The sequence below is a fragment of the Barbatula barbatula genome, assembly GCF_947034865.1.
Source record: "Barbatula barbatula genome assembly, chromosome: 13".
In the NCBI taxonomy this organism is placed as follows: Eukaryota; Metazoa; Chordata; class Actinopteri; order Cypriniformes; family Nemacheilidae; genus Barbatula; species Barbatula barbatula.
The window spans coordinates 19,942,739-20,086,917 of NC_136776.1; the positions used below are offsets into that span (position 1 = coordinate 19,942,739).

The 144,179-nt window shown below is 38.4% G+C and overlaps 2 protein-coding genes and 1 long non-coding RNA gene across 4 annotated transcripts; all 3 read left to right on the forward strand.

Annotated features, from left to right (window-relative positions):
* The first annotated feature begins 7,877 nt into the window (after positions 1–7,877).
* Positions 7,878–17,998, forward strand: mfng (MFNG O-fucosylpeptide 3-beta-N-acetylglucosaminyltransferase). Its single transcript, XM_079471003.1, has 8 exons — positions 7,878–8,620; positions 11,952–11,997; positions 12,103–12,205; positions 13,753–13,906; positions 15,194–15,279; positions 15,494–15,659; positions 16,311–16,396; positions 16,860–17,998. The coding sequence occupies exons 1-8, from the start codon at positions 8,276–8,278 to the stop codon at positions 16,954–16,956; spliced, it is 1,083 nt and encodes a 360-aa protein (XP_079327129.1). The 5' UTR covers positions 7,878–8,275; the 3' UTR covers positions 16,957–17,998.
* A 282-nt stretch (positions 17,999–18,280) lies between these two features.
* On the forward strand, positions 18,281–109,812 carry elfn2a (extracellular leucine-rich repeat and fibronectin type III domain containing 2a; the record flags this gene model as incomplete). 2 transcript variants are annotated; one of them, XM_079470652.1, is made up of 3 exons in its annotated part: positions 18,281–18,324; positions 63,071–63,230; positions 106,337–109,812. In XM_079470652.1, exon 3 carries the CDS (start codon positions 106,613–106,615, stop codon positions 109,382–109,384), a length of 2,772 nt encoding a protein of 923 aa, XP_079326778.1. In that variant the 5' UTR covers positions 18,281–18,324; positions 63,071–63,230; positions 106,337–106,612. The 2 variants fall into 2 exon arrangements, with proteins under 2 accessions (XP_079326778.1, XP_079326779.1); XM_079470653.1 differs by lacking the exon at positions 18,281–18,324 and adding an exon at positions 55,805–55,984 and having other exon boundaries at positions 106,337–109,384.
* Positions 109,813–138,430: 28,618 nt separating this feature from the next.
* On the forward strand, positions 138,431–141,887 carry LOC306902600. Its single transcript, XR_013787463.1, has 5 exons — positions 138,431–138,667; positions 139,294–139,360; positions 140,280–140,470; positions 140,575–140,702; positions 141,004–141,887. It is a non-coding gene; the product is annotated as an uncharacterized lncRNA (long non-coding RNA).
* The last annotated feature ends 2,292 nt before the right edge of the window (positions 141,888–144,179 follow it).

The following is a 144,179-nucleotide window of genomic DNA, read 5'->3' on the forward strand; positions in this document are numbered from 1 at the left end:
AACACATCTATAAAACACTCGCACATACATATACACTGCACACACACACGTCTATAAAACTCTCACACATACATATACACTCGATTCATGCAAAACACATCTATAAAACACTCGCACAAACATATACACTGCACACACACACGTCTATAAAACTCTCACACATACATATACACTCGATTCATGCAAAACACATCTATAAAACACTCGCACAAACATATACACTGCACACACACACACGTCTATAAAACTCTCACACATACATATACACTCGATTCATGCAAAACACATCTATAAAACACTCGCACATACATATACACTGCACACACACACGTCTATAAAACTCTCACACATACATATACACTCGATTCATTCAAAACACATCTATAAAACACTCGCACATACATATACACTGCACAGACACACATCTATAAAACTCTCACACATACATATACACTCGATTCATGCAAAACACATCTATAAAACACTCGCACATACATATACACTGCACACACACATGTCTATAAAACTCTCACACATACATATACACTCGATTCATTCAAAACACATCTATAAAACACTCGCACATACATATACACTGCACACACACACGTCTATAAAACTCTCACACATACATATACACTCGATTCATGCAAAACACATCTATAAAACACTCGCACATACATATACACTGCACACACACACGTCTATAAAACTCTCACACATACATATACACTCGATTCATGCAAAACACATCTATAAAACACTCGCACATACATATACACTGCACACACACACGTCTATAAAACTCTCACACATACATATACACTCGATTCATGCAAAACACATCTATAAAACACTCGCACATACATATACACTGCACACACACACGTCTATAAAACTCTCACACATACATATACACTCGATTCATGCAAAACACATCTATAAAACACTCGCACATACATATACACTGCACACACACACGTCTATAAAACTCTCACACATACATATACACTCGATTCATGCAAAACACATCTATAAAACACTCGCACATACATATACACTGCACACACACACGTCTATAAAACTCTCATACATACATATACACTCGATTCATTCAAAACACATCTATAAAACACTCGCACATACATATATACACACGATGCGTGCAAACACACCTATAAAACACAGAGAGCGATAATAGCATTGACGTTCATTAGTACTTTACTTGCTAGTGCAAATTGCATTGAAGATGATATAGCAGATTTCTTTAATATCGTTTTACACTGCCTAACACGTTGAATCTAAGCTACAAATTTGAGCTTTTCTCTGCATATAGTTTACAGTAATTCAAAATATGGATCTGTATAATATAATGGCTTTCCATACTTACAGCAAAAAAGCACTTTTCCACATCTTGCATAATTGCCTGTTTTTATATTGATCATGAAAAAGATTAATGTTGATCTCTTAACTCTCAATTTAAGACATTGACATAAAATGGGCTGTATCGTCTGTTTGTTAATCTAGTTTAGTCAGAACTCAGAAATAGCTCGACAAGAATACAAGGTGCTCTGTGAAAAACTCTTAACACACAAAGGAATGGTGACCTGTGAAAGACATTCACATCATTTCCAAAGAATCCGAAGAACAGTTTGAGGCAATCGGGATAATAGATGATGGCATGTCTTTGATTTGTCATTACCTTGCTAAAGTCTGAAGTTTATTACTTACAAAGTCATTTTTTCTGGCATGATGACTCCTGTAGTTGACAGTAAAAAAAATAAAACTGAAGTATAGAACTGTGATGAGAATGCAAGACAAAATGATATTGCATTTTAGTTTTTAAAGTTTATTCAAACACATTAATAACGCTGATAAAATACAAATCTTATTTAGTAAATGACAAAAGAACACAAAAAGAGAACAGAACTATTCATGTTCATAAAAAGTAATGGGTCTTCTGCAGAAGGGGAACGATTGCAGCGAGACTCTTCTCCTCATATTGACTCGGGCACAGAGGACTGCAAGAGAAAGGAAAAGTGTGTATGTGTTAAGAAACAGTTCACACAAAAATGAAACTCATTTACACATCCTCATAACATTCTTAAATTGAACAAACAATTTTATATATATTTTTTATCGCGCTGTCTTGATGTCATGCTTGTGATTTAATACAGTTGTGTGTCCTTGGGCTTGAATAAATGTTCTGTTTGTTTCGTAGTTCACAGAGGAGGTACGTCAGTGTGAAACGCCCGCCATCTCTACTGTTGTTTGTTGATGCATGATTTAGTATAGAGACAATGCTCATTCAGGCCAGGGAGACAATCCAAACCTCTCCATTGACTCTCTATTGCGGGAAGCTGCCGTCTTGTCATTTCTGATATTGATCAAAGTTCAGGTCTGTGTTTTGTGGCTTAAGTGACCTGATGTGAGAACTTTGTTTTTTAAAGTGTTTGGGCTCAACATTTTTTACGCAGATATAACTCTTGTAGATGCCCTTTTATATCTACATATATTTTTGTAGCTCAAAGTAACATAAACATAACATACAGCCAAGGGTTTGCATTAATAATCACATAAGAAAAGAATCTTAATTATCAGAGAAAAAAGATTTATCAGATTTTTTACTTGTAATATACAAATAGCATGCAGATTATTTATAAATTCCACTTCTTATTGTTTACTAAGAAAGTTATTCTTACCAATGGCGTGGTTCTGTAATGTAGAAGCTTTGCGATCATGGAATTTTCGCATAAGCGTTCAGCCTCATCCATGGCTGTCCTCTTATCATAGTCAGGGGTGTCCATGTCCACCCCTGACAGGAACCAGGCATGCAGTGCGGCATAATTCCTCGTTCGTACCGCTCTGTAGAGGGACAGTTGAAACAAAACCATTTGTGGCTCATAGATGTAATATATCAAAGAAAAACTATTTTCTTATATTCATACACAGTGGATCTAAAATCGCAAAACCGATTCTTACCCACAAAGACTGCGTACTGTGTAAATTTAGAGGTCCTTCAACTAACTTTACTTTTTTACCCCTAAAAGATTCTTATTTTTATTCACTTTAATGTATAGCTTGTAATTTAACAATTAAGGTGGAACAGGTTCCGACATGATTAATCTGGATTACATTTTTAACATGACTAAAACCTGCAATTTGATCAAGGGCGTGTAGACTTTTTAGATCCACTGTATTAGTGATAAAAGGAAAAAATTGACTGAATTACTGCTTACTTAATCAGTGCCATGCCAATTCTCACTGGGTGAAGCTTAACAGTGATGCCTTTCCACCGCAGGAGCTCGATAACAATAAAATGCCTACAAGACACAGAAGTCTACACGTGATAAATCTGCGAGCAGGTCACATCAAAATAAATATTTTTAGCAATTTACACATTTATCTCCATGCACCCATTCAGGTTGCCAGTTACATGTATGGGCACTTGAGCATGTCTAATTCAACATGGCAAATATAGTTTTGTGATATGCCACCTTTGAAAGCAGTTTTTGACTTTGAAAATTGAACAGTTGAAAAGTTTTTGTTCGTGGAATAGTGATGGAAACATCCCCTTTCAAAAGGTCTGGTGTAACGCTGCCTGATGCTTGTTTGGAAAGAAACTGAACTAATTTGACCTGAAACTATGGGATGCTTCCAAGGTTAGATGGGGCGACGTAAATAAATGGCTTTTAGTTGAATGTCAATTCAGCTAACAAACTCATTGAGTTCACAGACTGTTTAAATTGAATAAAGACTTGTGTTTACCTGTTCTTAATGGCCACTTGCATTGGGCATTGTTTATAGAGGTTCACTACCTCAGGTGAAGCCCCATTCTCCAGTAGGAACATAACCATTTCCCCATTTCCACGCCGGCAGGCTGTATGGAGAGGTGTATTTCCATCATAGTCTCCAGCATTGACATCCACCTTCAAACGATTGTCAAAAACGAAAAAGAAAATTCCAATGATAAATTTCACCATTTGCTGTTTTGGTTACTGCATATCATTACATAAAACATTGTAACAGTTAGTGAGATTACTTCTTCTAGGAGGACTTGAAGAGCGATGAAATCATTGTTTCTCACAGCACCAGAAGCAAAGGAGGGAAGGGTACTGTTCAGCAACTCATCCTTCTCCTGAGAAATAGATGTTTTAGTCAGTTATGACGACCAAAGTGCTCTCAGAAATGAAAAAAAATATGTATTTGTCTATTGTATATAAAACATGTGCATGTAAAGCACCGCTGACACAGCTCACAATTACTGTATAACTACACATACCTCCCGGGTTTTGCCACGAAGCCAGTTGAATTGCATCACTTCCTCCAGTGTTTTCAAGTCCTTGTTGCGGACCACCACAGTTCTGAGGTCAGTCTCCTCTATATCTGGTGTCTGCATGGTAAAACTGTGACGTGGACAAAAAAGAAGCATACACTTAACAAACAAAAAGGTTCATTAAAGATGTCTTCCTTGATATTCACGAGAAAAACTTTTCAAGCCCCGGTGATCAGATCAGATGTCTGATTTTCTGAGCCTTCACCTTTTCTTCAACCTGGATCTATAACGCCCCCCCGTGGACAACTGCCATAATACACATTCACACGTCTTCAGGTCACATTGCAATACGTTTTTAGGGATAGATGTCAAATGTACATCTGATATGTATATATTTAAGTAATAAAGTGTCACGAACACAATTCTGAAAGTTTAAAGTAGTTTGGGATGAATAAAGACACTCTTACTGCGCGACCAATTTACCATCGTAACGCAGCCTGCATCTTAAACGGAAAGTTTCAAGGCGTTAACGTTCAGTGTGAGATAAACTATTACCTACAATAACCTTCCAGATGAAACAAACCTTTAACTTTGTGTCAGGAATGACTGATAACCTGCTGCGAATTTACGAAGAAGATCCGATTAATGTTTATAGATCGTGTTGCCTGGGTAACCTGCAGCCTCTCAGCGTCGTCACAACAAGATATCGCGATAGCAACGTCTTCTTCTTTTAAAGATTTATGGCTGTTGGCAAACAAATATTTAGTGCGAATTCCCGCCATATACTGATGGGAAGTTTTTTTATTAACAACAAAAATAATTCTTTACAAACTTTCGTGTATATAATGAAATACAACATATATATATAACAAAGATTTGCACATTAGGGGGCTATTGTTAATTTACATGAAGATATTAAAGCATTTACACATTTATTATGTTTTAAGTGCTTTTTGCTTCATAGAAAATCGGAGTGAATCAATATAAAGCAGGAGCGGAGCTGTGGCTAGGCCCGCCCACAATGACAGCTGGCCCGCCCAATCAGAAATAAAAAATAGAATATCACTCCTTAGTTAAACATGGATACTACTTTATGTGGTGTATTTTATCTATAACATGTTATGTTAAAACAGTACAATTATAAGTGAGCCTGATAACTATTTCAAATGTAAGTGTGTTTGTGATGTGTTTTCATTGGTCAATGCGCACTATTGCAATCTGGCACGAACAACCAATGGCTTACGTTCGCTAGAAGTGTAAATGGTATCTTGATTTTTCTTTAGTATGGCCGAACAAGTTACTGTCACTCATTTTTTTAAACACCAGTTACGCCTCTCTCTTGCACTCCGCAGACAGACCCCACTCAACTCTAGAGCTTCTTCAGGAAACTTTTCTCACACTACACAGAAGTTCTGGATTTATTACCTCCGTGTTAGTTGGTTACATTTCTTGATGCCCGATTAACATACTACAGTTAGTTTTGGACCTTTTGTAATACTTTTGGGTGATGCAAAGTGTTATATGGCTGTGTGATAAGCATCCACAGTGAATTATAAATAACGAATTAAAAATATTTAAAGAGTTTGGTACTAAAATTTGATAAATACAAAATCGTGGTTTTTAGTGTGCATTCCAATTAATATCAAACAAACTGCAGTTGGTTTGTTTTGTTTTAAGTCATAATAACAAACAAAAAAAAAATACATTCATCATTTTGTAACCAAACGCTTCATTTAGTAAAACATACTTTAGTACTTTGTCGACATCTACTGGTCATTTTAGTGAACTGCAGCGTCTCCTATAGGAAACTGGCCAAAAGTGTTTTATTGTAGGCCTATAAATGAAGTTTGACACTTATTGATGTTTAATAGATATAATTTGTTAAGAAATTTACATTTTACAATCTGAATGAGTGGTTTGTCTATAAAGATATACACATTTACAACTGTAAATGCTAGGTTTGTTGAGCCAAACACGAGCTTTTTAGCAAAGATGGGATCTCCGTGGCTTTTTTCCCACACACGGGTCACCCAATCTTTCCTCTGGAGACAGAGATTATTGCAAATCCTCTGCATTTGGGCCAACAGTATGCTTAAACATGTTAAGCGTACTTTTAAAAAAAGCCTTTTTTGTATGTTATGTTATTTTATTTTACCGACGGGGATTGTATAGATAGATACAGGTTAACCTACACACCTGCACTTTGTTTGGACATTAATGTTTGTTTGTAAACTTCGTCTTATTTTCCCTGTTTTGTCTACGAAGCCGTTGTCTGCGCTGAACACTGTATCTACAGCGAACTAGTCAAGAGGCATGTAAAGGGCTTCTGAAAGGCATAAACAGTCTGAAAAGGTCTGCCATTGTTCAAAGTAGGGAGCAATGTACTTGTCGTTTTAAAAGGATCTTTTCAGGTAGGCCGAAAACCGATCCTGGGCCTTTCCTGGCCAGGGTGTGCCTGGGCATCTCTGATTTACCTGAGGGACCAGATACGGCCTCGCAGAGGGAGGGGGACCGGAGCACAAGAAGGCAGCTGGGTACTGGTCGCAAAGGATGAATGGATGAAAGAGGAGAAGGCTGAGAAACGACAAACAAAGGCATTGATGAAGGTAACTGTGTGTCGTTTGTGGGGTTTGCGTTGATTGTGTTAGACCCGATCCTCTTGACCTGAGGTGAAGTAAAAGCAGGTGCATAATAATACTGTTTAAATAGTACACTAAACATTTAAAGGGACGGTATTCCAAAATGTTTGTACTGTCATGGTTTACTTACCCTCATGTCATTCCAAACCCATCCGCCAGAGCACACATTCACAAGACATGTAAGAAAAATGTCAGCATATTTTTTTAAATAAATGTGATACTGTAGGACAGTGGATCTTGCACAACTAGTGATGGCCGACCTGAAGAGACCCCTGGTGGCGGTACGTGATACGACAGGGAGTTAAAAACGATTCATTTCGTGCTTGCAAATTTTTTTTGTGTGTATTATTAATAAAAGGCATACACATGCATAATGTGGTGAAAAGAAAATTTTCACAGCTTTTAATTTGAGCCTTTCTTTCTGTGTTTTTTCTATGGCGGTCAAGGTGGTATTGGAACCACTGATTTTATTACTTTTAGAACCACTGCTGATAACTTAAAGTAAAAATTAAAAAAGCTAACACAAAACTTGTCATTTCCAATATTCATGAATAAACTTAAGTATAAACTTGGTTTGTGAAAATTATTCCTTATCAAAACGTTCCCACCGAAACCAGTTTATCCTAAAATGTTATAATTACCAAAGTGAACTCTCTTAAATATAAATAAAGAATAAGATCAATTAAATAAACAGCTTACTATAATATTCTATTTTTAACAGTAATAATTATTTTATTGCAGTGACGATTTATATATTTGGCAGACGCTTTGATCCAACGTATTATAAACATATTTATTATATTTAATTGTATTTGAACCACTTTTAAACAAAGAATAACAGTCTACTTTGGCTTTAAAGTCTTTATAGAAACAGTTTTGCACAGGAAATTAGTTTATATGTGCGCTTTGCAGCTGCCTTCTTATCAGTCACCATCGGCGCGTCACTGCCGAAAGTGGGCAGTGCGTACAAAGTTTGCGAATGAGTGACAGTTCACCATCCTCCGCTTTGACAGATCGCGTGAGGCATCAGGTAGGATCCACGCTGAATTTCAATAGTACCATTATACTTTTTATGGATTTATAACTGCGACACTGTAGGCTACTTTCTCTTTTAGGACGATGGTTTTTGTTTCATGTCGAACCGTTAAGTCACTTAATGGGCACTTCATTTAGATTTGCTTTATTTCCGCTGTACTTGGGCATACATTTAATGACAATTTGATTGGTAAATTATACATCAGTCCAAACACGGACCTCCAATGTTTTTGTTTGTAAACAATCCCACATCACCGGGGGATTCCGTTTCCAACGCAAACGACGTCTACTGCATTCACATGAATATGTGACCATTGACTCGAAGATGATCCTGATGAGGCTGTTTCATGTTTTGCCTGTTGTTGCTTTGACTCTCTTCGTCCTGGTTTTGCTGAATTTGCAACTGCGCATCCGGAACGACGCACTGCCTGGCGCGCATCTGGCGCACGGACTAGTGCGGGGTCAGGCGCAATCTGCTTGGAGGACCGCAGCCAAAAATGATGAAGTCTCAGACCAACACGAGCCAAAAGCTCAACGTTGGAAAGAGACTAACCCTAAATCACCTTTGGAGCTCAGTGATATCTTCATTGGTGTGAAAACCACTGGCAGGTTCCACAAAACGCGCCTTGCTCTGCTGTTGGAGACCTGGATCTCCAGAACTAAAGACCATGTGAGTGTTTCTTGACATAATGTTAAATATTTATAAAATTAAGGACGTTATCAATATATATATTGTTATTCAATATTGTGTCTTCGTTGTCTATAATTGTTATTGCTGTATTAAGAGTAGCCTACATGGTAACTGCTGATGTCACAGGATGTACGTTCACGCTGTGCCTGCTGGCTGGCATGCAAGTGCACATCCTGTGGCATCAACAGGACGTGCAACGCAGACATACAGGTGCAAATGCAAAACCTCAGACGTTCCCAAAACCAGTCATGGTTGTATAGTCTGAGTCTTTGCGGTGGAGAAAAAATCCTCCCAATCACAAAGACAGTTTGGGCAGTTTTCTTTTGTTTTGTAAACCAAAATTGACATGTCCAAATGACCCATTGAAGAAAATGTGTTGGCACCACCTCGCCACAAGATTGGCCAAGAATGAGTGCATCTATATTTGAAAGCATCAGACCGCTCTATTTCCTGTTGCATCTGCCCTGTGTGCGTTTATAGACTGAGTACTTCCTGTCTGTGTTCACAAACTCAGCTGTAGCTCCGTCACCAGCGTAGACACTGGGTTGGCTTCTCTACATGGCACAAGAATCGAAACTCACTGTGACCTTTGGAAACGCTAGAAGGAGATTACCAGCAAGTGGAAAAGTATGTGACTCGCAAGTTTATCGCATAATTCACAGGATTTTGTTTAGCATCAAATCCTGTTTTAAGACCAAAGTCAACTTAAGTTCCTCAAATGAACTCTTCATTTAATAAAGCATGCAGATCTGCAGATAATGAAACCATCTCATCAGACCGACAATGCATTGTGGGTAAATACAACCCCAAAATCAACGGAAATGAATACATAATAATCTATATAAATCATAAAAGATGTATATAAAATGTATTATTTCACTTAAATTAAAGTTTAAATATAAAGTGTATTTATTGAAATATCTGGCATATTTTCAATAGATTTTGTGTAGATTTTGTGTTGAAAGTTACCAAGGTTTATGGAAACATTTTTTTACATAAATCAGCATAAATTATAACTTTTTTAAATATAAAATCTAATCTTTCTCTTTCTGAGCTAATTATATTTCTTTATTATATTTTATGCATTCATTGTTTGGGTAAATTATGGCCCACGCCCATTTTTTAAACAACTGACCAAAATAAAAAATGAATACAAGTTGTCTTTAATGGACATTCTTTTGAACCTTTAATACGCGATTTAACTCTGGCCTGCTGTGACATGACATGTTCAAGGCAGAACAAAGCCAGATCTAAGACGTACAGTAGCACATTCTTTGGCATTCGCTAACCGCTCCAAGAATACTTCGGGAATATGTGAGTGATTAAACATGGCAAGCATTATCTCTAAGTACTTTATCAAAGGAAATTCCCAGCATGCAACTCGGGATATCACACTTTCAAAGAGCATGCGTCACTCCAAATGTAACATGACAAGTGTGAAATAGTGGCGATGCTGAGCCAATGTCCAATGCAACATCTTTGTAAAATTCCACACTTCTGCTTTTTATTTGAGCAAATGAGGATGTATTCAAGTTATTGTGTTATGAATGTTTTTTAATCTTGCAATTTGCTCGCTGTTATGTCTTGGGCCAGCCAAAGAGGCCACGCCAAATTTCGTATTTTCCAATTTCAATCTTTAGTTGAACATACCATTAGTAATAAAAAAATTCCCTAAAAAACGGTGTTAAAAACTTTTATAGCAGTGTCATCGTTTGTTCACATTAAACAAGTTGTATCATATTGTTGATGTCCCAACTTCTAACATTATGTTTTTAAGTTGGAATATAACATTTCTGGCTATGCATGAGCCTTGTTGCCGGCATGTTCTATAATGGCAGGATGTTCGAAGTACAGTTTCGGGTTTGTGTGTGTGCATGTGTACCCTTTGCCTCAGTGCCAATAAGAGGAAGACTGAATTTTGAAACAATGACAAAACGGAAGTCTATCTGAGCGAGAGGAAGTCCCGAGCTGAAGAAACAGGAATGGGGTGTAAAACATCAACCTCTGCACTTTTTTACAGAAGTCAAAAACATCAAAACCCTTCGCAAGAGATAAACACTCTCCGGACATCTGAACAAAAGCTTTAGCCGCTGTTCCGCGTCGCCTTTTTGATTAGCCGGAAGACATAGTGGAACTGTGCATTACTGAGCATGTTTCTGTGGGCGAATATGGTGTTTTAATGTACAGTTGGTTGGACTTCTCATATATAAGATTGTTTTGAATGTCTGAAATGTTGTTCTCCAAAAGCGTCTGCTTTTATCGTCCATCATTTCGTGACACTTTTTTGTCTTTCTGCCCTAAATCTGAACCCCCGTTATCTTTTTTCCTCCCAAGTTCAAAGGACAAAATAGACGTGCGGGAGGGAGTGCGTCCTCCCCTGGTTTCACTTCGTTATTTCGCTAATAGGCAGTTCTGCTTGAGTTTCACATTTTCGTGTTTCTCCAAACTGTGTTTTATGACGTTCAGTCATCATCTGTGTCACTTTAGCTCTACCGTGTGTCCAAAACCATGGCTAAATATGCCCCTTTATGATTTAGGATGAGCTCAGGGTGTTTCCATCGGCTTCGGCCCATTGGCTTTAATGGACGCGCCATGGATCTCTGAGTTCGATTATGCCGTCCGTGCTCAAGGTCTGTGACGGGTGAGACACTGAGAAATACGATCCAAGACATCTGAAGCGCCTGGACGTCACAAAGAAGTGACAATCATCCACAGCGTCACAGGGAGTGTTAAAGATTTCTCTTCGGGTGATGGTCGTGGGTCCAAAAATGTGCATCTTCATTTGTGTGCCAGTTAGATCATCTTTAGAAGGACACGCTCGCACAAAAATCGCTTTCCAGAACAGCAGTTGTGGTGTCCCACCTTAGGACAACATGGGGGATTACAAACCAGAGATCTCTGTAATGGGGAAACTGGAATGCAGATGCTCAGATGACTCGCGGAGCAGCAGCTGTTGTCTCTTGGTGGAGGCTAATGGGAGATATGGATGTTGCCCATTTTAATATCCAGAGAAAAGAGCATCAGGCTCTCAGTGCAACGTTTCAGCATTAATATGCAGATTTGTCCTCATGGTACACGCAGTGTACATCTGTTTTACTTGAATTGACTTAAAATGACTGTATTATGCATTTTTATGTTTTTTAATTACCCTAAAGAACACTTATGGTGTTAGTCCATAATTTCATTCATATTTTCGTATGATGTAAAGATATGTTTTTAGCCACCCTTGAAACTTAGACTGAAACATGAAGTTTAAATCTGTAGGTTTGTAAGTTAAATGGCTACTAAATATTATTTTGCTGTTTTACAGACGTTCATCTTCACGGACAGCTCAAATGAAGACATTTCACTTGAAGGTGTGTATTATTAGTGATGTTTATATTCTGCACTGTCTTGACTGGTAGGTTATGAATTGTTTCACACCAAGGTCAGCTGTTCATCGTGTACATCTGTATTTGTAGGATTCAATGTCGTGGTCACCAACTGCCCACCAGAACACAGTCATCAAGCTCTCTCCTGCAAGATGGCCGCCGAGTACTACCACTTCATGGCCTCTGGAAAAAAGTGAGTTTTAATGGTTTAAGTGCCCGTTGAATTGGGATGTGATGTTATTGTGCGATACATTGTTATTCACAATCATGTTGTCTTACATTAGTCTTCTCTGTGTTTTTTCTTCAATATTTAAATACGAAATTATTGAGTATATTTTTATGATATTTTAATCTATAGATAATACAATAAAATAATACAATAAACATTGAATAAAAATAGCATAGCCCATTGAAATAAAAAGATTACTTTAAAAATATGTTTTAAGATAGATTCAGACATTACAAAATCAATACGAAATGTAAAACTTGTATTCCTGTGACTAACTTCTTGACTCATAGATTTTTATCCTGAAACATTACATAGGTTTTAAAATGCAAAATATAAAAACAACTTGAATTTGATTTACAACACAACACATTAACCTAAGCACAAAAGATGTTTCTGAAACAGAGATATGTTTTTATTTTTTAGTTTTAGTTAAATGATTAGCAATTTTGTTATATGGTTTTGTCATATTTAGTATTTTTATGTTTTAGTTTTATTGTAGTTTTTATTCATTATTATAATTTTCGAAGTATTCTGAAGACGCATTTCAATTTTTCATTTAGTACATTTTGGGTGTACTGTCCCATTAATATGTTAGGAATAACTGAACGGGCTTATACCATGGTTATCACACCACAGGACATTATTCAAAAGTTGAATTTCTACGTTAGTCATGCTATCGTCTTTTAAACACTGTTGATGGTAGGACAACTTTGTTATCTGTTATCAGCAGCATGAAAAGGAAACGAACCAGTGTTTATAAATTCATTTTGTTTTTGTTTTTCTATTTATTATTTTATTCATTCGGTTTCAATATATGCATTTCTTGTTTTTAAAATGCTTTGTTTATTGAAATGAAACTGCACACGTTTCCATTAACAGTAAAGTTCTACATCATAAAGGTCAGATCAAGAGCAGGGTGCTGTGTGAGGTGATGGTCTCTAGGCTACACCAAAGCCCTCCTGATGTTTAAATTGGCGAGGTGATATGGAACTGTAATGCGGTCCGCAGACCTGGAACACCTTCATAGGGGTGCATTTACTGAAAGTAAATTCAATCAGATTGAAGCATTCAACAGCCCCGTGGTATAATATGATATTAATAAAAATTAATTATAACATTTATCATAATATTGTGTTATTATTTATTATAATAATAAGACACATTTATATATATATATATATATATATATATATGATTTGTTTATTATTTGATTAAAATAAGTCCTTTCAGAGAAAGATTATACCACATTATTATGGCAAACATTGTTTATTTTAGATCATTTTCCAATCCCTTTTAGGCAAACGCTTTATTTGATATCAATTAAATTAACATTTTATAAGTTTGCACTAAATAAATAAGGAACCTTATTATATTTTGGTAAAACATCATTAAACAAACATGCTGTTTTTGACTGAATGGCTGAATTGACACCGATGACTGAATTATTACAACCTTTATTTTGTTCTTGTCGTTTTGTAAGCCTCTTTTCAAAACCTGCTCTTTTGTCCCAGGTGGTTTTGTCATGTTGATGATGATAACTACCTGAACCCTGGAGCTCTCCTGTCTCTCCTCTCCGGCTTCCCAGAGGACAGCGACATCTACGTGGGCAAGCCAAGCCTGGATCGACCGATGAGAGCTCACGAGCTTCTGGAAGGAAATAAGACGGTCGGTATCCCAGCTCATTTGACGAGCGTCACTACACAATTATTGATAAAATATGAATAAATATTGAAACCCGTTGGTTTTGGAATCGATCAGTCTTCTCAACCAATATTCTTTTGCGGGTGAACTGAGCAAGTTTTCTCCGGAGATCAATCGGTGATTACAGCTTTATTGCTTATTGATCTTGAAGAATCTATCAGCTGACTGTCAGGAAAAAATCAATGGTCTATATTGTCACGTTTAGTGTTATGTCTTTGCGGCACATAAACATTTATTTTAGACAGATTAACATGCATTGGCCTTGAGATGGTCTGCCCCATTTCCCTGTGCCTTCACAGTGTTGTTAGTATCCACTTTAATACGTCTGACTGAACAGGCCACAACTCCCTATTGGGGTGGAATACGGTCAACAGGATGAGTGAAGGATGTTGCGATCCTTGAAGGAAATGACCACATTGTGCAAGAGGAATATGGGGACAGATTTATGTCACCGTCAGAGATGATGCTTCACAGATCCCTGCGGAAAAACAAACCTGCTTCGGGGAAAAATGCATGAAAAAAGAAACGGATATGTACTGAGCATGGGAGATACTGTGTTGGCCGGTTTGAATGTTGGCTGAAAAACTGGTTCATTTCTTTATTTATAAATAAACTGAAGTAGATTTTAAAGGATTTGTTTTTTGAATAATTGGTTTTGAAATGCATTTATCTTTAAACACGTGACAGGTACAGTAGATTGTCGTCACGTTCACGTTTCTTTGCCGATGGAGATAACGCATTTACTAAACACAGTTTGTCCATTTAGCGCTACTGTAGTAACAACATGGCGTTCCAATGGTAAGAACCTGCGGTGTATGTAGATAGAAAAGCTCATTCTAAGATAATAAAAACGGACCGCTTCATTATGTAAGATCTTCATACACCTCTAAAGACATAGTTATGCATTATATATTGGATTTCTGTCAATAGATCATCCATAAAATGACACGCTGGACGTTTAAGTGATGATAAACTTGCATAAGATTTGTGAGTCTAATTTTTAAATACCTGCTCGAGGTGAGGCTTGAACTCACAACCCAGCGTGCCTTTACATGCAATGCTCTATAACCATCACAATGTGACAGACTGCACCAAGGGAGCTTTATGCCGGCCTGTGTGCTACATTATTGTTAAATGGGCAGTATGATGATTTACATACATTGCACCATGCAATCTTTTATGGATCATATGGAATCACATTATGCCGATTTAGAAACTGATTGGTGGACTTTTGATCCATTTGTGTTTTAGAGGGAAGTCCGTTTCTGGTTCGCTACAGGAGGGGCCGGATTCTGTCTGAGCAGGAAGTTGGCAGAGAGGATGGCACCCTGGGCAAGGTGAGGCGTGTGCGTGCGTTTTATCTTTGATCTTTTAAATCATTTGACTTTACGGCTTCTACAGTCCCACAGAAAAGAAAAATAATAATTAAACCTGAATATCTCAGCTGCTTCTTATAAGTGAGGTTACATGAGAACGTTTGGAAGTCTCCAGTAATTCATGTTTACTCCCGAATAGAAATGAATCACTATGCTTGGCTGTGTTGAATTACAGCGGTCCCAGGTTCGAGCAGACCTCTGCAGTTATAATGCTTCCTGATGATTGTACGGTGGGCTTTATAGTTGAGATACGTCTGGGCGTCTCTATGGTCCATAGCAACATGTTTCACTCCCACCTGGAAAACCTCCTTCGCCTTACCCCCAGTGATATTCCGAAACAGGTGAGGTGCTTGTCCTGATTTAAAAAATGGTACTTGCTGAGGCAAGCGTGACTATTGCTCAACTCAAGTAAAATCTCATAGACTTACATTGCAGATGGACATAAACCAAATCTATGCAAACAGCCAGAACAACTTAGCAACCCCATAGCAACCCCTGATGGCAATAATATATAACATAAGGCAGCATAACCTGCACGTAACCTTTGCGTCAAAATATAAACATCCAGTCATTTACACAAATGAAAAAACAACGAGTTGTGGTAATAAAATATGGACAAACTATATACAAGGTTGCTTACTTGCTATTTACATTGTTGGGTCAAATGTGTACAATTAAACCAATTTTCTCCATCCTGTGAAAAACAGACATTTTCTGTACAGTAAATTTGCAGTCTTTTCTGTCATTTCAGTTTTTCACTGTAAATCTTGTAAAAAAACAGAAATGTTGAAAAATACCATTAAATACATTTGCTTCTATTTGCTAATTGCTAATTTGACAGTATTTCAACAATACGTGAAAAGTCTGTTTCCATGGTTGGAAACAACCCAGCATTTGTTTTTGAGTGTCAGTAACTAGATGTCAATGTTTTGAAACTTGGAAGACACAAGCAGTCATTTCTCTTTCTCTTTTCTTTTACTCGAACTCTGAAGGTCACTTTAGGTTACGGGTGGTTTGAGAATAAATTGAACAGCGTGGAGCTCAAAGGAGTTTTTACCGAAGATGAAGATCCATCCAGGTTAGTCATACTGTACACATTCAAAGGCCCCCGCACTGTACAGGCCCCGTGGATACTTACTTTTATTCAGAACGGTGACTAAGCGTTGCATTTACAAGGTGATGCATCCATTTTTTTGTAGAACTGCAAAAGAATAGAAAGTAAAATGTAACCAATTAAAGTCGACAGTAAAGAAAGGTGGATTTTTCCTGAAATCTTCGATTCTATCCTTATATTTGTAATGTTTATCTGTAAAGAGTAAACACAGTTTGTTCTGTATTTTGTTATCCGCCAAATCCAAACAGTTTGTGATGTCTTATGGACATTTTAAGAGCACTATTTGGGCTAAAGTGTTTTTTCTTCCCCCTCTCCAGATAACATGCATGTTTATGAGAAATAACCAATTTTCTTTGACAACTTTGAAAATTCATCAACATATTGTAATCTGTCATTTTGGTTAATCTTGATCTGTTGGATTTTTCAGGTTCAGGACAGTCCACTGTCTTCTGTACCCTACAACAAGCTGGTGCCCGGTTGCTCTTAATAACAACCTTTCATGGAATCAACACGTCCTTCCGTAATGCAATTCCTACCATAGTGGGGAAAATCTCCTTGTTCTGTCTAACACAAAAGAAGATATTTTGAAAAATGTGACAAAAAGCAAACAGATCATTGACTAGCATTGTCATTCTTCCTACTATGGTGGTCAACGTTGGCCAAGAAACGTTTGGTTTCAAGCATTCTTTCAAGTACAAATACATTTATACACATTTGAAACACATCGGGGAGGAAATGATGGCAGAATTTTCATTCTTGGGTGAACTGTCCCTTTAACAGAAGAGCTGCCTCACAGAAGTACCAACTAAATGTCAACTTAAGAGCTCAACTTTTTCCTTTCTTGTGGCCCAAAGGAAAAGCCCTGCATTTGAACTTATCTGTTCATAATATCAGTTTATGTACTCTGCTGCAATGATCGCTGTGTCTGTGCTTTAAAGTCCTGCACAGTGGTGAAATTGTCCCGTTGGACGGCCTGGGGGAAACCTCAATTTTAACTGAGCCAGTATTGAATATTGGACCATATTTTCCTAGTATTTCAACCGTTTGACACTTTAAGTGTAACTTCTGTCTACACATTGCACATTATGAGGATTCGATTCCTAGATAGTTCTTACAGTTAGTTATTAAATATGTTGTGTATCACGTTGTGTAGCACAATATCTTTTTTAAACCAAACAGAAATATTATTGTGGTAAATTCCAGCGACAATCTTGTTTGCTTTTCAAATGTGAACAAATTAATGATTTTAGGTTTTTTACATTTAAGCAGCTGTTTTAGAGACATGTGACGTGAGAAAACAGTGACAATATTTAGGCACATTGTTTGGAGAAACAAAAATAAGGTGTTTGTTTAATGTTTCTTTTGTATAGATGTAAGTGAAATATGCTTGTTTTTTTATTTGAATAATCAACATTTCAAAACAGGGCCATCTCTTCATTAATATACTGTATTATTCCACTTGCACTGTACATTACTGTTGTAATATATTTATTGCCTGTCTACCATGCTAAGTCAACAATAGTCACTTATCAATGGTGTTTGTTAAATAAAGACTATTTTCTATTTAAATGTAATGATTTATTATTTCATAATATGCACGTGGGTCATTGACAAATACATTAAATGAGTCGTTGTGACAGCAAAAATGTAGAAAAGAATAACAATGAAGAAATATCACTTTATATTATACAATATTCATAATTAAAAATTGTATTTAAAATGTTGTAACACCACAGTGTATTGGGGGTGACATACACTCATCTGTGGGGAATGGGGATGACATAAACATGCACTGTCCCTTTAAGACAACACCCCATTTAAAACATCCTGCCAATCAATAGATCCATCAAACAGCCAATGAGATGGAAGCCATTGTGAAGATGGAAAATGTGGTAGGCCAAACTCTTTTATTCCCAGGTGCTGTATGAAATGGTTTTGTTGTGTCGTATTTGGACCGTTTTTGTGGCGGCTTGTTTTATTGTGAAGAGGAAAGATTTATTTGTTGGTCTGTGATTGTCTGTGTTTGCTGGAGCGGATTAACTTTTAATGGACTTCAATGGAGTTTTGAATGCGTATTGCAATTTCTACTTGGGATGACTGACGGACATTTGAAAAACAAATGTATTTTGTGCTTCTCTCTCTCGCTTTCTCTTTCTCTCTCACATATATACACATGTATAGGCCTATATATCTGTATACATATTTTATTCCCTGTTATTTTCATCCGTTTCTCCAGTCTTCATTTTTTGCAAATATAACCACTACGTTTATTTAAAATTTTGAGAAATATTGTTTGTAGTTTACAGAATGAAACAAAAATGAAGATGTTTACCTACACACAAGCCTACCAATAAATATATATTATAGTAATCATTTATTTGAAATTTTATTTTCCATTTTTTCCATTATAACTTTTGACAGCCTATTTTTTTAAAGAGACATGTGATAACATTCCTGGCATGCAGTCAATGATTTTCTGATATTTCGATCAAAAAAAAGAGTTTTTATTTAACTAGTTGGCATAATGAAAAATATTAAGTAGTGTTGCCATCGTTTTTATTTTTAATTCCTTTTTCCTCCGTACAATAAAAGTGTGCACATATGCTATTCTTTGCCTCTCTTACAGGGTTTTAGCTACTTTCATTCTTTCGGCCCCATAAGTCTGAATGTCCACCTGTGGCCAGACATTCAGCAGACCAAACACAGCAGAGATGATGATCTGCAAACTCATTTTCTGCCATCTGCTCACCGCCTGATCTGTGTGCCCCTAATACCAGCAGGAGACAAAACACAAACACGTATTTTCATCTTGTTTTTGGACACCAACAGTAACCTCTCATGGGCCAAATCTTTGTATGCGAAGTTTTGTTTACACAACCAAATGAAAGCCGAAAACTGTGAGTCACAGATGTGTAAAGAGGTTTTAGGCAAGTGATCCTAAACTTTTAAACGGTTGTGTATTTTGTATAATGGAAAACTTAAAAAACCCCAAATATGGATGATTTTGAAGTTAGATTTGTCACATTGCTTTGTGATATTCGTCTGTGTGAAATGTAAAGGAACTTGATCACATAATCCTAATATCATGGTTATGTTTGTTTCCATGTGGTAGTTTCAAAGCTTAAATAAATTGAACACACAGCAATATTGGAGATACCATTGGCATAATTTGAACCTACATTTTGAAATCTTTATTTTCTTTCTAAATCTTTTGAGGAGAGATGTTGAATTTCAGTGTCTGTTCTCCAGATAGCTGTGAATCTATAGACTTGAGCAAAGATCTCTATGTTCTCATGGTCTCACTTGTATTTTTCTTTACTGTCGGTGTGTTTGCACACTGTATTTTTAGAAAAGCCTGGTACCCTCATCGTAGGTGTATTGAAAGCACCTTAGCGATGACACGATTCACCCGGTCAAGCATCTCTCGGGACACGACAGACGCTCAAACCTGCATCCACGATCCCTTTACATACCCCCCTGTGAGAGAATCAATGGCCAAATCGATCCGATCTCAATGAAGACACGCGTAGATGGGTCACTAAACGTTTTTTTTACCATTTCTGATGTAGCCGGCATCAATTGATGATGATAATGGAGAGGGCAGTAAGTGGCGGTACAGAGAGGGGTCGAGTGGCTCTTATCCCGATAGACCGCTGAGGGTGAACACGTTCTCATCAGCACTCAGGAACACAGAAACAGGCCATGACATTTTGCCAGACCTTGTCTTGAGGGTACCAGATAACAATGGCAAGCAAAAAATTGTGAAACATCAAACGTTTTTGACCACTCACCACCATCAGAGGAATTTAGAGGAAGGTTTTATTGATGGGGGTTTTGAGTCTGTGTTAGTAAGTATGACTTGGGATGTATGTCTTGCATTGGTTTGGGTTTCGTAAATTAATATTACTAGGTGTCATCCATTAAAAAAAAGAGAGAGAAGTCTTTCATCCTTAACTCACCCTCATGACTTTTCAAACCGGTTTGACTTTCTTTCATCTGCAGAACACTCAAGAAGATATTTTGAGGAATGTTGGTCACCAAACAACACTGGACACAATTGACTTCCATTTATATGAACACAAAACCACTGAGACATTCCTCAAAATATCTTCTTTTGTGTTTCACAGAAGAAATAAACTTATACAGGTTTTGAACGACATGGGTGTGAATAAATCACACATTTTTTTATTTTGGGGCAAAACGTAACGTGGACCCACAACCAGATAATGGCTGACATCAAAATTCGACCTCCTGACTCTTGTGACAAGTGCAGCTCTGTCTGTAATCCTCCTTTGACATTTGTCAAAGAACAGCTCGATGAGGGACCTTAGGGAACCCAAAAGCTGACCATACTGACTCTTTGAACCCTACTAAAGGCTTCTTATGTTTCAACAGAGAACAAAATGGCTACTGTACCATTTGATAGCTCTCTACACGGATGGATGGAAAAACGCAAGACTGCCAGTCGCCCCTAATGTTACCCAGAGTACAGCACCTGAGTGATTTCAAAAGGAACGGCTGTTAGTGTCAAAGCAAAAAGTTTTCGAACCAATTCAAAGTCTTAATTCAATTCCTTAAATATTTTACGTTAAAGGTCCACTGTATGACATTTTGCGCCATCTAGGGGAGAAGTTGCGAATTGAGTGTCTGATATTTGACCTGTGTTTTGACTTCCATAACCTTTTATGTTTTACTTATAGTCAATGTTTTCTTGTACAGCTGCTTTGTAACAATGAAAATTGTAAAAAGCGCTATATAAATAAAGCTGACTTGACTTGTACAAACAACATGGCGAATTACATGAATGGGGACCTGCGGCGTATGTAGATAAAAATAGCTCATTCTTAGAAAATAAAAACATAAACCTTCATTATGTAAGGTCTTTATACATTTCTGAAGACATAGTAATGGATATCTATAGCATTTCTGTCAACAGATCTCCCAAAAATGACCCATTGGACCTTAAATGCACAAGACAAATTTTAAGATGATCTCCATGTATGCTGTTTTATGACTTTTTTAGCATCTCTGCAGATTCTGGATGGATAAAAAATTCAAGATAAATTATATTTTTGCAGTAATTGGGGGTTATTTATACATACATACTAACAGGTCGTCTATTATACTATTGCATATAGGATTTTATCCGTTTGGTAGCTGTTGACGTGTCAGAGGGTAAGTGAATATTGAGATGATAGAGTTGAGAAAAGATGGGTTAGTGTGGGAGGGACAAGATTTAGGTCCATTTCAGGAAAGAGAATTCCCAGACAGATGGTGATACAGTTGGGAGGGGATGTCCTATAATCATAAAACAACAGTGAGTCATAATGTGAAGCTTGCACTACCTCGGCTTACCACCCGAGTGCAGCACTTCATCAGCGAAACCGTATTGATATCAGTCAAATCTATGAATTTGTTAAAGGACAATCTATGTAGATGGATTCATTTTTCAGGGCGCGTAGCCTGGTTAAATTATACAGCGCTCTCATGAACAGATGCTGTGGTTCTTAAAGGGACAGTTTGAACAAAATGCAAAAAAGCGTTTCAGTCCTTATTATGCCTCGTGTCTTTTCACACCCACGTGACTTTTCCTCTGTACAATAGAAGATAATCCATCTCAACTCTTTGCTTCTCACTGATGGATTGTGATGCTTTAAGTGATGTGCTTACAGAACTGTCAGCATCATTTGGTTGAAATGTCAGGACACTGGTCTTTGCTTTCGGCCTTGTAAAAAAGGTGCCATCTTGATTCAAAGGTACATCCAGAGTCCCCAGTTAGCACACTGTAATTCCTCCAGTCGACAGTCTTTAACCCGGCACGCCAGCTGACATAAAACATCAATAAGAAATCTGATCCTGACACATTGGATCAACATCAGCACCTCATTCTCAGGTGTGACATCACCATACAGTATGTGACACATCAAATGCAGCTCTAGAAATATATGTCCTCGCCCTGACGAATGCACATGTTACAGTGTTTTATTTCACACCTAGAATCAGACATTTATAAGAAATAATATAGATGCGAGAATTGAATGCATAATAAAAACTTTTGTTGCATACAGTACTATAGAGACAGTTTTTGACAAGAATGGGCAATTAATCTTAATCGATTAACAATTATGAAGACAAAATAATCAAAGGTAAGACAATAATTGTATCGCATTCTGTTTTGCAAGGATTGTCTCATTTTATTGTATTTATTTAATATAATTTATTTAAATGTTTGCATATATTTTGTATTTGTTGTTAAGTTGAATACAGTGTTAAATCGACAAGTTAATTATTTAATAATTTTTCAATTCATTGACTTTGTACCCATTGTTGTCACAATTGATCAGCCATAGTACTGGTGATACTAACTGAAAAGGAAAACATGTTTTCACTTCTAAAAAACTGATAAGATAAATATTTTTATGGAATAATACCAAAAATATTCAAGATACCAGGAAAAGTCAGTTTTGATGATGTGTTTTGCTTTCATGAAAAGTCAGTTTTTAGACAGAAAGACACGTAAATATTCTTTAAAATAAAAAAATATTTTGATGAGTTAATTATAATATTTATTACTAGGTGAATCGCCTTATCCAAATTCTTCTCACGACCTCAGACAAAAGCAGGTTTAAGACCCGAGTTAAATAACGGCCTTCTTTGAATGAAGCTTGTAGATGCTGTACACCAGGAAAATTGATCAAATGTTTAACCCAAATGCCACATTTATGCTTTAGGTCTCCGAACTTCACCGCTCAGAATCTGGCTGAATTTCAAGCTTCTTCATTGCTATTCCAGATCTATCTTTTATCTCCCCCCTAGAATCCCCTAATTTCTCTTCCTCAAATGGTGCGAAGATTAATCACACTTGACATCTCATTTTCCGACATTTACTTTTCTCAGAATCTTCAGTTGAACGGTTATCTTAAGCAGTCCAAACACACTTTCCAAAATGCCAAACACAAGGTTTGATTTTGACTCAATACCCAGTTTAACTTGGTATAATAGATACTAAATTTTATAAGATCAAAATCAGATAGATAGATAGATAGATAGATACATAGATAGATAGATACATAGATATGTAGATACATACATTCTTCATTCATTGTGGCATGCGACTTGCCTTACATCACTGCTATGTTCGGTTACCATGGGAATTTGCAGGAGCACTAAAGTGAGAGAAGAACGAAAGCGAGAGAGAAAGATTGAGCGTGAGTGAGAAAGCGATCCTGCCTTTTGCTTTCTCCCGCATGCGAGTTTTCGACAGCCTCTCTAGTGCCTGGCAAATTAAAACATATTTCATCTGCCACAAAAATCCAAGTCAAGACCGTTTCCTGTATTTCACCCCTCTGACCGAGCCACACCACCAAAGTAAAAAGGCCATTGCCTTTAAGAGTTATTCACTAAACTTCCGCAGCTGACCTCAAGTTTTATTTCATGGTTTGTTGCCGAGTACAAGGTAGCGGCGTCTAGGCTCCACTTTTCGCCCATTGGTTTCAATCTGGAGGTTTTCTTTAGCCAATGTCACGGTCCAGTCCCCGCGAGCTGGTGTATGTGCTGACTGCTCCTCCTCCCTTGTTGCACTTAACCCGAACCAGTACAAATTTTCTCTCTGCAGGTCCGTGTCCGGCCCGGTTGTGGAGGATTAGCGGTTTGCCTTGAGGTATGGTGCTGAAGGGCAAGTTCTCAACTTCTCAAATATTTGGGACTGTCTTTAACTTTGGCACTTTTAAAATGTCAACATTTAAAGGTCAAGTGTGTAATGTCTTTGATCTATTGACAAAAATGGTATATAATATACATAGCTTCAGAGGAGTATAAAGACGTTATATAATGATGCGTCATGTTTTTATTATCTTGGAATGAGCTGTTTCTATATACATACGCAGCGGGCCCTCTTACGTGGAATGCCATGTTGATTCTACAGTAGCCGTAAACAGACAAACTCCTGTGTCAGCCACCGTAGTGCTTTGAAAGGGGGCAGTAGAGTGCGCCGTTGGTTGCCGTTCGCAACCTCACTGCTAGATGCTGCTTTATTTCGTAAACTGGACTTTTAAAGTCGTAACCCATTTTTTAAGGCTTTCGAAGTTCTGCTCTGGCAGCTCAAACCTTGCAATTTTCACTGTAATCCCCAGAAGTGGTGATTCATGAGTGACTACTATTGTGCCCTTAAGCAGTATCTAGGTGATACCCCAGGTGTGTTTGTCCCTATATTAGAAGTGTAGACTGTAAAGCAGAACCGTCCTGTAAGCTGTTTCAGATAAGAATTTGTCTGCTTGAGAAGAAAATGTCTTGAAGGTCAGTCAATTTATTTTATTTTTCTTTATATTATTCCACTCCAGGCCAATGCCCATCTTCAGCAAAGTGAGTTCATACTTTCATGATGGGTCCAGATAGGGTGTTGTCTTTTCTGTGAGTCTAGCAATTATTTAGTGGCTACTACAAATTAAACCGCATTGCCATTGGTCCCCTGATTACATGTTGACTCCCCCTATTATTCAAGTGCATTGTCATTGATTTTCTGACAGCTAGGGAGGACGGGCTGTATTTTCTCATTGGCTCTATCCTAAATGGTGTACTTTGCCTTTATATCAGTCTACTACCAGCCGTAACATGATCATGCTGAGATCCGAATTTGGTTAAAGAGCAATGGGATGTCCAGTTTGCTAGAACAATATTTGTATTTACATGCATGTGTGTTTCTTTGCAGTGGCCCATTTGGCAAACCTGGGTCTCATCTGGCATATTCCCTAGCTCTAAAGATTACAACGGGCCTGTGGCAATCCATCACCTGTAGACAAGACCTTCTCTCAAAGTTGGAGGATATGTAACGGAAAATTAACAAATGAGAACGAGGATTTGGCATTGAGGGGCGTCCATAAGAGGAATCAAATTCTTCCCCTCGTTTTCTAATAGAAAACAGGTCTTTTGAAATACTGGCACAAAAATGACACGGCTGTAATGATGGTGATAATAGTGAGGCAGGGATAATTGAGGAGAGCCACTCGCTGGATAGATATTGACCACATTAGTGCTTGCAGTTGGAGATGAGCTTTAATTAGATGCAATTAATCCCCATTTGGTCTCTGAGGAGGAAGCAAATAGCATTTTCCAGAGCGTAACCCCTTACCTGTTCATGGCTCAGTGGTTGAAAGACACTGTTTAGTGGTTTGTCCTGTGGCGCAGACCGAATGTGAAGTGGAAAAATTAATGAGAATTGTCTGCATATTTCCACAAAATGTAATTTAGGAAAATTGTTTTTGTCTCAAAGACAACATTGCATTTATAATTATTGCTCAACCAAATCTCCCATGAGAACAAGCTACAAATGTTCTTTCTCACAAGGAAGCTTGATTAGCTTCCCAGGTAGAAAAATTGCACTACGTTTATAAAACACCCTAATGTACTTAGTGCTCTATTTTCACAATCTAATTTTGTACCTGACATACAAAAAATAGTTTTAGTACATAAAATAAACAAAGAATTTGAGTATTAACCCAGCAATGGGTCAAAAATTTACAATCTCAACAGTTGGGTTATAAACTTACCCCTGTTGAGTTGTTTTAAAACAATTGAAGGGTTAAGTATAAAGATTTCCTGGGTTAATTTAATAAATTTTTGACCCAACAATGTGTATATAGGGCTAAATAAACAGTGAGTGTCATGTCCATTTCAGTCTAAAACAAGTACAGACATCTAATTTCTGTATTTCTCCACTACTTGGCCTTTTCATCTTGCCTTTTTGCCTATTCTAATTGGTAAAAAAAGGAAGATCTTGTCTGCAAATATGCAAATTGCTTCAGCGCAAATATCTCGACAGACACAAGTGTGTACGTTGGTGTGGCCGCACACATCCATTCATTTGCTGCTTGTAACTAAGTGGCATCCATAAAGTGTCATTCTTCCCTTGTGCCTGACGCCTCAACGGCTGTCATTTTCTCCTAAGTCATGTCACTCTATTAGCGGCGTGTAAAATATGAAACCTGTCTTGTCTCCGACTGCCCTGACTGTCCTCGCTGCTTCATAAACACGACGTGGTCCTTTATGCAAACGAATATTTAAATGGTAAACAGATGACAATCAGCATGGAGTCTGACTTTAGACCTCCTTTATGTGGGCTGGTTTTATGGCTGTAAGCATAGTGAGAGAGCGAGTGAGAGAGAGAAACTAAAATAAAGTGTTCAATACATATTGTATCTCTCTCTCTTACTCTGTATGTAAATGAGGACATTTAAAATGGGAGATTGTTTTTGCAAATGTTGTATTGCTTCAGTGTCATGTTTGGAATTTATTATTTTAAGTTATATTATTGTTTGTGTACACAAATGGTGATATGTGCGTCTAGTGGGGAATACTGGTTGGTCCCATCAGTTTATATATTTTAGTATGTATATATTATGCTGTATTTTTAGCTCGTGCCAGGAAAAGAAAATCCATTCGCTACATTAATCTAACATTTCCTCACAGTTGACACTTAATTTATCACTTACAGCATTGCAGGACAACATGACCATGTCAACAAAGGTCACTAAAACCCTTAAAGGCTCTTCCTCCCATCCCATGAGAAAGTGCTGTTTAAGAGGGTGACGGGTCGAAGATTCATTGTAGGAAGTGCAGTGGGACGACATCCATGCGTTGTATCAATGACCAGCCATGCATCTTAGGATAATCAAGTTCGAACGGTGGCCTGACGGAGGGATAAAAATAGATCCTAAGCCATTACCTCGTGCACTAATAGCGCGATCGCAGCCAATACGTTGAACCCCCGGGGAATGCAAAACGAAGACCAGCGGTTTATTAACAAAAACAATTACAAAGAAACGGAAATGTCTGATATTCTAAATTTAGACCGTTGTTGCTATGGTGTATCAATTACATAAGACAAAGGTAAATGTAAGCATGAAACTGATGATAGTCTTTACAAAGTGGTTTGTTAAGGAGAATCCAAGACTGGCTAAATATCTCTCGTAAGCTTGAACCAGAGGATCCCATTCGGGTTTATGACTAGGGAAGGCAGACATGTTTTTTGATTTGTTAAATAGCGTTGTGTGTTTTGTAGTGTATTCCCAAACAAACCCGATCCAAGTGCCTTGTTTACTTTTAGAAAGACAGAAGAGATCAGCAGATCCTGGAGAAGTTGGAAAAACAATAATAATCCAAAACAAGCAAAGATTTCAATAAACTCAACATCGGAGCACCAGAATGCATGGTTGGGTGGTTCTGTTTGCACAGCATTGGCAATCTAATAAGATACGACTTGTCATACGTGATGGGCTGTATGTGCTGTCAGTAATGTTCCTATCGAGAAGCAACAACTTTGTTTCATCAACAAGTTGCTTGTTGCATGCAGGTGGTGGCATTTAGACAAATGACTACTGAGCCGCGGGGTAAGGAGCGTCTCGGTCAAACCCGGATCGACTTGAGGTCGATATCGTGAAGTGTATGGATGGGACTCTCTTTCCTGGATCCTTTCCGTCTCAAAGTGCGGGCTATTTGTCTTACAGGTGCGATCATTTGTCTGTGTTTGGCCTCATTGTGCTGAGCAGGGTAGTGAAGCAAGAATTGGGAAGATTGTTGCTGAGATTAACCAGTAAAGCAAGAAACCAATAGCAGGGCAGATAGGAGTCTTTAGGACTCAATGAGTGTGGCTGTGAATGCAAATGTGCATACAGTGGACTCCACTATTATTGACACCCTTGATACATATTAGAAAGAAGGCTGTAAATGTAAATCTGCATTGTTTCTCCTTTTGATCTTTTATTTTAAAAAATCTACAATATTCCAACATTTTATTAAATTAAAACAATATGAAGTGGATTGAATATAACATTATGAAAGTGAAATACTTCACCTTACTGGTTTAGATGTAGGGCCTACTATAAACCTCAAAGGGCTGTGTAAGACCACAACAGTTTGCATTTCCATTAGGAGACAGAAAGCAACAGTCTCAAGCGGTCTAGAAGATCTTATGCAGATAGCATGGTGTTCGCCATTGTTTACTGCGTATCTTGCGGGTTGGGTAAAATATTAACATTTTCTGGATTCATTTAACCCAGTGGTTGGGTTTGTCCCATTTTGACCAAACATGGGTTGAAAAAGTAGAGTTTACTAATCTGCAACCATAAAACACAAAAGATGCCTGAAGCCAAGCTTAATAAACGAGAAAGTATTTTATGTATTTTAGACACAAAAAGTAGAAAAATTTCCAATTTGATCTGAACTTTATGAAACATTAGCTATAGAAATCCATCTATCCAGATATGTCAAAGCTTCCCTGCTATCCGAGAGGTTGTAACTGTGTGTGTCTGTGTGTTGGTCCTCTCCCAAAAACTATTGTATTTTCAGAAATGACAGAATCGATGAACACTCTATGCATGTTCATACAAAACCTCGTTGTGTGTGAGAAATAAAGGCCCATTCACGCAATGCATAACAATGACGATAACTACATAATGGTCCAAAATACAACATTATGTCTATTTTAAGCTCATGCACTGTAGTTTAGCAGTTGTTTAAAGTTGTATTGGTTGTATAGGCTGAGAAAGAATAGCTCTAAACCCAATGATATTGTTCTATTGTATTGTTATTGTAACAAGAAGGACGCATGAATGTATAGTTTTATCCTAATATATAAAAATAAAATCGTCCACATTAAGGGCGTTGCATTTTTTTTAAATCGCCCAGGGAGACCATACCAAAACTAACAATAATAATAACAAATTTTATATTCAATACTATGGGACTATGTCTCCCGGCTGGCCTGGGAACGCCTCGGTGTCCCCCCGGAAGAGCTGGAGGAAGTGTCTAGGGTGAGGGATGTCTGGGCATCTCTGCTTAGACTGCTGCCCCCGCAACCCCGCCCCGGATAAGCGGTAGAAAATGGATGGATGGATATTCAATACTGTAATACCAAAAATTTAAGTTTGGGTGTGGACGTCCCTTTAAAATTTAGCATGGTTTTTTAAATGTATGGTCCTCCATATTGGGCCTTTACAAAGGTTTAAACGGCTAAAGCAGTGTGAGGATTTCCTGAATAGAAACTACTACAAATAGTAAAGACTGCGCTGTCCTTGGGCATATTTCATTCATAATTCATTCTTGCCAGTGGTTACAATGAGAACAGAGACGTATTTGAAAGATAACTGACTTACTGCCGGAAAGAGCATCACCGCCACACCGTTTTACTTCAGAACGCTCCTGCGTCATCTCACAACTAGCTCTAACATCTCGAACGGGTCACGAGAACGCAAGCCCGAGTTTGGGAATGCACCCTTACCTTCCATTCAGCTCAATTCGGACATGTACAAAGTTCTCCGTACTGATGGGTTAACAGTCATTCACGTGAAAGATTGATTTAAACGCGGGAAGCTCGCGCTCTGAGTGCCTCGCTGTGACGTCAAAGGCGCCAACCCGCGGTGTGGACGCGCGCTCGCTCGTGCCACGGAGAGACGCGCGCTGACAGAAGCGCGGTACGTGCTTTGAGTCCCAAACAGATGTGCGCCAGTGGAAAAGGGAGACGCCAGAACACGTTATTAAAAAGTGCTGAAATGTATTTAAATATTATGCGTGAGGCGAGACAAGCGGGATAGTGAAACGCGTCTCGCGGATCTCCAGCCACCATTGCACGTCAGTCGAGAAACGATATTAACTTCAGCAATCGCCCTTGCATGTAATTGCATTACGTTTAAATGCTTTTTGAGAATAATATAAAAATGCACCAGTGCCGTTACAGTCCGCAACTGTGAAGCAGCCCCATGCAGTGGTTCTCTCTCTCTCTCTCTCTCTCTCTCTCTCTCTCTCTCTCTCTCTTGCTCGCGCTCACTCTGTCAGCTCAGTCCGTCTCTCCGTCGGTCTTAGTACTCAGCGCTTGGCAAGGGATAATAAACCGCTTTTCCGCAGCAATACGTGGTCCAAAGAGAAGCCTTCAACAGAGGTATGGATGTACTCTTTCAATTCAATCGCTAGATCAATCTTTTTGTATAAATCGTTTAATCATCTTCATTGAGAAGTGATTCATTTGGAAAGCCACCTGCATGCTGATCGGCGTGCGCAGAGGTTTCACGAGCTGTTGTATTTTGTCCAAGAGAACATTTTGCCCGGCTATTTTTGACACCGTCCGGTTGTGATGAGATTTATAATATTTCCGAGCCAGAACGCGGAAAGGATCACGTACAGGGCCACGCGTGCTTGTGTGACTTGAAAAAGCACATATATCAATCCAGGTCTTAGATGTTTTCTGTGTTTGGCTTTCTTCGCGACTTTAGGAGCCAAAGAAGATGCTCGATTCATAATATGTATAATAGAAGAACTATGGAGTTGCATGGAAATTGAATTTTGGCAGCATTCACATCAGGAGTCTCTCGTGATTTTGCCATTTTTGAGCAATTGTTGCAGCCCCTGTGATCTTTATTTCTTTAGAAATATGAAATGTGCCGGACATAAATGAGAGGGAATAAAGAGCGAGGGTGGGAGGGGAGTGGGGGTGCTGGGAAAGATACGGGACGGGGGACAGCGGTGAGCTCCATCATTTGATTTATAACCTCGCAAATACGCAGCGGCTGTCTAAGCCTGGGGTCCCCGCTTTGACTCGCTGTCATTTTAACATCAGATGCAGTTTATGTCGAAATACAGACAAAAAGACAAACTAGCTTCATGTGCAAAGGAGTGAGAAAGCTCTTTACCGCACTACAACCACACCTGTTTTAGTACAACATCGACTAGCTTGGACTTGTACACATCTAATGAGTTTACGTCTTTGCTTTTTAGATTTGTGTCCATATGCTGTACAGTATATACTAGTTTACTCCTAAAAGTTGAAAAAATAAACTGTGCATATAATATTTGCATATGTGCGAAACGTACAAAACAGTGTTTGAAGAGTTTGGTTCCCCAATGAGAACTCTTTTTCAAAAATCTAGTGTTAATCGACTTATTGTATTAGTTAGATGTATTTTTTTGTTATTATGTCTTATATAAAACAAACCAGTTTGATTGATGTTAATTGGAATTCACAATAAAGAAACATGATTTTAGAATTTTTTAAAAACTGAATTATCTCATTTTGGAACCAAAACATTCCATTTTGAGAAATCTTGATGTCCCCTCCCTTTAATGTTGAATGCCATCTGCATATGACTTGTAATAGCAAGTAGCGAAACATCTTAGATTATGTAACGCATCTTTAAAGTTAGCAACATCTTTTGGCAACGAGCCATTTTGCAATTTCACATCAAATTCGCAGGGTACCATATTAATCTCATCTTGTTGCAAAATTCCGTTCTGTGTCGCGAAAAGTGCTGCACTTCCATATCTTACATAAACGTGACATTGTGATGTCATAACATTACGGCAATGTTTTCCCACCAAACCGAATTTAGGATTTTAGTTTTTATGTCTTGTCACTTTTCGTCACAAATTCTAAGGAACAAGTTGTTAAATTTTGATAAATGATGACGATTACAAAAACAAAAAATGTTTGTCTTCGTGGATGAATCATGCTCAACATAACCAAGATGTGGTATTTAGAAAGCAAAAGGGGTTCGTTTTGATTTTTTGTTGACTTTAGATCTGTAATGAGGGTTTGGATAAGACTCTTGGGTCAAACCACAGCGGATAAATCTGGAAATGATGAATTCACCCCTCACTGCCAAAGCCTATTTTTCCCATATGGCAACGCTGAGTGTGTGACTTCATTATTTCCAGGCCGGTTTGTGAGTTTGATTTATCTGCAGCCTTTTTTAGTCGTATCTACAGGTGCTAGGAGTGAGTCACGCGTTTGCTTGTTTAAAGGTGCGAGCCGTTGTGTTTAAATTAAATGGGAACTCTCGTCCACCCAAGCATGTTTGCCTGCGGGGCTCTTTCTCTATTTTACTGAACGCACACAATTCGATATCAGCCGCTGTAGGCACATGGTAGACTGGCCAATGGTTTTATATCTAGACTGAATCTTGGAGAGAGACATGTACAAAGCATAAAAGACAAGTGACATACAGGGAGATGCAGGAAGCGCACACCCTCTTTGACCCAAGCGTGTCCACCAATAAAGAGAGGGTGACCCTTTCTAACACGTAATACAATCAATACATCCTCTTGAATACTAATGCTGGATTAGTAACCCTGCATATCAATAACCGTATTTCCAAGCTATTACATCACTATTCAGATTACAAAATGTTCTCATCTTTATCTGCAATTGAGTTCCTGAGTTGGCTATATTTGATTATTTTTAAAGTCGGGGGAAATATCTTCTTTTAAAGTTAGGTGAGCGAAGGCATTTGATGGATTTTAATCAAAATATTTTCAAAGGTGTCTTCGAAGATCTTTAGGCCAGTTGGGATTTTTTAGTTCTGAGTAGAGACACTCAGCTTGGAGAGGCAAGTTGAAGCTGATTTATGTGCGTGTGTTCGCCTGTGGTCTTGTATCTACGCATGTGCTCAGCATTGAAGCAGTCAGGTGTGATTGAGTGCTGAGGGTGGTTGGCACAGCTGTACAGATACACACACTCGCTCTTGGGTGCCTGTATATCTGGGACTAGATCTATCCCAGTGCTTTTCCATTCTTCCGTTACCGAAAGATGGTAATTAAAAAAGTAATAATTGTCAAAGATTGCTAACAGCTTTGTTTTCTCTGTTGTATTGTGTGTCGTGTATGCCAGAGATGAGATCATCCTTTTTCAATATTTATTTATTTTGAAAGATCTCCAGCGTTTAGTCAGCTGCCTGTGGGAAAAAATACTTTTTATTGTAATATCTGGATATTTTGTGGCTGTGTTTGAAAAGCTTAATCTGGGCAGTCAAAGGCAGATGGCCATTTACTGCTGTTTCATGGGTTTTCATAATGATGTTGTATATATAACTATGTTAATATAAACCAGCACCATACCAGCGTATTTTTTTTCCTGTAATTTAAAGAAACAGTATGGTACATTGACATCTAGCGGTTGAGCTTGGTATCGCAGTCTAAATAAAAAATATTGGAGAGACAAGTTTAGCAAAGTAGTGGTTCTTCTCGGTTTCTTTTGATTGTTATCAGAAATAATCTACAGTTACTAATGTGAATGTACATCGAAAGTTAAATTAATCCCACAAATTGCACATTAATGTTTGTTTATCTTGTCACTTTGAAGCCGTCTATAAATCTGTAAAGAACACTTCCCGGTTATTTACATACCCATCTATAAACCTGATGAGGGCTACTACTTATATGGACCTTTAAAACTATGTTCAGCTAAGGGCGTTCCCTGGCATCACTCAGGCTTGCAAACGGCGGTTTAAATAGATTAGTTGCTGTCCAAAAAATCCTGCTAGAAACCCCTGGGAGACCCCGCTGCCTGGATGTTTTTTGCCTGTTGGCACGCTTCAATATTCAATGACTATTAGGCTAACAGCATACAGTAAGATACCAACTAAGGACATGAAATAAATCTGAAAGAGTTCTATCAGTACAAGAATCCGATGGTTAAAAGGTCTTGCGCTTTCATTTTCTTTGTCTGACTAACTTTAATGAGTAGCAATTTGCCGTTCGAGTGAATGAACGTAACGTGTCTGTCACTAAAATAAAAAAAGATGGTTCAGGTGTCTTCGAAAAATAAAACAGATTTTGTAGTGCGACTTCTTAAAGGAATCGGAAACTAAGGCGACACGTCCCTCACAGTTAAACAGCCACAGTGAAACATTTAACACTTCAGAAGTGTTTCCTACCTATTTTAAGTAGACCGCTCCGGGCAAGGAGGTTTTTCTCGACTCATGTTCACACACACTTTAATCTCCGAGCTACTCTGTCGAATTTCGAACTTCTGTCTTCTTCTGTTCCCGCTCCCCTGCATCCATTTTTCCAAATTAAAATTTTCTTCTGAAAAATGTAAACAGTGTTGTAAATATCCAGGGGTGGAAAGGTTTGGGACGAGGGGAAGCGCTCCGATCAATGCATGGTTTTTACATCATCCCGGTGGGGACCTTCTGCCAAACCTTCTTGCATTTCAAGTACATAATTTGCCATTGATTCATTTAAAATTTTCAGGGAGCGTCTAGTAAAAATGTCAATTTTGCTGACCATGCAGTGAATTGTTAAGTTTGAACATAACAGAAGCGATGGTTCACCCAAAAATTCAAATGTATTTTATCATTTGCTCGCCCTCTTGTCATTTCAAACCTGTATATCTTTCTTTCTTCTGCAGAACATAAAAGAAGATAAATGCAATGTATAGCACATCTGCTATACTCCGTGTATGAGCCATATTGCGTTTTAACGGAGCCCCTCCAACTATAGCAATAACTGCGTGCATGCATGTCCACCCTCCAAGATATGTGATGTGATATACCCACATCGGGGTTTCGGGAGGTTTTTAATTAAGCTAATTTTCCTAATTATTCTTTAGAGGGCAGAACGCCCCTCTACATTAATTCCTCACCCCCCTCATTAATCACATCTATATGAGTCGAGATGTGACCCGTGCGTGTCCGATGTATTTATTTAGGCCATTTAAAGCATCTTCCCGTTGCCGCTTCCCCGGTTGTGATGTTAATGATGTTTGAGATGCGTGTTAATTAGCTCTTGAGGTTAGCTCATGGGCGGGCGGAGTCGCTTTCATCATGTGTCGTAATTGGTTGAGTGATGAAGGGAAGATAATTGTGGGCTTTGTGCATAGGAATTTCGTGAAGATGATGGGCCGCGTTTCCATTGCCTGCTAAATGCGTTGTTTAAAAGTAATTTAAGGGAACTTTCAACTTCCTAAATTTTGTCGTTATTTACATGCCATGTTGTCATTTCAAACCTGTATGACTTTCTTTCTCTGCAGAACACAAAAGATAAAACCGTTGGTCCCCATTGACTTGCCTTGGAGGTCAATGGGGACCAACAGTTTTTGTAAACAATATTCTCAAAGCATCTTCTGTATTCTGCAGAAGAAAGCAAGTCATACAGGTTTGAAATGACATGAGGGTGAGTAAATGAGGACAGAATTTTCATTTTGAAGGTGCACCATTTCTTTAATATTTACAAAACCGATGTCCCAAAAGTTGAATTGATATCCACGGTTAGTCAGCGGGTGCGGACTTCATAGTTGTTTACATGCCATTTAAATGCATCATATCTCCATGTCTCGTTCACCGTCCACTCCACTAAACCTGTCATCACCGGTCACTTATGCCTGCCAAGACTCTTTCTCCGTGCCCCCTCACCTGTCAATCACATGTGTCTGCAGGGGGCGAGCCATCTCTGCCAAGGCTGATCGGAGGATCTGTCTGTCCAGAGATGTTGCCATGGAGACCACCTAGCTATTGTTGCTTTTAATACATTTTTGACGTAAGTTTTAAAGATCACTAGAAAAGAAAAATACATTTTCAATATGCCATGACGTAGTAGCTGTCATTAAATTAGTGTCGGTAGCGGTGACACTTGGCAATGGTTTCCATGGTTCCAATACTTGCCGCTTTCACATGAAACGTGTTTGCGTGTTGCCAGCATGAGCCTGTTTGTCATTTTGAAAGGATTTTAGTTAACAGTGGGCAACACCTTCGCTTTTTCATTTCATCACTTGTTCTATTTATCGTCTGCTGTCAAGCCTTTATTGGCAGACGTTCACCACCTGTAAAGTATTTGTGTGTGTTTGTTAGCACATCTATAAGCTAAAGCAACATAGATAACAATATTCTTCTGCAAAACACATTAGAAGATATGTCGAAAAATATTGGTAACCAAACAACATTGGACCCCATTGACTTCCATTGTATTAGTTGTACGAATGAAATAGTTTTACGCTCATTATTTTAAACAGTATAAATCATAATCTTTACTTATTTCACAAATCCAAGTGTCCCTTCAGAAAAAGGATTTCTTTGTGGACTCGCCAAGAGGCGAGACGCGGCACAGTCTGCTGTCAGCCGAAACCTCTGGGGAGGCAAACTATTATTTTATTCTGTCGGCACGTCGCTGACACTCACTCTCGGCACGTCTAGAGGTTTCGGGCGAGGCAGATGGTCCCCCGGTACGAGAACGAGAGTGGGCGGCGTGGGAGGGAGGAGGTGTGGATTATTTCGTCCAGAGAGAGAGAGACTACGGAGATAAAGGGTCTCGGTACTTTTCAAACACTCTCTGAAATCGAGTCTCCACCTATGGCCTTTGAACCCCTGATTTAAATTTAAAAGGTTTCCCGTTAGTTGAAATGATCTCCGACGGTGTTGCAATCCAGGATTTAAAATAAAATATTGATATGCCATGGCGTAGTGTCATAACTTTAAACGTCTCTTCTGCGGCTTTACATCTCCTTGCTCTGGCAATCCTCCTTGACCTGTTCCTTACTCCTCTCTCTCCTTCTCTTTCACCGTATTCATACATCTACATTATAGAACAAGTGTATGATTAAATGTGGTGACCAAGATTGAACAATCCGCTTGCCTTACGGTGGCTTGCGTATCGTTACGCTTGCAGTACATGTCTAGCAAGTGCAGGTTCTTTCTCACCGTATTTTCTGCGTTTATTTGAGTTTGTTTGTATGCGTGTGTATGTATTTATGTGCTGGTAAATTAGATTGATGCTTTGAATCGAGGATGTTTAATTAAAGCTGAAGGTCATGTTTGAGATCAAAAGCATCTCTGTGTATCCCCATGGTGACACTTTCTTGTTAAATCTCAGTACTTATTTCATTCTTATGGAATTACTGCACTAAAGAGATAATTCATTAAACCTGTATGACTTTCTGTGTTCTGCAGAACGTTGGGAACCAGACAACATTGGACCCCATTGACTTCCATTGTATGAACACAAAACCACTGGGACATTTCGTCAAAATATCTTCTTTTGTTTTTCGACAGAGTCATGTGCAAGTTTTGTGTAAATATAATGAAGTTTTTGGGTGAATTTAGACATTGAGTAGCCTCTAACATAAAAAACTAAATACTAAACCAAATAAAACATTCAAAAGAAAAGTTGATTTGGAGGTAATTTCATAATTTGAAGATACATAAAAAAGGTTGGAACAGTGTGCACTGATAACACTAAAACCTAAAATCATGTGGTAAGAACGTAATAATTTCATGAATATAATAATTTGTTGCTTGGTGTGCAAACACAACTTACACTAATTAAAGTAACGTTTTTATTTTGAGGAAATACCATCTTAGATGTTTGCATAACCCTTGAAATTTTAGTACATTTTGTCTGGGAGATGAAGCGGGTGTAAATGCCCTCGACACATTTGCAAATGAGTCTGTGACTAAAATGGCCGAAGGTTACTTGTCTAAAGTTCAAACGTGCAGGGTTTAAATTTTACAACTGCTGGTATAATAAGATCGAGCGATATAAGTGCATGCTTTGCCGTAATACAAATTTAACTTTGATAGTTGATTTTTGTAGTGTGTGTAATTTATTCACTAGTGTCGGATATGTTGTGATTTTGCAGAATTTATTTTCTTGCATTCTAGGACATCATGATATCAAAGTTTTGTGATGTTTGGTATATGTTTAAACTCCCTATAATCTAGATTCAGATAGATTTTCTGAATTCACTATTTATAGGTATGTGTTTATGTTAAATTATATTTTTTGTTCATTCTGTGAACTACTAACAATATTTCTACCAAAATTCTGTTTTTATTTGCATTTATTTGCAGAAAATGAAAAGTGGAGAAACGGGTCAAATAACAGAAAAGGTGTTCTGGATTTTTTCAGACCTCAGATACGGCAAAGAACACAATTTCATATTCACTTTTAAGCAATACAACGGTAATATTTCTACATATATTTAGGAAAAGTTAAAAAGATATATTATGTTATCTTGTGTTAACTGGACTTTTATCACACTTTCCATGTCTCTTGTCATGCTGTCAGTCTTCCACATTGCTGTTGGATGACTTTGTCACTCCTGAGGTTTCATTTAATTGAAATTCAACAGACGCTGGACTGGAATGGCCACAATGCAGATTTAAAAACAAAATGTGTGTGTGTCTGGGTGTAATTTAGTTGTCATTGCAAAACCTTTTGTATACTTGAGGGCTTATGTTTTGACAGTAGTGTCACACAAATACACACACACACTGATAGGGTGTCAACATCCCCATCAATGTCGACAATTGAATTAATGAATGCAAACTCTAGCCTGATCTGACCGCAGAAGCTCTTGCCTTCGCACACTGCATACTAAGAGGTTCTCTGGCATACCGCACACACACTTCGGCCTGTTTACTATGGAAGGCACGCAGCGGCAGGCTGATCCCTGTGTGTGTGTGTTTGGCTGCGTGTGTGCTTACAGAGCGTTCGTGAACGTGTGTGTCCGTGGGAGTAAGGTCCAGCCCCAGCATAGGCTGACTCATAGCAATTAGGGAGAAGTCTAAGGCCAGCCACATAGTCCCATCTAATCTTCAGGCATTCTGACAGCATGTGTGTGTGTGCTCTTATATTTTGCCTTCATCCCTCTAATTATCTTTGTTCTGGGCTTAAGAAGCCATAAAATGTTCTTTGGTCTCACGATCTTTAGACTTCCTGTGACCTCACTTCCTGCGGCCACCACTGCTAGCAGATGTTGATGAGTTGATTGGCTTACTTCTTATCGCTCATCTACACAGCTACACAATCATGTCCTCCATTTCCTGTGACCTCACTTCCTGCACAGTTAGCCGATCAATCATCTTCCATTGCTCGAAGCCTTTACATGTCTCTCATTAACTTTCAGCGCACACATGTTGAGAGGTAATTTCATGACAGCATACCGCAATCTCCCCTCAGCCCGCAGGCAATGCACGTGCCATTAATTACAAATGTGCTAATGTCTAGTCTCAAGAAAAAGCACTATGACTCTTATTTTCATTTTTATAAATTCAGCCCACCCAACAAAGAGGCATGTCATCTACCATTATCTAGTTTTATCGCAGTCTCTGTGTTTCATGGTTTACGCATGCCGAACATGTTCAGCAGCACACCGAGTCCTCCAGGGTTGTCTGCCACAGTGTTGTATGTGATCGTGTTTTTATCCGGTTTGCCGGTTGCTGAGTTTGTATTAAACGAACCTCTTAGTAAGCTAGTAGAGTTACTGATAACTTCATTCAGACACCTTTACAGTCTTTTTCTGTTTAATAAGAGCTTTGTAGATCTCTGATTTGCCAGTTCAATGCCAAAGACTTTATAAAGGCATTCTGATCAGGAGAGGCTAAAGGTTTTTTATATTGAAGGTGTTAGATAGAAAGCTGAAGATCCAGAGATGCTTGAATGACCTATGTGGTTTTTCAGTTGACTGTATATGTTATTCTCTTTTAACATAAATGGTTACATAAAAAAGTGTATGAATCCTAATCTGTTGGACTCAAGTGTTTAACCAATGGAATAATTTTGTGGTGGTGTTTTGTGCTTTTTACAATTTGACATCCCCAGGTCACATTATGAAAATGAATACCCTGAATATTCCTCAGTGTTTCATTAATGTTTCATAGAACACAGGTTTTAAAGGTTTACGAGGGCAAGTAAATTATGATTTTCATTTTAGTGGGAACTATTGCTTTTTTGTACAGGTTGTACAGGTCATTTTAAATCTTTTCGGAAAGAGCTCCAAATTAATGTGAAATTCTCCTTTTCTCCCCTTCATTTTATTTTTCTGTTTGAAGTCGCCGTTATTTGGGTTCTTCAAAGCCCGTCTTTAAAACATTGAAAAGTCATAAAATTGATCACCGTGAAAACAAGGTCATTTCAAATGGCTACGTTAATGCCCATCAGTTCTGGGTCTTAGTGTGAGATCTGTCCGTGGTGCTGAAATCAACATCTCGCCCCCTTTGACTGAAGTATTGGCGCTCTCCAGGGTGCTGAAATGCTTCAAAGATTTCTGTGGCATTGAACCAAATCGTGATCGCGTGGGTGACCATCCCCTGTGATCAAGATTACTTCACGTTCATAGTGTACGTGTGTGAGTTGGCATATGTGACTTTACCCCACTGTGGTGATGTACAGATCAAGGCTCTGTGAATTCATATGCACGTCGGTGTGGGTGGACACTCACGGACGGATGTGGACGTCGCGTTTGCGCCGTGTGTGGGTAGGGAATCAACCGTAATTGGCTGCTTTCTCCAAACCATATGGTCCAATTAGAAGCTGTGATTTCCATCATGCTGCGTGCATGGAAAGCGTCCAAAGGGCCACCTGCCCAAAACGCCAACGTTCAAGCCTAAATCAAAGGTGAGATTGGATTCATGATGTAATTTAGGACATTTTAAATTTTTTATGTAAAACTGTTTTGCCTTCGAAACCTTGCAATTTGGAAAGATTTACAGTATTCAAATACACCCTTGATAGGCTGATGCATGATGTACCTACTGAATCTACGACCATCAACTACAACAAGCAGTTCAAGAAGGCAAAGATAAAGCAGAGCAGCTTTTATATAGACTCGACAATGCTCGCTGACTTAACTTTGCCATTGTCATTTTTTATGGCTGTAATTGTCTTCGCCTCAGGTTTCCAGGCACCCCGTTCCCTTTCCCGGATTCCTCTCGCAATTTAGTTTGTTCCCAAGTGCCTCTTCATAGTGTAACCACATCTGGAGCCTCTGACCCAACTGAAAGTTTCTCTCCATGGTGATAATGACTCCCCTGCCCTTTTCCTGCCTTTTGATCCATGTCAGCCTGGGCTGGGCTTTCACGCTTTAGGTTAAGGCGTAGACTGTGACATTTAAAAGAGTACACGTTCAGAAAAGCGCCCGGTACCTTCATTAATGTCGCATGTTGAGTTTGGTAACATCCGCCTGGCTCAATCTTAACAATGACGGTGCTTTTGAACTGCAAAATTGCATGAGACTTTTTGAAGACTCTTGACTTTGAGACTACTCAAGATAAAGCACTTGATGTGATTTATAAAAGAGTTCTTTTGAAGGTTGTGTTCCTGATGAAGTTTGCTGTGTTTCTAACAATAGATCAGATTGTGTTGCTTTTTTTAACTACTGACGTCAAATCTTATAATTAAAGGTCTTTTGTTCTGTTTTCTTATAAATGAAGAGAAACCCAAGGTTAGCATGTATCTAAATTTGTACTCTGCTGTTTCTTTTTGAAATAAGATGCTTTTCTCAGATGTGACTGATTTACTTTGAATAATGTCTTATTTTTAAACTCGTATAACATGGGTTTTTCACAAACCACGAATGCCTTTAAGAACTGCTTTGTCTTGACTTGTTGGAGTATATAAAGTGTGTCATACAGTGAAGACGTCAAAGTAGAAAATGGTTTTGTTACAGTTGATGTTGTTGCCACTTACTTATTCAAAACGTATGGTACTTCAGGTGATCGCATGATCCAGTGTACAGATAATGTGGATGGAATGTTTGTCATGTCACATTAATCATATGGGTGTTTTTTCAAACATGTACATTTCGTGTTTTAATTTTTGCATAATTTGCATAAGTTGATAAATCACAGCTTGATTGTAAATGACATCATGTGTATATATTTAATATCTCAAGCATTATCTCACTGCCTATGTTGTGTCCTTGGTGACCAAGTGTGCTAGTTATTTAAAGTGGCCATGCAACGGTGTTTCATGCATTCTGAATTATTTACAATGTCAAACATTTGTCTTCTCATGCTTGACATGGCCGACTTGTCAAAAAACGAGTTTGAAGTATGACGTAGTATTTTTGCGCTCGAAACACTCCCCCAGTGTTCGTTCAGGTTTAGGGAAGTTATTTTCAAACATGAAAAATCATTACGTAATAACTTTTCTTAGTCCCTTGACTAAGAAACCCCCACGCATCAACCAAGAAGAGGGGGAGAAATGGCATGCGCACAAATCTTTCACTTGTGTGCAGGAGAGAAAGAGAGAGAGAGAGAGAGAGAGAGAGAACTACGTTCGCGAAGTTCACCTGTGTGTGTCTGTGTGTGTGTATAGGGTATGATACTATTCTGTAAGTACTCAAGATTAACATGAGATATGCCAAAGCTCTGTGTGTTATGGCCGCTTTAAAGCTTTACCGCAGCTTTTTTAGTGGGAGAATTGTTTGTGTGTTAAATGATGACAAATGAGGGAAAGTAAATGCTTAAGTGGTTATTTTAAGAGTCTATATAAAAGGATAAGGTGCACCAGTATATCGGCCAATAATCGGTATCAGCCGATTAAAGCAATTTTTCACACTATCTGCAGATATATATTAAACTGCGGATGATCAGGGCTGCATTTTCCGAAACCTTCTTAACTCTACCTCATTCCTTAAGAGTGGTAGCCATATAGTTAAGAACGACTTAGTCTTGTGTAGCCAGACCTCTTTGGCCAAGGCCTGTCCAAGAGGCCATATGACTGACAGGTAAAGCAACCAATCACGTTTCGTTTTGTGCCGGGTCATGTTTAAAGGCGTGGAAATGTCCCGGCAGTAACAGAGCGGGGTACATTCTCAAATGTGTCAAAAGTTAAAAGCATCAAAATGATTGTGTAGTGTAAAGTTTATGCCGTGCACCTCGCCTACTTTTAAGAATTAACCATAGTGTGTAGCAAGACTGCTTCTTGTTGTTTCCAGGCGGACCGTTAACGAACGTGACACGCAAGTCTTGGGAAATGCAAACCAGGGCCGAAATAATCTGTCAGGACAGTTGCATTAAGAAAATTAAGAAATAGTAATTTAATCCTCAGAATTTACTTAATGTGAGTTAATAAAACCACCGTACTGTTTTTATCGGCATTGGTGGACACACTGTGAATAATCGGCTATCGTATCCGTGGAGAAATTTTGTATCGATGCATCTCTGATAAAAATGTATACTTTTGCGTCGAAAATGTAAGTTCTACATGCATGCAAAGCCAATTTTACTTGCTTTTCTTGTTTCTAAATTTTAGTTTTCATAGAACATAAACTGTATATGTATTCACAGAATTTGGTCTTAAGTGGTAGTAAAATAAGAATTTTCTACAGAGCAAATGGGTTTTTTTGGCACACCACTACGCATTAAAGATTACGGATTACTTGGTTACAGAAATGCCGGGTCTATGGGTTATTGTTAGAAAACAGGCAGCAGTTAATATAGAAAAATGGATTTGCACACTATAGTGCTTGTTGTATGTAATAGTCATTTAAAATGATTCATTTTGGCCGAAATAGGCTTGACGGTGAAATAATGCGTAGGAGTGTAACTTGGTCCAGAAGTGGTGTAATTTTGGTCGACTGGCCCTTTAAATCCTCATTATGCTTGCAGCAGTGCAGTGTAATGATGATGCATACGGGACAGCCCTGGTCCTTAAAGCCGTGTGTAGATATTCTGAGAGGGCAAAAACAAATCTCTTAGATTTTTTCTTTTTTTAGCCTTCTCCCATATCATTACTCACAGCGAAAATCGCTTTTTCTTTACCCTTCCTGGTTTATTCCAGCGAAGGTTTTCTCACGAACTCCCCCTTTAATTTAATTTTACGCTCCATTAATTGGAAGCTTAGAGTAACCGTGGCGATTCGCAGCAGGAGGTACAAGAGGTGTATTTTAATCCACTCGCCGAAATGGAAATGAAGGTTTTGGGGTGCTTTTCATTGTGGAAAATCTTGAAATGAGAAGCCATCAATAAAATACTAGTACTTGTTAAAAAAATCACAACGGAGAATAAAATAATTATAAAACATATCCTAGAACATCAGCATTTATAACAGTATTTTGGTGTGTGAAAATTATTACATTTTAGTTAAATATTGCATATTTTAGTACATTTTTTAATTTAAGCATTTGCTTCATTCTCATCACAAAAAACGATGTCGCCACCGCCCAACAACTTGGTTGCTTTCAAAGGTTTATGCTCTTTGTTATCAAGGAAACACAAGTTTTAGTGAAAAGTATTGTTGAGATATGAATATTTTTTATGTGTCATTTCCAAACATGGTGTAATGTTAATCAAACTACGCAAAAATGATGTCTATTTATTTACATTTCATAAATGCAAGCTAAATTATCCATATATAAACAGAGGCATGTTTTTCCCTCCATAAATATGTGATACATTTATTTTGTTAAAAGGGAAATGAAAATTGACATTATTTGCTCACCCTTAAGTTGTTCCAAACCTGTATACATTTATTTGTTCTGCTGAACACGATGATATGATATTTACCAGTAATATCTGGGGCACCCTTAACTAATATAGTAGGAAAAAAACACAATGGTAGTGAATGGTGTCCCAAAACAGTATGGTTTCCCATTTTCTCCATAATATCATCTTGCGTGTTTAACAGACCAAATAAATGTATCCAACTTGAGCGTAAGCTAATGATGACAGAATAAACCATTTTGGGTGAACTATCCCTTTAATATGTACGATTAAGACGTTCATGTACTGTATGATCAAACCTCTGTTGCATGGAACATTTAGTTTACTTTGACGGCTGTAGTTTCCAGATACAGAATAGAGCGAATTTGGCCAGCTCAGCTATTTCCCTTTTTTTTTTGCCATGTAAAATGACTGGATAAGCAGTTTCACACAAGCTGGTTAAATAAACACAGCCCATAAATACATGTTTCTGTCTGTTGTTGGTCTAGCGCTGCGCTTGGCTGTTTACGCTGGCAGCCGCACATCCACTGCATCTCCATCACGTTCGAGGCAAATTGCTACCCTGCGCATTTTCCTGCATGAGCAGTGGGGGTTACGCACACGCTTCGTCCCTGTTAATAGCGTTTGGTCGTTTTCCTCCGGCCGACGAGGTTAAGACGCTAGTTCAATAATGTGACAACCAGCTGGCCGTCTCACCCGGGAGGGTGTTTTATTATGGTTGAGATCTTTCGCAGAAATCAATGGGACATGCGACTGTAGGTTTCCGACTGGCCGCACTGGAAGCATGCTGTCGTGTTAGCCCGGTTCGAGACGGAATTCCCTAATGGTGAACGAAAAAACGTGTTTATTGATGCTGATAATAGACCTTGTAGTCAGTGGATTAAAGTTAATTGCTTTCTTATTTTCTTTATTTAGAAAAAAACTTAATATTTCAGCCAAAAAAGAACGTGATGTTATCACATCACAAGGACATCTAGGTTGTATTTTGTGCGTGACAGAGAAGCTGAAACAAATAGAGAAGCAAAAAAGGAAAGAATGTGACATGAGATAATTCAGGGCTAATGATGATTGGCGTGGAATCGGAGGAAGCTGTAGATCAGAGAGGAGATCGCTTGTGTGTGAAGAACTCAGGTGCTTATTTTTAATGCAGTGATAAAACTACCACTCCCAGCTGATAGGAGAGACACCTCCATAACACCCGACAAGCTTAGCGAGATGCAGAGATTTGAACTGTGACGTGAGATGCAAGTGAAAAGATCATGCAGGAAAAAAACAACATACGTTGTCACAACCAGGAGCATTAAAAGTAGTAAAGGGTAATGTTTTTATTAAAGACGGTATACATTTCAAATCCAAATCTGGATTAGTTTGAAGTGTGATACGGTTTTCTCACCTTCTTGGTCTTGAGTCATCAAGTGTGATGGTTCCCTTACTGATCATCTTGGTTTTTAAGCGTCTGCTAAATGACTAAAATGTAAATGTTGTGGACTTCTCTAGGTTCTTCTCTTGATATTGTGGTTTCAGTTTTTTTTTACCGTTGGCTCTCCTGGTCTTCCAGATACTGTAATGCTGTGCATAAACAACAAAACAGACAGATGCATAAAGCATATATAGTAAGGATGGTCTTAGAAGGGGAAGAAGGGGCAGGAATGGGGAGGGATAAATTAAGTTAAGCCAGTAGTAAGACTCTTAAATACTGAGATAACTACTACCCACTCGGACCACACACTGCGGAGTCCCCACTGGGCTTATTAGTTAAACACTGGAGAATGAATAAAGGGATTAACCTAGGATTATGCTATACATCTCCAATGCAAAATTGGTTGGGGGAGTGGACGAGACACCTGTCAAACACGAAATGAGGATAATGTATAGAAGCGTTTCTGAACCGGATGTGCTTCTTGAAAATAATCCTATGTGCACGCTGCGATAAAATAAGTTTCCTCAAGCATTCATCGAACCTCAAGGTTGACTGGGATTTGAACCTAGAACCATTGACTGAGCCGTGCACTTACTGTACATTATGCCATTGTAATCTATTATTTATATAATCTATTATTTACCTATTATTTAAGATTATTGTTTGCTTATTTGGTTTAGGATACAGGATGCTGAGACCAATGCTGGGACCAACATGTTTGATGAGGCAGTGGGCACACACACCCAAACAAATTCATGCACACCGACCAAGCGACTCTGGTTTACAAAGTGAGACACCAACTGTCACAACACAATAAACCGAGCTGAGGAAGTCCAAAACACTAGCAAAGAGAGAAAGAAAGGGCACATAGGTCATGTCTGAAAGGAATTTATTTCACATTCTTGTATATCTGCTAGTCAGACGACAAAGAACGCAAATTCTTTATCTAGTCCCTACTGAAACAGAACAGCATAGAGACTACAGTCTAAACAAACAATGGAATTTCAATCCGCAGAGCTTCAAACTTGTGTGTGTGTGTGCGTCAGGACAAGTGTGTTAACCCAAAAATCATCATTTATTCATCCTCATGTCATGGCAAACCGTACTTTCTTTCTCCTGCAGAACATAAAAGACGATACTTTGAAGAACGCTGATAACCAAACAACATCGAACCCCACAACTTCCATTGTATGGACCCAAAAACCACGGAGACATTTCTTGAAATATCTTCATTTGTGTTCCACAGAAGAAAGAGAAACATCCAGGATTGTATGACGTAAGGGTGAATAAATATTGACAGAGTTTTACTTTGTGCTTTTACTTTAAAAGCAAAGTTGTTAAGGACCATTGTAACAAATCCTTTCAGGTGTGAGGGGGTGTATTTGTGCCTGTTTCGGTTTTGTTTGCTTTGTGCATCCATGTGTCTGCAAATGTGTGTTTTTTTTTTTTTGTAGATTTTCCTGAAGTAATATTTTATATGAAACATGAAACTCGATGACTGTATAACCTAGGGCACAAGCCTCCGCAACTTTGCTCTTAAAGTGTGTTTGTACCAAAAGCCTCTTGAAAAGGCTAATGGGCATAATCGATTGAATTGTGAGTGAATTATTCTCATTTCTGTCTGCTGTTTTTCGCTCTCATTTAATTTTAAAACCCTCTTTCCTCGTAGATAGACAATCTTTGTGGCCCACAATGCTTCAATTATCTCTAAGAGCCCATTTGAGTGGCGCGAATCGCTAATGAGTGTTTCCGCTAATAAAGAATGAACTGCAGATCTGTCGAAATTGAATCAAATGCCACTGATAAAAATACTTTATTTTCATTAATATAAACTACCTGTCATTCAATTTAACCTTTTTATCCGGATATCTAAGAAAAACCAACAGTCTCACGGGATTCTTGACACGGCCACTAAATGTATAATCTATTCATGTTCATGTTTACAAATTTCTCTTTCTTTGTCATTTTTTTAAAATGTCTATATATGGGTGTGTTGGTGGGACTTCGATTGTCTGTCGAAAGCGATTTGCCTTTGCCCCTGCGCATTACAGTTAGGGGTGGGCTTTCGATACGACACGAAAAATTGGAAATTCGTGTCCATGAACACAAATGAATAGATGATAATTATCTTAACTAATCCACGAACTGCCGTGAGGCTGGGTTGGAAAAGAATATGTAATATTCAGAAGACATTACAAAAAGTGGCTTTCTGAGTCAGTTTAAGTGTTTTATACTTATTTCATAATTATTCATATCATGTGTTTGGAATTCATTTATTAAATAGGTGCTTGAGCGACCAACCGTTCGATGAGGGAACGTGAGACGCAGAGACCTGAACTGTCTAATATTGCAAACCGTATTAAAAGCTGACCGAGGAATTGAGTGAGAGAGAAATAGCGGTCAGATGAGTGAGCAATAAACAATATTGAAGGGGGAGGAGAGAGAAAATTTGATTAAATGAAAAGAGTAACAAGAGGGGTGTGAGGAAACCTGGTAGATGTAAGACTAACATTGAAGCTACAGACAAATCCTGGCTCTTTTATCTTATCCTCTCTCTCTCTCTCTCTCTCTCTCCACATCAAGGGTTCTCTGTGCGGAACCGTCACATATTTTGAGTGCGCTAATTAGTGGTTGATAAAACTAGCGGAGGTGATAATTTTGAGAGCGGCTGTCTGCGTGATAACAGTGATAGGAGCTGAATAAGGGGATAAGGAGTGTGAATACGACTGTGGCATGGAGCCAAATGGTTTGAGGTGATGGAGTTATGGGGATTTTACAGGTGACTCTGGAACAATTTGTTTGTTTTATTTTCAATCCAGATGGCGGACAGACAGACGTTCGTAACTCTGAGTTGATCAAGCCAGGTGTGCGTGCTTCTTAGCAGCGTCCGCTGGGGACGTAAAGTAGAGAGAACAGAGCTGTCTTGGAGGTTTTGTGTTGTTGTTTTGTGAACTTTTTTTGCGATGCCTTCTCTCGTTTGAAGTTTATTTCTGGATGGAAGCTGCAGTAAATGTGAAAAAATGAAGAAGGAAAAAAGAACGCCGTAAATGTAGATACATTTATGGTAACAGAGTTACGAAGAGCATTCAATACTGCTAAAGAACTGTGCTTCTCACAGACTCAAAAGTAAGAAAGTATAAATAAATCATTCAGTTTTAATATCCGGCACTGATATTTAAAAGGATTTTATGATTTACCATTTAGGTCTTTTTTTACGGTGGTATTCTTATCGCTTTCTGATCTCAGCGGATTACCTGATGAAGGTATTTCATGTCAAATGCATGACATTATTATGATGCGGGACTAATGGGATAATTTGCCCCAAAATGAAGTCTTTTATCATTTATGCAACCTCATGTCATGTCAATCCTGTATTACCTTCTTTATTCTGCAGACCCCAAAGATATTCTGAAGAACGGTATCCAAACAGCATTGGCCCCCATTGTATGGACATAAAACCACAGAGATATTTCTCAAAATATCTTCTTTTGTGTTCCACAGAAGAAAGAGTCAAATACAGGTTTTGAACGACATGAGGGTGACTAAACGATGACAAAAATTTTATATTCAAGTGAACTATCCCTTCAAAAGCTGATTAAGAATGGACTATTGGGGGGTAACATAAACATTCAAGATTTTTCAACCCAATAAAGGTATAGTTCTACCCCTAGATAAAAATGTTGTTATCATTTACTCGCCCTCTTGTCATTTCAAACCTGTACGACTTTCTTTCTTCTGCACAACAAAAATAAAATATTGATGTCACAAAAATGTTGTTAACTGGATCTCATGCACACGCATTGGTTTTGTGTCCATCCAATAGGAGTGAATCGTGTTCCAGTGCTGTTCGGTTTCCAACTTTCTTCAAAAAAATTTTTGTTTAACACTGAAAGAAGACACATGATGCCAAGAAAAGTGTTACATAGTTCCAAACAAATCCTAAATGACTTGAAGACTGAAGAATGAACTTGACACGAAGGGATGGACACAAAACGGATAAATAAGCAGCAAAGGAATATAGCAACGGACAGAACTCGAGATAAATTTATATGGCTGCCTATCAAATCTTGCCGATGTTGGCGAACAAATATAATATATCTATTCATCTTGGTCAAAACAGATGAACTCAGAATGCTTAAACAGATTAGATGCCAATATGACTTAATGAGTCACATATACAGACCCGTGCCAGCCACAAACACGGGCACGTGGGTATGTGACTACACACACCAGAAAGCTAATTCTTCTAATATGCAGAAATGTTTATAATGGTCTGCTGAAGTGCTTAAGAAGCTGCTGGCATAAACCATCCAAATCAGTTTTCGGCAGCGACACTTTATAATGTCAGTAAAGAACCGCTTTAGTTTCTCTAATGACTTACATGGGACAACACACACGAAACAATTCACTTCCATTGGTTTTTTACGTATATATACAATAGAAGTGAATGGGTGTCGACGCTGTTCGGTTACCGAGATTCTTCAAAATATCTTCCTTTCCATTCTGCGGAAGAAAGAAAGTCATTACGGTTTGAATTGACAATAGGGTGAGTAAATGATAACCAAATTTTCATTTTTCAACTTATAATGTTGCACGACGGACGACTGGGTATATCCCTTTTGCAAGTGTACATTTAGGGTGCCGTCCCAGTCGGAGCAGAGCTGTTTGATCGATCGGAGTGTAAATATGCCCTTTCTTGCTCTGAATCGTGCTTTAGTAGAGTTTATGTGTGTGCACCGCTGTCGGTGTGTGTGCCAAATACATTTCTAAAAGATGTTTAAGGCCTTTCCCAGAGATAAATAGACAGGGAATCGACCCCTGGCTGACAGAAGATACTGTGTGTGTGTGGCGGGGTATTTGGGGCTTGCATTTGCATATACGTCTCCATGGTGTCGTGCTGATTGGCTGTCATGCCGTGACAATAATATATATAGAGACAGTATAATTATGTGTTAGGTGTGTGTGTGTCGTCATAAAGGACTGTTAACCCCAAAATTATGTTTGTGTTTAGAAAAAAGTACCATAAAGGTTGTTTGGATTATATTTGACTCAAAGCACCGGCTGTTTTTAATAAAACATTTTTCATGTTTGTACCGTTAAGCGACATAAACGTTTGTCGCTCCAAATATGTTTGACCTTTTTTGGCGCACGATTTATTTTCATTTGTGGAAGAACCGCGGTTTAAATATAACCGGGCGATAGCGCTAATTGCAAAAGATGTATTCATGTAGATCTTTGTATTTTGCATTCCTCACGCAGGAATCACGAATCAGACGATGATTAGCTCCGACATTCGATATTTTCCACTCGGCGCTGATGTGTTTGAAATTGCGTGTTGAAAAAACGTTGTAATACGCCAAAGCGCTCGGTTTTCCTTTTTATGAGCTTTCAGCTGATGATTTTTGTAAAATTAGGTTTGGTTCTTATTCCCGAGGCTTGGGCAACTCTGTGCATTAGGAGTTCTGCGTTGCGTTTGTCGAAGAGCAGATCTGGATAATGATCTCTCTTGAGAGCCTAGATGACAATAATGACCCTTCCAGTTAGATGGGTTGACCTTTGACCTGCAGTAATGAGTGTTTCCTGCTCTCTGGACTCAGAATGTAAAGTTAATTAACTGCTGACATAACTTTTCTGCACTGTGTATATGCAATGTAGTGTTCTGTTAACTGTGGATTGTGTTGCAAAGGACTAATTTCTTCCATTAGATTCATGTGGACTGTGAAGTGGCATCCTATTTAACCTTATTAGCAAACCTAATTAAACATTAAGAATTAGCTTTTCTAATTTCTATGGCTTGGTTACCCCACTGTGGGTCTGCAGCATTGCGTAAGTATTGTGTAGTATATACTTTTTACCGCACTGTGGGTCTGCAGCATTGCGTAAGTATGGTGTAGTATATACTTTTTAAAAAGATGTAAAGTAAATTTTTGCTTTATTTTACACCCAAGTTGTAAATTGGCACATCATCATGGAAATAAATACCTCGTCAAAAATGTGAAATCGCACTTGCAAATACTTGAAGTTGACGCAGCGCAATGCATTGCATTGTTATATAACATATTCTGTGCTTTGCTGCATACTTGTGTAAGTAGATCGACTTAGTACACTATGCTTAAAAATATTTACGTAACGTTCACACTTTACATACTATAATTGGCAGAAAAACTGTATTTTGAGTTAGTCGTCTATCTTGAGTGGCTGAAGGTTCATTACCTCTCTACGTTTCACTGTTTCTCCTGGAAACACCAATTATCTCACATAGTTCCCTCCCTTCTTCTTCAAAAGATAACCATAATAAGTCTAACAATTATAACATAATGGTGTTTATGAATATAACCTCTGACTAGCAGAGCATATCAACACAGAGATAAGCCTGTCGGCGATAGGTCCTGACTTATGTAAATGATGTTTGCGTTGTAATGTTAAACAAAATGTGTCACGGGCCACTGCATGGCTAGTTTCTTTCGGTAATGATCTTATACGTCAAATCTTGCGCCTGCTGTTTTGTGTCGATTACAAATGGGGGCTTCTGTATGTCTAACTGTTTCTGTTATGAAATTGTATAGAAAATGCATTTAAAGGGGCAAACACTTTGCATTCAAGCTTTAAAATATATTTATATTTTGTTGCGTAACTCATCCCACTTGATTTGTGTTAGAATGATGCCTCCAATTGTGCATTTTATGGAGGAGTGCTGCTGTACAATACATTTACAAATTGTACAAGGCGGATGATAAAATGGTAGAAAAACATCCCACTTTATTCAACGGAGGCTCACAGGCTTCATCAGAATATCATGGAGGCTTGGAGGTTGAGGTCTTTTGACTTGGTAAGCAACCACCCAAACATCGAAACGGTTGCATGCTTAAACCAGCCAAAACACCTTAGCAACAGTTTAGCAATGCATTGGAAACCACCCCCGGCAATCTACCGTTGAACGTTCAAGCAAGTTCCGCACAGACGAGGACCAGCTTTCCTCAGAAAGTAAAAATTTAGTCAGCCATGTTGAAGGCAAGTAAATCACCAGGGCGTAAGTGACCCAAACCTATTCAGATTCCTCTTGAATAATATGGAATAAGTGCTTTGACCATGATACTGCATATTGCAAAAGCATCTAATCTTTTTCGCCCGTGGCTTCCAAAAGAGATGTTCACGTGTGACTGTTTTGAATCTGATATCAGGCAAGTTAGTACATCAGTTCCGTTGACACGGCCTTGATGCATTTTAAGGAAGTTATATGCGTTCTGAAAGCATAAATAGAGTGTCTGCATGTTTATCGCTGCATGCGTGATTTCACTAAAGCATGTCAAGGTAAATGATGCTTCTATTTTCATCGTTTGGGATTATTATTTTGAGCTTTAGTTGTGGAACATATTGCTTTTGTCATGCGCGTGGTGGATGCTAATAAACTTGAACTCGAATGTGAAGGTTTGACATTTAAAAGGAATTGCTAATAAGAGACAAAGATAATTCGTGCATAAGCCTCCCTAATTCTGATGTGCTTTTCAAATTTGTTGTGACATGGAGAAAAGTAGATTGTAATAAGACATTTTTCTCAAGTTGCGTTGGATAATTTATGAGATAAAAGAATCTTTCATCTGACATATACGGTGTTTGATATTCGACGCCGAATCAGCATTGATTTATAACATTTATTTCATTGAAAATGCAAATCAGGTCATGACGTGAAAGAAGATTGTATTCTAATAGTTGATTTTTTTCGCAAACATCGTTTCTAATGCCTGCAGTTTTATAGTTTATTTTGTAGTTTTATTAATAAATAACGTAAATAATATAAATAATTAAATTGTCTTATAATTTAAATGTTTAGTTTTTATGTTAATTTTAGTTCAATATTTAGCAATTTTGTTATGCTTCTGTCATTTTATTATTTATTTGTTTTATTTATGTTGCAAAATGTAAGATTAATTTATTTTCATTTTAGTTTAATTTAGTTTTGTGTTTATTATATATTTTTTGCCTTATTTCCGTTTATTTCTGAAGCAATACAGTGTTAGCAAACATCAGCAATGTGATCCATTTAAATTTATTTAAGGAGATAGGAGGCACGTTTGCAACATATCAAACTATTTCAACACGTTAGCATTTGGCAATCTGGATAACAGGTGGTTGGTAATAAGATGTGCAACAAACTGTAGTTATTTAATATATTTGTTCATGTGTCTGGCTTGCTCTTTAAAAAATCCGATCAGCAACCTTTTATTTAGATTATGATTAATTGTGTTCTTATTGAGCTTCGCGGGGTCTCAATGGGTTGGGGGGGGGGTTGCTGATCTCTCACTGTTGATTTTTTTTGGGATACCTAATGCCAGCAAATAACCAGATTAAGGTCTTAAATTCATTGATGCGAGACCCATCTCCATCCCACGGTGGAGGAGCGCTGTTAAATCAAAGTTATCAGACATGAGAGTGATATCAACTCGAACAAACAGCCGCTCAAATCAGTATGCAAATGCCTAATGTGGCGAATTGGAAAAACAATAGACCGTATGCAAATAAGCAAGCCGCACGGCATTATGGGTGATGAGCGACAGAGATAATGGTCTGAAACGGTTGATTTCTCAGGCTGAGGTTATTGCAAATGAGCTGTTTTTCAAAGTCATGATAGAACCTGTTATGATAAATAATTTCAGGAGGAGCGAGACGTCATTCGTGGAACACAAATGAAATGGGTGTTTTTTTTAAAGAAACAAAACGGCAAATATCCATAAAGAGACTATCACGTTTTAAGGTTTATGACCATAGTATATGTTAGTCGATTTCATTTTATTTGTCCCTTTCACTTTATCAGAGCAGCTTTGCTGAAAATCATCCTGTGTCGTTCGCCATGTCTTCGAGTCCCTCTTGAGCCGTGACAAAGAAAAACCTTTGCGTTTCGATGGACGATTTTTTTATTGCCACAGTATACACCGTGAATATTTTAATATTACTTTTCTACAAGTCATGTTTTGATAGAGTAAACTGAGCTGACTTTTCTGTAGGCGGTGTTTAGAACAGAAGGATATCGATTAAACTCTTCATGATTCATGATTAAGTTTCTTTGAAGTTGTCTCGAATTGATGTGGTGCATGTGGAGTAGATGAGGTTTGCCGGCTGTGTTCTGTTAAAGTTAATAGCTCTGCTCTTGAGATCTCCCCAAAAGGATTTGAACCCTTTAAAGTCCCAGTGAAAATGACAATTAATATACAATACAATAGAAAATAACAATTGCTATTTTTTCTTTAAATATTGAAGCATTTATTGTAAATAGCATATCAACGCGGGTCCTTCTCTTTTTAAAATTCATGAGCCCTCATAATCTTCAGGTAAAATCGGAAAATGCACTTCCGTCATGTAGTGACTGTCCATCTAAAATGATGCATGTAAAACGGCTTGGGCCGAGCATCCCTTACATCCTTCCCTTATCTGTCAGTCTGCTCCCAGTTCCATTTCAAAATGCAATGGCTGTTTTATAAATCCAATCCAATTGTCACGCCGCGACCACGATTATACAGCCACGCACACGTTGCCAGTTCCATTCGAAATTCATTTTCAATTGGAAATCTGTCAAAATACAGAAACAAACACAATGCAACCTACAGTTAACTGGGACTTTAAAATCCCAATGAAATCAAAACTGAAGTTTATTTTGGTTGTTAACATCGATATGCTAGCCTTAAGGAGCTAGTTGACTTGAAAATGATGTCGTCATTTACTCACCCTCAAGTTGTCTAAACCTAAATTTTACTACGGTGGTCAACGGTGGCCAAGAACTGTTTTGTTATAAGCTGTGTTCATCAGAACAGAAAAATGTATGATAGTGTAGTATTGACCTGTCGATGGCTCTCAGATCCCAAGTCTGTCTGTGACCTTCCATTAAACCCACCTGAAAACCGCACAGTCATCAGTTCCTCCAAAGCTCCCGTAATTCCCTCCCTGCCCTTTAAACCCCGCCCGACATTAATCCTGGGAACTAAAACGACCTTCCTTTGTAGGGTAGGACTTGTCGTGGAGTTTGAATTCTGCTTTTATCATCTAGTTCTTCAGATTGATTACTAAAGTTTTGGCTAAACTCTGAAGACGTCCCTCAGAAAGTACATTTTTGCTGTCATGAACACCTTTTACTCTTCTTGGGAGAGTGCCGCTAAGGTCAGAACCGCTTTCTGTTGTCTTATTTGTTTTAAAGGTAACCGTTTAGTTTCAATACACTCATAATAATATCTTTAATCCATTTCAAACATAAGTTAGAAAAGTTTTTTTAAAAGTTTTTTTCATGTTTAATTATCACAAAGTGGTGCATTTAGAATAATTCTGCTATATTTCAGTATATACTGTATATATATATATATATAAACATGGCCAGTCTGTTTAACCACTGTGTGCGGTTTCTTCTTCTTCTTGGCTTGGTTTGAATACAGTCTATATCACACTTCCACTCTCACGCCGTAGGTGCGAGCGAGACGGCAGGCGGGCTTTGTGCCGTCGCGTTCACATTACGACTGGCATATGGCAGCACGAAGTGAGAATGATATCGTGACTTTGCCAAATGTGGGATGTATGAAATGCTGTAACAGGTCGTGGGTGTACAAAGCCATAAAATAAGCTGAACCATCAGATTTCAGGATGCTTGAATGGCATCACCTGCCTAAACGGCAATGCTGAGTGATGGTGAGATCTCTTTAATATCCCACTTCAATGAGATTAAACACATCAATAAAATTAAACCGGGAGAAAATTGAGACTCTTGCCAAGATTTCCTAAACGGGGCAAAAAAGCGCGAAAGCCCAATTTAAAAAAGTGCAGATGGGTCTGGGATGGGGCACATAAAAAAAAGGGGCACGATATCTCATTCCCATAAGGACCAATTCATTCTACTAAATTGCGCAAATTAGAGCAGGGTAGTGATGCTGATAATCCGCAGGTCGGGATGATAAATTGATATTAATGAACATTGTGATTCATTGTGGTGGGTTTGCGGGCGGTTAAGATACATTATTAATGATGAAAATATTAATACTACACAATGTAAACGTGTTTAAAACCTAATTTTCACCAGGCACTGTACATCCAAAACGCAACCCAAAACAACATGGGAGTTGTATGCTCAAAAGCAAAATGAGATGCTCAAATGGAGATATTGGTTATTTATTTTAAAAATGGATTCGGGTTAAAAGTGGATTCGCCATCACTAGCGCAGGGTTTAAGATGTGTTCTTTTGGAGCGTCAAATAAAGCTGCAAATACCAGTACTTCAGTTTTTTTCCAGACATAATCTCACAGAGAAAGATATTTGGAAGATTCCAAAAGAGTTTTTGAACCCATTGACTGCCATTGGCTGCCAAATTACAATGGCAGGAGCGTAATTTCCACTGGGGACAATGGGGACATGTCCCCTCCACTTTTCAAATTTGTTTGTTATGATTTTTAACCGCACGCCCTCATCGCCAAAGAGACGTAGGACCGAGCAGTCTGCCTGTGTCGTGTGCGCACTACAACCTTTCAGTGAGCTATTTTTATTCACGTGGACGGCAGCAAGTAATTTTCTCCATAGGAATCCACTATGACAAACTCTAAGTACTTATGTTTAACGACCTGAACAACGACCAGGTAAGACCAAATTCTGTCAAACCTTACTTGTAATAAACACTAGCTTCTGTAAATGAACGAGCCCTTACTAAACAGATTAAGTTAAAAATCTCACGCTTTTATTTTCTATGTTGTTTTAAAGGTTAATGAGTAATCGTGTTAAATAATCGGGATCTAAATTTTGGCCAAAATGTGTGGTAGTCAATGGTGGCCAAGAACTTTTTGGTTATAAGCGTTCTTACAAATTTCTACATATATAAATGTATACAGATTTGGAACCACGCGAGGATGAATTCTCTCCTGATGCTTATACAGAAAATGATTTAGGACAGTAGTGAGCAATGTCGACTTCTTGAACCAAGAGCCGTCATGTTTTATTGATATTACCACACTAGTTTAAGGTCAGTGGTCCGCTTGCATGCACGCACATGAACCGCTGTTAAGCGCGACCAGCTCTCTGGTTGTTTTGGGCACATCGCAATATTCTCAACTCAATAAACGACCTGAGACCTTAAGCGGACCTGATGCATCTTGTCTGTGCGAGTGTTTATTTTCATCTAGATTTCCCAACAGTAAGTGATATCAGATTTTAACTACGCCTGTGGTGACATGGCAGCTATTGATTGGTCACTTGTTTTTGACAGTATTGGCCAAGTTGCTAATATTTAAGTGACGTAAAAAAAGGTTAAGAAAAATTTAATCTGCTGGTTGAAAGTTTGGTGGAGGTAGTTTGGGCGGTCTGAGGTAGTTTGATCCATGGAGGAGATATCTAGACAGATTTTGATTTTGCACAGCGTTTACTTCTGATGAACTAAATGAACAACTATGTACAATGAACGTCTCATGGGCGAATAACTGAAAAGTCAGTCGGTCTAAGGGTAATGTAGTGTTTTAAGAACAAATGCACATCTTGAGAACAAAACCAGCTGCAGGCTGCAAGATACCTGGCTTCTAAACATCTCAGTCACGTCGATGAAGGTCATGTGACAGTCGCGTTGCATTGCGATCAATGAGGTGACAAGCTCAAAAGCGTCTCCAAAAACCTTTGACGTCAACGTGCAGGAAAGTCTCTACAAATCAAAAACAAAATAGCGAAAATGTGCGCTTTGATTCCGAAAACAAGCCTTTAAATCATAACTGATTCATCAGCAAGGTGAAACGCACCGGGATGTGACCCGTCGTCAAAGACACAAAGCACTTCAATTGACCCTGTAGTTCCGCCGAAGTGAGGTTAGAGCGTTTCCGCCCATGTCTCCTGATGAAACCTCAATGGGGGGTGATTTATTTCCTCAAGATTGATGCTCAAAATCACAGCTTGTTTGTTCAGAGTGATACTGTCTCCATTCCCGCTGGCATGAGGCCTGATGAATGCTTTGTCGTGACTCATAACCAGCTATACCGCTGTTTTTATTACTGCCTTATTGTAATTAAGCATATAATGTATACGATCTCATTGGTATTGAGAAAACGCACTTGAATGTCAAGGTTTGAAGAGGTGTGGGTGTTTTGGACCTTCGCAAGTTTGCGAGTAGGAGAAAGAAAAGTAGGAGATGGTGCTAGCTAAAGTCTTCGACTTTAAGCAAGGGCGTAAGAACAACTTGAGAGTGGGAGAAGACAGAGGGATTTCAAAAATCCAAGACAAGCAGATATTTTTCAGCAATTAAAGATGGGGACGCCATGTTGATGTCTGGTAGTGTCTTAGAATTGTCAGAGTTAATAATAATAATAATAACAATGCATTTAGTTTAGACATAATTTTGTGGTGGTGGTGGTTTTAAGCATTTTTGTTTAAATGCTTTAATATTAAAATGGTGGCAGAATTTTTTTTGTTGGTTGAACTATCCCTTTAACCCACCAAATATTGACATCCGACCTATCAGAAAGGTTACCACCTTTGGTAAAAGCTGGGTGAGGTTGATCTTTGCATAGAATAACCTTTTTAAATGTGCTGGGTTTTATTTAAATATACTGCCTGCAGTGTGGCCCTTGTTTAATGTGCTTGAAATTATATTTTAATATCATACAGTAATTCTATTAAGTTTCATGAGATGTGGAAACGTAATACTTTACATAAAATCATCCAAGAGATCATCGGATGTATTAAATCCCCTTCGGGGGGAGTGTTGTGTGTTTTATCAAGCAGTCTGATCTCTTCCCCACCCCTAAACCGTACAATTCACACCTTGGGCCATCTGCAAGCCTTCCTCCACCCCTCACGCTTGCTGAACATAAACCACCTGGCCTTGGAATTCTCACATCATACACACATGTAAAAAAACCTCAATAATCTCAAGTGGGATAATCGTCCCTGAGAGACGAACATATTGAAACATATCACGCTGCCTTGAGATGATTGTAAAATAATCACACTTCAGCAGTTGGTATTCAAACATGACCATGACTACAGATGGAATGGAAGACTACGGAGGAGTTGTTGTGACAGAAACGGGTACAGTAAGAGGTGCAAGTTCTTCCTCTGAGAATCGAGCGCGATGTTTAGGTCTGTCCTCCCGGGGGTTTGACGACAGACAGAGGAAGTGGACTGAGAAATAAGAATAAACAAGTGTGACGAGTGTGGGGTTTCAGTCAGGAGAGTGCGAACTGCGAGAGAGAGAAAATCGAAAAAATAATGGAGGGTAAATCACAGGTATGGATAACTGCCAGCAACGGCGATGTGAAATGAGAAACGTTCTGCTGCCGTGTTTGAAAGCAACGTCTAATTCCTGTTTCTTTTACATGTGCGTGTAAAGCGTCTTAGTATTTTCAAGTTGTGTCAAGTTGTTTCAATGGTGTGCATATCCTGGAAATCGAACCCATCACTTTGGTAGTACCATAAAAATTGTCATGAAAATGGGACAGCTCACCGAAAAATTACGATAAGAGAGGACCAGGCCTGGACTTTATTTCTAGGTTTAGTTATGTTCGTATGGCCGACAGTCGACCACGAGGGAGCTGCCGGCATTTTTAAGTTCTTTTTATTGTTTGTTTATTTAATTAAAAGCTTGTTGTACGTACGCCGGTTCCCGCCTCCTACCTTCCTTTTATGGATCTTTTTTACAAAAGCAAAGCATTTTTTCCGACTATAGTGGTCGATGGTGGCCAAGAACTGTAGATCTACTAAACATCTTTGCTGTCTTGGAGAAACAATCGAGATTGTAAATAGATTTGCGATGTTTCTATTAAAAACAGGTTCGCACTCTTGTGACCAGTCTTCCTGAATCCTCTGTCAATCAAAATATAACGACAACACCGGGTCTTCGGGTCTAAACGTAATCCTCTCATGCTGTCCGACAGTTTGCACTCCTTTTATGATCTTACTTGTCGTTCACTAACTCGTTCCTCTCTATTGTGAACTTGTGTCTCATCCTAAATTGTATTCATTGCGCTCTCTCTCTCTCTCTCTGTCCGTGTGGTCATGGCTCTCTGTGTCTCATTGATTGCCGCCACGATGGATCGAAACATAATTTTCATCTTTGTACGAGCTCACTCGCATCCTGTCCAGCTTGTTTTCTTCTGCTTTTTTGGTAAGCAGAACATCAGATAAACACACACACACCTCTGTCTGTCTGTCTCTGTACGTGTTGGTCTGTCTGTTCAATGTCTGTTGGCCAGTCTGTCTATAAAACAACAATTCAAAATGTCTTCCTCTCACGTTCTCTCTCTATCACTGACTTCATCTGTATCTGTAAATCAATGTGGAGGGCGCTGATAAATCCTTTCAGTTAACTAAGTGATGTCACTCAGGAAATTGGTTGCGGCCTCTGTGGATCAACACGTTCGTGGAATGCAGAACACACCAAGACCCTTGCAGCTTAATCTTTCGTTTTCTCTTATCTCCTGATTTCATTTCATATCAATCTGCCTCATTTAAATGACATCACACATCTCCTATTTCTACTTCCTGTCATTTTTGGCTCCTCAACATTTCCTCTTAATCTCCATCAATTTTCAATCAGACACGATGTTCAGTCGGGTGTAAGAAAATGACCTGGAACAATTTGTCCCAGGAACCTTTTTCCCAGGAACATTTTGTCTGCGTCTAAAGTACAGTGACGATTAGGCAAATCCGTCCCGTGATGTAGGACTGCATGTGACTGCTCCTCCCAGTCCAGGAGGGGGCGGTAATGTTCAACAACGTTGATGTCACATTAAGCGACGGACAGTCGTAATTATTTTTGTGCGACAATGCCCAGCTTGTTTAACCGACTCGATATTTTAAGTTTGCCTTTTCATTGCGGGCCATCGTTTCCAATTCCCATTGTATTTCGCACTCTGCAAAAGCACATAAAGCATGGAGCTCGTCGTCGGTCCATCTGTCATATTTTTATATCCATTTCAAACAGTAAACAGCTGACACTACACGCACCACAACAAACTTTTTAAGTTGTTGGTTTGTTTAACCTGAACACGATGCAGCATGCAGAGTCAACCAACGAAATGGGCCCACCCCCCAATCTTCCGTAATCTGGAAAAGTGCTGCCTCACGAGCAGGGACTTTCTGGGGGAGAATTTTTACCAAGAATTTTGTTTTGATCCCGGTTCCTGTGATGTGATGTTAAATTCGGAGAAACGTTTTTATTGAATTAAACAATGAATGAACCATATGCTCCCTGAGTCCCTGTTGTAACATCCACCCGTTGTTAACGGAAAAGGGACATTTAATGGTGAGTAGCAATGACATTCGCGTTAATGAATGTTCAGTGCTTGCAGAATAATGAAAAGAAAAAAAATAGATTCAAGGCTTTTGAGAATCGATATTGAATCGACCGCATTTAAAAAAAGGATAAATCGACAAAGTACTGCCCCAAAGTCACGAGTTCCGGGGGAAGTTCCCGCGGTGGAAATGCGCCATATACTGTATGTGTGTTACAGAGTTTTGTCTAGTAAAATGGTACTGACCTGTGGTGACAATTGGGTACAACGGTCCGGTCCATTTTACATCCCAGTGGGATGGAGACGAGTCTATGACACGCATGCAGTTCACTGAACGTTTTAAATGTTGTCGGTATAAACAGTCTAATTTCGACAGATTATTTAATCCGTCGAATTTATTTAATCACGCCGTCGATCGCCTCTTTATACTCGCTCATCCGCAGATGAAAGCTTTCTTGCTCTCAGCTGCCGTCTAAATTTCTCTCTCTCCACAAATCTTTGATTTTTACTGTCAGACGTGATTGCGCGGGCTTTTGTACTTCGGATAAATCGCTGGTGATACTCTCTCAGGATTTAAAAAGGTGGTTAGAAAACGAGTTTCTTTTCACTTCTGGTCACTTTCTGAATGCACAACACCACGTGAAGTTTCGTGTTAATGCTCTTTGAGACTTTTTTTTAAATATGAAGTCTAATTTGTTTTCACGTACACATTTAAACGTCCTTGTTATAAAAGCATTCTCATATTGAGCTATTTTCAGTGAAAAGGAACATCATGTAAGTGAAGATCTGAAAATAAGGGGAGCATTTATAAATGTGCACAATCAAGACAAGAAAAGAAAGAACAAGATCTCTCGGAAAACCAGATAGGCTTTCTTTTCATCTCTTTCAATGGTCTTTTGCTGTTTACGAACATACAGGCCGTATAATGATGTGTTTAAGATAAAAGGAACGCTTGCTATATAGTGTGCATTAAAGAAAGTTCTTTTTTTCCGCACAGGGATTTCTCGGAAGGTTCAAGGGACCCCTGGTTAGTCGTGATCTTTTAGGCGTGTGGACCTGTTTCATTGAAGCTGGAATTTCCAGACTTTCATTGCTGAAGAGACTTTAAATTTCACCTTGAATGCTGTTTTATCCGAGTGAAACAACGCTTCGAATAGGTAAGTTTGTAATTTCCTTCATAATACTATAAAACCGTATTACAATTTGGCACTTTTAACTTCTTGCAACAAAAACTTTGCACATTCCTCAGTTTATCTTATCAGTTTTGGGTTTGCTTTTGAGTTATGAACCATTTTTAAAAATCATCGTTCATAAATCGGATGTCATGTGCTTCGTGCAATCAATGTTGCTACATCATTTGTTTCGCTGTGGGTCTGTAGATTTACTAGCGTTGCTGGACGTTGTTTCGTCCACGTCAGCGTTTGCGAGAACTGTTTACGAACGTGACTCATTATGTTGCTTTTGTACAAAAAATATAACTATTTATAAACAAGAACTGACTTGTTCCCAACTCTACTGGGGAATGGATGTACAGAAGTTGTGTCAGCAAAAAGCATTTTAGCAAGGATGAAACTAAAGGATCAATTTGTTATGGCTAGGACACCTCATACTGTATTTCTCTCTCTCTTTCTCTGTCTTTCTCGCTCTCTGTGTTATAACTGTTAGACACTTAGATGACAACATTTTGTCTGATACTCAACAGAAAGCGACACACACTTACTCAGAATTTTGCTAGACAGGCCCATGCTGTTCTCTCTCAGAGGTTTAAGCGCCAACTCTGAGGTCCAACTGAGAAATCCTGCAAGCCAATGAAGGATTCTTACTGTGAGCGAATGTGTGTGTGTTTTCCAGTCAGGTTAGTCTGTTAGGCGCATTTGTGCAGTGAACACATTCATGTTTCGCACAAAAATGATAAAAGATTTTTCGACGTCTGTCAGTAAATGTCTGTTAGCTTTGAACTGCTAAAAGTTGCCAGATTTGTTGCATTTCAAATTCAAAGTATATTTTATTACTGGGAAACAGACAAAAATAATCATGACTCACGGCAATGACGTCCAAAACAACACTGTTAACGATTTGCTTGTATTTTTACAGTAACTTACTGGCAGCACGGTTGCCAGTAAGTTACTGTATTTTGATTTACAGTGCTGTACTGTAATAGATTACTACAGTACAAAAAAATATTGCTGTATAGATACAACACAGTACTTTACTGTATTTTTACTATATTTTTACTGCAATTTACTGTAATACCTATATTGACAAATTACTATTTAATTCGTATTGGCAATAATTACAAATATTATATATTTTAGCTAGTTTGGATATAAATCTGTAGTTATTAATATTATAAAACTGCTATACTTGACATTATGAATCAAAAGGCAATCCAGGCAAATTTTTTATTGAATCATTTCATTGAAAAAAAAAGTATTAAAACATTTAAAACAGTATTGAAGAATGATGTATTACATTAACAACATATAATGACTATGTACAGTAGTCAACATTTAAAGTGGATCAAAAAGGCGAGAACAATACCTATTCTTGTAACTTTTTTGACCCACTTCAAATGTTGACTACTATATATATTACAACATTTAAGTGAGCAAAAATATTCATACATTACATATCAAAACAAACAATAGCAACAAAGTGACAGGATTCATCTAACACTGGCAAAGAAAACACTGGTCTGTAGTTAAAATGTTCCATTCAAACTGAGTGTCGTGTGTAAGAGTGTTGTGTGTGAGAGTGTTGTGTGTGGTTGTGTGAGAGTGTTGTGTGTGGCTGTGTTGTGTGTGGCTGTGTGAGAGTGTTGTGTGTGAGAGTGTTGTGTGTGGCTGTGTGAGAGTGTTGTGTGTGAGAGTGTTGTGTGTGGCTGTGTGAGAGTGTTGTGTGTGAGAGTGTTGTGTGTGGCTGTGTGAGAGTGTTGTGTGTGAGAGTGTTGTGTGTGGCTGTGTGAGAGTGTTGTGTGTGAGAGTGTTGTGTGTGGGTATTTTTGTCGAGAAACTACATGACTTGCAGTTGTAACTGGACATCCTGGGATGACTTGCTTGGTTTAAAAATGACCAAATCCAGCCAAAATATCAATGGTGAGACTGTAACACAAAAAGCCAAAAATAACAAAATCTGTTAGCCATAGAAATAATTACAAATTGTGAAGTAAATGGTGAAATAAAATTCATTAACACTTTACTATAAGGTTTTATTCCATAACATTTATTAATGGTTTAGATAATATGAACTAACAATGAACAATATATTTTTCAACATTAATAATATTTGAGAATTCATTATGAATTAACTAATGTGAACAGAGATAAATTGATTGATTTAAAAATGTATTGCCAAATGTTAAAATGTATTAACATCCTATGTTAACAAATATAACCTTATTGTAAGTGTTACTAAAAAGTCAGAAGTAAAACCAGAAACAGATTTGAATAAAAGTTGTATTATAAATACATGGTGAATACTTACAGAAACTCATAAGCCCAGGGTGCAAAAGTGGACCAAACTGTGAAGTTAGAGCTGTAAGAAGAAATATATAATGATATGTTACTTGCTGAAATTTAGAAACCATTCTGTTTATTATATACGCTTAAGATAGTCAATCAAAAATGTAGCAAAATGATCATTTAAATGTTTTCCCCTGTATAACTTTAACATTAAGAGTTCAAATATTTGGGATTGCATTTTCTATACCGTTGGTGTAGCGAAAGTCAATGTGTTTTTGGAAATGCATTTAAAGCTGATCGCGCTCCTCTTTCCGTACAGCGTCATTACGTAAAGGCGGAGTCAGCAGCGCTCTTTAGCAAAGTACGTGCATTGATTTGAGGTGTTGGAAGCAATATCGCTACAAATATATTGTCATACAAAACTTTTTGGCCGACTGAATGTAAAACACTCTAAAGAACATCATATCTGCTTCTGCGGATATACCGTAAATACAGAAATAAGCGCCGCAAACACATTTATAAATCTGTTAGTAATGAAATCTGTATGGATCGCACTCATCACAGTTAAATATGACGTTTCATTTTGTGTGAAGCAGTTTGGTAGCTGTGTGGGCTACTTTACAGTGACTTTGTTATTTCGTATGAGATTTATTTAGGAGGAATCTTAGTTGAAATGGTCAAAGATTATTTTATTTGAACACAAACGCGAGTTTATCTATTACCAAATACAAGTCGGTTTACCTAGCTTGCCATATAAACGAACTTCAACTATTCGACAGAAAATAAACTCACCAAAACCCTCATAAATGGTTGAAATAATCCTATATTCATTAAGTGAGATGTGTAAAACGGGTTTAAGCAGTGGGCTGACTTAGTTTAATTTCTGAGGAACGTGGAATGAGAGAGATATGGTCGTTTGTTGGCGACCATATCTCTCTCATTCCACGTTTAAAACAACACTGTGACAAACTGTTGTGCAAAATACAAAAACAAAATAATTTTTTTGTATGAAACACATAAAATAAACCAAACTAAAAACTTACCAAACTGCCAGAAATCGATTATCCTCCTCCAGCTGCAGCCAGGATGGGCTCTGTGTGATTTGACGTGATGACGTTGTGGCACACTTTCGTTACACGTTACAGCAAAGCTACAGCGAGGTTACAGCGAGACCAAAATTTACTGTAAAAGTTTCCCGCTCAATGAAAATTACCCAGAATGCATTATGAGCTGCAGTATTTTACTGTAATATACAGATGCAGTATTGTACTGTGGATTTTTACAGTAATGTGCTGCTAATCTACAGCGACATCTAACAGTGAATACATTGCTTGTTAGAACATGTACGGTCTTTTGACCAAGCAGGAAGCAAAGCATTTGAATGTCTACAATAAAAGCTATTGACAAGTCACTACAAAAACTGAGAATATTGTTCTTGGGGACTCGTCGTGTTTAGAGAGAGATTTTTCACCGATATAACTTCTAATAAAAACCATTCTGGGTCGGTTATCTTTATATAAGGTTTCTATGACAGCTTACAGAATGCCAGTAGAAACTGCAGTTAAACCAAGAACAAAACAAATCTTATATACTCCATATATCCACATTACAAGTAATGTAAAAAATATCATACAGTACACAGTCTTGGCAGCAATAATGCCTTATAACTCTGTAATGCGTCGGTAACCCTTTCAAGTTAAAAAAAGAAAACGAAAAATCATTTTCTGTGATGTTTTGTAGTGCACGTCTTCATTCACAGTGTTTGCAGCCATTTTCAATATCAATATAATTTTGTTGAAAAATAATGTAAGGGACAACAAAATCCACTTGTATTACTGTAATGTTGTGGTTTTCTTTCCCATATTGACATTTTAAGATGCTTAACGCTTTTTAGGTTACATCACAGCCATCTTTTGCTATTGCCAAGTTGGATATCGTCGCTGTCCTTCCAAATCCTTGTATCTCAATATTTTGTGACTTTTTTTATTTCTTTTATGCGTGTCACTGGGTTTTACAAAAATCGAATTCTGTGTTGACACCAAACGCGAACTGAACTATTTGCGCGAGTACATTACATAAAAACTCAAAGCAGAGATGCGAGTAGACGCAAACTCAACCCGGCGACATGCATTGGGTGGCGAGATTGTCATGAACGTGCATCAATCGTGTCTTCTGTTCAATTTCTCGAGCGAGAAATTTGGGCAAAGAGCTTGTTGATTGCGTGTCACTCGAACGGACCAATCACGGGAGTAATAAAGAGCGAAGAATGCCATGCTTCGCGTTTGCTGTGGATAGCATTATCATTAAAAAGTATTGAAAGGTAATTCTCAACTTTGAGAACCTGGAGAGATGTTCTGATTATACGAATATTTTATTGGACAAAAAGAAATTGGATGGGCCCATGAGTGCATGATGAGTCATCATTACTTCTGGCCTGTTTTCAGAAGAGGCTTATAAATGCATTGACCTGCTTAAAGATGATTTCAGCGACGCTTAAGATGAGGTGATAGACATGTTCGTGAAAGCGATGTTGTGTGGTGTAGTTTCAGGTATTTTTGAATTTAGTTTCGAATTTGTTTCGAATTAGTCGACAGGTGCTCAATTTGTGCATGTGACCCAAGGGAATGTGACAATTCTGAATACGATATTTCTTTAGCTACTGTCTGTCTGTAATTTATGTGTGAATGAGCGTGTTGTCATCATCGCTTCTCTTACCGCACACCAGTGCACACGTCAAATCTAGTTTTGGCAGCGTTTCCTCCTATGCAGCGAGTGTGTATTTTGCTCTTCTTTGTGTGTGTGTGGGAGGCGGTTTTGAAGCCCAATCGCTTGTTTGTGTGTGTGGCTCGAAGCTTCTTTTTGATAGGAACAACCGATACACACAAGCTTCATTTTCCCCAGCTCAACCGCAGATAAGAGGCTTGCGGTCAGCCTGTCTCTCACAGATTTGGGAGAGTCTGTGTGTGTCGAGGAAGCCAAGATAAGTTTGAGTTTAAAATCACATCCGCTACGGACCTCTCACTGATGTGACGTTCTAAAATACATGTTTGATAAGAAGTGGACGTTAATGTTTGGAGTGAATATTTTATCAATTTTGATTCCAACGTGTTACTTTTTTAAAGTCCTAAAAGGACAAAAGGTGAAATCTACTCGTTTTTTTGAGCTAGACTGCCACTATTTCATGAAACAATTATTCAATAAAATCTTATTTTGAGTTTCACAGTAAAACATAACTGCCTACAAGGTCTGAGGGTGAGTAAATAATGACACAATTTTATTTTATACAGTCGCTATTTCTTTAATGGCGCCCTGGAGGCTTAAAAATCCGATTATCAGGACGAAGGCGTCTCTGCCCATTTCCTCACGCCGAAACTCATTTGAGACTCATCGGTAATGAGAGCAGTGGGTAGGTCCGCCTGTTGTGCCTTTTGTTTTTTTCATTTGTTGCATCAGAAACTCAGCCAAGCCAGATTAAAAATGAATTTGGCCAATCCCTGTGGAAGGCGTCTATTGACTGCTATATCATTGGCTGAGACACTTACCTGGGGACCAATGAGAAGGTGTTACCGGGCAGAGCTCCACCCAGGTCCCACAGGAAGGTACCTAAGCAATTCCGTCTCTCTCTGGTCGTCAACTAGCCAGCATCGGTTACCAGGTGCCAAATCCTCGTTCCAAATTCACGTGCGGTTCGGCCAGGCATGCAGAAAAGCCCTTCATACCCATCCAGTGTTTTCAATAAGACTTACATTGTCTGTTTAGCCAAATGGTCACGTTTCCCATTCTGCATTGCTTTAATGGCCTTGCCTCAGCATTTTTTCACAAAATGTTGTTCAATGTTAGGACAAGAAGCGTGTGCTAGGAAAGTATAATTTGGCATCTCTGAGTATTGCTATCCAGGGACGGTGGGAATCTTCTCTGGTTTCTCCACCCCAGCGGCTCATCTGCATTAACGTCGTGCTAATCTTATTAGCTTCTTGTTATTGAATCCTGCAGGATTCGCCTGCTGCTACGTGATTTTGCATATTATACCGTTCTTTCCTCCGTTGAGCCGCGGGATAGAGAGAGAGCGAGAATGAATATGCTAATGGTTGGGACAGAGAACTTCAGCCTTCCGTTTAAATTCAGACCTGGCATGGTGTATTTTTACCTTTCGAAAATGAGCAAATCGTTGAGTGTGTAAATGTAATTGTATGTTTGCTAGCTCAGTGTTGCATGTGCGCTTCGATTGAAGGCTTTTTATAAATCACTGTTGTTTCAAAGGCCTGCACAAATTCTCAAGACACCTCTTGCTCTCATCTGAAAGGACTAGCTTAACCTGTTCTCGGTCCTTGAGTCTTACGTAGCTCGACCTTTCTCTGCGGTGTTGCTAACCTTTGAAAGCAGATAGTTTAACTTAAAAGTATTTCTAAAGTATTATGCGGTTATTGATGGTAGTTCCTCTGAAGAAATGTTGTTTTAAAAAGCCTGGCTTCATTATTAGCTTAAGGAATAGATGTGTTGCGGATTAATCCAATGTGTTGATGAAGCTGATTTTTTTTACTTTTTTATTAGTCACCTTTCAGGTTTGTCTTTATGTTTTTCAAATAGGAAGTTGACATATAAATGTGTACATGTGTCTAAATGTGTGTAAACTTGGAAGAATGTAGACATTTTGTAAAAAACAAATAAATTATGTTATTATATATTATAGGCTCAATACAAATATTAATAATATAAAATAATATAGTTTTCTATGTACAGTGCCCTGTCAAAGTAACTGGACATATTTTCACGCTCAAATTGTCTGAATATTATTATTATTATACAGACGTAAATTGTTTGTTTATGTATGGACATGGTACCTACAATATTGGTGATTTTCAGTGGTTGTATAAAGTCAGTTTTCTTTAGGATCACACAGATGGACAGAAGAATAACCACAAGTGCACTTGGTCACATCGACTGGACGGGTATCTCTGTACATCTAAAATAAGTCTCACCTTGTTTCGTATGTTTATTGGCTTCAAAGCTGTTCATACATAATGTACGTGGACACTTAATCCAGACTGATGGACAAACAAGTCTGGTTTAAGTCTCCACGTACCGTTTGGGGTCACTGCACGATGTCAAGTCATAACTGATGCATAGCACCTGTCATTTCGTTGGCAAACTGATTAAAATTGTTCATTCCGTAGCAGATGCGCTGCACAATAAGTCTCCAACATCTGTGGCTAAATCGTGTCTGTCCTTCCTGCTGTTCTCCGTAATTCGTCTTTGTTGAAGCGAATCAACCCGAAGTGATTAATGACCAGATGAGTCAGAGCTAAAGATGCCTCTCAACCTCTCGGATTCTGCTCGACTTTGTAAACAGTCGCTGTAAATTAGGGACGTTTTTTCGATGGCTTCAAACAGAGACCAAATTAACCGATGCTCTGATCAATCTCCTCTGTCACTTGTCCAAGGGGAAATGCAGAACTAAAGACGGATGTGTGGTCACTTGCTCCTTTATTCCTTTGTGAGCATCATCAATACATGTGAATTTGTAAACAGGCTTATGAGACACATTTCCTAAAGGGACAGTACCCCTAAAAATACAATTGACTGTTTTTCTGTGAAATTAACTTTTTCCTGTTTGTTGCATATTCCCGGTTTCTTAAAGAAAAAGGATAGTGTGGCCGTACAGTAAAGTGTGTGTCAATCGGATTGGTTAGACGTGGTGTTCGCCATTTACCTTCAATGAGGCGGCAATGAACATCCTACAAGTTCAGTCGGTGAGCGTGTGCCCCAGCCAGAGCCTGCTGTCTGGACGCAGTACCGTATTCTCTAGAGAAATATTACGAGTGCATAGAGAGAGAGAGGGAATGAGGAATAAAAGAAAGTAAATGAATCACGGGGTTTGAAAGGAAGTTAAATGGAAGAGGAAATGAGAGGAGGGAAGGAGTGATAAAGAAATGAAGCGAAAGGGAGATGATTAAAATGAACGGATGGAGGTGAGAAAGAACCATGTTCTGGGGGCTGTAAATGCAGGTGAGTCTGAAGGAAATAGCCGGAGAGGAGATTAGCTTAAAGATTTTGAAAGAGCAGATATAAACGGAGAGGTGTGTGTATTTATCTTTGAGAGCAAATGTGTCCCCAAAAGTGAACTTAAGCTGGCAGAATCTGCCTTGGGGACATTTGAGCTCCCTTTTAAAAACGCTATATAAAGTTTTTCTTTTTGCTGATCCTAAAAATACCACTTTACTTGGCTACATATCTGTACTATACTAATATACTTGGCAATACAGATCTATACTTTACTATAATCCTTGACTGTGTGTGTGGCTATATATCGATACCATGCTATTATACGTGGCTACATATTGAGAGCTGTACTTCTATACTTGACATTAAAGCAATACCATACTACTATACAGTACGTGGTACATATCTATACTGTACTACCATACTTGACTATATATCCTTACTACGGTACTATACTTGGTATTATAGCAAAGCCATACTACTTTACATGGCTATATATTTATACTATACTACACTACTACACTTGGCATTATAGCAATACCATACTACTATATGATACTATGTATCTTAACTATACTACTATACTTCAGCAGTTGTCAACCACATAAAGTTTCAATCGCTGACAGTGGCCCTCAAAACGATAACGGCGAATTCGCTCCTTTACCTCACTGCTCCAGGTCTGTTTCTCCTCCCGTCATCTTCGGTCTGAAGATGAGCAACGCCTGGTTGTTCCATCACAGCGAGGCACCAAATCGCTTGCAAAAACCTTTACTCATTCGGTTCCCCAGTGGTGGAATAAACTGCCCGCCTCCACCCGTACTTCAGTATCCTTCACAACTTAAAAAAACAGCTCTAAACATACCTGTTCTGCATTTATTTGACTAACCAATAACTGTCTATGTCTTGTGTCAAAAACAAAAAAACATCTTGTTGTTCATGCTCTCACTTGCTTACTCCAGCTTAAATCCTCCTAGTAGCATGGCCTTGAAAAGTAATGGTACTGTTAAACATGTTGACAAAATGTTTATGTGCTCTCCTACTTGTAGGTCGCTTTGGATAAAAGCCAAATGAATAAATGTAATGTACTTGGCATTTTAGCAATACCATACTACTATATGTGGCTATATATCTATACCATGCTACTATTAGTGGCTATATACCGATACTATACTAGTATACTTGGCTATGCTATCCCAAGTTATCATGATTGCTAAATAAGGGGATTCTAATGTTTCTTTATATACAGACATGCTCACATTTCTTGGTACCCTTACAGCTCATTGAAATAATGATTCACTCCTTCTGAGTAGTGGTGAAATTAAAAGCTATTGTATCATGTATACTTGCATGCCTTTGGTATATCATAGAATAATGCAAAGAAGCTGTGGAAAGAGATGAATTATTACATATTTGACCCCAGATTGAACAGAAGATTGTTTCGAAAAAGAACCAAGGATAACTGCCAAGGTGAAGGTACGTCAGTTTCTGATCGCACCATACTTCGCTTTTTGGGCCACGTGGGCTCCATGGATAAAAACTTTGTGAAGTGAACACCATACCTACAGTGAAACATGGAGGCGGCTCGGTTATGTTTTGGGCTGGTTTATTGCATCTGGCACAGAGTGCCTTGAATCTGTGAAGGACAAAATGAAATCTCAAGACTATGAAGAGATTCTGGAGAGAAACGTACTGCCCAGTGTCAGAAAGCTCTGTCTCAGTCACAGGTCGAGGGTCCTACAACAGGATAATGACCCAAAACACACACCCAAGAATGGATTAGAACAAAACATTGGACTAATCTGAAGTGGCCTTCTAGGAGTCCTGATCTGAATCCTATCGAACATCTATGGACAGAGCTGAAACTTGCGGTCTGGAGAAGGCACCCATCAAACCTGAGACAGCTGGAGCAGTTTGCTCAGGAAGAGTGGGCCAAACTCCCTGTTAACAGGTGCAGAAGTCTCATTGAGAGCTACAGAAAACGAAAAGGTTATGCAACTAAATATTAGGTTAGATGTCCCATTCTTGTGTCCATGACATTGTCATGTTTTATTATATACAATATTATGTTGAATAAAAATCAAACGCAAAGCCTGATTTCTATTAAATATGAATTAAACAATGGTGGATGCCAATTACTTTTGTCAGTTATTTCAGTGAACATTGTGCATTCTTCGTTTTTTGTAGAGGGGTGCAAACAAATGTGAGCACGTCTCTATAAATTGTTATTCTGTGTACTGTTATTTGTATGCACCATGTGTCTGAGAGTAATGCAATTTCAAACCTCCACATGCATGTACTGCACATGTGGCAGAATTGACAATGAAGCAGACTTTGACTTTGATGTAAAAAGGCCAAAATGTGAGTGCCGCAGGAGTGGCCAATTTGACAACAAAAAATTGCACCGAAAGTTCTTGCCTCGGAAAAAATGGCCACGTTCCTTTAAACGTCTGATGTCGAACCAGAAATCGCTAATGTCATCGCGGGTGGACCACGTTCTGAAAACATACGTTTTTAGTTATCATTTACGTACTCATCTTAGTTCAATGTGAATGCCATAATTTTCAAATATATTTTTTTAATTAAATGTTGTGTCTGTTAAGATTAGTTAATGCACAATGAACTAACATGAATAATTGTATTGACTTTATCTAACATTAACAAACATTACTAAATACTGAAAAACTATATTGCTCATTGTTTGTTTGTGTTAGTTGTTGTAAGTCATTTTCGGAAGTTAAAAGATACAACTTTATTGTAAAGTGTTATCAGACATCTATATTTCTATACTTTAAAGCGGTTAACTTTACCTGACCTAAATGATAAATCGTCTCTTGCAACGTACATTGTTTCCCACAGCTCTCATCAGTTGGTCATTTTATTACACCGGTGATATAGTTGCACACACATTTCTCATTGTTTATTTTTGGGAGCCAAACTTTTTCTCCGAGCTCTTATCCCCTTTGAAAACATCTCAAGCCTGAGGTGTGCATGTGAGTCTGGCGGTATCTACAGTAGCAGAATTATAAAAAGCTAGTTATGATTCGAAAAGAACATGATTCGTTTCTGCCGTTGTTTCAAATCAATTATTTTTTCCCCCAACATCACGAAGTTCAATAGCTCTTTGTTCATTCGTATTCATGAGATTTGTGCCTTTATACTTACACGAATTAACTGTAATGATCTGATCTGTATTGCACGTGATTGGCTGGTTGTTTTGATTTTATTGGTCTATTGCAAAACAGATGCTTACAAGGCTGTAATACTGAGGCAGAGTTTGTGGCTAAAAATACTTTCTGGAAAGTAAACTACATATTCAGAACTGCATGTTCTTCACAGTTTCTCTGTGAAGTATTCGGTGCTTATTATAAATAAATCTACATACATTTTCTACCATTATTTTCTGTGTTTTCATGCCAACAGTTGTGATTTTACTTGAATAAGTGTTTCCAGGCTGGTTTTTATTGCGCCAGAAAAAAAAACAATTGTGGTTGGTTGCTTGCGTATCTAGAGCTACCAATATTTACTTCCTTCTCTTCACTCACTGTCTATATGGACCGTTTCATTGGACACGCGGTCTGTGTTTGGCTAGTGTCTACTAATATTATGATTTATATTTTATTTATGTTAATATTATCTATAATATTATTGTACTGTATAACTATTGTATTGAATAAGCGATTTCAATTTATGTTCATTTTATTAAATAAACAATTTGTTGAATGGGTCCTGTAGAAACCGTACGGCACGTTGACATCTAGCGGTTAAGCTTGGTATTGCGGTCTAAATGCAAAATATTGGAAAGACAAGTTTAGCCAAGACCCGGTTCTTCTCGGTTTCTTTCGGTTGTTATCAGAAATAATCTACAGGAAATATATTGTTTGCAAATGTGTACCGAAAGTTAAGGGCAGTCCACGAATGCGCGTAAGTGCAGTAGCTTTGAAACTATCGTCTATAGAGAGAGAGAGAGCGAAAAGGATAACACGCTCTTACGACTTACTTTTATAGGCTCTTACCTAATAAACAGCCAATTTAACATTCGCAATGAGTAGGAGTGACCCTACTGACCAATTAACTTCTTAAGGAATGAACCAAAGTCTCAGGTATGAGGAATATGTGGCGTGTGGGCATTCAAAACATCTTGAGTTAAGAGTTCCCAGAAGAGAATGAGAAGGGCGCGAGTAATAGGGCTATGCCATGAGAATTGACTCTGCGTGTGTGTGTGTGTGTGTGAGTACGTTCTTTTGTAAATGCCTGGCCGAAGATCCTTTACACCCCGAATGAAAAGTCTGTTGTTGTCGCCCTCACTCAGTAATGAGTACCTGAGGGATCGGAGGGAGCAAACCAATGAAAGAATGAAAAGGGTGATGAAAGAGAGAAAACGATAGATGGAAAAAGAGAGAGCCGATGAATCAGCAGCAGGAATTCATCTGAGAGGTTAGAGCCAAACAGATGCAGCTTTCAACTAAACCCGAGGACGGAGAAATTTAGAGAAGAGGGTGACATGATGCTCTGCTTAAAAAATACAAATAAATGGAGAGAAGGACAGGGAGCGAGCTCCAGAGTCCCCTGTAGATTTTCTATCATTTCAGCCCCTGCTCTTCATGAAATATTGGAAACTCAGCTGGACCGACGTGTTAGATGATGAACTCGGCATGGACTTGAATTAGAAAAGTATTGTTTTTTTGTGTTGAAGACCGCCGAGTAATGATGACGCAAGCCTTCAAGGGTCATCATTCGCCTCTTGTGATCTGATTCATTCTTTTCCTCCTGTTTTTTTCCGGCAGTGAATCACAGTAGCTCACGGTGGCTCTAGTCATGAGTGAAGAGCATTTAACCTTACTTGCGGGGAGTTCTCTTCTGAAACCTTGCCACCGGCTTCTTAAACAACTTGTTTATATAATACAATACTTTTACGTCTATTTGAAATTAAAAGGGACAGTAAAGTGAACATTCTATTATTAATCAAAGCTGTATGATTTTTCCTTGTTCTGTGGATAATAAAAGTAAAGGGGGACCCCGGGGGTAAATGGTGACCAGTTTTCTAAGTTTATGCACATTTAAGTGACGTTCAATACATTTTTGAGCCAGATGCTAGTCTTCAGGTAAAATGTTGTCTTTATATAAATTTTGTGTTAACAGGTCAGGTCATGCATAAACATTTGTACTTCTACTTTAATAGTTTTTCATTTATATTCTCAAACTGTAGTTAAGTCGATTGTTGTATTAGTTTTCACTTCGTGTAATTTTTCATTATTAGCTTTTTTCTGGTTTTGTCTTTAAAAATAAAAACTTTATATTTTTAGTTATCATGTTAACCGTAATCATTTTAACTAGCCATTTGTTGTTACTGCTCAGGTTGTATAATTTTACAATATACGGTAACTTTTAATGTTTTTTTTTGTAGGTTTGACGTTGGTTTTATTAAAATGTATTTGACTCGAGCTACACGAATATTTATTTTCTAGTTAACAGAAAGGTTTTTTTGTAATTTGTTTAAGGGGCCCAAAAATTCTGTTATCATTTACTGAAAAAACGTCAAACCAAAAAAAAAACTTTAAAAGTTACCGTATACTGTAAGGTTATACAACACATTATACATGATTTAATGATGATAGAATTGGCATTTTTGGGAAAACTATCACTCTAAGCTGTTGCGGGGATATGAAGTGGTAAGGTCAGGTGACGTCTATATTCATCACCATCTACTTTGATGGAAATGAATGAGTTTGTTTGTATGTGTGACGCTAAATACAGCTGAGACTTATTACTTCTGGCATGGCTAAACCTGAACCGTACCTGATTCCTCCTAATCTTACAGACTGTTGTAAACATCTTGACACTGTTGTAAATCCTATGGAATGAATGTAATGAAGAGCTTTATTTAAAGGGATGAGACACCGAGCGGGTATGAAGTTAATCTTTGCAGTTTTTCTGTGAGTATGTGAAAATCTCACATCAGCAACATTGAGGGAACCAGTCAATGATCCCTGTGGGGATGAAAGCTTAATAAACTTACTACATTAGATGGTGTGGAAGATCTAGAGGTTTGTGTATATTAGGTCAGTGGTTGAAGTTGAGGCACAAAATATGTTCGTACGGTATAACAACAGCTGCATAGTCTGTGTTCATTTGTATTTGTTCTGTAGGATTTTAGGACCGAAGAAATGCAAGAGCAGAGAACACTACGAGCTATTGAATAGCAACATCAGAATTACAAACCTCCCCCCGGGATAGACTGGGTCTCCCCTGTCTTTCAATCGAACCTAATTATGAGAGGTCTGTTGCATGAGGTCGCGCCGTAGGCTCGTTCTGCGCCCTGCAGTCTCCAGCAGTGCTCCGCTGTCATGCCTCTTTACAATTATCATCCGTTGTCCCCGTTTTCAAAAGCGCGCAGCCGGCTATCAACCCCCTGTTTAATAAGACACAAAAGCCAGCTCTCGTTCTCCCCGCAGAAGTCGTCCGTAACATATAACAAGCTGCGGTTAATGAATGCGACGCTGCAGGTTTATGATGCGTCGAGCGGAACTTGTCAGGCAGTCAGTGAGATTTGTTCCGTTTTATGCAGTGTTTAATCATTTTAAACCAGGGGCCACGGAGAGACGCTTGACTGGATTTGGCAAACAGTCAGGAGACTTTAACATCGGTTCGGTTCCGGTTCATGCACACTGGCTGCAGGCTGGTTTGATGTTGGTTTCGACAAACACACACTCCTTGTTCTGACACGATTCAGTTTTTACTGTGACATAAACGTACGATTTGGACTTAATTTTATTAAAAGGAAAACCGAAGACAGGTATTTCTTTATTACAAGCAATGACCTTCTTGTGACATTCATTGACCGATGGCAACAGAATGTGGATGTGTAAAGATTTAGCATTTTAATTAAAAATCACTTGAATCTGAGAAAGGAACATAAACAATTTACAATAAATTTACATTGGTGATGTTTTTGATGCAAGATGCAACCACTAATATTCAGATTTGACTTTTCAATGGCGATTTAAAGGGATAGTTCTCCCAAAAATGAAAATTCTGTCATCATTCACTCACCTAAAGTGTATAAATGTCTTTGTTCTGCTGAACACAGAGGAATACAGTATATCTGGAAGAATGTCAGTAACCAATCAGATCTCATCCCCCATTTACTGCCATTGTAGGGAAATTGAATAGTATGGGAGTCAGTGGGGGATAAGATCTGTTTGGTCACTGACATTCTTCAAAATATCTTCCTTTGTGTTTAGCAGAACAAAGAAATGTTTACATGTTTGTAAAAACCTCAGGGTAAGTCAATGATTACAGAATTTCAATTTTCATCTGTTCACTATAGGCATCGCACCAATTAAAAATATGTAACTTTGTTACCAAACCAGATTTTTCTGCAACAAAAGAAGCTATTTGGGTTTTATATTATGTAAATACCGAATTGGCTCATAATATTTTCTGCTCTCTCGCTTTATATTCCAAAGTATTTTCTCCATCCTCATCTCCTTATGGCAGGTCAAGACCGATGATCATTTTTATAGAATCAATCTAGCAGGGCACTGTTTTTGTTACCAAGCAACATGGCGATCCATGTCTGAGTATTCGGCTTAAATTAGCCTGCGCTGGAAAGACAGTTAATGAGTTGAATGGCTGTAATGGAAAGTATGAACGTTACGTTCTTGTTTCATTCCACCACATGCTCATTACAACAGTGACCCATGCCAGAGTCTATTAAAACAGAGGAGTCAAGTTCAGGCCCAGAAGACTGTGTGTGCGTGCGCGTGTTTGTGTGCAAACAGCAAATCTCTTGTTTTTTGGTCTTCTCATTGGCAGTGTTTTCTAAGCCGCGTGTGTTAATATCTGATTCAGATTCTTGGGGAATCAGATGCAATTTGGAGGTAATTGGTAATCCCTTACATAACACAGAAGGGAGGTTTTTAAATAATTACCAATTATAGTGGATGTAAATTACAGAATCTGAATGGAAGGACAGATAGATGGATAGATGCATAAATGGATAGATGCATAAATGGATAGATGGATAGTTGGATAGATGCACAGTTGGATAGATTCAAGGTTGGATAGATGCATAGATGGATAGATAGACAGACAGACAGACAGACGGATAGATGGTGGTTCATCCATTCATCCATGCTTCAAGGGGAGCCAGAGAGAGACGTCACTTTTGAAACAATGTAATAATTTTATCATCATAATTCCTCGATGAAAAGGGTGCTTGAAATAAAAAAGGAAGATCATTAGCGTAATAGAGGGACAGAGGAAGAGATAAGACATAATAACGTAGGAAAGTGTCCGCGAGATCAGAAGAGCAGAAAGGCCAGGAAATAGCGTGGGAATGACAGTAAGATCAAATGTGATCAAACGCTCCCAAATCTGTTGGGACTCTGACAGACGGCAAAAAATAGAATGGATTCCAAAAAGAAGCCGCATTCCCGTGGATGGGAAACTTAAAGAAGGAAAGGTTTAAAGCTTGATGGATGACACTGCAAAGAGCTTTTAACACACGGTTCTTTAGCCTGTTTTGACAATTGTAGACTTTTGTAGTGGAACATTTTCTTTTCTATACAAGATGAAGTGATTCAAACTTGGATTCCAAAACAAACTCACCACTGCAATGCTAGTATGTTGATTGTGGTTGTCAGGGCATCGCTATTTGGTTGCTATGGTGTTCTCAGTGGTTACCAGGGCATTGCTATACCACTGTTAAGTCATTACGAGTTTTGTTTAGTGTGCTGCCACATAAATGTGGTTGCTAAGGTGTTCCCTGTGGCTACCGGGTCATTGCTTAACCATTGTTAAGGCATAACAAGTAGCTTTTAGTTTGCTGCTATATGTTTTTTTCTAAGGTGTTCCCGGTGGTAACCAGGGTGTTGCTATGCAACTGCTAAGGCACTACAAGTGTTTTTTAGTGTGTTTCTTTATGTAGTTGCTAAGGTGTTCTCGATGGTTACCAGGGCCTTGCCATCCCACTATTAAGGCCTTAAGATTAGTTTTTAGTGTGCTGCTACATGAATGCAGTTGCTAAGGTGTTCTTGCAACAGTGTGCTTTTCAGTGACGGCTGGTCAATAAGGGGTGCCGCCCCATTTTTTTTTTTATAGACTGCATCAACGTGATTTACCAATTCACTGCAACAGTGATAAAAAGTGTTTACACTGCACCCGCGCAATACGACAAAAGCGGAGAACCCAATATAATCATTGATGATATTTGCATTGGATGCTCTGCGCTGCGTTAGTAATCCCGGTTATATTTTTTTCTGTTAACTCTCTGTAATACTGTAGTAAATATATTATATTTTATAGCTATATATAGAATGTATAAATGTTTTGTGCTTGTATAGCTTAACACAAAAAATTGTGCACCAGCCACCACTGGTGCTGTTGTGTGGTTGCTTAGGCATTTGGTGGTTTCCAGAGTGTTGCTCAGTGGTTGTTAGGACATTCTGGGTATAGAGAAGGTTATTTTATTTCATTATTAGGTTATTAAGTCATTGAATACTAACAAAAACCCATCATAAGCTAATTTAAAACTCAGCGTAGTGTCTTAATTTGATCCAAACATCCACCAAGGATTTTAGTTACATTTGATTATAACGTTTAAACTTGGATTTGAAATACTTTTCTTGTCCTCCCTTAATATCTTTAATCTAGCATTAAATGTGGGTAATTTAAAGTTACGCTAGATAATGTATCAAGCATATTTAATACTTTTCACAGCAAGCAACGTGGGATTTGCCTCTAATGCCGAAAGGATGCCAAAGGTGTCACATGGCAATTTCTCGTATTCCTGATAAACCGTGCCCTTCAACACTTTTACTTTTTTCTTTCCTGCCATTCTAAATATTCTCCCCATAACCCCTCCCTCTCTCTCTGTTCTTTGAAGTGTAAATCTCTTCAGCAGGACTCCTGGCTAATGAAGCCGCTGTCTTGTTGTAATTAGAAGCATCTTGAGTTCCCCTGGCGACGCCGGGGTGTGGAGAGATACAAAGAGCGAGAGATCCGCCGATGCTCAGAGCGGGCTGCAGTCGGAAATATGGTGTGGGAATGCTAATGACCCCCGCAAATGAAACGACCGATAGTCAATAATTGCCGTTTCTCAGCGGAGAGGTGGGTGGAATAGTCTATAGGAAGACAGATGGAAGGTGGCTATTATATTAAATGAGACTTTCATCGGTGAAATGATAATAAAATAAATAATAAAATAATAAACGTATCTGAAAGGGCTCTGTAATGGCTGCAATCGCACCTACGGTTGTGGCTTTGAATGGCATTGATAGACGCCTGTATGCTTTGATGTTCCATAAGTTGTCCCATTTCCCAATTGATCAGAACTATCTGTGTTAGTTATTATATCACTTATTTAAAAAGCTGAGACACCAAACTCATGATAACAAATGTTACGGTGCCTTAATCCAAGATGCTTGAAATGTTCTTTCCTTACGATGTACCTCATTATAAAACCCATGTTGACAGTGAGTCAGCAAGCATACGCTAATTACAAAACATTTACATTTGGCAAACGCTTTTATCCAAAGCGACTTACAGTGCATTCACGCAATACATTTGTATCAGTATAATAGAAAGTCCACAACCGCTAACAGGAACAACAATAATAATCTCACTCTGAATTTGAATGCCACAATGGACACCAGCATAGAGACACTCGAAAAATTGCATGCTTTTCATCCAGGCACTTACACACAAATGATTTGCAATGTATCCGTAATAAATATGCATGACAAATAGAAGAAGAAAAAACGCAGCACAGACCCTGCAAAGCTTGTTATCTGGGAGAGGATACTTTCTGGAAAACATCATTAACGCAGGAAAGTTCAACCAAAAATGAAAATCGTTTCATCATTTATTCTCCCTCGTCTCATTTCAAACCTGTATGACTTGCTGACTTCTGCGGAACGCACACAAAGAATACATATTTTGAAGAATGTTGGTTACCCGACAACAATGACCCCCATTGAATTCCACTGTATGGACACAAAACCACGGAAACGTCTCTCTAAATATCTTCTTTTGCGTTTTACAGATGAAAGAGACATATAAAGGTTTTGGGTCTGGAAATGTAAAGTTTGATCTCGGAGACGTGAATTAATTTTATTTAAATTCAGAACACTGTTTCTTGTCATGACAATCCCTCTGTTGTATATGGCAGACTGGGTATTGTCTTTGCTGTCATATGCCTGGATGGAGATCGAACTAATTTAAGGTAATCTGTTCCCAGAGTTTCCAGACTGCAGCGTCCCAGCAGTCACAATACACACCCGTAAATAATCCAGCAGGTGTCAACGTGTCTGCTGCCTCTCGTTGGGTTTTGTCTACAAGATTTTAAGCTAATTTGAGAAAATCTGCCTGTTAGGATGGATTTAACAAATGCATTGTTTTACATTAGCTAGAATAATAATTACATATGATTCTTAAGGTTTGTAGACAAGTTTATTAACGCAAATAAGCGTGCACATCAAGTAGATTATCAATAACTAAACCGATTTTGGCTTTGGGTTCCTTTATGGATCCATGACTGATGTCTTAATAATATTTTATGAATGCAGCGCAGGCCTACAGGTCGCCCACAGGTGTCATAACATGAATTTTTTCATGATCATCATGAGAGCTATGGGATCGGCTGGATGACAAATTTCATTTTTCACTTTCGATTTAATGGCCATAAGGGTTTAAAAGCAAATGAAACTGAAAGCGTGTGGAAAGGCAGATAAAGAGCCGAGGGATCATAATGGCGTTTGTATCCAGACGCAAGATGTAATGCGTCTTATGAAGCCAACTTTGAGCCTATATCACAGATTCGGAGAGATGATGTCAGTCTTCTCACAGTTTGTAGTTTGATGCGAATGGAGCATAGCCTAATGCTTGCAACAAGAAGCTCATGGGTTCGTTACGCCATCAAAAAAGACGTACTGATAAATTTGATATCTTGAATGCACTACATGTTGCTTTTGATAAAAGTGTCTGCCAAATTAATGTAAATTCTTGAAAAAAGGTAAACATTGAACGAACTTATTTTTAAGAACCGTTCTGTCAAAGTTGTAAGCCAACTTGTTTCCAGTCCAAGGTTGGGTAATGCTAAGACTCACTTTTCACACAACCACGTCCAATGTTCCTGTAAAATGTGTCGAAGGAGGAAGCATTCAGTTTTAATAAGCTCCTGTATTCCTCTCAGCCTGACACAGATTCTCTTACCTGGCGGCCTATGCTGTACGTCGCAAGGCCTAAAAAACCTGTCAGGGGATATGTGGAGCACTCTCAGATTGTATTTTACCTCAGAAAAACTGAAAATTGACAAGATAGATTTATGAATCTCCTCTGTGAGGGTCATAATCCGAAGTCTGCAGTCAGAAACTTATTCGTAGTACTATGTTCAGTGTGTCACCAACCTTACATTTGCTGTCACACTGCATATATTATTTTCACATTACATCTTAATCACTACTGCTGTGTTTATGCATACAAAGGCGGGCATTTACGCTGTGTACAGTACATGCAAATGGTATTTTTGTAGTCAACTGTGTATTCCCTCGAAATTGAAACTGTAGGCTTGGTGTGAGGTCCGCCGTGCTTTAAGCACAAATGTTGTGTTATTTCGATTTAAAAGGGACAGTGGGAGTTCTTTTGGTTATTGTGTTACTAAATTATATAATGCATGATTAATGTCTAACAATGAAAGCACTAAATTTGCCAGAGGGTTAATGCATTTGGCATGTTTTGAAGCGTAGAGCTAGTTCATTTAGGTTGGTTAAGACTTCTGCTGTATTTACCAAACAAGCGCAGGCCTGGCTTTCATGTAATTCTTTCAATAGAATCTTTGCCTGAAGGCCTCCAGGCATTTTTCGTCTCTCCATGCGTGATACAAGCAAATGTACAATCAGGATTTATATCAACAGCCATCAGTTTGTGAGTTAGCATTAGCATCGAGTTTGCGTCTGTGATTAACAATTACGGAAGGTGTGCATGAGATGTGATAATAAAGTGAAATTTCAATTCACATTTATACTGTAAACATTAGGGGCGTGACAAGATCTCGTGGCACGAGATCCGATGTATTTTGTGAGATCCGATTGGTTTCGCGAGAACACATTTGTGACAAAACATTTTGCAGTGTTTACATATTGTTTATTACTGCATAATATAATTCATTAAAATAGAAGTTTAATTTGTTTCATTCCTTATTTCTAGGAATCACCACAATGCATGCATAAATACTGGAGTGGATTTTTTCCGTGGCTGTATATATTAAAATGGCACGTTTGGCTACATGTATTCATTCGTGCATGCACCATTTTTGTCAGGTTTTATTGCAGATTTGACACAAACTGTAGTTGAAAAAGCAGCCCAGGGGGCATTGCGAAGATGGGTGGTGTGTATTTGCCAAAGCATCTTCTTGTATGTTTACTTTCTGAGAAAATAATTGGACCCCTATCTTGAGGATATTACGCTGTAGATTCGAGGAGCAACGCGCAATTTGACTGATATGCTCAATTTGTTCAAGAGCTAGCTTGAGGATTAGCTTGTTTTTATCGTGGTGCATCTCGACAGTTTGATTTCTTGCTCCTTTACAGACTCCTTACCGAGTATCATTGGGGTATTAAAAAGCAACACTAAAAAGGAACATAAGTGTATTTATGTGATTTATATATTTTTTTACTTTGTAGTATGTCTTGGACGTTGGCTGATTTGTACGGTAAGCTCTCTTTTAGTCCCCAAACAATGTCGCGTATTTATATAACTAGCATTTCAAAGGATTTTGTTTGCCTTGGTTCACGTTTGTCGTAGAGGTTCAGTGGGAGCGCCTCCGCCCCAATTTTGTAATCTGCTTTCGCTCCCATCGTGGGAGAGGGGCTTTGATTGCTGTCGTGAACAAATTGCTCTGTTTGACTGGCTAGAAATCATAGGCAGCCCTGTTGTCCTCAACCGTTGACAAGATAGTCCTTTGATACCACAACAATAAAATACGGTATGAGCTGGTTCTGAGACGCTAATGAAGAAAATTTTGCCATTTATGTTGTTAATAAATAAATGAATAAATAATAGATACAGTTTCCATACGTGATCCGTCATGCTCGGAGGAAAGCTTTTCAATTTATTCTCAGTGGGAAGTAGGTGGCAGGCCATCACATGGGGATTGTGGGATTGATGGCAGAGTGGAACCAGCTGTGAGTTTCAGAAAGTTGCTTTAATTTTCGCAAATGAGAGGCGGAAAGTAAGCTGTTCAATGTTACGATTGACAAGCTTACAAGAGAAAGTTTTGGCAAATTAATAAATTACATTAGGTACATTCGGGTTCAGGGTTCATATGTAGTTTGCCTGGCAATCTTTGGCCAAAATTTTCTTTCACCGCTGGCGAACCCTTTGTTTAATTGTCATTGCATCATTTTAACACCTCGTCCCCCTTCCAAGTAGTTTTGTATAACCTTATATTGGTCTGTATCACCTGGTACTGTACCACACTTGTGTTTTACCCGATAGTCGAATTGAAGGTTTTGTCACTTTAAGACAAACTCCAGAATTGTGGTTTGATTTCAGATCTCTTTTGCAATATATTCTTGTGGTATTGCATTCTTTTTTCTGCCCATAGCCTGCTGGTTTATTCCATTATAAACATTAAGGGCACGGTAAGGATCCGTCTGAAGATTGATGATGTATACTGCTGGCTGTCTTTAAGATCTCTCACCAGGGGTGTGCATCAGAGCAATTCATTGGCGAATCGCATTATCATACATGGAAACCTCCCTTCATATTTTAAAATCTGTGTGTCAGTGCCGTTTCAGCCGTCATCTAATGTCATTAATATGCCCATTTATGGAAGATATTTTCTGTTTTTGAGTTTCTAATAGTCTTGAGGAAACGATTGTCAGACATTTGATTGTTTGTTGTTTACGAACGTTATGAAAGGAAGTAATGAAATCTTCCACTTGAAAGTTTTGAGGCGAACTTAGACTCATAGTACTGTATATAAGATGAAAGTTCAGAAGCGATTCACACGTGGTGTACATTATGCCCCATGATAAAGTGTTTGTGGCCCTCGTTCCACCTCATGTTGAGAGTTACTTATCAAACCCAAGAGATTCTGAACTCCTCAAAACCAGAGCCAATCTCAGACAAGCTGGCACCATGAACAATCCATCAGGCCTCAAATAATTTCTACCGCTTTGGCAAGTGATCTTTTAGATTGGCATTTGCTGAACTCTTTATCTGTAGAACAGAAAATGTTGAGCGTTTTGAGAACACGATGTCTAAGCGACGGTCATTTTAGAGGCTCACTGGAAAGAAAATTTGTTATTAATTATAGTGCCTTGCAAGGTTAAAACTTTCAAGGGAATTTGCTTACACAGTTTTTTGGTAAAAAAAGATGTCTAGGGTCATATATAATGTAGTAGTTGTCCCAATGTGCCCGTCTGGCCTAAATTCTCATTATTCAACGGCATATAGTGGTAGCCCGAATGAGAAACTAAAGTACAAAAGTATTTAAAACACTTGAGTAAAATAATTTATCTTATAAACCTTGTATTAAAATATTTAAAATATATAAAAATATATATATAATTGAATAGTGTTTAATAAAATATTTTATATTACGTAGAATAATTTATTAACCTTTAAGAAAATGTATATAAATATTTTTAAAAGAAAATAATGACTCTTTCGTATTCTTTCATATTGTTTGAAAGCTTCTCAGGTTGAGACCTTAAGAAACCGGCTGATAAAATGTACATCATAGTTTTGATAAGCTGATTATTATTCCACATTTTGGAGAAAAACAATAAAGAATAATTGTTATAAAACATTTGAATTAAAGCACTGTATATAATAATGTTTTATAAAACATTATATATATTAATAAACAATAAATAAATATAGCAATAAATAAATATTTACATACAGTGTGTATATATATATATGCTATATTTGTGCATATTTGTACATTCATAGAGTTCCTTCCTCAAGTGGAGGAGTTTAAGTATCTCGGGGTCTTGTTCACGAGTGAGGGAAGGATGGAACGGGAGATTGACAGACGGATCGGTGCAGCTTCTGCAGTAATGCGGTCGATGTACCGGTCCGTCGTGGTGAAGAAAGAGCTGAGCCGCAAGGCGAAGCTCTCAATTTACCGGTCAATCTACGTTCCTACTCTCACCTATGGTCATGAGCTTTGGGTCATGACCGAAAGGACAAGATCCCGGATACAGGCGGCTGAAATGAGCTTCCTCCGCAGGGTGGCTGGGCGATCCCTTAGAGATAGGGTGAGAAGCTCGGTCACCCGGGAGGAGCTCGGAGTAGAGCCGCTGCTCCTCCACATCGAGAGGGGTCAGCTGAGGTGGCTTGGGCATCTGTTACGGATGCCTACTGGACGCCTTCCCCGGAAGGTGCTCCGGGCCCGTCCGACCGGGAAGGAGACCCCGGGGAAGACCTAGGACACGCTGGTGGGACTATGTCTCCCGGCTGGCCTGGGAACGCCTCGGTGTCCCCCCGGAAGAGCTGGAGGAGGTGTCTAGGGTGAGGGATGTCTGGGCATCTCTGCTTAGACTGCTGCCCCGCGACCCGGCCCCAGATAAGCGGAAGAAAATGAATGAATGAATGAATGTACATTCTACATTATATTTCTATATTTGTTCAGTATATGTTGTATACACTGCAAAAATTAACTTGAATCAAGTGCTTATTTAACAGGTTACTTGTTTTAAGGCTTGTTTGATTTGTTTTAACATTTACATTTCATACTTCCCTATAAAACAAGATCAAGTTAATGTATCTTCATGTTATTTTAAGATATTGCAACACAAGACACAAGTATTAAGAAGTAAAAATTTTTGCACTGTATATACTATATGATATGGCGTCTCAAAGAAATCCCTCTTGGACTGCCAAAAGTTCTCAAAAACTGCTTCAGAAGACAGCACAGAGCATCACTCAAACACTATAACAATCATCATTAAAAGGATGATGCAAGTGTGCATGCCAAGTAAGAAATACCCAGATACAAATATTCCACTTTCTGCCCTTATGCATCGAGGGAGCAAAACAGCCTGTGCGCTCCCAGTCTGGCATGAGAATAAATCAAGAGGCTTTAGTAAATTACTGATTTGTAAATAAAGCATACTTTAGACAAGGTTCCAGTGGGAAATGCTTTATTTGGCTTCCAAACAAACACAGCGAGACAAACTGATCAAAAAAGCCACGATAAGTAAATTTTTATGAAATATAACCCTGAGCTGGCAGGTTATCATGCCAGGCCTAAAAAAAAGTAATAATAAATGTACCATCTGGACCACAGATATTTCCGCATTAAGAGCAAAATGTGTTTCTCGGGCCTCATCGGCTTTAAGGAGTGTTACACGCGTGTAAAATCGAAGGTGGCCGAAAGACTGATATGTTTTTAAATGCGGCCTAGCAGGATCCTGTGGTACAGCGCGGAATAACAAGAGAAGAGTGTGAGTGAATCGGCTGGGAGCTGACTCCACAGGTGACATGCCCGTGAGCGACGTACATGGAAATGAGACAGGCAATACTACCCGTGCCGTAAGTCGGGTGGAAAGACAGACATGTCGAGAAATAAAAAGACAGACAGTGATGTGGAGAGGAAAAAAGGGAGGCAAACATGCAAAAGGCACTGTGGTAGATATGAAAATGTCTTGGGGATGAAGTAAGTTGAAAGGGGTGCCTCTCAAATGCCTCTCGGGCGCCGAATAGGTCTGAGAAGGGCAGGATTGGGAGGTTCTCTTGTGAATCCCCATACCAAAGGCTGACCAACGGACGTGATGTGTAGTCCCAACGGTGTGTCTGTCATTCCAGAATCTCTGCAGAGCACAAATGCTGATATTTTGAAGTATATCTAAGGCTAACATTTCAAAATCTTGTAAGTAAAAGTCATAGTGCAGTGCCGACAAAAGGTAAGGTGGGTCATCCTCTAACACTGTAAGTAGTGTAGTCGAGCAAAGTAAAAACGGTGCTCACCAAGGGCCAACAATTTCAGTCAAAGAGTCTGTTAGACAGCACGTATTCTCCCAGCATGCAAAGCGTCACACTGTCAGCTTCTCTCACTTCTTATCGCAGGGGTCGATTTGTGTTTCCTTTGCAACCGAGATCCCCATATTCGAGACTCTGTCTTCCTAACAAGCTTTCTGAAGGATGGTTTCTTTCCTAGATTTTAGTCTTCCACCCCGAATCTTCCCTACTTGCTTCCCCTCTCGAGTTTCACTATGGGGTTCCCCGTGTGCAGTGATTAAGCTGGAGGATGTATCAGGCATGGGCTCACGCTGAGGGCTCCGTTTTATAGACCGGTGAGTGATTTAAAGAGAGGCGCCTTGGATGAGCGAGTGACTACAACCGGAGGCTGAGATGTAGGCGTCTGGTGCTCAAGAGGGTCTGACTCACAACCCCTCTTCACTTGTCTTTGGGTAGACGGCGGGTGATTGATTCGTGCAGATGTGGCCCGTTCCCTCACCCCTTCAGTCACTCACCAAGAGCTGCGGTGAATCATTCAAAGGCGAGAGGGAAAAACGAGAGACTGAAACCTGCTGAGATAGAGGGAGAAATGAAGCTATCGATGACTCATAGGCTCGGGACAATGACTTGAAAAATGAAGTAGGCATGTACAAAGACTTGAGGAGATGTTTGCCCAGCATTTGTGTGTTAGATCAAGTTTGCTCTAAATTCTTTCTGCGTTCTTGTGTGCTTCAGTACATCTTTGCATGATTACAACCTTGTTTATAAACTCTTCTGTTTTGTTCAGCTATAAAAGGCCTGGCATCTGTGTCTTTATGTATTCAAAATTTCGTTTAATAGCGTATCAGATCAGCGTTACAGTATATAATTTCAGACCGCCATTACCGCATCCTTCATCAAGGAGCTTCTTTCTGCTTTGTTGACAACTACTTTTCACACTAAACCCCTCAAATGTGCCATTTATGGTTTTAGATTTGGCAAGTTTGAAGATAATGGCAGATGCAGGTACCTTTAGACTAAATACTTTACACAAAATAACATTTCTTCTTAGTTAACAGTTCTTTTTAGTTTTCTTGTTCAACTCATAGTATCTACTGTGGCGTTTTACTGTTCTTGTTTTTGGCTCTTTTTTCATTTTCCAGATAAGATCTCTTACTGAACAGTCACAAATAGATGAGTTGTTTGTCCCAGACAGCAGTGAGATTAAATGGAGCAAACAGAAGTCTTCTGCATCTCAAATCTTTATCCTATGAAAGACACCAGTAATCTTATTTGTCTCCTTTAGTTTCATAAGATACTTCAACAACGTCTCAAACTGCTCAGAAGTCTACAATCAGAGGTTACAGATTTACTTAAATGAACTCAAACATTTATATAATTCCTTCAATAGTAAACATTTCATAGCTTTCCAAATTGCATTGATTTTATATAATTGTAAAATTATATCTTGTAAATTTGCTGTATATTTCTGTAATTTATTTCAAAAATAAAAACAGGAACGTTTGGTAAAATTAGTTTTTGTTACCGTATACACTTGCTGTATGACAGCTTCTGTTTGATTTGATCCATTATACGGAATTTTATGACAAATTATTTTTTATGGATAACATCTCCAACATAAGCCATTAAAAATGAGCAATTCGATTTCCTGTTTTCTTCCGTACACAAACACAACATTTCAGTACTTTAAAACATGCAATGAACAATTAACCAAATCTCTGTCTCACTGTTGTTTTTGTAGTAACTTGTTGTATCTTCTATTTTTTCTGCTTTTTGTACTAAAGATAATTGAGCCACCCGTGACAGATGCTATAAGATTACCTGCCAAGACTAAGATGTCGAGATGGAAGGCAGCGAGTTTAAGGAAATTATGAGTAGCATATTGTTAATTAGTTTGATTAATTAACTGTGATTAAGAACACCTTCACATCTCCATGTCGATGTTTATTGATTTGCCATTTAAAGACAGCAACTTTCATTAAAAGTGACTTCCAAATGCCAACACGCTTTAAGGGGACGGAAAAGCATCCGGGGAAAAGCTCGTGATCTTCGAAACACCGGTAGTGAGTCATGCCAAACAACAATAAATGGACGACATGGGAGACATTGCACCAAGCATAGCCCAGTTATCATTAATCTTCTAGGAACCATGTGTCGGTCGTGTGAGAAATATGGAGAAAATATATGTTTCCCCCAATGTCCCATTTTGTGTTGTGTACATGTTCTGATTTAAAAGCATTCGGTTGTGACTACATTGTGTTGTGCAGATTTAGATAAATGTGTCTCATAAATGCTCTCAAATTTCCGTGCAATATTATAAGAGCTATTATTTGTTCCTCACAATATCTGACCAAATCTACCGAGGGCTATTTGGTAGAGCTATTTCTATCTACATACACCGCGGGTCCCCTTACATGGAATTCACCATGTTGTTTCTACAGTAGCCCTAAACGGACAAACTGCTCTATATATAGCGTGTTTCGTAAATACGTGATCACTGGACCTTCAAGTGACAAACTGAAATGTAATTTTTCATAATTATATTTATTACATTTGTAATGTAATAGAAATGTAATTTATTTAATTTATTTGACATCATTTGGGATAGCTGTATAATTTATGTATGAACATGTTTAGTATTGGACACTAAGGGTTGCCAGGTCCAGCACAAATCTCCAGTTTAGGTCAACTTAAAACGTCATAGTTCTAATATCTTTATTGAAAACTGTCTTAAGACCTAAGACCTTTGCTTTTAATAGGGTTTGCTGTGAATCTTCTTATTTATCTTTTCTTGTTTATTCATATTTAAATATCACTTATTCTGTTTATCCACTTTTCTTTATAGCCGAATCTCTGGCTGCATTTCATTATTTTGTATGACAAAGTGATATTTAAATATGAATAGCTTAATATTAAAAGCCACAGCACAACCCTTGGCTTGTTTATTTTCAACAGTGAATGAATTATCAAAGTCGCCCAATTTGGCGGGATAACTGTGCCCCTTGCGTCACTGTTTACAGTTACTTTGAAAAATGTCATTATAATTGTTTATCCACTTCATCACTGTCAACATCAACTCTATCCGTATTTCTGCAATTGCCTTGGTCATTTTTGAGCAGCTTGGTTGTTTTTGACTGTTAAACTTTCTCTCTTTTTCTCGCTGTCCTCACTGCCTGCAGTCAGTCATTGTCCTACTTTGAGAACAGCAGCGTCGCTCTCAGTCAGTTCCACACACCATCACTGCACAGCGGGCAAAATAGAGACCGAAGTTACGACACGTGGCAGATATATGTCTGCTGGTTGAGTCCTGCTGGTGTGGCAATGATGTCTTGTTTGCCATAGGATCACGGAAGAAGTTTAAGATGTTCCCAGTGCAAACAAAACAGCAGGGTTTTCACCCCATCATTCCAAACCTTTCTGACTTTCTTTCTTCTGCAGAACACTAAATAAGATATTTTTAAGAACGTTAGTAACCAAATCACATTGACCCACATTGACTTCCATTGTATGAAACTGGCAGGGAAATTGACACGCAGGCTGGGTAAGGGGGACGGGTCAGTGAATTACTGAACGTCTTGAAAGGTCCCATTGAAATTGAAAAGTGCCATAATGTTGGCGGGAGAGCCAGGTGCATCATCACCTCAGGTGTAACGGTGAAACCACAGGCTGTTGAGGGAGAAGAGTCATCTTAATCTGGACGGTTTCTTTAGGCGAGGTATAAATCACGCTGGCACAATGAAAGCAGGGCTCAGCGATGCTCCAATAACCGAGCAGGCCTGTTTTCTCCTATGTTGTGTCTGAAACTGCTCTCTCATTCACTCCTTCACTATTCCTTATATAGCGAATGTCATTTGAGTCCACTATGTGGGGAAGAAGAGAAGGAAAATGAGTGATTTCGGACACTGACGTACAGTATATATCCTGTGACTGACAATACTGTCACAGAATTTCGTCATAAAATGTAACAATTAGGTTATATTACACCTGTGTGGCTTTGTGGATTGTTTTATAAAATACTAAAATTCATTTTCACTTTCGCTTATTGTGTCAGTTAAGTAGAAAAGAGAACAAAACAACTATCACATTTATTTTCAGGCATGCTTATTTATCATGTTTATACAATATTTAAAATAAAACTCTACTGTTTGACACATTCATTTAATCTGCTTATTCTTTGAAAGTGGAAAATATTTGTCAACAAGAACAAACACAAGTGGCATAAACGGACAGTGTCCTCCTGCTGATTCTAATCAAGCCGCCGTCTTGTCTTATGATGGGAAATAGTGAGTGAACGAATCAAAATCACAGAGTGCATTGTGGGTAAAAAAGAGTGAATGAATGTAGGGAATGAAGTAGTTCAATCAGGTTTCGAACACCATTACAAAATGGCGGACACCCGATATAGTGCACTATACAGGAGGGGAGTGATTTGTTTGTCTCTGAATCGTGAGAGGACCGATCCAGAGGTTTTTGTTCTTTTCATTTGCTCGGTGGCGTGGGTTCTACATCAACGGCTTGTTAATAAAACCCGGAAGTCAAGCGGTGTAATGAGAAAGCAAGCAGCATGTTAACGTTTTAAAACCAAGATTTAATTCGTTTCTTATTTGGATGGCAAGCTTTCACCTGCATCCTTCATTTGCATGCATTTTAAGAGTTGTTTTAGATCCCAGTTCACCAAGGGAAGTATGCGTTTTATTTTGTTGTTTTTTTAAAGATGCGTTAAAAAGCATATGGTCTATAAGCTATATTTTCCCTCAGAATCAATGTTTCTCCAATCAACAAAAAAACAACACGCCAATTCACTTGTCTGTCATGAAAGCAGAATCTAGTTTTGTTGCCTTGACGCATTTTACCATGTTTACCTGAACGCCGTTTCAAGATGAAACTTAGCGACTCAGCTTGAAGTCTCTTCTCTGGTCCCTCGTCAGGCTCGTGTCGTGTTCCCCTCAGAGATGGTATGAAAAGAGCCCTCATCTGAAGATGCCTGTTACCTTGAAATGTCAACAATAAAATACCCTGAGTAAGAATAGGAAAAGGAGAAAAAAGGTCAGCGTGAATATTGCCATGAAAAAGATGGTTCAAGGTAAGAGGAAAGGAGCCTATGAGAAAGTAATAAAAGGTTTTGTTAGTTTTCCCCTAGAAAAGCATTGCTTGTATTGAATGTTTTTTATGTGCCGTCTAGCGGTTACTTTGACAAATTTCCACATGCCTTTTCCTGTAAGTTTGTTACAAAACGCCAGACAAAAACCTCTCAGTAAGTAGCAGCCTTGTCAGCCTGCCTTTCCCTGCCGAGAGCTGGCAAGATTTTGCTTTTGTGGCAGACGGATTAAACGTTTGCGTACCGAAAAGTGTTTTTCCGTGTTATTTTGGAATGAAGAACGTGATTTTGATAAGACTTGAGAAACTTTAGTTGAAACAGAAGATTTAGTCAGTTAGTCATTGAGCTACATTTAGTGACTTGTGGATTGCTTTGTTTGTTCTTCTGCAGAACACAAAAAATATATTTTGAAGACCGTTGCCCCCCCCATTGACGCAAAACCACTGAGACATTTCCCAAAATATCTTCTTTGTGTTGCACAGATGAAAGAGTCATATACAGGTTTTTTAAGACACGAGTACATTTTGACAGAAGTGTTACTAAACATATATGTGCATTTCTTTCCCACTATAATATATAAAAATACACGATCACAGTTAAGTCACCTCAAATCTCTTCTTGGCTCATTTCGACATGACTGGAGATTGATTAAGTGAGGCATTATCTTGGAGTCACTTCGACCAGATCAATCCGATTCATGATAGTTCAGTCCAATTTGCAGTCTTAAATTGTTTTCTACTCTCACTAAAGTGTATCTTATTCGCAATGTGTGGGACTGACCTAGCAACCACCCAGAACACCCTGGCAACCATTACACATCATCTGAACCCCTGATACTGGTTATGTATCTAAACCCCTGAAACGTTTTGTATTCGCTGTGGAGATCATTGATGTGGAGACTCAACACATCAGAGATTCTTCGCATGGGTCTATTGGAATTTAAGTTTGGGCCACATAACATTTTTTTTATGAAGAATCTACATTCTATAATGTATTTACATCCACTTTTGGATATTAGAAGACAATAAACTAGTGAGTATGAAATATGTACAAAAGAGTTGTGAAAGTCCACAGGGCCAATACTTAAAGAAACCCATATGCACATTTAAAAGCATAATGGCATCCACTTCTTAGCCTCAGTCTGTGTTTGTGTCTGTGTGTCGTTCACAGCTCAGGAAAGATTCAGAGACACCAACTCTTTCCTAACTAGCTTGATGGTACCATTAAAACGTCTCCGTGTTTGTTAATTAGCATATAAAGCTCTGGGTTATTTCTGTAAATGAGAGTTTTTGAGAGCATCGGCTTCTTGTGATTTATTCTGTGTGTCTGAACCTTAGGCGACATCTCCGTTTCAACTGAGAAAACATTTGGCTTAAAAGAAAAGGATGAAACGCGAAAGACAAGCGTGCGTTATTCTGACACAACCAGTGTGCCGTCGTTAGCATAAAAGCACATATATATTAACTTTTATCTTTTACACATCAGTTATTCATCAGATCAACTGTACACAGGAGTTCTGAAATCTGTGCGGTTTCTCTCCCAAGTCACGTAGAGATTTAGATAAAACTGAAGATTTGATATCTATTTAAAACACATCAGGGATTTGATGTAAATGTTGTACGGTTTAATAAGAAGCAGCGAGTATACTGTAGCTGTATAGAAACGGTAAAATACAGATATTATACTGGCTGGATGTTTCAATATTCTTCTTTATAATGTGTCTTCAGAATGTATGAACATCTGCTCAAACATCTTTGTTTGTTGACATTATCTGTGCTAATATTGCTAGTATTGTTAGCATTGCCGGTTATCTTATAAAATCAATTGTTTGCGCACTTGGTTATTTGTTTTGTAAAGAAAACAAAACAAAACAAATATATCTGTATCTTTATACAAATTCTCAAGAACCTCAATGAAGGTTTGTATTTACCATAACATTGTAAATGTCACGGAGTATGTCAGCGAGTGGGCAATGGTCACAGTTGTACGTCAAGTCGTACTTTGTCGAGGACTGGTGTGACTTTGCCGAGGCAAGAAGCTGCGCTTAAATTCACTTAAAAGCGAGCGTAGACACAAGGTGCAGTTCTTCTCGAAGTCCCCCTGGCGTGCTGAGAATGTCAGTTCTGCCTTGAGGGAGAACATAAATGAAGAGCTTGTCCTGGATCTTTCTTCTCTCGTTCCAGACCCTCAAGAGAAGACGTCTGAGCCCGGCAGATGTTGAGCCAATTTCCCAGACGCACTCGCACGTAAACAAGCATGTCCGCGTCAACACCCCCACCCACCCAATGTTCAAGGCAGCACCTTGTCTTCATATTGCATTCATCTTGCTTAATGAGAGTGTGGACGTGGCGCTCCCAGACCTCGTAACAGTCACCAGATTAAAACTTATACAGTTTGATGTCAGCTTATGAACACCAATTCTTCACATACTGTACTACTTCATTTGCATCTGTCATTGGCTAAAATGTGAAATAATTGCATCATAAATGTGTTGTTTGAGGTGCTAATGTTATCCGCGAAAACATCTGGCTATATTTAAATGTTATTACGTCTTGCATCTTTGCACAATATACGAACTGAGCATGCCTGAATCATACTCGATGGCAATCGAAAGCATATCACACATTCTGTTGATCGTCTCGAACTTATGTTCCTTCATGAACTATAAACCTGTTTTTGAAACACTCCCTGATTCATGACTTATAAATTGTAAATGAGCTTAGAATGTTATTCCATCCTCCCCAGATGTCTGACAGAGACTTGTGACAACAACAGATTGTTCTTGAAGGTCGTAGGGCGAGAAACTGTTGCCTTTATAGCTCGGTGAGCTGGGAGTCACGGGAGTTTAAATCTGACAGGGCGTCAATAATATATCAGCAGAGCAGAGCGGTGTCATTGTATTCGCTTTTGTGTTTTGTGAAATAAGTTCGGAGTATTTTTACTTCAGGTGTCTGGAGCGAGCACTGGGGTTTTTGATGTTCTGTAATGACGTCACGGGTTAAAGTAGTCATGAGCAGGGCTGTGGAGTAAAGACCTGTTCACACCAAGAACAAAGTTTTAAATATTGTTCTTAATTTAATACAATAGTAGATCCCACACCACACTGAAAATACAGAGGAACGACTTGGTTGGATCACTTTCAGAGGGAATTTTTCCAGCTGACGAACGATAAAACATTAACTTAGCAATCCATTCAAATTTAATGACTCTATTTCGCATTTAAAATGTGAAACTACAGTGTACGAGCTTACAATAAACATTGTTATCGTTTCTTGGTGTTCTTGGTAGCTCAAAGTAGTGATGCGAATAACTTGACGACAGATCATATGTTTTCAAAATATAGTAGCTTTTCCAACCTGTTCTCATAACGGTTTCACAAGGTGACTAATTCGTATGAATTCGTACAATGTAAATCATACAAAAATGTACAATTATTAGAAAAAAAACAATACAGAACTCCTCCCATAATACCACCCTTAAACCTAACGTCAATGCCACCTAAGCAAATTGTAGTAAAATGTATGCATGAGATCGTACAAATTCATATGAAGTAAGCGCGCTATACAGGAACGTCTTTGTCTGTTTCGGAGGGCTGTCGTTTTAGCATTGTTGTTTTTTCAAGGCTCTTTATTGTATTTATTCATTCTTTTGGATTTAGTTCCTTGGGCTCCCTGCTCAGCATGTTACTTGGTCTATTTATAGCAAACATTATTAAACTTATTATAATCGCCCTAATAGATGTCCTAAATGTTTTTTGCTCCTGCTACTTTTTTAAAGGCAAATATCTACTTTATTTATTTATGTAATGTGTAAATCAATATTGATGAATATCATTTTTATTTACTTATTTATTTATTTCCTATACACAAACACGAGACTCTGCTTGTTTGTGAATCCAGGCCATCTTATGTTATAATCTTTACTTTTGTTGATATACATTTTGAGCCCAACATTGTTTTCTGCTTAATAGAAAACAGATATTTTTATTAATGTCTGTTAAAGCTTTATTATAGGAATCAATAAAAAATAGAGTTTGTCAATAATAGCGCCTCAATAGAGAACTGTCCTAGAGTAAAATGCACTGGTATTGTAAGTCATACCCGGGGAAAATGACAGTCTTGTAAATAGTACGCTTTGCTGTGACTGATGGCCTCTATTTGAACACACTGTGATCATTCACTCACTATTTCTTTACCTGCTCAGTTTTCTTCCGATTATAGTTTATTTTATTCATGAGACCCCATTGGCGTGTAAAAGTCACAGTAGTGTAGATCTGCGATGTAAAGAGATCTGTCGCCGGCTGATTTCATCTTGGCACGAAATGATCCATGATGGATTTCACAAAGGGGTAATTTTATAAACAGTAGGTTTTGTCGTCACATAGGATCATGCGATATGTAGAATGATAAAATCAGGAGGGAAAGTGAATGAGAATCCGCTGACAGAGTTTGTCATCTTAACGCACTTTGCTAGCATTACCAAACCTGCGAGTAGAGAATTATGGCGAGATTTGAGAATCACAGCTGGGGATTTACATACCAATATTTATTCCTCCAAACATGTTAAAATCATTTCTCTCAACCGATTGTTTTCTAAACCTATCTGTCAGGACAAGAGTGAAGTGTAATCTATTTTAGATTCAGATAAAGGAATCAAACCAAGTGCGAACAGTCAGAGAGGATTCAGAAGCAACAGGGATATTATTGTGGGGTGACCAGTTCGAAAACTTTCTACCTGTCCCAGAACAAGTAGAATATTTGTTCTTAAAGCACACATCTAGTGAAATGTATGGATTTACTATGGAATGCTCAAAGTTTATATCTGTGATAAACTGGGTTTCTGGTTGTGTTGTGGTAACACAAGAGCAAGTGACAGTCTTGCAGCTCTGAGGTTTTGTTGTGTTAACATATCGGCTTGAACTTAACGCAGCTTGCTATAAAGCACATGTTGACTGTCACTAAGAGTCAGAGCTTCTTCGTAGATTCACAGCTACTCCAGACAGTTGTGCCCGTCCTCCGGCCAGAATATGGGTTCGAGTAATATCCGTGATTGTGTTTACTTGTGTATGTCGTTGCTGTCAAATCAGTTTAGTCGCTTATAATACTGTATGAACTGCAGGGAATCCATGTGGTGTTGGCAAACCCGATCCAAACCGGTTTTAATCTGAATTGCAATTGGATTATTATACATTTGAGTCTGTTTACAATATTTTGGCATTGCATACGAGATCATTTTCTTTGCTCACAAAACCTGTATGACTTACTTTTTTCTTATAAACACAAAATATGTTTTTGGAAGAATGTGGGAAACCAAAAAGTTACGTAGTACCATTGACTACCATCCCCTATAGCACACATACATCTGGGAGACGTCTGTTTGATGTCTGCAAGACGAATTTGTTTCATCGTTCGCTCACCTGCAATACATTTCTGATATGTTTCATGGTAACCATGATTTTACTACATTTTCCATGTTTTTTTTTGTTTAAACTCCAGTAAAACCATGTTTTTTTTGGTTTTAAATCATGGTTAGTTTTCGTATGCACTGTCAGACGACATAAACACATATTTTCGAAGACGTAGCAGATGTTTTCCAGATCTTTAGAAGACAACTTACAGACCTACCTGGGGCAGTAGATTTTCTACCCAGTTAAGAAATGTTTACAAGTTTGAAACAACTTGAGAATGAGTTAATACAACAACATTTTTATAAAAATGATCATGCTACACTTTACTAACATTATTTTTGGTTGACGGATGTATTGGCTGTTTCAAATCTGTCAAAGTTTGTCCAACATGTCTCAGTCAGACTAATATAGTTGCTTTCACCAGCATATTGCTAGCATAGATATAGCTCAAAGTGGATGGCGGATCTTACGGGCAACTGATAACCTTCATGGAACGCTTGCCCCTTTCCAAGTCCCGATGTTTTTTAACTCGTCTCATGGGAACGGGTAGATGAAATATGACAAGACTATCTGCACCCAACACAAATGAGCGCATCAACCCTTCCAACGCAGCCTTCAGCCAAACATGACCTACATCCCATGTCTGCCGTGAGAAACCGTGTTTAGTTAGTTCTGTATATACAGGTTTGCTTTCTTTTGTCTTGTTTTGTCATTCCTAACAACATGCGATTTTTAGCCACCTCGGTTGGGCCCGCCGTTGGGAACTCCACTTACCAAGTGTAACTTGTTTTAAAGTGTTGCCATTACTCTTCGAAGCACAAGGCGGAATACCCCAGACACACACGCAGATGCTTTTGGAAATCCACAGTGCCACGAATCGTATGATAAATCTGTCAATTAGCAAAAGTCGGGATGATCGTACAGCTTGTGTTGAATTGAGCGTCGCGCTGGGGACCGCAAGGGTTCCGCAAGCTTTTGTTTCAACATAATTTGTGATAAATTGTGATTCATATGTGCCTAAGACAGACAAGAGGCTGGTGATGAGTTGATTTATCAAAACCGGCAGTTGCTTGTGTAGTATCACTCTTACTGGGACTGAAGAGAATATGTTGAAACGGTTCCCAGAGGCCGGTGTAGAAATGCACACTGATTCAGTTTCACCTATTAGAAAAATATTACATCAGACCCTTCATAGCCAGAGATTCCCTACTGTTTATAAATGTGATGTATGTGAAGCATGTAGCTTTGTGTGGGGTATAGATAAACAGTGAAATATCACATTAATTCTGTATTTAAATGACATTGGATACTGGATTGCCATGTTTTTTAATAATCGCTGTCTGTTACGCCCCGATACTATTAGTGACATCTCCGTTTTTTATGTATCAGTTGGTTAATACCAAACATTTCCATGTGGCATTGAAGAGAACACAGAAAGAGAGAAAAAGCTGCAGTATTATTTTCATTTTTGTTTATTAAGATACATTTATACTTTTTATTATTATACAGTATATAGTAGAAATGAAAGTATAATATAATAATTATTATATATATATAATATATAGTAATAATATTAAAATATAATAAACAAATTATAATACATTCATAAGTCTGATTTAAAATGTCTTTAAGATAGTTAAACACCAGTTAAATTTGCAATCAAATATCTCTTAACTCTCCTTTTAAGAAAACAACATAAAGTAACAGTGAAACCCGCTGGAGCAGTTTACCATCAGCTTTAATGGTTTAGATGACCAGCTTAGCCCATCTAAACACCGGTACGATCAGGCTGCAAAGTTAAAAACATGAAATACGTTTCCTTTAGTCAACAGATAAACAATTTCAGACATTTTCAAATTCTTTCTCTGCATGCTTTCCTGGCACGTAAATGTTGCTGAAATGTCTGGGAGACACCAGCGTGTTGGTGATAATATGTGGTGTATTTTAAGGGCACTTTGAAGAACTCTGTCTTTTCATTCATGACCCCTTACGGGCTTACGGGCAACTAATTCGAATTCAGGAAGTTTGAGTTGCCGGCCCTCTGGGGCTTCACTCTTGTAGGTCATTGGATGTCAGAGGCGCAGTGCGATGTCTGAGCGTTCCGACACAGACAAATGTGTCTCTTAGCTCTAAATGCCCCCGTGGCTGGCCGTGTCAGTTCGGCTCACGTGGTGAACATAGAGCTGGCAGTGCGTGATTTCTCGCCCTCAACGGGCTGTTTGATGTGTCAAACAAATTTCTCGGATAAAACAAGTTGCTTCTTTGGTGTACGTGGAGTGTCTTTGTGGAGTTTTCTTTGTCCCTATGTGAAAGGGAAATAAATGCACACTTTGTGATTCCTTGGAAAACAGAGTTTTGCCAATACAGGCAGGATCTCTCACTGTTGTTCGGAGATGAAGCTTTTATTCCAAAAACTGTACTGCAGTGGCTAAAGAAAAAAGAAGTTCAAACAATTGTTGTTAATAAGAGTCATAGCATTGGAGATTCTTGAAATACAAGTAATGTCATTGTTGAATATCGACCAACACAACAGTACTATAAGTGCTTTTCGTTAAATATGATCGATCATTAAACAAAATCACAATAGATATTTATAGCTAATACGAGGTCTCTTGGGTAGCTGGAATGGAGGGTCATGGAATCCAACAGGGTGGGTTGTGGCAAAGCAGCCCACATTGTAATGCATCTGTGTTTAAAGTCAAACCTTATGTATTTACAGTTGTAGTCCATAGTTTGTCAGTCCCAATTGGATTTGGGTCAGTGTTGTAAGAAAACAAATACACCAGATTAAAGATCTTAATAAATCTCTTGTAGCAGAATATTCGAGCATGATGATGTCAGCAAAATAAAATGTTTCAGTGAAATAACGCAAAGGAACGTTTATGTGTAAGTGACTTTAACTACATGAGCAAGTTTTTGTCTACTAGGTGAGGTAGACTCCTCCGGGCTATTGCACCATGAAAGGTCAGTGGGTACAACGATGTGACAAAGCAGCAGCAGGCAGGCTGAAAAACTTCAACCATATAAAACCAAGATATTTCCCGTCACTCGACAACCACAGAACATGCTTCCTGACATTTCGCTTGCGTAGAGTTTGGCTTTGTTCAAATGAAAAATTATGGTTTTAATCCAGTAAAAGTAGAGTAACCATGGCTTTACCATAGTAAAAGTAAAGAAACCGTGGTTTTACTATAAAAAGTATAGTAAGCATGGTTTTATAATAGTAAAAGTATAGCAACCATAGTTTTACTATAGTAAGTGTGTAGTAAGCATGGTTTTATTATAGTACAAGTTGCCTATAGTAACCGTGTATTTTCTATAGTAAAGGTATAGTTAGTACCGTTTTATTCTAGTGAAAGTATAGTACTTTACTACAGTAAAAGTATAGTAACCCTGTTTTTACTATAGTAAAAGTATAGGAAATGTGGTTTTACTGTAGTGAAAGTATAGTACTCAACTGAGTAAAAGTAAAGTAAAAATAGGGTTTACTATAATAAAACCAAGCTTACTGTATTTTTTATATAGTACAAGTATAGTAACCATGGTTTTACAATGCTAAAAGATTAGGAACCGTGGCTTTACCATGGTATAACATTAGTAACCATGGATTTACTGCAGTAAATGTGAAGTAACCATGGTTTAGTAACGATTGTTTTATTACAGTAAAAGTATAGTAGCCTTGGGTTTATAATAGTACAAATTTAGTAACCGTGGTTTTACTATACTAAAAGTTTAGGAAGTGCGGCTTTACTATAGTACAAGTATAGTAACCATATTTTTGTTGTAATTAAATCATGGTTAATTTGTAAAGGAAATGTGTTCTGTCTGTTCTTTGTAATCCTCTAAGTAGTTTTTTACCTAAATTCCATTTCTTTATTCTTTCACGCCGTCCCCCGAGAGGTTCGTCTTTAGCGGAAAAAGTGAGCTCTCTAAAGTAGACGGCGTTTTGGTCCACCTGCTTTCCCAAGCTGTAATTAGCTGAAGCCTCTGGACCTAATTAAGCGGCAGATACAGTGTGTGATAACTCCACGTGGAGAAACTGAATAGGTTTTAGGTCCTCACAAAGGCCTGAAGCTTGGCAGCATAAAGGAAGAAAAAGAAGCGAAAGTCTTAATTGTTTCCTTGCTGTTGCTGCCACTTTCTGTTTTTGTCTTCTGAAGGGAAACAAGAGCATTTAACTGTCGGTTTGCTCGCGGTATAACACGGCTTGTGGCAGCTTGGTTTGGTCTTCTGGCTAGTACAAAAATGCTCCCGGTTTGTTCAATTCAATTCAATTTTATTTATATAGCGCTTTTCACAATTTGCATTGTTCCAAAGCAGCTTTACAGGGGAAAAACGAAAAACCCAAGAAAGGGTAAAACACACTATATCGACTGATATTCTGAAAACCAGATTGAAACCCTGAAGGTTTAAAAGCTGGTTTCTTGCTCATCCAAGATGGTTTGGTTGCTAAGCTAGACTTTACGACAAAGAAAGATGTAGTCACACTATCACAACTCCAGTCGCTCGCCGTGTGAGGCTTATTTTAAGTAGTTACATTACACACCTGCTGTGATAGTACGATTAGGAGGTCTTATGGGCATTTCAACAGTGTATTATTACTTTATTTTTATACCACAGAGGAATAAAAGCAAATTGCCCCTCAATCATCTTTGTGTTTAGAGAAGATGTGCCAGCGTTAATGAAATCAGCGGGGACTGCAAGTAATTGTATGCGTTAAGATAAACGTCGCTCTGAGGCCGCCGGCGTAATATTCCGGTGACCCCGTATTTTGTCAGACCTTCCCTAGCGTGGAACAAAACTTGTGGAGCGTTTCCTCTGGGCTGAGTAGACTAACTAATTAGAACTCAATCTGACGCAGTCAGAGCTCAGTGAATAGAAGATGGAAATAAACCAATGGTGAGAGAGAAAATACTCCAAGGATATGATTCAAGAACTGGGTAAAAGATTTTGTGGAACAGTTCTAACCTTGAGTATGAACAATAGAATTGGTAATCTATGCGCAGTGCTGTTCGCCCCAGTGCATTGTGGGATGTTAAAATATCGGGGCTTGGTGTGAGCGGTCAAGTTTTATCTTAGTGTAATGTATTCTTTTGGTTTACTGCATCACAGTCATTGTGCATATTGAAGTCCTTTTTATAAAAGGAGTTGTTGAAAGAGAATTGCGTAAAAGCATTCAGTTAATATTATTGATCAAACGATGTCATGTATTCAGCAGGGTAATTCATACTCGTGTCAGATTTCATAACTGTTCAATTTGCATTTTAAGTTTGTGTTATTTGCATGCGACGCACGTTTCCCCAGACACGCATACATAAATACACACAAACATTTTGATTTTGTTGTCTCGGATGTTGCGTACAGTTAGGTCCATAAATATTTGGACAGAAGCACATTTTTTTGTTATTTTTTTGTTCAGGGAGATCTCCATGCAAGTGAAACAGACCTCAGCTACATTTCAAAAACACAACAAATCCATCAGAAAGAAAGAGGCAAGGAACATTAAGACCATTCTGAGAAAAAAAACACACCTCTGAGCTCAGAAAAAATATGAGACTAAAGTAGTGCATGATGACATTATCCTCTCCATGATAAAGAAAAACAACAATAACAAAAAATGTGCATCTGTCCAAATATTTATGGACCTAACTGTATGTTCTTAAAGGGATAGTTTACTAATAAATGAAAGATTTGTCAATTATTCACGTCATTCAAAACCTGTATATTTTTTCCATACAGTCAATGGGGTTTAATGTTGTTTGCTTAAAAAAAATCTTTTTCTGTGTTCTGCAGTAAAAAAGAAAGTCATAGAGGTTTGGAATGACATGACAATGAGTCAATTATGACAGATTTCATTACGAAACCCAATGACTGCATTTTTACAATACTACACGTTTTCAAAAATATTCATATAAACACAAACAACACACATTAGCATTTATTTCAAGCAGCCGAAGCTGCACTGATAAGATGTTTTATGCAACTAAGGAAACTGTTTTTCTGCAAAAATGAGTAATGCATGTATAATGCCGGTAATCCTAAATTAATCCTCAGAGACACTGTGAAACCTCAGTTACTTAAAAAGACTCATGGCTGTTCAACATTCTGGTCCCTAATTATGCTGTCAGTTACGCTTTCTTTTACAACAGTTAGCAGCCTTTATTGTTTCGTTGTGCACAACAGTTTTTACATAACTGAACACTGTCGCCTTGTAAAGTGAACACAGTGGGGGCAAAGTTGTATGGCTTTAAATTTGCATTCATAAATTGTATATAATCTTGTATATAATCAAAACCTTTTTTTCATTATCTTTTTCTTTCCTTTCAGATTCACAGGCTGAGAACGGTCAGAAGGTCAAGAACCATGAGTTACAGCTGTGGCAAGCAATGCTATAACCCTATAACACGGACCATGTAAAATCGGGACTATGTTTGGCATCATGTTTCCCGTACAGCTGTGACTGCCCTCAAGACAATTTTTTTCCCCTGAACCTGTCCAACTAATCCTATTGGTCGTCCATCTCCAGAGATCAGTCGTCTTATTTTGAGCCCTAACCTCTTTTCTTTCCCTCTTGATCAAAATAAATCCAATTTTGCTCCGAGAATGGCCTGCAGGTTTTGTGCATTTCCACCCACCTTCCTTCTCCCTCTGTTTTTCCTTCTCCATGCACCTTCCTTTGTGAGAGGTGACTGCTGGCTAATTGAGGGAGATAAAGGCTACGTGTGGCTGGCGATCTGCAGTCAGAACCAGCCTCCCTATGAGACAATTCCACACCACATAAACAACACTGTCCACGACTTACGACTGAACGATAACAAGCTCAAGGCAATTTTCTTCAGCTCACTAAGCCGGTTTACCAACCTCACCGACCTCAACCTCACCAAGAATGAAATCTCCTACATTGAGGATGGTGCCTTTGCAGGACAGGCAAATCTGCAGGTCTTGCAGTTGGGTTACAACAAGTTAACCAACCTTACAGAAGGAATGCTACGAGGGTTGGGTCGAATGCAGTGCCTATATCTTCAGCATAACCTTATAGAGGTCATCACAGTCAATGCCTTCTGGGAGTGTCCAAGCCTTAGCAGTCTGGATCTGTCATCAAACAAATTAGCAAAGCTGGATGCATCTACTTTCAACGTTTTGGGCAGGCTAATAGTGTGTGAACTGGCTGGAAACCCATTCCATTGTGGCTGTGGCTTGTACAACTTCCTCATCTGGCTGGAGGCGTTTGACAACGTCACTCACACCTATGACAGACTTCAATGTGAGACGCCCAAAGAACTCTTTGGTTTACCTCTGTTGAGTCCCAGAAGTAATCATTTAAGGAATGCTCGTGTCATCCTGTCACCTATGTGCGAGGATGGAAAGAATGTTAATAGCATAACTGCCCTGCCTGACTTTACGATGGAATCTTCTGGAGCGGAAATGAATATTCCTGATCAAATGGGACCTTATCAACAGCCTACATCTTCGTCGACCACAGACCCCACCTACAGTCCCTCTATTAAGCTGCAAATTGTGTCCCTCTACACTGCATCCTTTTTGGTACATATTCCCAAGCCCTATAGTAAGATGTATATTTTAGTACAATACAACCACTCTTACGTGTCTGACATCATGAACTTAAAGAAGAAAAAAGAAATTGTCACAATAGACAATTTAAAACCCCACACAAACTACACTTTCTGTGTTGCCTCAATTCGCAATTCCCAGCGGTACAATCACACCTGCCTTTATTTTGCCACGCGAGCTCCGGGCCCGGACGATTTGAAAGCGACCCCCTCAACCACCACTCATTACATTGTGACCATTGTAGGCTGCCTGTTTGGAATGGTCATTGTGTTGGGTTTGGTGTACTACTGCCTACGTAGGCGTCGAATACGGGAGGAAAAAGAAAAGTCTATCAGTGTAAAGAAAACCATATTGGAAATGCGCTATGGGCCCGAAGCTGCTGCTGCGGCAGCCAAGGACCCTTCCGCCTTGCAGAAACTCCACGACCAGTCCCATCACCACCACAGCAAACTGCCTCAATCAACCTCTTCTAGCTTGGGCATCCTCCATGGCTCTGCCAACACCACGTCCTCTCGACTTTCCTCACTGCCACAGGTCGAGAAGATGGCTACAGCTTTCTCAGAGGCCATATCCACCAATAAGTGTAATTACATGGATGTGCGGACATCAGCGGGAGGAGACGAGCGAGTTAGAGATGGAGTTGTAATAGTTTCAGGTGATGAAATGGCAAGAGAACAGAATGGGATTAACGGAGCAGATGACTCTGATGACGACGGCCGAGATTCAACTTCAGAGATCTCCACTATAGCCAAGGAGGTGGACAAGGTAAACCAGATTATCAATAACTGCATTGATGCCCTTAAACTAGACACTGTAGCTGTTGTGGCAGCCGCTGCGGCCACTGTGACTACAGCGGATAACACTGCCTCTCCACCACCTCCTGGGGTCACATCTTTAGCTAGAGGGTTAATCCCACTTTCCCCTACCATTACTGAGACATGCCAGATCATGTGCTCCCCTAAAATCCGTCCTCCACCCCCTGTTCCCCTCGTTTTACCCCTTTCTGAACGGCCAGGCATCAGCGGAGGGGGGTTCCTCTCCCCTCCCTACAGAGACCCACCCCCAGCCACAGCATCACGGCCCCTGCAGAGACAACTCAGCGCAGATGCCGCAGTCGTTCCTATCAACTCTGTCAAAAACCGCTGCAGTGTTTCTTCAGGCAGCTCTGTTAAAAGTGCTCGGCTTTTCAGCGTGGACGTCCCTGACCCTCGCAACCCAGAGCTGTGCAAGTACCCTGAGAAAGGCAGCCCTGTCCGGTGCGGGGAGCCGCTAGAGAGGCTGCCCTTAATTGGGGTTCAGGGAGTCAGTAACGGCAGAGGAGATGGTGGCAGCCGGGGTGGAAGGGGAGCCGGTGGTGGCAGTGGTGGTTCGGGTGGATGTGGTGTTGTGGTGGGAGGTGGGGGCAGCACAGCTCAGCAGCACCACCTGGAGGTGCACCCAGACTACCACTGCTCAGAGCACCGACACTCCTTCCCCGCTCTCTACTATGAGGGTGCCACTGACTCCCCTGCCCAGAAAGTCTCCTTTCTGAAGCCTCTCACTCGCACCAAGAAGGACACTGCCTACTCCCAACTTTCTCCCCGTCATCACAATTACTCAGGGTATTCCTCCAGCCCTGAGTACTCCTCCGAGAGCACTCTCAAAATCTGGGAGCGCTTCCGGCCCTACAAGAAAAGCCCTCGCGAGGAGGCCTACATAGCGGCAGGCCATGCTCTTCGAAAGAAAGTTCAGTTTGCAAAAGATGAAGATCTGCATGACATTCTGGACTACTGGAAGGGAGTGTCGGCGCAGCAGAAACTGTGATGGTTGTGAGAGACACGACAGCAGGAGGAGAGGTTGTGGATGGCTCTTGAGACAGCTAAGCAGACTTAATCAGCAGGTGCTTTGGTCACTTCAGACCACCACAGAGACAAGTGTTCTGAAAAAGACAGAATTAAGCAGGTGTTCCAAACTCATTAAGGCATAGATAAGCAACCAACCAGAAATGCACAGGAAATGTGGCACTTAAAAGGCATCAAGTTTCATTTTAGCATCTCTGCATTTTACCACATGTACCACCTGTGATCTTTTGCCACTGTAGTTTGACAAGATAATGCTCTGAAATGAGGAATCAGCAGTCTTTGTTTCACAAATGTGTGAGTTAACTTTAAAGTTACGAACAATCGATGACTCTCAAGATGATTGGTGATGGTGTTAATTAGCACACAAGAAATAATAAAAGGGTGTGAATTTAGCTTACAGGTCATACCATAGCCACCTTCTTCCCACCCATACCCAAGCAAAGCATATTCATTGATTTGAGACACCTACGCATGGTTTACAGTGTGTGTGTGGGAAACACTTATCAAACCAGAGGCAGCCATTTGGATGTGCTTAGCATTCAGAAAGTGTGACAATTCGATAAAACACACAATGCTAATTCTCTTTTGGCATTGTTTGAAGCAGGGTCGGCAATTTGCCTCAAAGCCATTTTATTCTTCATTTTGGCTCTTTCTGCAGGTTTTGTCCAAAGAGTGTAATGTGGGGTTTGAGGCAGCTAGATATAGAACCCAGTTTAATAAAGGGTGGACATTCAATTGGTTTATAGTTAGTCGGGCACAATGCACAAATAGTTTGCTTTTTTGACTTTTGGGAGGAAAGCTTAAGGGGTTGAGTAAACAAAATCTTGAATATGCTTTAACAGCTAGGTGTAAAATACTTTCATTGTCTTGCATTGATACTTTATGAGGAATAATGTGCAGTCATCCAATCATTATCGCAAAACACACCCCACAGAGGTGAAAAAAGGGGTTTATTTTGGGAAGATGACAAGCTGACTGTACATTATTCCACTTGCAAAAAAATATTGATTTTTTTAGATTACATTTTTTATCAGCTGACAACTGACCAATTGACCAATCAGATTCAAGTATTCCAGAGAGCCGTATAATGAAGAACAGTCTGACCCCATCTTCAGTCAATTTGACATAAATTGCACTCATGAATACTGCAAAAGATCTGCCTTTGTCTGGCCCCATCGATCTTACCTTTTGTTTCTGATTATAACCCACTTCTGTTGACCTGATGTAAGCTCTGGTCCAACACGGGAAGGAATGAAACAAATTCAATTACTTCTCAAATTTTAAGACCTTGTTATTGTCCTTGCATGGCTTAATAGGGAAAATTAATTAGTCATTTGCGATGGAAGAGTCATCGGGTCACAGAGGTGCTAATATTATTAACACGGCCAGATTGAAATGAATCTCGCCCTTTCCTGTCAAGTCATCACCCAGGATGCATCTCTGGAACCTTGGTGGAAGTGAAGTCAGGTTTCAAGGACCTTGTGCTTGACATAATGTGTTGGTTTCTTTGTGAATGTTTTTATGGTGTGTGAGCATGTCTGATGTCAAGTGTTATTAAGTTTCAGTGGTGGACGGGTATCGATCTTATTTTGCAGAACGTTTGACGTCGCATATAAAACTCAAAGCATGCCATAGCGGCATGCCACATCAACATCATCATTCAAGGTTTGAAATCAATACTCTCTAATTGAGAATTGACACAGTAAAATAAAAATACAGAGCATTACCTTGTGTACACATTTTTGGGGGAAATCTGATGGAAAACCAGAGAGATCACAAAATCCACAGTAGGTCCGATTATCAGTTTACAGAAAAAGCTTTCTTGTTTAAAGGATACAATGATAAAAGATTTCGCAAAAACAGGCTTTCTAGCAGCATTCACAAATATTTCATAACAAAATGATAAACCCCCACAGTATGTTTCTGCCCCAGTTTAATTCATATATTCCACCCTCAACCATCATTAGCCCTTTTGAAATCTCATTGCTTTCCATTTAACAGCCTAAAAGTTGTTTTTTCCGTCTTTGTATTCTTAAACTCAGTTAGATGCGTTTGCTGAACAGCCTCGAGGCGCGTGTTATTATTGGAGAGATACGTATGATACGGCAATTTGGGAAAAGTAATGTTGGAATGCTTTGTTAAAGTATATTGTCAGATTATGGGAATGAAAATAATTTGTGGTATTATTTCCTGCTGAAAATTCGGTAAAAGTGTACGTGTGTGTGTGTGCGCATGGTCTCATAGAAAGCTATGACTATGAAAACTGTGACACAAAACCAACACTAGTACAATCTATACTAACTATGGTTACATACTGTACGGTATATGTGCAGGTAGTATTAGGTTTCAAATGGGTATGTCCAGTGAAGACAAAATCGCTGTATGTGAACACATACATACAAACACATGCACATACAGAGTTTTACAATCTACACATATTGTATAAGTTTACAGACGCATACAGTCTTAAAGTGCCCCCCGGCACTAAACAAAGAGTTGATTATTTTATCTAAGGGAAGGTGCCAAACATTTGTAAGATTTGTTTGTTGTTTATATGTTACTTATGTATTTTTCAAATTGACAACATTGTTTTAAGATTGAAATGCCAGTCATTGTTACAGTTGTTGTTTATTTGATGTGATGTTTATCAAGTTATCAATGTAAGATGGTTTATTTGTTTCCCAGAATGCCCTCCAGATCGAGCGTGATAAAGGCCCGGGATGCTTTTGCATCATTTTGAATTGTTTTGTTTGAGTCCTAGATCTATAAAATGTATTTAACACACAAAATTCCTTATACATATATACTGTATATATATTTTTTGTATTGAACGAATTATATACAGTATATATATTTTTTTATTGAATGAATAGTAAGAATGCATCGATTTGCATAAAATAAACTTTTGACAAAAGTTGACCTATTTTGCAGATGTCTTGAAAGCAAGAGACTTTAAATGCCTTAAAATTCAGCAGCGGACAAAAGGTGAACGTTTACACAGTAGATTCCCGCAGTAAACTTCCGCTTCTCTGTTCGGTTTTATCGCAGACTGCCGAGTTTGAACATCATCCTCCTACTAATAAAAGTTTTGAATAGCGAAAGACTTCCTGCCCACGATTCTTCAGCCTTCTTCCATATTGTGCATAGAGATAATAAGCCTTTCAAACACTAACATTGTCCTCTGATGCTCTTGTCAAATTCCGTTGCGTGTTCGCCGTGTGATGAAGACGTTTTTTTTTGCAGGCAGATCTATTGTGCCGGGGATTTCTCGTTCATATCTCCATTCTGCATGCTTTGACTGAGGTGCGTGTGTATGTGTGTGTTCATGTAGGCTTTCGACGCTTTAAAAAGTGAATTTGGTAGACGATTAGGAAACATGGAATAGTTTTTCTGTTTTAATGAACTATACACGCTATTCTGCTCGCACCGTTTTAATCAGGCCCTTTCAAGCCCTCCGATAGCACACGTGTACAAAGAATAAAAATCATGTTATTCACGCCCTCCACGGTACCACTCCGTGTTTAATGCAAAAAGACTAAAATCACTGTATTTCCAACCCCCTTATCTTGAGACGAGTATTAACTCAGCAGGTCAACCAGGACCTCAAAGGAACCCGCTGAGATCAAAGCTCTAGTTCGGCATGTCTTTCAATCAAATCATTTTTATATTTAACGAAACTGGGCCTGATATAGAGACGCAAGTACTTTATTAATGCATTCGTGAGGAATGGAATAATTACTTACGAAAATTGAAAACTGTTTTTTTGGTAAAAATGGTAGTTACCATGTTTTTTGGCGCATTGATTACGATTGGTCAAATGTTTTTTACGACTGTAACCGTGATTTAACTTTGGATTTTGAAAACCATGGTTGTGTTGTGATAACAGTGGTTTAACTACAATAACCATGTTTTTTTTTTGTTTCAACCGCAGTGAAACCATGTTTTTTTAAAAACCATGGTTAATTTAAGGCTAGTTAATGCACAATGAACTAACATAAATAATTCTATTGCCATGAACTATTTTTCCTTTTGTTTGTTTATGGTAGCTTATGCATTTACTAACAAACCAATTGTTGTTTGTTGCAATTGTCTGCAATTATCTATATTATTCTTTGTATATTCTGTACATTTAACTTCCAAGCGTGTCACATTATAGATGTACAGTATAGATGTGGTTGTCATTCCGTATCGACTAAATTAAAAACTTAGTTTTCGTTTTTGAGTGAAAGTTGACATTACATATTACTATGACTATATCGATACAGTGTAAATTGAAATTTTCTCTCTATGGTGTGCTTGCGTCTCCATGTTTTCTGTGGGACAGGGTTATGTCTAGATGTGTCAAAAAGAAAGAAGATTATTTAGCCTTCTGTGATGTTTCATTTTACGCTTTAACGCTACATAGACGAAACTTTTATTTTGTAAGAAAGCAGAGAGAATATGAACATGCAGGGAATGTGTCCTGAAGCAAACCCCCGACCCGATTCATTTTTAATGGCTTCAGACATCAAACTTTCTCAGTGGTGTTGTGAAAGTTGTACGCACACCTCACACGAGGACTGGGGTTTGTGAGCCTACGTTGAGGAAATTATCTTTAAAAGGGTCTTTTAGAAATTTGCAATGCTTTCGCTACGGGCATTTGGGGGGGATTAAAATATCCCGCCATAGATTTTCTCTTGAGGCGTATTTAGTTATTACCTGTCAAGACTTTTTCCTCGTTTTTAGTTTACAGCGTCAGCTTTTCTGAGCGTCGACTTTAATATATCCAGCTCCTTGGAGTATTAATGAATAGATATTCAGCAGTGACATTCCTCACCAAACTGCCATTTCCAAAGGTATCAACCGAAGGCTCCTTGGTTTTACACAAATGAAAGTATGTTGTGCCATACGTCCGTTTCACATGTTAGCCAATCCATCTCTCCATGGCCACCGTAGCAGGTTACGTTTCCCTAAAGCTTGAACCATTTTCTTTCATACAATCCGGAAATATTGCATGGCATCTTAGAGCTGCTTTGAGGTTGGTTTTGCAAGAAATTTGAGTTGAGCCATGCAAACAGGGCAAGAGAAGCGGTGAATATGCAAGAAAGAACGTTTGTGCCCTGCACCACTTTCCACAATCAATAAATTCAGGACCTGCAGCCAGTTGTCACGCCAACAACATTTGTACGTAGCGAATGTCTTTTAGAGTATGAGATCGGATGAGAGAGAAAAAGATAAATGCGAAAAATTGTTTCGGTAGAATTGCAAAAGCATTTTGTTCAAACCTCCAGGCGTGACGTACCATTTAGTGAAATGCAAAGTGGATCTGCCACACTAGTGGGGGAGAAAAGATGATGCGCAGTGAGATATTCTCTCAAGAGAGAAAACGAATTCAGGCGAATGTTTTTTCCTATTTAGTTCTATGTTTTACTTCTTTAATGTGACATGATTGCAATTGAAAAAAGTTTTGCAAAATATAAAGGTTTGAAATGTGCGTGATTTATATGACAAATGTTGTCACCAAGAAAGGCTGTTTTAGAGGTGTAGAAAGTTTTTATTCAAGATTGTAGACGGTTTTATCTGATACACGTGCCTGGGCTGAAGCGAACGTCAGGTCTGTGTTTGGTTATGATATAACAATACATTTTATATTGAATGAACATAGTTCTTATTTATGTTAATATTTTATTGAACATTAATTGTATTATATTACAATAAAACTACTGAACAGTTATAGGTTCTTTACGGAGGTCTAACGTTGCAGCTGAAACCGTCTATAAAGATGAATCACCCAAACAATAAGACTGAAAACTGTTTTAAGAAGAGAAAAGATATTATTTAAAATAATGCAGCATATTTCAGATTGTTATGTGTTGTTGTTTATTTGTCTTTCATTTGTTTGTTTCTCCATGACTCGCTCTTGGTTTTGACATGTTGTCTATCATGTACTCAGTCTTAACGTGAAAACCCCGTGAATCTCTTTAAGATCCGTATCAAAGCCATTAGCTGACTCATATTAGCCAAGACTCCAGATAGCCAAGTAACATGGAGCCAAATTATAGTAATAATCTCAATACTACTGTAATGGAGACGGATAGCCTTTCATTTTCTTTTGACAATTATGGCCCTCTTTTTAGCTCCGAATGACTGATAATGGCATAATGCGTTCTCACGTTTCTAAAAATACACTGTCCACTTCATCTGATTAACCGCTAACAATGCCGATTCCGAAATGATTTATTTCTTGCTAGCTTAGCTTCTTTTTGTTCTACCCGTGTCTTTCCCCTTAGCTTTTAGCGGGATAAATGAAATTAATTTCCTAAAAAAAAAAAAAAAGATGATCTAGCTCTTACAGGATCCTGGCCTTGCACTTTCATTACGAGTCTGTTTTATCGCTCTGACTCAATTTGAGAGCTTTTAATGGTGGGGGAATCCGGCACAGAAAGACACTAATGCTATATCGGCTAGCTAACCGTAGCATTGCTATATGTTATCTCTAAAGCTCAGTATCTTTTAATGAGGTTTGCAATGGCGTTGTATAAAAGATTGAATTTAAAAAGGAGCTAAGAAGGATTAGGGGTCATCTAAGCGCATGCTAAAGATTTGTTGTGTTGCTAATTCAGGTGTGACCTATTTGTGTTTGTTTCTGATAGCATTGGGTTCAGAGTCGTCATGTTAACATGCGGTGTAGTTGCTAACATGTTGTAAATCTGTTGCGTGTCTGGCAATAATTATTTCGGATCGCGTAAATGTTGCATCCTTGTCGCGTCGCCAGGATCATGGCAAAACAGTTTTGTCACAATCCTGTCGCTTCATTAACTTAGCTAAACAAGCTGTTACTTCTGGCTAAATTTCTCCATTATCCTTCAATTTCATGACAATGTCATAGTTTGCTAACATAGTGTGTGTGGCTGGTGTGCGAGTGACTGTTAATCATATGAACGCATCTGGTTTCTTATTTTTCAACAATGCTATTTGACGGTGTGTAATTTTTCGATCAGCGTGCGCTCAGCCTCTCGCTGGGTGCGATATTATTTGGAACGTGTCTAATTCCGGCGGCCTGTTAATGAGTCTGTGGCCAGCGTGTGGGATCTTGCTCTCTCTGCGCGGATAATACACCATGGATAATCATCTTGAAGATAGCTGAGCGTAGCTATCTGTTATATCCAGCCTAATAACACCTTTATCCCTTCACACTGCGCTGTATTTTACATTTTCACTTTTTTGATTGACTTCACTTTCTTGATCGAGGGGTTTATGTGATATTGCCACGTCCTCCTTACATCATATTTAAGTCTTAAGTTCATTAAAAAGCAGACATCATTGATTTCTTGAGTAATCAAGACAAAGGCCAGCGGTTGCCCGTAGTAGTGCCTGAAGCAGATCAGAAGGGCATTTTGGGACACTATCATTTTTCTTGACTATGAATCATATCAAACCTGATTTATGTGTATTTTCTTTCCATGTTAAGCGTGCCAATCAAGTTTACAATGTTTAGGTTACCTATCAGAAGAAAGTAATTTACAATGTCGAAAGAAACTGCAACACATCTGTGAATTTTGTAAAGAGTATATGACTGTTTTTCTACCCAGCTTGTTCTGTGTATCATTCTATCGGGAGGGACCGGAGTGTTTTTCGGGGAGGGGTGTGGGTTTTTTTTCTGTGGAACGGTCGGGGTCGTGCAATGATCTGTAACTAAGATGAATATATAGATATGAGAAGACGACATGAAAATGAAATAAAGTGTTATATTTGCATGATTTCCTGTATTTTCAATGATCCTAAAACTTATCGTTGTGAATTTCTAGTGGATGTATGTCAAAAACCCTATGAAACTCATTTTTCAAAGCTTTTCCTGTGATGCATTTTATTTTGACCTTTCCGCAGCGATTATTGAATCTTTTGAAGCATCTCATTTACCATTGCATTTAAATTTGTTTGCATTTCTAATTTATTCAGCTGTTGCAGTGAATTCATCTTCGATCAGCACTAATCTACGTGAACTATTGAAAAAAAAATTCTGTGCACGTTTTATCTACCATGTTTTTTCGCTTAGTACTTCAAGGGATAATTGACAAGCGTCCCTGTTGAAACAAAAGAGCGGCCATTGGTCAGGATACTCAACCGTTAACCACCACCAACAAATTATTAAAATTTGCTAAATGATTCCATTAACAAGTAACGCTCACCCACTGTCCCCTAAAGTTTCACCCGAGGGAGGATAAATCCTTTTAGTGTTCTATTTGATTGTGTATCTAAATATTGCACATTTATTCCAAATACAAACGATTAACTGAAACGGTACCGCTGTAAATTGCTTCAGCGTAACCTGTTGTTTTAACAACACATTTGGTGTTTGTTTGAACGTTGACCTACTGTTTGTCTAGTACATAATTAACCCCTTTCAACATTGGTTTCGTACACCGAATCTTTTACCTCAGATGGCTACCGTAAATCATCCCCCGAGAGTTCCTCTAGTTCAATTAGAAACTGCTTTGGCGTTATTTAGTGTTTTCATAACACACCATGATAAATGAAGTTCATATGTTATTGATGTTGACATTGAAGGTCTCATCCTCTACGCGGTTCTCAAAAGAGCTGTATAACAACAGCATCTCGGAACAAGACTGTCAAAACAAGTACAAAGGGGATGATTTGTCATGTCTTTCAATTGGTTGTCAAGAGAAATCGACTAAATAAGTCCTCCGACAGTTGATCAAAGCGTTGCACGTCAACTACTCCTGGAATCGTTCTATAACCCTCGACTGGCCACTTTAAAGCCAACACTCAAATTACTTTAATATTCAACTTGGAGATTTTTAAATGCCTTATATAGTTTATTTAAAAATTGGGGATGGAGAGCATAAAACCTTTGAATCATTGTCAAAGTCCGTTTACAGAAGTCGTGCCCATCGTCGGCCATGTTTCCGACACCTCTGGGCAGTTAACAGCAAGTCCACAGTCCTATCTACTTGAAGGGGGAAGGCAGATATTATTTTCCTAATTGCTAGCAAAAATCAATAATTTGGTACAATAATTTGGGTTTGCTAAGCTGAATTTTTTTTCGAGATCCCTTCATCTACTTTGCTACAGACAGGCAAGCGCCTCACGAGAGCCCCGCCCCAGTGAAACGTCAGTCAATACTGATTGACGCTTGGCTCGTTTGACTGGAAGGCGGGGCTTCCTTCACTAGAGGCCATGCATTCCTCCACATATGTTCGTATTGGCAGTGGCGCCATCTTATTAATATTAATATCTTTGACCTAACTAACAAACTCTGCTTGCCACAATCGATTGAAGGAAGTTTTGCTGTAACCCATACAACCCTGGGTTATTGTCTGGTAAAATTTCTCAAAAGGCCATAAGACCCTTTAGAGTCATTGACAGTGAATCTTGTTTGGGCAACCTGGATAGTAATATAATCAAGTTGGCAGAACGTAAGGTCTACGTCAGTTGCATCTGAAAACAAAGCTTAAATTCATATTGATTCAATTGGATTCGGCATTCAAATTTGATCAATGAGCTGGTGTTTGTCAGCCATATTATTGACGCCTGTCTAAGGTTATTGAAAAAAGCGACAAAAGTCACATTCACATCCAAAAAGAAGCACCCGACCGATCTGGGATCAGTGTAAATTAATTGAGAGTTCCTACTGGACCCATAATGCAGTTGCTGTTGACCTAGCTTCCATTGTTTCAAATGGCATTTTTCTCCTCATGTTCATTCTGAGGTGATGTTTTTCTTTATCTTTCAATTTCTGTACAAATAGATCTTTCTATATTTGCAATAAATTTGTATGAAAAACAATGCCATTCTGTGTGAAGTCCTATTCCCATAAATGTTGTATCTTCTATATTTACTGTAAAGATTCTTGATCATTTAACACACCATGTTTGTCTAGAGTATAAATATTTTGCTGCCATTTCCCACGGTTCCCTTGTGTGTTTGAGCCGGATTTCAAATCCAACCTCATTATCTGTTCCCAACGGGTTTTGGTATTGTGTATTTTTATATTGTATTCATTTAAACCATGGTGTGTTTATGTTGTCAACAATGGACACTAGCTCAGCATAGCAGCGTCTGTTTACCACGGTGTCAAAAAGTTGGGAAAAGTTGGCTTGAGAATGACTGCATGGTAGCTTCACTGTTTTAAGTTTTTGTCCCTTTGGAAATGCAACCAAAACTCAATACACACAAGGCGGTCTCAAGTCTGTCTGCTGCAGATCCAAAGAACGCGGGCTGATCTCCAAGGGCAATTTATTCACCGTCAAGCAGGTATGAGAATGTCATTATTTTATAATATAGTGTGACTGGGAGAATGTCGATATGCAAATGATATCAACTCTTGCACTGCACACTGTTTTATTTTTGTTGTGTGAGCTGTTAAATTCTCATACCAAAACAAACTATTGGTGGGTTGTTTACAGTAGCATGTGTGTTTTTTATATGAAGCTAGTCCTAAGTCCACAAAATATAATTTCGTATAAAAAACAACAAAAATGTAAGCAACCGTTGTTTTGTTTTGCTTTGTATTCCACATGTATACTGTATTCAGAGTGTCTATTTACACCGAGTACAAATAGCCCGCCTTGTTGGCAGAGGTTATTTGCTCTAGCTCCGCCCACCAATATGTAATTGGAATAGAGAAAGTGTAAGAGACGACGCCATTTCAAACGGTGACTCCAGTGGTGTAAAATCTGTATAGCTTTGCCACAGGAGATCTGGGTTCTAATCCACCTCTTTCTGAAAATGCTCTTTTGCCTTTTTCTATCACATTACACATCATAAAGGCAGTTGTTTTTAATACAATTGATTAAACACTTTTTTTATTCATAAGGTTCAGGGCAGGGGCGGTTCAAAGGTGAGTGGATGTCCAGGGCTAAGCCCAGAGACCTCTACATATGCGTTCGAATATGGAGTAGCAAGTCAAGTCGGGGCCCATTTGCAGAAACGTTTAACGGGGCACCTCCATCTGTTAGTGACCTCGTTGCGCATTACTGGACATCGGTTGATAACTCAGGTTTGTTGTCTAAATCTTAAAGCGCATCAATCGCGCTCAAATAGAAACGTCAGAACCCAAGGGAGCCCAAACTCTGAATGAACGAAAGAAAGAAAGAGGGAGGAAGCGTCAGCACCAATACCCATGTGGATAGTGCCAATACCCGTTTGGTAAGTGCGCTGACATATTGTGGCAGTGGACTTGCAGCACGAGCCCAGTTCGATTCCCATCTCAAGCGTCTTTTGCCGGTCCCAACACTCTAACCAAAGCTTTCCTGTCTTTTCTCCACTGTCCTATTAAATAAAGGCAAAAAGACCCTTAAATATAACTTAAATAAAAATAAAGAAAGAGGGAAGATGTTTTTTACACGCAACATGAATGGCCCTAACATATCAAACATTTAGCTTCTTTCATCGCGCTGGCTCTTTCACAGCTAAAGGGTACCTTAACCCCGGCAAATCGTGTCTTCTTTCATTTCTTTGGCCATCTCGATTATATTCATATTGACAAAGCTCATATTAATAAAACTTCTTTCCTTTTTGACACAGCAAGGTAAACAAGTAATGTTGTACAATAATAAAAAGAGTGTAAATGATTAAATGCATTAAAATTATTAAATGAATGACAACAAATAAGAACTTCTGTCATAACATTTGACATTTTACACAAATGACACAACCGCAAGAGCACATTCTGTTATCTAAACAGACCCCCAGCGTGTACTCCAGAGAAATACACAAACAGAATTTGTACCCCGTGATGACTGTGTAACAATCCAAACAAGCAGACTGCGCTAATGTTCATCCTGTTGTGGTACGTTGTCCCGTTAATACATTTAGCTCCATAGTATCCCATAAATAGACAGTTTTATTTGTTTGTTTGTTTATTGATGATAAATGTTTGTGTTCATGGGGCATTATTTTGAACGTCTGGCATAGAGGTTGTGTATAAATAGTTATTTCGGTTTTAGTTTATTCTCCATTGCGGTTAAGTGACCTTTTCTTCATCACACTTTTCTTTGTTTTCATCTTACCTCCTCACCGGACTGAATATCGAGACCATTAAACCACGCTTCAGCCGTTGATGTATGAAGTCGGCGAGTCGTTACGATGCGTGTCGAGACCGCAATGAGAGGGCCAGATCAATAGCGGGGCAGGAAGGAATGGGGGTCTCATCCTGACACCCCTCTCCCTGATTTAAGGGTCAAGCGGGGAGTTTATGTCCGCCTGTAGGGTAATGGACTTGCTCCCCTTTTCTGATTCATTTCCTCTCTGCGGTCGGTCTGGAACTGCAATGAAGTGCACGACTGCGCACAGGAACTGATGGGCTCCTCGGTGGTGTTGTCTTATTACTCATTTGCCGCCATTGATGGATTCCTCAAATCAATGAAACGGACCGATTCAGTTTAATCGCGAGTAAAGGTGGAATTCTAATCCTCTGCTACAGTTTAATTCTGAGTGTTAAAACAAAGCTCATCTATCATTTCTCGGATGTCTTCCCCAAGGTGATCCTTAAAGGGATATTTCACCAAAAAAAAGAAAATTATGTCATAAATCCTCAAGTTGGTCCAAACCTGTACACATGTCTTTGTTTAGGTAAACACAACGAGAGATATTTGGATTAATATGGTAGTCAAAGTTGCCCCAGATCTGTTTGTTTTCCTAAATTCTTCAAAAAATCTTCCCTTGTGTTTAACATAACAAAAACTATACAATAATTCTTTCTACTATGGGAGGCAGGAATCTCATTTTCGAACATTCTTCCAAATATCTTTCTTTGTGAACAAAGAAATGTATACGGCTTGGAACAACTTGAGGGTGAGTAATAGGCCCTTTTCACAATTACGGCATTGAAAGTGAGTCACACATAAAAAATAGTTGCAGATTATTTATAAGAATTTCATATTCAAAGAGTGTTTTTTGCTCAACGAAGTTAGACAAAAGTATGTTTTTTGTTGGCTGTGTTGTCTGCATCGATCGTACAGTTTCCATGCGAGATGTACAGTTTCCATGCGAGATTACATTAGCAATGCTTGTGAAGTCGAAATAAACGAGATGAAAGGGAAAAGGGTCAAATCAAAGCAGTTAATCATTCTTTACTCTATAGGCGGCATCATTGCTCAAAGCACTTTGGTTTTACGGCACTCTGTAATTAAATCCATTAACTTTGGCGGTTTCACAAATCATATAATGGCCATTTTTTACCTCTCAGAAAGCTCTCAGGGGTTCTTGATTTAATGATGAATACAGAACTTGTTGATTTTATCGTCAAACAGTTACCATCCTCTATTCTTTCATGCTAGAAAAAAAACAAATTATTTTATCAGCACTGTTTATCTTCTCCTGGAGTGTTTTGAACGTACTGTTTCATTTGTTTATATGTTTAATATCAACCTATATATGCATTTTGTAGTACACAGATCTATATGCAAGTCTGTTTTTTCGTGTAGGATCCTGACACCTATTGACCTTTTCTGACAACATGCCCCACTGGCGTCGTTTTAACGTGCTTCCCTTGTTTACTCGACAGCTAAAAAACGATCATTTAAAAAAATACAAGTTTTAACTCTTTGTTACACAGATTGTATGTTTTCGAGTTCAGTAATAACAGCTACAGTTTGGACCCTTTGCGGTTTCCTTCAATCTTTATACAGTGACACGTAATTAAGATGTAAACGGCGCGGACTACTCATCGCATCCCAGAAAACTCGGCGGTCAACATTCAAGGAAATACTCATACCAAACGGATGAGAATACAACAGGAATGCTGCAGGAGGAGGCCTTCGACATGTTTAACCTTTGACATTTCGTTTAATTAGTCTTTATAGATTTCATGCAAACGTGAGTGATGGACCCCAATGGCAAGACGTCCAATTATAACCAGAGGATAGAGTGTGTGCGCACATAAAATCATATGTAACTAATTCATGTATATGTGCTTGGAGACAATGTGGCTTTCAGTCTCCTTTCCACAGATGAAATCTGGCAACATAAAACGGTTATTTACAACCGATTTTCTTCTATAATTAGACATGTTTCCGTGTTGCCACACGACGAACAGAAAAGAGTCGGGCTTGACTATCTTATCGATCGGTTTGTGAAAACTGTATTTCGTTTTGAATGACTGGATTAAGTATTACAGGCGACTTTTAGAATGTTTAAGCGTGTGTACCACTTTAAATCATACAAAAATGACACAGAAAGCATCTTGTCCATCATGCCAGCCTGCATTTGAGCGGTGAGAGTGTTATTTTTTCATAATGAATGTTGTTTGGAAACTTTCCTCACACACCATGATCAATGAAGTGATCACGTTTCGTGGTTCACATTTTCCCTTTTGGTTCCATTTCTCTTTCCTCTTTGTTCACAATTTGTAATGGGCAATTTTTCCTTAGATGTGTACAGCTCGAGGGAACGAAAGAATGAAACAACCAGCACAGGGGGTTGTACTACACTGATAAACAGCAGGGTCGCCAAATACATAGGACCAAAAACAAGTATACTTTAAAAATATCTATATTTTGATATAACTATTAATATAATACAAATCTGACATGGTTGAACATGTTTTGGACTTTACAGCTCATCACTCCAACATCATTTCATCATACTAACATCAGGCCCATGAGATCAGATGTCTTCACAAGTGGAGCAGATCTAAAGGTATTTCAATCAAATGTATTCACAAATTTGATTTCCTTTACATTCCATCTTACCAACGGCAAAAATAACCTGGCATTTTAAAAACAATTAATTTTTCAATAATAATAATGTAACCTATAATTAAAACAGACACAGCTCATGTGTTTGACAACAAGTGCTTCAGTCATAAAGGAAATAATTCGCTTTAAAATGTATTAGTCTTACAAATGCAGTTTGTCTGTGCATTAGCTACGATGATGCAGAACATCTGCGATGACCTTAGTTTTAATGAAGGTGGTTTGATACAGACCCCTCAGTAAAACTGCTCTGTTTGGACCATGAGAAAACATATTTCTAATGATTTGCAATTGAATTTCAAAGCCGTGTAAAAATGCAGCGCTATTATGTTAACTCTCATATTGAAATAAAGCAGCCTGAAACCTGTTGAAATGCAAGATGTGAAATTAATGTGCATGAGATGATACAGTATATAAAAACGAAGGCTCTTGAATAGATACGCCTGATCTTTAATTACAGATTAATGGCAAGCACAGATTGGTTTCATCTCTACTCCACTCATGTTGTACGTCAATATTTCAGTTCTAGGAAGGTCACATGGTAAAACTGATTACAGGGTAGATTTGCATTTATATATAGGCGGTTTATGCATATTTATATTGCAGCCTTTTGACATCTTGTTCACAGACGGGGCAATCCCAGGATACTACAACAAAACAATATTCGTAAAAATATAGAAATAACGAAATGATAAAATAAGCATTAAATATAAATAAAAGTTTCTAAAAAATATCATAAAAACTAACTTTTACTTCATCGCCATCTCTGTTTGAATCGTAAAATAGCAGGTTTCTTTTCGTATTTATCTTTACCTTGATGTTAAATTATGTCAAACAGATATTTCTAGCAGAAGGGTAAAGAACAGCGCAAATTAACTATATATTTGATAACTTTCCGTTGTGAATCGAGGTTATACTATTCGTACTTATTGTATATTTACGTAGGTTAATGTCAAATAACGTCAAAGTGACATTTCGAGCAACATCGCAAAACAGAAACTCAAATTATAAATATTTGTACACGTTTTCTGTTGTGAATCAGGAAGTCTACTTCCTGTGTATTTGCATAGGTTGACGTCAAATGACGTCGTCAAACTGACATTTCTATCAAATTCATAAATGGAAGCTCAATTTCAAAATATACTATAAACTTTTCGCTGTGAATCTGCTACGACTTAGACTAGGACTAGGAAATAGTTTTGAACATTAAATGTTCTTTTTTGGACGTTTCACTCGCTATTTTTTTTCTTCTACATGTTAGGAGCGCTTTTTGTGTGCTTTTGTAATGCGTTTCAAATTAGTCACTTATAACGTTTAATGACCTTTACTATACTTCCTAACTCGGGAGCTGCGAGGTAGCCTTTGAAACAGAAATATCGAGCGGTATAAATTCCTCTATGGTGAATTTGATAATTAGGTTCTTGAACAATGCAGAGACCTGGACCGACCTCATTACAGTGTTTTAATTCGGTCCTTTTTTTGTTCTTCGGCAAAAACCTTCACAGGGAGCCGGTGGACCTCTCAAGCATTGATGTGTGTTGGGATGGAGGGGTGGCGGTGGGGTTCTCAGTGGAGAAATGAAAGGGTCTGTAGGAAACGTGCCGAGATTTTGCAGTTCGGATGCGGATATAAAATACTGCCTTGATTACCGACGTTTGGGTGCCAATAAATCAGACGGGGGAGCGTAAGGGGGTCTTATGGAGTCTTATGAATGAATAATGAACCTGCTATGAGGAAACTCAACAATTCAGCCACCGTTGTGAGACCGAGAGAAAGAGCGCTTTGTCTTAACTTTGAAGGCGAGCATTGAAAGGCTAGGATATTGGAGGATAAAATGTCACTTAAATATAAGTAAAGAATAACAGAATTACATTTTTAGGTGAACTTTTCATTTACATATCTAATGTTTTAGATCGAGCTAGCTCATCTGTGTATGAATATGGATACTGGTTATGTTTTGTACAGCTAGCTATTGTCAGAGGCTTAAAGATTGCTACAATGCTTTTGATCGCTCACTCCCTGCATGTGATGTTTTCAAAGATTGCCTAGAGAAAAAAAAACGTTTAATGGCCATGGCATCCCAGCGAGAGCTTGCTTTGAGATGTAGTTTTCATTTACTTTCTGTTTGCGCTCCAAAACATATAATAACAAAGGCCGCAACCTTAAGCAAGCATAATAGCTTGCTGTGCGGGGTCTGAGGCCACTAAAGGCTACTCGGCTAACTGCATGTGGTCCTAGTGGCCTGCTAATAGCTGCACATTCTTTTCAAGGCCACTCGGAGAACAAGCATGAGAGAGAGAGAGAGTTTGTGTTTTTGTGTTTGCGAAACCCATACTTGTGGTGAATTGACAATAATTTATTTCTTATGATATTCAAAGCCTCCATTTCTGCGTACTTGCCCATTCCTCGGTGTCGTGCACGGCGGTGATTGCCGGCTTTGTTCGTGTGCATGTCGGTATCAAGAGACAAAATCGTTTGTACAGCTAGGATGCAAATCAAGTGTCCTCACAGCCTAGCTCAATTCAAACAAGAGCAGATGAGCTCTGGAAATGGAGCGCTTGAAGAAAGCAGACAAATTGCAAACGATTAGCCTCGCCGTCTTTTACGAAACGTCACTTGATACGCTTCGTTTTTTTCTGAAATGCTTGTTTTTGGTTTTACAGAAAAAAAACTTTGATGTTATAGATCTGGCAACCCATGGGCGGCGCTCTCCCAACTCTGCACCAGGGAGGTATTTTATATTCAAAATACATTTTCGATTTATTATGTTTGATACATCATCCACACAAAATTGTGTGTATTAATATAAACATGAACTATTATTGTTGTTATTAATAATAATAAACGTACTTAATATATTAAAAGAAAAAACTTTAATATTTTTTTTAATTATATATCATCATATAAATTATTATTTAAAATATATGAAATAATAATAATATATGGAAATACTTTTTAAAAACTAATTTGTGATTTACTATTATTAGTAATGCATATTTTACCATTAATATAATATTTAATTTATGTATTTGCCAGGTACTTTCAAAATGCATTTATCAGATGCTTAACAAAGCGACATACTGTGCATTCAGAGTACATTTAATTTATATAGTACTTTTCCACGTTCACACTGTTACATTGCTGCCTTATAAAGAATAGTGCCTTTCCAGTTCCTCAAAGGGGAAAGCCAAAGGCGACCTGCCGCATTCAAAACATGTATAACAAAGAAAACAACAGGCCAATAGCAGGATGCCGTATTTACTCGTTCATTCCGAGTGAAGCGGGTAGGCTATCATTAACAGCAGGCACTTACGCTCATTATGTTTAATAGAGAAGCACAAAGACAAAGATCATTCCACAGTAGTCACACAACTGCCCCAGCAGGTGCTCATGGGCAAACCTGCTGGCGCACTGCAATAAACCAGACCTCGGAGATGAAGTATCTGAGATGTGTTCTCGTTTGAAGAATGGCCTGGATCTCTTCTCCTTAACTGACCGCCCGTTCTGATAGCACTGTAAGGATTGCGGCACGCGCTTTGAGCAAAGCGCTCTTCTGGTGTATTGATTTCCTTTAAAGACGGCTGTACGGTACGGGACCATTAGGGGTTCTTCGAGACGGGTGGTCAATATGACAGCTGTGATTAGTAATTGGTTGTCTGTATTCCAAGGTAATGATTGCTTTCCAAAGAAAACCCTTTGGGTGGGTAGTAAGTCATCATGTGTCCGGTGCAATCCACTTGGGCGATTGCACGTGTGTGTTTATCCGTTGCATGTAAGAACAAGGTGCAGCTTGTTGATGGAGGTGCATTCAGAGCATAACCATATCATAATATATATATGCCTTTACCGTTATATATCATCCTAGAACTTGATTTAAGATTTTCATTATACCGCCCACCGCAACACAAATCAAGAAAATAATCTTGATAATGATTGGCTGCTGTGCCCAGTGTCCAGATTGATTAAGACCAGCTGTGCGTCGCCTCAGGGAAAGCAAGCTATATTTTAGCATGCTTGACTTTCTTGAATGTTTGGAATGGATTCGTCGTTTTGAGATTCCCACGAGGCGTTTCTGTGTTGCTTAAGAGGGATGTTAAACGCCCTGTTGACTGCATCGCGTGAAAAAATATTCCTAATTAGATATCCACACACTGGTGTAGAGTTGGGGGTGGGATGCTGGCAGGGTAAGTGTGAGATTTCTCATGGTTTGCTTTACTGTTGGGTGTCGTGCCCTCGCCGAAATTGGAAGGTTGCGGCTAATGAGGCCGTAAACTGCTGACTTTTAGCCTCTCGCCACGTTTAGTCTTGTTTGAATGGCAATAAGGAATAAACAAGAATAAATGAGGAGGAAAGACAAATCGCATACTGTAGGCTCACTAGAATACCACTCGTGTAGTCTTACTATTCTTTAAAGGTCCAGTGTGTAATATTTTGGAGAATCTATCGACTGAAATGGAATATAATATGCACGTCTTCAGAAGTGTATTAAGATCTTACATAATGATACGTATGTTTTTAATACTTTATATTGAGCTTTTCCTATCTACATACACCGCGGGTCCCCTTACATGGAATCCACCATGTTGTTTCTACAGTAGCCCCAATCGGACAAACTGCTGTACAGAGCGTGTTTCGTAAATACGTGATCTCATTCGGCAAAGATGCGAAAAGGTGACGACATCTTAGCCCTGTTATAGTCATTGTAGTGCTTTGAAAGGGAGGAAGGGGTGGAGTGAGCAGTTGGTTGCAATTCACAACCTCGCCACTAGATGCAGCTAAATTTCATACACTGGAACTTTAAATGATGTAAACAAATGGTACTTTATTGTTGTGTTTGCTCTGTATCTGCTTTTGAAAAGTCCTTTTACATGTGTTGTGATGCTAAATCGAACAGATCCAAAATCTTGTCTCCGGGAAAGGAAACAAACACAACAAACCGAACACAAGCACGGGTTCAAACTCACAGCGCTGGCCTTATTGGCAAATCTACAAGAGCTCCATTTAGGAGTGCGATCAAGTGGCGCTTGCAATTTGTCAGGAGCCTCTAATCGTTCCATCCTGACTTCCTCCAAATTCACCGAGTGTGAGTTTTACCGCTGCGGTCGCCCGAGGGGATGTCTCCAATTATACAGTTACAGCATCTCTCCGTTCTCTCCGTTTATTTATTTAAATGTCATTACTGCGGACGGGTTTTAATAAGCTGGTCATTTCTGCTGGCTGAAAACGTAATTTGCTGTCGATGGAGTCTGAGGCTTTGATAAGTTAACACTCCTATGTTCATTTGTCAAAGCGGCTCGCCTTACCTGCGGGTTACTACTTTATACACACACAGCTGATTCGATCAGAAGAGAAACGTTCACTTTTTTAGGGTTTGTAAAAATATTCGTTACATTTTTTATTTATTATATTTTTAATATGTTTTCATTAGTGTCATTTGTCTTGCAGTTCTAGTTCACACATATTTGCTGAAGTTGGATCTTGCATGTACATTGTTTATGTTATATTGTATATACTGACATGAATTTAAAGGGATAGTTCGACCAAAAATGTAAATTCTGTCATCATTTGTTCACCCTTAAAACCTGTATGACTAACTTTCTTCTGCAGAACACAAAATAAGATATTTTGAAGAATGTTGGTAACCGAACAACAACAGTACCCATTGACTTCTATTACATGGACACAAAACCAATGCAAGTCTTTCTTTTTTTTCTCTTTCAGACGAGAAACTTTTCGCATTTTGAGCTAATGCACCATAAATACGGTTCCTGACTATTAGCTAATACGAACGAATTCGTTTAGTACATTTTAAAGGGATTTGAAATCCTCAGGCAATTTGCAATTGTTCATAAAAATGTATGGTTGAGGGCTTACCATGGAGACATTAATAGTCATTAACATTTTGACATATTGATTACGGGTTGTATTAAATAAACATGCCGAGTGCCGTACTGGAAAATTATTATAGACTATTCCGTCATTATTTATTCACGCTTATTTCAAAACCTGCATCTGACTCTTTCTTTAAAAGAAGATATTTGGAAAAATGTCTCTGTGGTTTTTTCCATACAACAGAAGTCAATGAGAGCAAAAGGTTTTTGGTTACCAATGTTCTTCGAAATGAGAAAGAAAGTCATACAGCTTAAAAATCACATGGGGTGGGTAAATTATGACATCATTTTTTTAGTGAACTATGCCTCTAAAACCAAAGATCCACATTTGGAAACTTGACAAAATGTGAATGTTCTGAAATATTTCTTGTTGTATTTCAGCAGCTTTGGGATCAAACCACCAACCCCGGTCATGGCCTGTAAATACATTCTGCTCACAAGCATGTTCATTACTAGCAGCCGGGTTATGCATGAAGAATCATAAGGAGTCAGGAGGAAAATATGGGCCAGCCCTCAGAAGAGGAGGACTTATAGACCACGGTAATTAAATCGAGACACTATAGATGCTTTGGAAGAAGCCAGCGGTTTTAATGAGAGTCTGTGAAGATATATGGTCAAGCTGGTAAGAAGATATTGCAAACATTGCGTAAGGCGCAAACAACTATTTTACAGAGGACCCATAAAGGTTTCAGAGGGAAACGTATTTGCCTGCTTTATACACACCGTGATTTATTGTTGAGCTAAAATTCTAGCGCTGTAAATGCTTACTTCTCAGAAAGCAAGCGTGAGTGTAGGAAAAAGAGGAAACAAATTGACAAAACTAAATTGCAGGTGCATAAGGTGTATTTAAAGTCAACATGAAATGTTCTGCATTGTGTATTTCAGAGTGACGGAGGATATTAAACTAGAATAACTGTAGGGCAGGACTATTTTTAATGCATTGTGTAAAACGTGGCCGTTTATTAAGTAAAAGTGAAAGCTGAATGCGGTTTACAGTGGATTGTAGGGAAGCACTTCTCTTCTTACGCACCATTTACATCCACTTCTGAGGTTTTCAGACCAGGACATACAGGCTGGGGGTGAAGGGATAGTTTACCCAACAGTTCTGTCATCCTTTATTCATCGAAACGCAAAATTCTAACCTGCATGACCTTCTCTCTTCTGCAGAACACAAAAGAAGATATTTTGAAGAATGTCGGTGACCACGCAACATCGTCCCACATTGACTTCCATTGTATGAACACAAAACCACAGAGAGATTTCTCAAAATATCTTCTTTCGTCCTTTGGACGTTTGTTGACCCATTCACTTTCAGTCTATTTAAGATCTCTTTGTGTTCCCCAAACGCAAGATAACCTCGTACGGCTTTCACGACATGAGGTTGACTGCTGTATATAATGACAGAATTGTCATTTCGAGCTCGAACCGTCCCTTATATATGAAATATTCAGATGGGTCGGCGCTCTCCTGTGAAAAGCAGAGATGCCTTTCGGTGGTACAACAGTGGAGAACAAGGCTGCGGAAATTCAACTGTGAGGTAAGATGCAACATGCTCAAGGGGTGAAAGAGTCTCTGTATTAAATATCAATCGAAAAATATGTCGGAGGAATACCTAACATCTCTTCTGACTTTTGCTTTTTAAATGTCACACGCATTTCAGAATGCTCCTTTTAAAGTAAAGAAGAAACACTGACTGGAGAAATAACCAAAACTTGAAATGTGGAGGTAGTGCCCATTTCCGTCAATCCGTGAGGCGAGAGAGCTTTGTGCAAAGAGCCAGAGAGCGAGGTAACAAAAGAGGGTAAAAGTTCAACCATGTGTCACGTATGCCCCCACACTCCCCTTTTATACTCTCGCATCCTTTCTTCCTTTCTGTCGAAATCATAAATATGTGAAACTGTTTCATGTCGACATTGCACTTGTATACGTATACTGTATATAGTTCAGGTTCTCAAGCGTGTGACGGACTTTGTTGTGGATGTTTTTTGTTGTGTTTATTCCAATTACCGCACGTTCAAGCCCGTTGATGCATAGATTTAAAATGCATTGATGTATCGTTTCAATCTTTTGTAATGAAGAACGAATCAAGAAATAAATTGAAAAGGAATCGGACTGTAGTGTGTGATGCACCTAGGAGGTTGCGTGTGTGTTTATGTTTAATAGTTGCGGTCTACTCTAATTTATATTCGTAGGTATTTTTAGGTTAATAGATGGTACACGTTCACATTTGTTTGTTTTAAGACTTTTTTGCATCTGTCAAATGCTTGAATGAATAACCGACTGAATAAATGTGCGCCATCCAAAAAAATTCAAACTCTACAATTTTCACTGCATTTCAGACATTTACCTTTTTTTAAGAATCCTCCTCTTTAGGAATAAATGAATTTATTTACTTAAACAGTTTATTAATCTCATTATTTGCAATCAAATGCAATCAAATCCAGCAATATTTCATGATTCAGAGGCGCCAGAAAACTACCATAAAAGAAAGAAAAACGTCAAGTTAAGTTTTACATTTTTTGCTGTAATTTTGCAGTATTTTTGTCATTTTACATTTTTACCGTATTTCAAAAACATGTGAAAAGTCTGGAAAATAAAGCTGTGAAATTCTGTAACATTACAGTTTTTTTCAGTGTGGTAAAAACGTTCCCTAGGTTTCGAACCCACAACCTTGGCATTGTTAGTGCCATTCTCAACCAGTCAAGCAATGGGAACCATACAAGATATGTAGCTGCTACTATCGAAAAACATGTTAGATAACAATACCTGCTTCAGTCAAATAAAACATGTTCAGCTCTCTCTAAACTGAAAATCTGATCTTAAACACACGTGCGGTCAGCTGGATGCTCGAGCCCGGGATTAAAACCTAAGCTACCAGAAGCCTCACACGCCTGGCTGACACGTTCTCAAGCCTTGGATAGTCGGAAACATTTAAACTAATGCTAAATGATACCGGATTTAAGGAGCTCATTACACAAACCAGTTTACCAGCATTATGTCCCAAACACTGCCGTTGTCTTCCGTTGTTCATTATGTTCATTCATGCTATGCTCATAATTTGTGTTGAAAAACACAAAAATGAATTCAATTAGAAACCAGCAAAACGCTTCAACAGAAACCGTTCTCTATGAGGGTGTTAGACTTGTGCACCCCATTATAAATGCAGAAAACAAAAACAGTCACAGCGTTCTCCTCTCCTCTCATTTTTAATGACAGCTTTGCATATATAATGCAGCAGTCCCTGTAGCTAAGGAACATCTGTGTTTTCCTTCAACGTCTCGATGGGTTTGGTATCTATTATTCAAAGCTTTCGAGTCTCTCGCACCAATTAAAGTCTTGGTGCGGTCTCCGCAGTCCTTCAGAGTTCAGAGACTTCAAGCATAGGTCAGGGGAGACGGATATGACACCTCGCCTGCTTGATGATGGTATTAGCCAAATCTACTTTGAGATGGTTCGTGTGGTTGGTGTGAACGGTTTGGTGACGCTTGGATTGCAGGTTTAAAGTGAGACAGTATAGAGTATAGTGAGACAAATAGATTAATATATTCTTTAACTCAAGTATTCTCTAAGACCAATGCAAAAATATGGGTTTATATTAAGTCATAGTGCCTTCGGCTTAAGCTTACTTCCAATTCAAAGAAATCACCCACCATGGAGGGGGTTGAGCAGACAGCCGGAGGATTAGTTTATTAGCACAACACATTTGCCATTTGCTAAGCTTCTTACGGAAAACATTACCGCACAAATGCAAGGAAAATGTCAATATCTAATTAATATCCGGAGTAAATTACCATGACTCGTAGCTAACATCTTACTCACCCTGCCCAGCGTAGAAGCAAAACGAATTTAGTTTTTTCACTAATATCTGAGTAGAACCTGGTCTGCTAACTGTGATTTTTTCAAAATGCCTTTTTTATTTGGTTTCATCGATGTTTCTGTGCATTCTTTCAGTAAGCATTTTTTCACTACTTGTTGAAGAGTTGTTGCTCTGTTGAGCGAATAATAATCCTGGATGTCTTGGGTGGAATATACAGGTTTCATTTGCACGTCCTGCATTAAACAAGACCGTATAATGCACATGGCACACAGATAGAACCTGTGCTTCCCATGAATATTTACAGATCTGGGTTCAGCTCCTATTTCATAGCTATATTGTTGTTGTAATAAAACGAGAGAGAGAGAGAGAGAGATGCACATATGTACAGCATGCTAATATTGTCCTGGGAATAATCGAATGGAGGAGGGGTGGGATGTGACCTTGTCAATTGACCAAAAAAGTGTTCACACTCTTATAAAAGATGATTTATAACCTATGTTATATTTTCTTCTTTTGACCAACAGGTGTGTTGACCGAGGAACACCGGTTCCCCCACAAGACCGGGTTCACCGTTCTTTGACCAACAGGCCTGTCTGTGAAAATCGTGTTTATTGAACCGTGAACGCGGCTCATTTCCCAAATCAACAGGCAGGCGGGCGGAACCACATTCCCGTGAGGTTACGTTTCATTTGAGATAAAATCGCCATTGATTTTTTCCTTTGTCCCGTAAGTACATTCACTTCGACACCAAGCAAGATGCACACGACCACATTCTAATTTCCTTAAGGCGGTAACACAGAAAAACACAATTGCCTTTCATGTTTGTTTGACACACCCTGGTCTTGCATTTATTGCCACGCCGTCCATTCATTTAAAATCAATCTCGCTTACAAAGTTGCGAAAGTTGTTTTAAATGTTTGTAGCAAAAGAAACTTGGAGCGAACTAGTCTATTTTCCCCCAGAATTAGAAGAATATAGCACATGCTAGTGTGTAAACACGCTCAAGGTGAATTCATAAATATTTTATGAGCTGGCATAACTCGCGTCATCTTTTTTCGTACATTTTTGTGAGATTCGCTTTCTCGCCAGCCAATTTACATTGTACAAATTCATACGAATTTAAAACCGTCACAAATCCTGAGATCGGTTTGGTATAAAATGAACAAATTAGCATTTTCTGCGTTTTATCGTTTTTTGCTTTATTTTACAATTCACCGCCGCAATGACCTTTCGGGAAAGATGTTGTACGAGTGCGTGTGGATGAAGATAAGATAACATTGTCAAGAATATTGAGTACCGACGCCCTCTCGATGATGCTTCAGAGTGAGGTGTGTGTTCTGTTCTTCCTCGCTAAATTTAGTGTGTTTCAAACGTCTTCTCTGTAGACCTGTGCATCTTATCCCGCTGGCTTTATCCTATCAAAGCTGTGTGTGGACAGACTTTAATTACATCTCTCTCTCTCTCACTGTCTTATTTTTCTCTTCATCTTTTGAAGTAGCTTTCACCCTGTTAAAAGTAACTTGTTGGTTGACAGACAATTTGCTGCTTGGCTGCCCATCGCAAAATGGAGGGATCCAGAGATAAAGGGCGAAGGAGAATGCGATAACTCCAAGAGGCCTCTTATAATTTCACTTTATTCGCATGGCGCTTACAGAATTCAGTGGCAGTTTGGTGTCGCGCCTAAAATGAGATCTTCTGAAGGACGCATTTCTCGCCAATTTAAAGCGAGGTTGATGGTTTGATGGTTGTTAAGGTGTTATTTAGCTATAGCGTGACCTTAAACACTGCTTGAAGGGAAGACAGAGTCAGACCGACAGGAGAAAGACATTATTTATAGTGTCTATTTGAAATGCACCGGTCCTAAAATAGTAAACAGCACTTTGGCGTTGTTTATGAACGGATCATCAAAGGTTGACCATTGTAGTTTGTACAAGAAACATACTTCAACATTTTTTGTTTTTAGATTTTTTTCCTGTATGAATGACTGTATAAATAAAGTAAAAAAAAAGTATAACTGCTACGAAAAAGCCGTCTAGTTGTGCTTTGTGATTGTTTCCCTGTGTATTAGCGCTTGCATTTAAACATTGAGATGAACGATAATGTTAGTTACAACGGTATTGTTTTCTTATTCATAGGATTTATAAGGTGCTTTAACAGACCTGTTGGGCCACAATGCTGTGAAGACCCTCATCCCAGTTCCGCTGTGGTTCGGCTCTGTGGGTCAGAGGCTCCACAGGTAAGAATTTAATTACTGCAGTCCCCCGTGCCGTCCCATAAACCCTAGTCACACCACACCAATCAAATACCTGAGAGAGAGAGAGAGAGAGAGAGAGACATCTGGGAGTTCACGTCCACTGCAGTTTAATCAGATCCATTTATCATGTTCGCTGTAATCGCTGGCATTAGTCACCAAAACGGTCAGAACTGTACACAGCGTTTTTCTTCCATTTCACTTTGTGTTTCCTCTATTCGACTTTCTGTTTGCCATTCTTTGCTCTGAGCTTGGTCCGATGTGTCTGATATGTGTGAACGTGTGTAAGTAATGCCTATAGCAGTCATCCTCAATAGGTGGACCGCCAGGATTGCCTAATGTACCATTACAAACTTTTGACAATTTTGGTTGTTTAAATTGAGCCGTGCGTCTTTACAATGGAGAATCACATCACACGCGCTCTCAGGAACATTTATGTAATTGATCTTTTCCCGCTACATCTTCTAATATCTTTATTTATATTTAATATCTTTATCTTTATTAACTAGTGCAGACACGCAGCGCAGGTAAATAGACACAACAGTGAATATTAAAGCATTTGTCTGTTTCCTGTTTGCTATATGTCTCCAACCTTTCAACCAGATTTGTGATATTTTATTAATCATAATGCTTTTATCTACATTAGCCTTATTAGTCAGCATGTAAACATCTGTGACCCTGTGGAAACCCAGACTAACATCTCATAATCAAATTGATTATTATAACAAGCACCAAAGATTAATTTCAAGCAATTTCACTAAGATTTTGGTATTATTCAGTCAATATTGAAGATATTGTTACATTTTCACAGAATATTCTGTGAGATCATTTTAAGAAGGACTTTTGCTGGGTTTTTCACAAGCAGGTTCACATTTGCAACGAACAACGTTTTAATTGAGAAATTATTTAAAGGTAGAAGTAGTTCTGGTATTAAAGGGAAAAGGTGGCAATGGCATGGAAATGCTCATTTAGTTAGTAACTCTGCTTTCGATTTTAGATTTTAATGGTTATATTGCATTTTAATTGTCACATTACAACAAGTGTCTAGCATTCCTGAAAACTTTTTAAAGTGCTTAAGTACGTCCCGTGATGCACTTTGTGAGGTTGTTTGAGAGAATGACCAGAAAATATGAAACTGTAATGTATCAAAAAAGATCAAATGTACAGTAGTTTAGATTTTTTAATAACATTTATCAGGCTGAAATGTCAAAATAATGGTAACAGAGTACAAACTTGCAGACGTGCCTAGATGTCTCGTAGACGTTCTCTACAAGAACAGACTGTCTTTTATTTAGAGACTTCTTGAAAGGGTAGTTTTCAAATTTAAAATACTTTTCAAACAAAAAATGATGGAAAATACTCAGAATCATTTTCGAAGTAATGAAACAGACAATTATAGATGAAACAGCGGCTGCTCAGGTTTCCATTTTTATTTTTGTATCGACTGGGTTTTTCAGTTCTCATATGGGATTCACAGATCTGAAAATGTGACTGTAAAAAGCTAATGGTAAAGCTCCAATAGTGAGATATAAAGAATATATATTTCTTGTCCGAAATCCCACAGCCGACCAATTTAATAAAGTACATGTGCCCAAATGATTTCATCATACACTCGTCATTTCAAACCTGTATGAATTTCATTCGTCTGCAGAACGAAGAAGATAGTTTGAAGAATGTTGGTCACCAAACAACATTGGACCCAATTGACTTCCATTGCATGGACCCAAACCAGAACTTTCTTTCTTTTCCACCGTAGAAAGAGTCATAAATAGATGACAAAATTTGGGGCCAAACGATCCCTTTAAATAGATAAAATAGGAAGATGTTGTACTTTCTCTTTTGATGGCAACCCATTGATTTTACCTGTGGTTGATTTAATTGTAACGCTCCTAAAAGTGTGAAGTGACTTTTTATTTTTCCCATCCGCATCGTTCCACCGAAGTAGTGTAGCTGCACAGCACATTTATTAACATGAAAATCAATATTAATATTAGTCTTACACTCTAAAAACTGCTGGGTTGTTTTTTCAACCCAAGCGCTGGGTTAAGACCGCTGGGTACGAAAACTGGTTGATTTGACCCAAATTTGGGTTGGCGACCGTAACCCAACAGTGCTGGGTTGTTCATGCGGACGTTAAAGAGAACGGCACGTTACGTTAAAAAGGTTCCGACGATTCCCTCAGTGTTGATAATACTCCGCCACCGTTTGCGGCGCTTGACAAAATATTGCGGCTTTTGGCAGAAATATGTTTGTGGAAAAAACAACTAAATAGCGATAAATGTGAAAATGCCTGAGGTGAACTTTGGGGGTTAAATCAGCCTGTATCCCGCAGTAACCAGTGGGAGGGACAAGTGAGAGGGAACTTTTAAACTTTCTTGGGACATGTAATGAAAACGCTTCACTAATATATTTTTAAATAAGCCTTTTAGTGTTCTTTTCTTGACGAAAAGAAACCCAACGCTTCGGGCTTAAGGACTACTTTTTGTTGGCGGATGTGCTGCGCAATTAGTAAACGGAGTCTGCTCAGGGAAGTGAGACGACGCGAAAACTGAAGCTGAGGCTCGTCGATGAATTTTTGAGGCCAGAAAAGGTAAGATGGTGTAAAATTACTTTTTCTATACTTTATAAAAAACTATTTCTATACTTTATATTTAAGATACATTTTGTTGTATTATAAGTCGTTTGTTATAATTGCGGTTATTTACGGTCAAGTTGGGCTTGCTGCCCTGAGTTTCTGTTAGCACGATAATTTCCCGCCTAGCTAGTTTTCAGTTTTCGACAATTTTTATGAAGTTATTCATTCATTACATCACAATTTATTTGTTCACAAAGAGAATACTATATTTTTGGCTGTCTTAAACGTTCAACCTGCCATGATTTACCCATTAAGATAACTTACGTAACGTTATATCATGACGTTCATTTTCCTTTTTCTTGAATATATCAGACATTCACTTCATTACCATTTATTTATTTAATATAAGTTTTTAGATGCCAGTGTTTCGATTCGAAAGTTTTAAATCTAACGTTAGCATGCTGCTGGTATACGGAGGGGCCTGATAAAAAATGCTCGTTTAAACAAAATGTCGTCTGACGGACTTAAATTAGAGGGTTTTGCATCTAATATAGATTATTATTTACATGCCACTTTATGTAATTGAGGATTAAGATGTATGTGTCTAGAATGCTAAAATGTCTTGTAACTCTTTTTTTCAGATGGATGATTTTGTACAAAGTAAGCTTAGAGAATGGAAACTTGACCAGTTAATTCCCACATTTGAAGGTAAGTGTGAATGTATAATATTTTACAGTGTTGTTTATAGCAATGCACTGCTTTTCAAGGTTAAAGTGTTATTAAAAGGGATAGTTTATCCAAAAATACTTTTTTGGTAATGTTTTGTCACACACATAACGCTCTACACGATTCAAGACCTCCTAGCATCTTCAGAACACAAATTAAGATATTTTAGATCCACATCCGAGATATTCCATACCACCTCATAGACATCATGCTAATTGTGCCCGTCAAGGTCCAGAATAGTACTTTTATCAACATATTCTTCTCTACCCTGTCAGGCTAAGACGTGCGTCCATGAGAGCACTACAACACATTCGCATCCTCTCGGTGACGTACTTCGTGTCGAATTCGTCTATCCGAGCTTATCCGCGATTGAGAACAGTGTTCACAGGATTTTGACAGACTTTTGGCGTATTTGTTGTGACATTAAGTAAATGCATTGTATGGGTAACGCAGGAGTATCCTCAAGAAGCTGTGTGGACGCGTTTGACATCATCATAAAGCAAGAGCGACACAGAGAGCAGTGTGCTGAGTATTGCGATGTCATGCACCAATCGATTTGCAAAGCAACGCATTAAGTTCAACGCTCCCTGTCATTGCCATAGGCACCAAATCACATATTGCAAAAATGAAAGACAACCATGGGACACTCATCGGATCTGAACAGTTGCTATAGTTTGGACAATATATAATTTAAATTCAATTTTAATCGGATATGCACAAAAATCGGAGTTGAAGTTACAGTCTGTGGCGTAGCCATTTGTTTTTACATGATTGTAATTTCCTCAGTTTGGTCTGTTTCAATGTATCTACTTTCATTTAGCAGATGACAGACTTACTAACAATAGAGCATGTAATTGCCGCATCAGAATATAACATGTTCTGGATGTAACTTCTTTTACAGCTGAGAAGATTGACCAAGAAACCCTCTACCTTTTGGACGACTCCACGCTGACCTCGCTTATCCCTGTTATTGGACTTCGAAAAATAATATCTGGCCAGCAAGTCAGGTTGAACAATACATGAAAGAGACAGCCATCCATCGGGCCAAATGGACTCTTCATTTACTGTCCAACTTACAAACTATGTCAGCAGGTAATTATATTTTGCCCTTTGTAAAAAATGTAACCCTTGGTGTCAAATGTTAAGGATGCTAGCACTTTAAGTGTTTACATGAACTCGTTTAATTTTAATTGCAGACCATCAGAGTGACATTGCCTTAATTGTCCTACCTGTAGTCCTTCCAACTTCAGTTTATAAGATCGGAAGGAAAATGTTCAAACCAACCTTTATTGAAACCAGGAGGGCATTCATAGACATACAACCGGTAAGTAAACAGCCATTGCTAAAAGCACATCAAGGTGTCACAAGACATTGTGCTCTCCATATGTATTAGCACTCTGTCAAAATGTGAGCTTCAGCTGTGTATAAATCTAGTAAAAAATGCAATCAAGCATTTAAGCAATTTTTTGCCTTCACATTTCCCAAGAAATCTTAAATTAATTTGAGCCCAAATCAACTATGTGAAAATAGTAATATCGGGGTTCTTCCAAAAAGGATTTTAGCAAGTTTTTTATTTATTCCCTTCAGATTATTTGAGCTCTGTTCTCACATCATTTATTTTTCAGATTGGTACCAACATGGCTGAATACCTGAGATCAAAAGGCACAGTCGAATTTCCCTATGTTCTCATGCTGGGAGACAACGAGTGCTTTCAGGCTTTTGTTATAGTAAATGGAGAAGCACTTGAGCAAAAAACATTGCTGGCAGCAGTAGATGTTTGCTTTAAAGCTTTCTACGTCTTGGATATCAATTACCCCAAGCAATGCTCCCCCGTCTGGCAGTTTCTACAGACTGTGGTGTTTGGACTTCTTGGAGATGAAACTCCATCAATAAGAATTCTACGTGCTTTTATTTCTGCTGCTAAACAGTAGTTGTTGTCAGTGAGAACAGCTTTGCCAGTTCAATTTATAATGATTTAAGTTCTTAAATCATTAAGTTCTTGACCCTTTCTCTCTAAGGAAGAGCAGAATGTGTGCAGTTTGTTATTTTGGCTGAGTTTTAACTGATTCTGACATTATGCAGAAGTGCATAGAGTATTAAACAATTAAACATGTTGTGATAGTTTTAATGCCAATGTTTTTACAATTTATTTTTCTGTGACAATTTCTCTCTTAGGAAAACAGAATATATGCAGTTTGTTGCTTTGGTTGAATGTTTATTGATTCTGACATGCTGATGTTTATAAAGTGTAAAAGAAGTTAAAATGTCACTGATTTTTTACTCTACAATTGATTTTATTGTGACAATTTCTCTAGTAGGAGTTTATCCAGTTTATTTTTACACAATGTTAACTGATGCTGACATTGCGTAAAAATAAACTGGATAAACTCCTACTAGAGAAATTGTACACTACAATTAATACATTTTTATTGTGACCATTTCTTAGGGAAAAAGAATTCATGCAGTTTTTTATCGCTGAATGTAAAATAAACGAGTTTTTTCCCTACTTGATTTGCCATGCGCTTCTCTCAGACCCCAACACACAAACACAACATTTACTTTTCACAAATAGACTATTAATATTCAAATTAAAATATTTTTTAAATTAAAATACCTAGTTGTATTTTTTAACCCATTTTGGGTTGAGGTTAACCCAGCAGTTATGTTTATTTTTAACCCAATTTTGGGTAAAAAATATAACCCAACATGCTGGGTCAAAGCCATAACCCAACCCTGCTGGGTTAAAACAACCCAGCGTTGGCTCGGTCCATATTGGACCCAGCGCTGGGTTACCAAAATAACCCAAGTTGGGTTATTTTTAACCCAGCATTTTTTAGAGTGTAGTAAAACTAAGAGAGTGGGAAAATGCAGGAAGGTCTTTTGTTGCTTAGGGAACAGTTTTTCAAAACACTGTCTCTCTTTAAGAGCCACAGGCAGTTAAGAGGCAACATTCACAATCCCTAATTACCCTCCTGAGGGAAAACAATCTCTCCTGCTCCGTCTTCTCTATCTGTCCTCTTCACGGCCGTCACATGACTTCATTTATGAATTCTATCTACAGTTCTTCTTCACTATTGCAAGGTGTTTATATAAATGTATACATTTAAAACGCTTGATTTAAATTGAAACATATTTATTGTATATGTATTATATACTGTATACATTTTTATCATTCATATTTGTAATTTGATAAAAATGATATTCATTACGTATATTTGTATGATAAACATTTTTAACATGTATATTTTGTATTATATAAAAACTTATGTTTATTATATATACTCATTTTAAATGTACATTTGAACTATTTGATTTGAATTAACTTAGATTACAAAATAGTTTTATATAAGTAAACGACAAATATTAAACTCAATCAAATATTTTATGTATAATATGTAGTATATAAATTGTATCATTATGTTTATTTTGTATTAATAATATATCTTAACATTTTATTACATTTTGAATGTACATTTGAATCTTTTTATTAGTTTTTCCCTAAATGTATCGTTTTAGATTTATTAATATAAAATATCATATAATGTAAAATCTATACATTTTACAAGTATCATATGTACTGTATACATTTTGTGTATTTGTTTATTTTATTATGTATCATTTAGATCGATATTAAATATTAATATTTTCCACTTTTACTTATTAGTTCTGAGAAAGAAAACAAATATAACAAAATAACCATTTTCCTTTCTTAACAAAGTTTCACTTTCGTGCGCGGTGACGTCACATGCTAGCGCTGCCGGCAAATGTCAAAATATATTCTTTGTTCAACAATAGGTGAAGTCAGATGTCAAATTCTGGGGTGACACCCAGGGGTGGCCAATTAGACTACCTTGGACCCCCCTCTGGCTCCGCCGCTGCTCCCCAATATGGTGGTGTCGTTGACATACAATTTAGTGGTCGATGTGCCGTTTGTATATATCTATGTCCACTTTGACAGATCAACATACAAGTATTTACAAAATTGTTATACGAATCTTGATACTCATTGTCATGCTCATATGATATGTGCACAGTTTCGATCCAACGCCTCCAATGAACCTGCTTCCAGACAAGCTGTCAGACAGTCTCATGACCAAACAAATCTATAAAGTCCTGAAACATGTATTCATCTTATCAGCTCTGCATTACAGTTATTTTAGTGCTTTGCTGGCTTACAGCTATAATTATAGTCTCTCTCTCTTTATCTCTAAACTCTTTATCCTCTGTCATTTTCCAATCAATCATTCTTCAGTTTCTTTCAAGCACAATCTCTCTCTCTCTCTCATCAGTTTTGCTCTGCTTGTTTTCAGGTATCTCGCACAGCCATATAACTTCTCCAACACTAAGTGCTGACGGTGGAAATCTGTTAATGTACCAAAAGGAAATCTGAAGAGAATAACAATGAATAGCTGTTGTCACCGTACACGCTCTCCGTAAACAAAAGGCACCCCGCTAGAGTGACTTCCGGAAGTCAGCAAGTGGCGAGAGCTTGTTAGATTTTATGAAGAATAAGGAAACTTGGCAGATCGGTGTCTCTCTAGCCTCTCTTACCCATTAAACTTGCTTTATAGAGGAATGGAAAGAGAGGCCGGGCTGCAGCGATGGTCATTAAACTCGAAGTGAACACATATTGCGGTAAATAAAGCATTCACGAGCTTCGTCGATAGATGCAGAGTTCACAGTTCCTAAGATACACAAAGATGCTCAAAACAACACCTTTTTTCTGTAAGCATTCTGTGTTAGAATGATGAGACATAACACCTATAGATGTGTAGGTAAAGATTTGAAAGGATTTATTTAA

Coding starts and splice junctions, on each gene's coding strand:
- mfng (XM_079471003.1), top strand. CDS start 8,276: ATGATCCTGATGAGGCTGTTTCATGTTTTGCCTGTTGTTGCTTTGACT. Junction 11,998..12,102: donor TGAAGACATTTCACTTGAAG/GTGTGTATTATT, acceptor CTGTATTTGTAG/GATTCAATGTCGTGGTCACC. Junction 15,280..15,493: donor AGGATGGCACCCTGGGCAAG/GTGAGGCGTGTG, acceptor GTTGAATTACAG/CGGTCCCAGGTTCGAGCAGA.